The sequence below is a fragment of the Diaporthe batatas genome (genome assembly GCF_019321695.1).
Source record: "Diaporthe batatas strain CRI 302-4 chromosome Unknown Contig00016, whole genome shotgun sequence".
NCBI lineage: Eukaryota > Fungi > Ascomycota > Sordariomycetes > Diaporthales > Diaporthaceae > Diaporthe > Diaporthe batatas.
The window spans coordinates 975,743-1,108,348 of NW_025408563.1; the positions used below are offsets into that span (position 1 = coordinate 975,743).

Sequence of the window (132,606 nt, forward strand, 5' to 3'; positions counted from 1 at the left end):
ATAAGTATTTATTTAAATAGAGTTAGAATTTTAAATAAAAATAATAGTTTTATTTTTATTTATTTTAATTAATTTATATTTATATTTAAATTATATAATAATTTTATATATAATATTTAATAATATTAAAATTAATTTATAATTTATAATAACTTTAACTTTTAATAAGTTAATAATATTAACTTAAATTAATATAATTTAATATATTAATTTAAAAATATTTTTAATAATAAATAGTATTATAAATAATTATAAAGTTATTATAAAAGTTTTATATAATAAATTTAATTAAATTAAGTTTAAAATATATTATATTTTATTCCTTTAAAACTTTTATTATTTATTTTTAATTTAATAATAAAATTTAAAAAATATAAATAGTTTATAATTTATAATATATTAAATATATAATATTTAATAATATTAAAATTAAATAATTTATAATTTATAATAATTTTAATTTTTAATAAATTATTAATATTAATTTAAATTAATTAAATATTATTATATAAATAATTTTTAAAATTTATAAAGGTTATTTTTAAAAATAAAAGATTCTTAAAAATAAAATATTAAAATAAATTAAATTAAAAACCTTTAAATTATAATAATAGTATTTTACTCTTATTTACTTATTATATTTACTTACTTTAATAATATATTATTATTTAAATTAATATTAGTTTTAATTAGTTAGTTAATTAAAAGGTTTAATTAATTATATAAAGAATTAAAGAAAGTAATTTTAATTAATTAAAAGCTTTAAAAGGAAGTTCTAACTTAAATTAAAAATATCTTTATTATATATATATATTAAAAAGTAAAGTTATTAAAATTTAAATTTATATTTTTAATTTTTAATTAATAAAAGTTTAAAAATATATAAATAAAACTATTAAATCTATAAAAATTTAAATTATCTTTAATATTATTTTGTTAATAAATTAAATATTTTATTTTTTAATATAAATTTTTAAGTTTATATTACTTTTTAATTTTTAAAATTTATAAAATTTAAAACTATTTTAAAAGAATAATATAATTTATTATATTAATATAAAAGATACTTTTAATAATAAATTATAAAGTTATTATATAAAACTTTTATAATAAACTTAATTAAATTAATTTTAATAAATATATTATATTTTATTTTTATAATTTTAACTATTTATTTTTAATTTAATAATAAAGTTAAAATAATAATTTAAATATTATTATTATTATATTATTATTCTTATATTAATATATATTATAATTATTACTTTTAATTAAATTAAAGTTAATTATTTTATTTTATTATAATTTATTTTAATTTTTTTAAATAAATAAATAATAATTAATTAAAATCTTTATAAATTTTATTTATTTTAAATTAAGTTTAAAATATTTTATTTTTTTTAAAAAAAAGTATATTAATTATTCTTTTATAAATTCTTTATTTCTTTAAAGATTATCCCCTCTATCTCTCTAACCTAACTTATATAGTGTTGATGGCGAAGTTTAAGACACGGTTGACCGAGGGACCATGGAATAGCCACGGAGCTTGAGGGTGGCCGGCGTATCGACAAATTGCTATCAAGGAAATATCTGCTGCTGCTTCGGGCGCCGGGATAGGTAAGGCAAGCCCCAGGGCAGCAGTCGCGCACAGATCTGCTCGCTTCCCCGGGGTCGTCTCAAGAAGCCCTACATCGGACAGCCAATGCCCAAACCTCCTGTACGAGTGCCATAATTGCATCTTCTTGGCCCCGTATTGCTTGCAGGCTTGCCTGAGCCACACTAGACGGTGCACTGGGGGGACTGGTGTCCTCCTTGTAGATCGCGGCACCGGGCGTGTCCGGTGGTTCGTGAGGGGACCTCGCCGGCCGCATGATCTCGTCGACTAGGTCGCTTATTTTGGCCAAGATCCCCTCAATGGTCCCCACCAAGACAAGTGTCTGCATGGGTGAGGACGCCGGTAACTGGTAGGAGCCGATTGTCACACTGGTAAGCTGGGTGGGAAAGGTCTTGTTGAGAGCAGTGGTATCCGTATTCAATCGGGCCTCTGTCCAAGCCTTGACGTGTTGCAGTGTCTTCTTATATAACTCGATCAGACAGACGTAGGTGGAGAGAATCAGCAGTTGAGAATGCTGTTCGGGTTCCGGCGCCGGTATGGCGCCAGGGGTAGTGGAAGCGTTGTAAGTCTGACTGATTCGGATTTCCGAAACTGCATCGGTCAGATTACTCAAGTAATCGTTGGAGAGTCTCAATGTATCATCTAAACCAAGTGATAGGTCGGGCTGGGCAAGGCTGGGGCGCTCGCCCATCGTGGCATTTGTCCATGTGTTTTGCCAGATGCCCAGGGGCGGGATTAAGCGTGTATGCTGGTGGATTTCGACATTTGCGTCTGACAGTCGACGTATCCATGAGTTCCTGATGTTATCCACAGCTGAGTGCGCGGTCCGCGGGCCTGCATCGCGACAAGCACTAGATTCGCCATTCTTGTGTTGCGGACCAGATGGCCACTGTCCGAACCCGACATCAGTGCCACCGTATCCACTCCCAGAGCTCAGAGTACTACCGCCTGGTCGATGATCGACATCCATTTCATGCGCCTTGCCCACTTGGCATAAGCCTACCGTCCCGGACAAGGAATGCCGATGCCGGGGTGGGGTTGAAGTCTGTTCTGAACGACCGTTAACGGTATGGTTTTGGGCAAGTCAGAGGCAGACTATTATGCTTACTTTCAGTTTCATGCTCGCCCTGCTCGACGCCTGAGTCTTGCCCCGGCATGTCCTGCGCGAATGCCTGGCCAGATAGTTGGACGTGTTCGTGGGCCAGGGTAGGTTGCTCCAAATTCGGATCCATAGAATGAACAAATTCGGACTCTAGAGGGGCAAAATCAAGATTCGTGTTCAAGTCGTACGGGCGTTGGGACAAGCTTGTCGGTGAGATGAGAAGCTCGCCATGGTCCGACAGGGCTCTGGTAAACTGCTCGATGGCGCCGTGTTCTTCTCGCGGGGTCAGCAAATGTTCGGTCGCCCACGAGAGACATCGCTCCAACCCACGACGTACCGATGTTTTGAGTTTGGCTGTGTCCATTCGACACCGGAGCCTGAGGGAGCGCACGCTTACGAGAGGGACGAGTAAACCTTATCTGAGCCCGTGGAATACATCGAACACCGGCTCTCTCGCAACGCATGCAACCGTCGTTGTTTCCGGGCCTGCACCGAAGCTTCTGCCCATGGCAGCGGTCACAGGCGCCCCGGAGGCTGAAGTCTTGCACAAACATACTCATTTTGTCGTCAATACCTCCCGCCCACGCTCTCAAATCTTAACTTCGCGGTCTCCTGGTACTTGTGGAGTTGGTTTGGGCTTTATGATTGGCTTTCGACTGCTTACTGTCAGGGTGTAGGGTCACGAGTAGAGTGAGTTGGTGCACGCGGCGTAGGCGCAGTGCAAGAGATGGGGGGAAGTAGTGTATTAGGTGTAGAGAGCTACCAACTGTTGACTTCCCTTCTTCCTTCAGTTTTCCTATTCTTTCCTCCCGCTTCTTATAAATAGTATTACACCTATGTACTAGTAGTAGGGTAGCCGCGCTGCCGCGAGGCGGTTTCAGGCCCTTACCGGGCACCCTATCTATAATAATAGTAATAACTACTCTTAATACAATAAATATATCTATTAAGCTACCCTTCCTTCTTAGCTCCTACCTTTAAGAATAACGATAGTATAGTGTTAAAATATAAGTGCGATATTATAAATATATAAATATATAAATATATAAATATATAAATATATAAATATATAAATATATAAATATATAAATATATAAATATATAAATATATAAATATATAAATATATAAATATATAAATATATAAATATATAAATATATAAATATATAATATATAAATATATAAATATATAAATATATAAATATATAAATATATAAATATATAAATATATAAATATATAAATATATAAATATATAAATATATAAATATATAAATATATAAATATATAAATATATAAATATATAAATATATAAATATATAAATATATAAATATATAAATATATTTTATTTTAATTATTATATTTATTAAATATATTTTCTATAATAAAAGAATTAAATTTAAAATATTAAGTATTTTATTAATAATCTTAATATTTTAATTATTTAAAATTATAAAATAATTTATTTTTATAAATATAATAATAAAAAGTATTATAATATTCCTTTTTATATTTTAATATAATTATATAATTTATTAAATATTATCTATATATTAATTTTTATTTAATATAAGTTTTATTAAAACTATTCCTACTTATAAAGTATTACTAGCTTATAGTGCCATACTCTAGTTCTAACCCCCGGGTAGCTCTTAAATAAACTTTCTCCTCCATATCACGCACGACCTTATACACAGTGCACACCTTGTTGCGAGCAATCTCGCTTAGTTTATACTTTTACAACCTCATTATTAGGATTAAGAGAAACAGGTGCCAAGGAAATCTTAGTGTAAGTGTGAATAACCTTACCAGCAAAGCTCTCTAAAAGGCCGGAAAGAGGCTCGCACTTGTCTCTACCCAACAGCAATAGTAGCGCTTGTTAAAGCCATGGGCTGATCGCCCGCAGGACCACCCAGTACACTAGGTTCGTATACCCTGCTTATCTTATCACCCCAAGTGGGCTCCATACCGATTGCAGCTTCGCTGCTTCCCCCATACACATCCTCAGGCAACTCTAGTTTTGAATCAAAAATTCTTCACAGACAATTTGAGCCCTTTTTACTATAGGTAGCGAGGACCGTCTCGGCGAGCGCCGGCCACAACCACTATAATTGAAGCAATCAATGCGGTTATCAGAGTGACCATGCGTTAAGGAGTCAACACAGGGGATCTCGCGCTCGTCGGTCTTCTCTACAACAGTCTTGACGTGATCGTTTTAGGCGATCTTGGCGCTCTCAGCATTGGCAATCTTAAGCTCGTCCTTAAGCTTCTTAATATGCGCTTTTAATTGTGCCGGAGTCATGCCCAACATTGTTAGACAAGCTTGAAAACGTATCTTCAAGGCGCACCAATGTTACGAATCTTAGGAGTGACCGGACTAGCCTCGTTGGTAGTCTTCCGCACTTAGTAGCGGGGCGCTCGGGAGACGACTCGGGCTCGGGATCAGCCGAAACGACGGCTTTACCACGCTTGCGGCAAGGAGCCGAATACGCTTACCACCCTTAGCAGGAGCCATGATCGACGAGGCTAGAAAGGTTAATTTTAGGAGCGTTTCGAGATAGAAAATAGTATAAAAAGACCTTAAGAATATAAATTTAAGGTTTATTACTCTAATTAAAGTTTTAATTCTATTTTTAATAAATATTTTTTATTAATTATATAAATTTATTTAAAAATAATATTTTAACTTATTATATTATTAAATTAAGAAATATTTTTAAAATAAAATATTTATATTTATTTATTTAAATTAATAATTTAAAATATTTTATAAATAAAAAATAATATTAATATTTATAATATATAATTTTTTAAATAAATTAAAAAAGTATAAATTTCATTTTATTATAATTAAATTTATAAAAATATAAGAAATATATTAAAAGTAAATAAAAAGTATATAAAAGTAAGTTATTCTTTATATTTTTTTAATAAATAAAATCTATTAAATATATTAGAGTTAGGCTGCTACGCTACTTACTACATTTCTAAGATGTATCGGCATTCTCATACTTTAATGTGTCCGAAAAGAGCCCGTGAATAGAGAATGCGACCGAAGTGACCCGTACTCCTTGTAATAGGCGCTTCGTCTACCCGACCGCATGCATACATATAGGTAGCTCAGATGCGGCTCAAAAGTTGGACTTGGTCTAAGGCGAATCCCGAACCTGAGATCACCTTCGGCATGGCTAGAGGCAGTTACTTAAATCCTACTGTTACCCTCTCGCTCCTACAAGAGTAAACTCACCATCACCACTTGAGTGTCGGCACCAGGTACATCTTTGCGGTGGGAGAGGACTGATTTGAATTCCTTGTATCTTGTTGTTAGAAACCAACACTCCCCAGATCATGACGGATGAGATGGAGCAAGCCAAGGCCCACCTTCGAGAGCACGGTTGGGTCAAGATTCCATCAGTCCTGACCAAAGACAAAGCAAGACATACATTGGAACAACTTTGGAAGGCAAAGGAACGGTCAGAGGCTCGTGGCGAGGATTTATTCCAGCCTATTCTCGATCCTAACCCTGCGAATTTGCGCGTGTTCTACCTCCCAGAGCACGACAAGCTATTTCGCGACCTCGTCGTGCATCCTACGGCGGCCGAAATGGCTAGGTCTGTGCTGGGAGAGAAGATGCTCCTGAGCAATTTCTCCGCCAACATCGCACGACCGGGTTCCGAGAGCATGGCACTTCATTCGGACCAAAGTATCGTTCTGCCCGAGCCCTGGCACCACATCAACACAGTCAACGTGATCTGGTGCCTGACCAGAATGACGAAGGAGAACGGCGCAACGCTCTACATTCCCGGGTCGAACAAATGGACCCAGTACTCGGACGTCCCCAACAACGCCCCTGATCTGCTGGTTCCGTTCGAGGCCGAGGCCGGCGACATCGTAGTCTTGGACGGCCGGCTGTGGCATACGTCGGGCAGCAATGTTACGGAGGATGAGGACCGTGCCATCCTATTCGCATATTACGCCTCGCCCTACATGCGCCAGCTGGTGAACTGGACGGCCAAGTTGCCCAAGGAACTCCAGGAGTCATTGAGTCCCGAACTGAAGGAACTATTTGGGCTCAGCCATATTGGGTATGTTGTCCATGGTGACTTGACGTACATGGCTCAGAAATACCCAAAGGGCGAAGGGGAAGGGAAAGCCACAAAAGTGAGCATGTAGATAGATATCAAAATATGTATTGTGTATTTTCGGAAAGGCTTTCTTCGTTCTTTTCCATTACACTCCTATGATACGTCATCTAAACCCTTTTTGGAGTGAGATCTGTATGAGAAAACCCATCCGAGGAGGTCGAAACTCGGGCGACTCAAGTTTTGACCGTATCGGAGAACAAATCCAGTCAACCAAACAACTTCAAATACACACAAATCCAAGAATAGTGATTCTTAGCTGCACGCCTTGGCCCAGGGATGTTTTCAAGGGACCACAGGGATGAAAAAGGTGACTTGTATCTACATTCTAATGCGCTGAAGCAGCTGTTTAAAAGTCCAAGTGTTTCTTTAAAGATTTCAAGTGCTCTTGCATAACCTCATCGGCCCCGTCCCCACTCATCGAATCCATGTGACCTCTTCCCGGCACGACATGGTGCAACTTCGGCTCACCAATCATGTCAAATAGCTTCCGCTGGTACTCGGGCTTCGATAGGTCGTCTGCCGCACCCGTGACCACCATTTCCGGGGTCGGGCTGACGAGCGGCATCATCCCAAACGGCTGCCACGCCACGAGGTGGGAGTAGTAGCTCTGGACCGTGGTCTGATTCGTGAAGAAAACAGTGCCTAGGAAGCGTTGAACCTCCTCCACCGAGTACTGCTCTCCCCAACCCGCCGGGTTCTCACCCTCGTCATTCACGAAGGGTATGTACACCGGAGGATTGCAAGCGAGGGTAGAGGAGGCGGTCGTGGCCGAGCCGATGGGGATGCTGGCCGTAGGGCTGGGGCCCAGGCATGTGCAGCCGTATTTGGATTTCATGGGCGGAGGACAGGACGTAGCTGTCGCTTACTTCAACAGCCCGGCCAGCATCACACTCTCCGGGAGATCTGCAGCACTTGCACAACTCATGGAAACAGTCAAGGCAGATAAAACTTTTACTCGATTACTGCGAGTCGAGCTGGCGTACCACTCGCAACACATGAGGGAAATCGCAGACCACTACGAATCTCTACTCATCAAACACGCCCGTTTAGACGACGGCGGCGGCATGATTGCTAGGCGCCCGACGCCGTTGGTCTCATCGGTAACTGGAGAGCTGCTAAACGAGCCTTAGGCAGGTAAGCCGGCATATTGGAAGGCCAACATGATGTCTCCCGTCCAGTTCGAGCGTGCTGGTGGACAGATACTCAGCGACAGGACACTTTCGACTGACCTCTTCCTGGAACTTGGACCACGTAATGCTCTCGCGGGCCCGGTCGGACAAATCGTGAAGAAGGCTGGCCTTGGTCAGGTCATATATACTTCGGCAAGCCGGCGTGGGCCGGACGGTGTGCAAGCCCTCTTCCAGGCTGCCGCCCATCTCTCCATGCTCGACGCTCCAATTTCGCTGAGCAGTGTCAACTCAGATGAGACCGTCCAAAGCCCGCAGACCCCAGCCGTCGTGGTTGACCTGCCCGACTATCAGTGGAATCATTCGGCTCGGTACTGGCAGAGACTTGGGCAAGCAAAGATTGGAGGTTCAGGAGATTCCCAGAACATGCCAGTGATCTACTCGGTACAAAGGTGCTCGGAACACTATGGCAGAGCCTGTCGTGGCATAAAGTGCTTCGTCTCTCAGATGTGCCTTGGTTACGCGGCCACCAGGTCGGCTTCGAGACGATGTTCCCTACCTGTTTTATTCCCATGGTACTGAACTGAACAACTGGGCCATATCTTTCAGCCCACCTGCGGTAGACTTGAATGATGCCGGTGCTGTCAGATGAAGCCAGTGTCAGAGCGTTGCCGAGAATAGGCCATCCTTATCCAATGGTTGTCAGTCATGACCTCCCGCAGGAAAAAATATCGCAAAGAGACTGGCTGGTACCTCTCGGTCCTGGGATAGCCTTGGTGCCTTTCCTGCGCCAACGCTTCAATGTATCAGAATTGAGGTAGTAGAGCACAACTCCGAGGAGCGGAAGCCACCAGGACATCAGCAACGAGTGAATCATTGTACGTCAATTCGTCCTCCTGAGATTTCAGACTTCTCTCCGCCTGTCATCGGTCTTCCAAAGCGCACTGGACTCCGCGTTTCCCTACACAGCCTGCGCTAATTGTACTGCAAAACACTAGATATTTGCGTGTTGCCTTGATCCCGTTACGCTCAGGGCATGTGGATTGCTTACTAGACAGTTAATATTTGAATGTCATGCAAATGCAGCCGAATGACCACAAAAACAATCGTTCGGCAGGTACTCCATTTTCGGTCAATGTTCGGCCTTTAATCCCATACTCGGTATCGGCATCTTACATATATACTGTAAAGTACAGCTTCAACCACACTATATTTTTCCTTTATACTATATAACTACTTGTTTCTTCTTTAATTTAAAGCCTATATATAAAGTCTTTAATAACTTTATATATATCCTTATAATCCTCTTATAAAAAAACTTTAAATCTACTTTTTTTTTATTTTTATTATATTTTTTTATATTATTAAAAAGTTAATAATTATTAATAATAAAAATATAAATTTAAAAAAGAATAAATTTATTATATTCTTTTTTATCTTTTATAAATTACTTTTAAAACTTTTTAAAAGTTTTAATACTTAATTATAAAAATTTTAAAATAATATATTATAAATTATTTCTTTATTTTAAATTCTTTTAAAATTAATTATATATTTAAATAAAAATTATAATATTAACTTATTTAATAAAGATTTTATTATAAAGTATATATATATATATTTAAAGGAATAATTTTTAATTAAGTTTCTTTAATATAATTTCTTTATATAATAATTATTTTTAAAGATTTAATTTTATTATATAACTCTTTTATAATATTTTAATTAATATTATTATTAAAATAATACTTTTAACTTTATTTATATATTATAAAATTAAAGTTATAAATATTTATTATATTATAATTATTATTAATAATATTATATTCTTTTAAATATTAAGTTTTAAATATTTATTATTATATAAAAGTATTATATATATTCTTAAATATATATAAAATAAAAGTAAAACTATATATTATAAAGTATATTTTTAAGTTTTAAATATCTCTACTATTTAAATATACTTTATATTAAAACTTTTAAACTTTTAAGTAACTTTTAACTTTATTTAAAATTATATTTATATATAATTTTACTTTTATTTTATATATATTTAAGAATATATATATAATACTTTTATATAATAATAAATATTTAAAACTTAATATTTAAAAGAATATATTATTATTAATAATAATTATAATATAATAAATATTTATAATTTTAAGTTTATAATATATAAATAAAGTTAAAAATATTATTTTAATAATAATATTGATTAATATTATAAATAAAAGTAATTTAAAATTTAATTATTATAAAAGAGTTATATAATAAAATTAAGTTTTAAAATAGTTATTATATAAATATTATAATTATATTAAAAAAGTTTAATTAAAAATTATTCTTTTAAATATATATATATATACTTTATAATAAAACCTGTATTAAATAAATTTATAAAATTAATATTATAATTTTTATTTAAATATGTAATTATTAACTTTAAAAGAATTTAAAATAAAAATAATTTATAATATATTATTTTTAAAACTTTTATAATAAAATATTAAAACTCTTATAAAAGTTTAAAAATAATTTATAAAAAAAAAAGTTTATTCTCTTTTAAGTCTATATTTTTATTATTAATTATTATTAACTTTTAATATTATAAAAAATATATAAAAGGGATTTAAAATTTCTTTATAAAAACTATAAGAGTATATATAAAGCTATTAAAGACTTTATATATAAGCTTTAAAAGAAAGAAATAAATAGTTATATAATATAAAAGAAATATATAATATAGTTAAAGCTTTATATTTATATAACTTTTACTTTATTAATACTTAATATTATACTTTAAATATTAAAATAATTTTTAAATAATTTTATTCTTTTATATAAAAGAATAAAACTTATTTATATTTTTAATTTTATAAGTTTATAGTTTTAATAGTTTATAAATAAATAAATTTCTATTTTATAAAAGTTATTATTATTTAAAAAATTTATATATTTTTAAAAAGTTAAAGAATTATAAGTTTTATTTTAAATTAAATTAAAATTTATAAAAATCTTAAATTTAAGCTTAAAGAATATAAAGTTTTAACTTTTTAAATATAAAGAAAATAAAACAATTTAAGGAGAGGTTTAATTTAAATAAAAATAAAATAAAATTATAATAATATAATATAAATAAATAAATAACTAATTATAAAATTATAATTATAAGTCTTTTAACTTTATATTTAAAAAAATAATTTAATTTTATATTATATAAGTAAAATTGAAAGATATTACTTTTAATAATATTATTTATTGTAAAGTTAAAAAAATAATTATATTATAAAATAAAAATAATTTCTTAAAATAATTATTATTAATAAAAGAACTTTATAAGATACGATTTAATAAATTAATTTATTTTTAATAATAAAGCTAGTATTTATATAGTAATAGGGCTAGTGACTAATTATATGTATACCTTTAGATTGCTAACGCAAACCGCTAGTTGCACTTGTTAAGGTCAACTGTTGAGAACGCTGCCGAGCCCTAGGATTGGAAGCTGAGGATTGGAAGCCTAGGATTGGAAGCCTGCGATTCGGAGGATGATGGGGCGTGATTCCCGTGGCAACCTGTAGGTAGCTGAATGGAGTATTGTCGAGTCCCTGCCTTGCTCAAGTGGGTGGTGCGGGCAAGGGAAGAAGCTCATTGCTCCGTGGAGGACTCAGGTAAGATAGGCTGGATACAAGCCTTGTTGTGGCTCACTACAAAGTGTTTCGTGGACTGTGCCCCTGGAGTCAAATATCCGAGAAAGACATTGATTCAGGCATTCTGAAATGGGCTTAGAGCGCATCATGTCACAGAAGCCATGTGTATCGTGATACCTTACGGGCAAAGCGGCCCTGGGTCTGATGTGCGTGCTACAAAGGTCCGAAAGGGTGTTGTATACCCACTGAATATCTTATACTTGTTTTGGGTCCAAAGAAGACAAACCTATCAGCGCAGCGAGGTCTGACCCAAAAAAAATCAAAGACGCAGTGGTGCCGCTGCGAGTCTGTGACAAGAACAACCCAAACCACCAGTCGGCTCCTCGCCCTCCTCACTCCTATCCCAGACTCCTATCCCCGACTCTTAACCCTGGGGCCAAAATCACACCTGTGTGTGTGACGACAGTATGCTTTCAGCCTCCTTACCTAGGAGATGCGCATCGCCGGTGACTGCCTCCTGTTCCGACTCGATGCGGCGGAGGAGGTCGGCGTGGTGCGGACTCCGCGGCGCGATCTGGAACGCGTATGGCACGGGGCGATTGACCATGCCCGCGACAGCCTCGAGCTTGACCGGGATCTCGTTTCCATTCGCGTCTCTGGCCCTGCGGATCTGGAAGACGGCGAGCATCTGGGCGATGGTGATATAGACGCTGCCGTCTGCGAAGTAGCGGCCGGAACAGGACCGCCGTCCGTACCCAAATGCGACCTCGCTGGGGTCCGGCTCGTTGAGCGGGGCCATATATCTCTCAGGCTTGAACTTCATTGGCTCCGAGTAGTCTTTAGGATCGTGCAAGAACCACCAGAGCGAAGGAAGCAAGTAGGAACCCTTGGGAATCAGGTACTCCTTGTAGAATATGTCCTCCTCCGATTTGTGTGTCAAGCCCATCGGCCCCACCGGATTCCACCGCCAAGCCTCTTTCACGATGCCGTCCACGTAAGGGAGGTTCTGTCTATCATCGAAATTGGGAAGCCGATCGGAGCCGACAACCTGGTCAATCTCCTCTTGCGCCCTTGCCACCACCTCGGGGAATAGCAGCAGGCCGAGAATGACGCTTTCCATGATGGCGACCGTACTATCCGAGCCAGCAGCGTATAAGCTGACAGCGCTCCACTTGATAGCTTCTTCATCGTCGGGTGCCAGATGAACCCCGATGTCACCCTTGACCATATTTTCTTCCAACAGATTGGAAACGTAAGATGGTCGACGATCCCCATGTGCCAATTGTCGCTTGACAAAGTCGAAAGGTAGCTCTGCCGCGGCCTCGTTGATCGCTTTCCACTGCCGAGCTGTTTTCCTATAGCCCAGGGGGAGCCAGCTCGGAAGTCGTTCTATGGCTGGGATTGTATCGATCGCCCAAGAGAGTGGCACAAATGCCAGTGACAGGTTGTCCATTGCGTGCTCGATCAAGGTCACGAGAGGATCAGGCTTGTTCCTGTCTATCGAATAGCCGTATGTGATCTTCAGAATGATGGCCGCTGCTAGACTGCGTGGTGTTAGCCTGATAACACACCCGGCCAACCGGCCAGCCCGCGTCGACAAGAACAAGGGCTCCCAACATACGTTTTCAAATACATCATCATGCTATTTGGGTTGTGGAACGTCTGAAGAACGAAACGCAATGCCTCCTGCTCCTGAATGACCTGGAATTCAGCTGCAAGCCCTTTAGTGCCGATCTCTTGATGCACCATCTTCCGATGCTTCCGGTATTTGTCGTTGTACTGATGAGTGATCAAGAAGTTCTCAAACCCGCCAAGCCGGGCGAAATTGAGCTGCGGCCTTGCCGACGTCTTCTGTGCCTTCTTGCCCATGACCACGTTTGCGGCCTCCTTGTCGTGGAAGATGACGAGGGTACGACCCATCACCGTGACAGAGCTAATAGAGCCATATGTATCTTTGTGCTTGAACCAGTGCTGGTACTCAGGTACTCCTTTCGGTGGGAGGTCGAACACGTTGCCCAAGATGGGCAGGGGCTTGGGCCCCGGGGGCAGGCGATGGTGGGTTGTTGGCCTTGAAAGTATCCGGATGGCTAGTAGACCAAGGGCTGCTACGAGCGCTATCGCGCCGATCTGCAGGTGGGTAACAGTTGCCATGATGCTTAGGCAACGAAGCCGACCTGTAGGTAAGCTGAGGGGTTTGCCTAGATGAAATCGCAATTACCTACTGGTAGATGCTAAATCTTCTGTATCCTATCTCGGCCGAGCATAAGAATCATCAAAGGAGTTCATAAGAATCATGACTCCCTCTTCTCAGCTTTTGTACAATGCCATGATTGTCAACAACACACATCGCTCCCACATTTTAAGTTCAAGTTCGGCGGGGGCCCAGTTAGGAGCCGGCGGTGTGGAGTCCTATGCCGCGTAGACTTTTGCGGACCGGCCCCGATATAGTCAGTTTCGGTCCATATTGCCAGTTCTGGAAACTGGAGACTCTTTTATAGGGTATCCTTACTTTCAGGTTATCAGAATTGCTCAACGCAGAAAATCGTCGTGACATCTGTCCCTGGACTGTGTAAGCATCATTGACTGTGAACTGGAACACTCTCACTCGATATTGACTACGAATATGGAGAGAATCGTGAATTTTGTAGCTCGGGTCCCCGAGTTTTTCAAGATTTTGTACCTATTCGGGAAATCTGATATCCCCGTTGCTGTTTTACCCACGGTGCGTGTGCTGTTCTGAGCCTGGTGACCTAGCTGCTGATAGATGGAAAGATGGCGATTGCTATTGTCCTTGCAGGGCCGTCAAGTCTTAGTCTGATCCTCAGGGGATTCTTGTGGACTCAGTTGCATTTAATCCCCTTCCAGGTACGTCCACAAATGTCTTGTGGAGCCTCGGATGTGGAGCGCTAACGTTGGCGTAGGTCAAAAACCAAGTCAGTCTACCGTTGGATCTCATCGTTCCATGCTCGAGAATTCGTCCACTTACGTTTGGGGTCAGATTAACGGCGTGGAAGAAGACAGGGTCGCAAAGCCACATCGACCTCTACCATCGGGGTTAATATCAATGGAGAATGCGTCGCTACTCTATTACGCCCTCTTCGTGTCCATGTGGGCTGCTGCCTATCTTGAAAAGACAGTTCAGTGCACCCTGATCTACTCCATGGCGATCATCTTCTACAACGAGGGAGGTCTGGCCGCAATACCAGTCGTCAAAAATGTAATTGGAGCTGTGGGGCTCGCTTGCTACTGCTGGGGGACCACGGTCATACTCGGTATAGACCTCGACCACTCACCGGCCGAATTAAAAATCCTGCACCGCGCTGACATGGTCTTAGATCACGGGAGGGAGCTAAGTAGCACAAAGGCTGTTGCTTTGGTGATAATAGTCGGCATATTCAGTACTACGGTAAGTCTATGCCCCGAGCCGATTGTCGTCATTGATACCAAACGTTGCAATGTACTAGGGCCACGCTCAAGATTTTCGTGATCGTTCGGGTGACCTCTTGATGGGCCGCAAGACGATTCCTCTGCTCCTCTCCCAGCCTGTGGCCCGCTGGTCCCTCGCAGCCATGATCGCGGGCTGGACGGTCGGCCTGATCGCGCTGTGGCAGCCACCGGTCCTGGCCAGCGTTGCATTCACTGCGCTGGGCCTGAGGTGTCTGGGCGGCTACCTCCGGAGCTACGAGGAGAAAGACGACTACGTGTCGTACCGCTGGTACGGGGTGAGGCATGCCTATACCCGCTTGCGCCTGTCCCACGCCCGTATGCTCACATATTTCTGTAATAGTTCTGGCTTCTTGGAGGGAACCTACTGCCCATCTTCCCGAGATTGAGGGGTGAGATGCAATAGACGTTGCGTGGGGAACTGTTTCACTGTGGGCGATGGGGAGCTTACCGGGCAGATGGGAGTCAGGAAACATGGTGCATGTCACAGCGTCAAATCAGCATGCTAGTTCCAGGGAATGCGTCCCCAAAGTTTGGTACCGTTAGATTGAGATGGAGGAACTCGACTGGCTTCCACAGAGGTGGATAGGTCTACCCGTCAGAGTCCTCTAGCTGTCAGTGGGGTCTGCACTGGTGATAGAAGCTTCACAGGGTTGGACGCAGGATCTCTGCTGTTTCAACACGGATTGTACCCCTCATCATCGTCTTGAAAACGCTGAGCCTTTGGGCGTCGATTAGTCTCTAGAAGGGATTGCTTCAGGCTCATTCACGGGGTGCACAACCAGCTTAGAAATATAACCACCTGGCAGAGGTGGCCAGCCGTCCCCCACCGCTTCGTCTTCTTTGCAATAAGAAATACCTTCATTCTATCGGTTCTGAAATGCATGAGTCGCTAGTTGCCGACAACTTCGTCCGCCTTGTCGGGGGCGTTGGTATGCGGGACGGCAGCGCGACAACGCCGCCCCTATGGACCATCGAGCCGGAGCTTGTCGCCGAAGGGAACAAGATACTCATCCCAAGGCTGTTTCATGACAAAACGCGCAACGATCACTCCAACTCCCTTCGGCGGAGGGTGGAGACCGAAGCTCATGCTGAGGCGCGGCCTGTCACCCTTACCCGCTCGCTGCAAAGCGGTGGTCAATTCGTATACGGGGCCGAAGAGACACTTTCGGATCGTTCAAGGGTTCATTTCGCTTCTAGAGGTGACGAGCAACTAATTTCTCTCAGAGTCGAGTATTGTTCCATCGACCCCGTCATCCCCAATCACCATGACAGACACCACTTCGCCTGTATTGGTCGTACCGGAGAGGGCACTCAATTCCTAGCCCTGTCCGATACCAACTCCTCGACCGTCCTAGTACGGACCGCGTGGGCGATCAGACTTGACAGAGGAGAATAGCACATTAAAGCCGTGTTCCTCCCAATGTTCTTCCGTGTGCCACCGAGATGAAAGCTCGGGTCATCGAGAAATCCATGACTCCGGGATCCACTACGCTGTTGTACGCTTTCGACACGGGATCGGTGACCTCTATTTCGGCGTATGCGAAGAATTCGGACAAGGATTCCCAGGTGGTCCACGGCGAAACGGATTGTTTCGGTGATGATGACCTTCCTGTCAATCACATTCAGATCGGACCACACACCTCGACGAGGGAATTGAAATCGGTGATACCTTCAACGACGAGGCGTCTCATCCATCAGTGCCACAATATGGATGAACCTGTATTCAATGCTGTCCGACAGGCCCTCCCACAGACCGCAGTTGCCGTCTACGCGACCCTCGCGCAGACGGGCGTCCCCACCGAGGACATCCTCGCGTCTGTAACTTTTCGGCGTCGACGACGGAGACGCCCTTGTTCCAGACCGTGTTCAACTACCGTATGGGCGCATCTCGGACCTCTCCTATGCAGGGGGTGGATGTAAAGTTCCTGGAATACTCGGACGCCAAGAGCCCCTTCGATCTTGTCATATCCGTTGACGAGTTCGACGACGGCACGGGGATGCTGACCTTTTCGCTGCAGGACTACCTAGGTATCTGTACGGCCAGGAGGGCTCGGAACTGCTTGCCAACACGTACATGCACCTGCTCAACGTGCTGTCCGAGCACCCTCGTGTCCCGATTGGCGACGTCTCCGTATATGATGAGGCCTCTCTGACGCAGCAGGCCGTTGCAGCCGGCACCGGACCGGAAACAGAGGCCCGTCTCCTGCGGCTGGCACATTGTCCAAGATAATCGACGGCCGGGTCAAGAAGCATGCCGAGGACCTCGCCGTCAAAGATATCGGGGGCCGTACACTAACCTACCTGCAGCTGTCAAAAAAGGCCAGTGCCACTTCCGCTCGACTGTCCGAGGCCTCGGTAACGTGCGCAGTCCCCGTCTGCGTGTTGCTTGAACCGGGCGTGGTCATGATATCCACCATCCCGGGGATACTTGGCTGCGGCGCCGCCTACGTACGTACGGATGAGACGCTAGCCGAGATCCTGCAAGAGTTGGGCTCGCCCATACTGATACACAATGCTGCGACCGCCGAACGGGCCAGACACCTGCAGAACCGGCGCCCCGTGCTTGCCCAGCGCGTGACACCTATCCCCTTGGACGAGCCGCGTGCAACCGGGCCACTGTCCGCTCCGGAGGGTGTCGCGATGATCCTGTATACCAGCGGCTCGACGAGCAAGCCCAAGGGGATCCCGCTCACCCATGCCAACATCCGCACTCCCATCCTCGGCGTTTCGGAGAGGTGGTCCCGCTGGGCCGCGAGGTTGTGCTGCAGCAGAGCGGGCAGGGCTTTTACGCAGCCGTCTTCCAGATCGTCATCGCCCTCGCCAACGGTGGTGTGGTCGTCATGGGCCATGCCGTTGCCGGGGCCTTCTCTCGTCGGCGGCGAGGCCGACGAGCAGCTGACGGAGTGCGAGGCACGCCTGAAGGATGTGTGCAGAAGCGGCGTAGGACTCGGAGAGGCGGTATCAACCTCCAACCCCATCCGCCGCCATTCTGATTTCTTCTCCATCGGTGGCCATTTGTTGCTTCTGTTGCCCCTCAAGTCTGAAATTCACCGTGTCTTTGGGGTCGACGTAACGCTGCCGGGGCTGTTCCAAACCAGCACGTTGGAGCTGATGGCCGCGCGTTTCTCGGGGCCTTCGGATTCGAAGCTCGTCCGCATCGACTGGGACAAGGAGACAGACAGACTTGGACGACGGTATGTTCCCGTTAGGGCCGGCTCTGGCGAACGGACGCAGAGAATCAAGTCAGCAGCCCGAGGGAATAGCTGTGCTCCTCACCGGAGCAACCGGTTTCCTGGGGACCGCGATCCTCGGCCAGCTGGTTGCCATGCCCCTGGTCGCCCATGTCCACTGCTGCATGCGGCTCGGCGACACACTGCAGACGCCCGATGGGACATTGACCCCGCCGAAACCTTGGGTCGCTACAGCCTCAGCAGCTGCAGTCGGCTACATGCATTTCGTACCCGTTTGCGACTTCAAGAACAAGTCACTTACCTGATAAGGTATGTATGTACGTACGTATGTATCCTGTCGGGGGCCTTGCTGCAGTTTAAGGGCTTGTGCAACCACACAGCGAAGAGTCACCACCACCCCTGTGAGCCTCCCTGCCCCCGAAGAACCGCAGGAAGCCACCCATGGAACGCCTGCGGCGTCTGGGCGATGCAAAGGGGCTGATTGGCTCGGAAATCCCCAAATGGGATCAGTCGATTGGGAATCCTCCTTCCGTATTGCGACATCAAGCCATCGAACGAGCACCCTGATTCGACAGCCCTGGCCAGTCGTCCTTTTTTTTCCCTCCCCTTGCAAATCCCACTTGGACCTGGTTTCCCGAGGGCAGGGCTGAGTGGCGCTTCCCTCTCCGAGCCGCACACGTTGCGTTCACCCTGGCCCCCCTCCCTTCCGCCTGACTGGTCCCTCCTCTTCCCGGGAAGGATTCATGCCTGCCCCAGCGTCAGAGCATTCAAGGTAGGTGCACACACGCGGTGCCTGGCCACGTTTCTTGGGCTGAAGTCGTTGCCACGAGGTTCGGGCAGTCAGACGGAGCCACTGGGTTCCGATAGGGCCACCCACCACCATTGGGCGGAAGCGAGGGCCAAGCCGGCCGGGGGGTAATATTACTATTTGTCTGCATGTACGCGGGGGTTATGGTGGGGGGCGTAGGACTTATTGTGATGACATCTTCGGACTCTGTTACAGTCATGTTGGCGGGCACCCAAGCAGCTGATGAAGTTCACCACATGTGCACCAGAGACTCGGATTGCTCTGCAGGCCCTGTAACACACTGCACATGTAATACCCCTCCCTCTTCAGCGACTATGCAACAAAGGAATCAACTCGCCTCTATGCACTCAAAACTCCTCACAGATTCTTGTCGTGGAGGAAGTACAAAATAGAAAATGTCTGCGTCGTCGAAGAAAAATTGAAATACACTTTTATTACACGGTGACATATACGTTCCAAGGCATGCCCCCTTCAGCTCAATCCAAGCCGTCGGGTGATGGATGGATCCCAAGGGTTCGCTTATGTTGTATTACTACCTATGTACCTAGGTAACAAGCCAGACTCATACGGGCACAGGTGTGAAATCAACCGCACAGACACCCGGCATGAAAAAGCGAGTTTCTATCTGCAATGAGCCTGCTGCAGCACGATGCTGACCCCGTGCAGCGCTCGGTCTAATCTCGTACCTCGCCACATCCTGTCTAGGTATCTCCCCGGCCGCAGTGAGTTGAAGGACCGGTACATGCGCTCCTCCTGTAGAGGCGCGGATTCCGTAATACTAGGTACCTGAATAGTCAATTTGTTAGCGTCAATGTTTACGCCTCAAGCACAAACAGTAACTAACAACCAAGGACGAAAGAGAGGAAAACAAGGAAGAAGTAGCACAACACAGAATACCAGCACATACCACGCATGACTAGCATAAATCAATATAATCACTCATAGAAGGCGCCATGTATGTCCTCGGACGTATACGGAATAGAAGCGAAACCACATAATCACTCATAGGATGCAACCCAGGCAGGCCAGGACAAGACTCCTGCCAGCTTTCTCAAAACAACCCAAAGCCTGAGTAGCATCCATAGTAACAGCCCTGGAGGCGTATCAATCATCAACAAGACCTCCCCTCCCCAGCACAATCAAACCAGAGCATCAAACACATAAGCAAAAGCCAAACCAGTCCTTGTTATCGCTCGCATCACTGTATGAAGGAAGACGCCATATATATCTTCGGACGTATACCGAATAGAAGCGAAACCAGTCATCGTTCGCATCCCCGGGAACCGCCGGGCCCCGTAGCCACACGGGGGACCCAAAACAATCCGTCCCACTCAAGCCACGACGTCCCGTTGACCCCCGCGGTCAGACACGGGGCGGAGCTGGGGCTGGGGCTCGGGTTGGCCCAGTCATGAGACCCCGTGTCCAAGTCGAGGTCCAGGTCGTCCGTCGTAAGCCTCCGCGGCGGAGGGGCGAGGACTTACTTTGTCGCGGATCCGGGCCTGTGGTCGTTGATGCCGTGCGAGAGGGGAGGCCACCGTGAACTACACACATCCCGTGCGATCGGTGCGTAGGTCTCGTTTATCAGGACCCGCATCTGTTGCGGAAGAGAATTAGCAGCCGTCTGGGGATGCGCATGTATTCGATAGCATGTGTGTATGCGGTATGTGCTTGCGTCTCCGTGTTTCTGTGTGTGTGTGTGTGTGTGTGTGTGTGTGTGTGTGTGTGTGGACGACCCACCGTAAATGACTGATCATTAATCATCCATTTCATCCGTACCTAGGTAATTTGGAAACCCAGCACGCAGCTCGTCCTCGACGAACGACATGCACGCCCGTCGTGATGATGAGGCAGGCCCTCTTCCTCCCCGCATCGTCATCGCCGTCGTCCTCCCACCTCCGTAGCGCGACTTTGCCCCCCGGCCCGCTGGGCACTGCGGAGCCTCGCCGCCCGGCTCCGGCTCCGGGTAGGTAGCTCGAGCCCCGGCGGCGGCGAGAACACCAAAGCCAGGCCGGCCCGAACTTTATGGTAGTAACCTAGTCATCCCAGCGTCGGAGTTCGGCGCGAACGGACAAGGGCTCAATGCCCATCATCGGGCCGGCGTCGCCTGCGGAACACGGATGTTTGCTTCCTATTAAACGCGGACTTTTGTTCTGGGCCCGAGCAATCGTCATTTCGCTGCGACATAAGTGGTGGTTCCAATAGGGAAGGTGACGGCCGTAATGGGTATAGACGCCCACTGGGGACCATCTCGCGTGGGTTGTTGCTGTTGCCCGCGGGGGGCCCCGGCCAAGATTTGTCGTTCCAAGGTTGGCATGCCAGGCCGGGCTTGCAAGCCCGATATGGACAAGTGATGCGCCACAACCGAGATTCCCGCGAAACGGGTCGACCGGTGTAGCAATACGACCCTTGATCTTGTTTTTGGTGGAGTTTTGCAGCTGCATGTGTTCTTTGTCGAGTGCGATTGCGGGGCCGTTAGGAAACGAGATCAATCGTGATCGCCTTGGGGCGGAGGAAGGGAGGAAGACCTGCGATTCCAGTACGAAGCGTGATTGAACAACGCCGGGGAAGAGAAGAAAAAAAAAAGGTATCCATTACAACTCATGCCCGTAGTAATGACAGTAATAATACATACTCTCGCATGCCATGCCAGGCTATGCCCGTGCCCATGTCCCGTGGTTCCAACGCTATGCAATGCCATCCATATTAATTCACGCAGTCAGTCCATTAAGGGAGTGAAGGGGGAGGGGAGGGGAACGGGGAGCATTTTAAGCGCCCCACCCCCACAACCAAAATCGCTTCATTCTATTTCCATGACGGTAGTTTGAAAATGGGGCTGGATCTGAGGCTGAGACTGCGGCTGGCCCCATGACCGCCTCAGCCAGTCGGCAAACCTCTCTGGAACGACGCTGACGCCCGGGGCCTCGTCGACGAGCTCGTTGAGGTTGGGCCGCCCCAGGGTGTAGCGCCCGTCCGCTGTTGCTAGGAGCTGCTGGAGGTAGCACCAGCGGCGCCAGTTGCTCGTCTGGATGGCGTATTCGAGATGCGACTGAAGGTCTGCATATTGGTGGGTGGCGAGATTGAAAGGCACTGGGGACGGCACAAAGTCAGTCAGCACTGGTTGTGTATAACATTGTCTCTCGAGCACAAAATGGCTTTTGCCGGTGATCAGTCTGGGCACTGGCACCAGGACCACTCGGCTCGGCTTGATTCGACTCGACTTACCTCCTCGGACGTTTATCGCCGCGCTCAGGATGTCACGGACGCTCAGCTGGTCCCCTCGCATCTGGAATTCCCTCGGCCAGTGTTCCGGCCCGATCTCGACGGCGGCGGCCACAAACCGAGCCACGTCGTAGACGGAGGTCATGGACACAATGACTGGGCTCCCTTGGGCGTTGATTTCGACAATCTCGGCCGTCGCGTTGCCAATATCTGCCAGGTAATCACCCTGCCCGGTGAGGGTCGGCGCCGTCTGCCCGGTGCCGATGTTTAAGGCGGCCAGACCGCCGGGCGCCAGCCGCTCGTACAGCACGCCGCACGAGAAGACAGTAAAGCTCATAGGGCACGAGGCGGGCGGTGATTGGGGTGGCGGCTGCGGCTGGTGGTTCTGGTGGTGATGATGGTCCTGCTGCGGCTGCGACAACCCCATGAGGCGTTCCAACGCCATTGCCGAGCCGCGGTCGAGCGGATCGCCGTTGGACGGCGGCGGCCTGCGCGCCAGAGCACCCTCAAACTCGGATGGCACAAAGGTACGGACGCGGGCGAGGTGTGCGGCATCTATGAGGTTAAGCTGGGGCTGGCCCGGTATTGTCGATATGACGAGGTCAACGCCCCGCAGCGCATATCGGAGCTCCTCGACGTTTGCGAAGTCGACGACTGCCACCTGTGCCCCCAAGTGCTCGAACTCCGGGTGTTGCTGTGCGGGTCCCTCGTCAGCATGTTGTTTTCGGACGGGGCAAGGCTGAGTGAGAACGATCGAGCATTATGACTTGTGATTTATGCTGGGTGTGGTTGGGCTGAGCTAGGACGGGTTGATGTGATGGGATGGGATGAGGTGGTAGTGGTGCTCTGCTTGCTCTGCCTGTTCTGCCTGCTTACCCTCGTGGACAAGACAAGCACGGCATTGGCTGTCTGGGTAATCTCGCCGGCCAGAATATAGGCAAAACCGCCTCCGCCGGCGATTGCTATTCTCATCATGGTTGTGTGTGTGTGTATGTGTATATGAGTTATTGTCGACAGCCGGCTCTCACCCCATTTTGCCCAGGATCGAGAAAGCCTTGTTAATAAGAAGCATGCGCTGCTACGCTTGTTTTGGTGTGGGTGAGGCTCCGCCCTCCCGCGTTTGCCTCCCGCAGTCTGCCTGGAAGGGGGTTGTTTGAGAAAAAAAGACTGGGGCAGAGGCCGAGCCGGTGGCACGGGGCGAGCGAATTGGTGACCACGGGAAGACAGCCTGCTCGGGAGAGACCACCCATGTGCAGAATAAAGTGATCTGCCTGAGTCAGGGGTTGCGCACGCCGTGACTGGCTGGAAGGAGGGATCAAGGCGACTGGCCGGTGTGGTCGCAGGGGGAAATTTGGTACCCTCCCAAGCCTTGTGGGAGCCGCGCCTGTAGGTAGTGTATGTAGTGTGGTGTAGTGTAAGTAGGAGTGGGTGTGAGCGAGAGGAAGAGGTGCCGGCTTTTCTGCTGGGCTTGTGGCTGCTTGTCTTGGTATTTCAGCACTAGAAAAGAGGGAGGAAGGGAACTCCCATGTGCGCCTCATGCAAGGACCCCGGCCTGTCTTGCTATCTGACATGGGACTTTCGTATATATACCGAGTATCTATACGTTATTAGTACCCACAGCGGGAATGGCAAAGGACATGAATGGACCCTAGACGAGCTGGATCGGCTGCAGCTGCAAGTTCCAGCTACAGCCACAGCCATGGCAAGCAGAGAAGACACACACAAAAAGAGAGCCAAGAAGACATGTAGGGCCCGCGACAGACTCGTACAGCCGGACCCCATAGGGCTGAAGGCAGTAGGCCACCGAGGAGGCGGGCGTGCAGCTGTCCCGCATCGCAGCCCGCATGTCTCGGCAGTCTATGCCAGGAGACCGACCACATATACGGCCGTCGTGCTGCCGTCGAACGGTTTTGCCGTGGCCCCGTGGCCCCCCATCGCATCTGGCCCATCTGCCCATCTGCCCATCTGGCTGGCTTTTGCATGCTGGGCTAGCCTTATTCGTGGGGACCCCCGCAGCGACCTTGGTTGTGACCAAGGTCCACCCACGCTCAGGCTGGACATCTGGAGGGCGAGCAGTCGGGCTGGTGGATGAGATGTGCCGGGCTGGCTCCCTCAGACAGACCATGTCCCTGGTGCCTGAGGGTCCTGCAGCGAGCAGCCATAGCAAGCGTCCCAGAGAACGTCACCCGGCCGTAGGGGACCCCGGGAAGTCAGCAATGTAAGCAAGGGCACCCTCACAGGTAGCCTCGGTGTCCATCCATCCCATCAATACCTGATGCACACACCCAGAAACTGGTGTGGCACGAGGCAGTAGAGCGGAGTGAGACGTGGGGTAGGAATAGTGCAGGCATGTCAGGTCAGCCGTTTATGCTGGCTTGTCCCCTTTCCGACCGGGCCAGGTCAATTCAAGCTGAGCGTCACGGAAGCATGGCTGGGCAGCGCAGTTGTACTCCGTAGACGGTGGCATTCGACTTTGCGATGTAGCAGGGGAGGAATCTGTGAGGAATCTGTGAGGAACGCAGCATCTTGGCGGGCTGGTACTTTTCTTATCAGCCTCCGCCCGCATGCATGCACAGCGCAGTGAAGAGCAGTGCAGCGCAGACAGACAGACAGACAGACACACACACAGACAGACAGAGCTGCAGGGAACATCAGGCGCTGGGAATGACGGAACATGGGCGTGGGGAGGGATGACGGAGGAGCATTTTGTGGACGCCGATAGGATGCGGAAACGACCGATTAGAGCTGCAGCAAAGGACAGGGTCACATCGCGTGTGCGGTCCCCCGTTGGGGCCGGTTCGGTCCTGATCACCCCGTTGGTGTGAAAGCGTGGGTATTGGATTGGTGCCGTGTGTGTGGTGTGTGTGTGGGAGTGTGTGAGTGGAACATGGATGATGTGAACATGGATGTGTGTGGGCGGGGACCACAGTAGAAAGGAAGGGAAGAAAGAGATGGGAGACGGGGCCAGGCAGGGCCAAAGAGAACTGCACAGAGATCAGCTGGCCGAGGTTGAGACGCTGGGAAAGAGCTGGCTGGAGCTTGTTGGTCGTCGGTCCCTTCCTTCCCTCCATCCTCGAAAGTTTCGCAGACAGGAAGGGACGAGGCTCTGGCGTCTGGTCATTGGACGGCCGGATGCTGCCCTGCATGCAGAGCTGTGCAGGCTCAGGCTGTCCAGGCAAGCAGGCAAGTCAGGCAAGCAGCAGGCCAGGCTTCCTTCCTCACCACCGGTTCAGCCCTAATCTTCCAAGAGGTGGCAGCATGTAACCCTGAGGGGCCAGGATCAGCAGCTCCCAGCAAGTTTGGGGGCCGTATCGCGGCCAATTGGGCCTTGCAAGAGAACACGACGGTCCGGAACGATGGACAGTCCGAAGCGAGGTTGAAGTCATCTCAGGCCCCCCGCTCGTCGCGTGAAGTTGGGGGAGGAGCAGGGAACAGGGGACCACCAGCGGTAAAAGACCCAACTGTGGCTGGGGACAGTTCGTGTGGCGGTGCTGTGGCGGCCAACTCCAACTGCTCCAAGTACCAACGGTCTAAGACAACTGGCAGTGAGCATCAGTCAGCGACTGCTGTTGGATGGATCGCGACACCACAAACGCCCTCCATCCAAACCTGGCTGCACCACCACAGTACCCCCACCAATCACAGTTATCCCATCGGCCGAGATCATCCGAGAGAGTCTTTGCTTGCGATCGACAATCTCTGCTCGTGGAATCGATTGCATGGGCTGTGTGTGCAGCGTGCAGCGTGCAGCTTCCAAGAACAAAAAAGGATCGAACCCGCATGAGGACATGACTGGTGAGCCCGGCGATCCTCAGCCCTACGACGGGAAGCAAGGATGCTGATCCCCTGGACAACCTTGGAAGCCGGATATGGCCCTGCGTCAACTGCGTCAGGATCCGTCGTCTGTCTTCTCAACCGCCCTCGAGTTACACAAACCACACAACTGCAGCTCCAGTTCCACAGACGTGCTGCACCACCACGCACATGAGCACTCGCCCGACGGGAGAAACGGCTTCAGTGCTGCGCAAAAGGGCCAACATGCACAAGCCCCCGTTCCACAGACAGGAGCTGGCGCGTCCCTGTCGCACCCACCCCAGCCCGAGGATTACCTCATGCTCCTGTCTCACCTGCCTGCAGTCCTGTCTGCCCCCCTTCTGTCAGCACGATTACTGATGCCAACCACCCGCGCGGTAATGCGGTATTACGGGGGGTTCCAAGCACAGTACAGATGTTACTACCACTGAGTCGTGAGCAGCAGCACCAAGTCGCACACGAGCACACACGCCATGCGCTCAATTCGTCATTTGTTCCTCGTTGCTGCTTGTGTCGCCCTCCACGCGTCCCGCTCTTCAGCCTGTGTCATGGCACTTTTCTCGAGGTCTCGATGGGGCCATGTCTAACCAGAGACCCAGCAACCTTGGAAATCTGGACCCAGCAATGTGGGCGGCAGGATCATGCTGTGCGATGCTGATGCCCCAACGCCGTCAACGCCCCCCTCGGTCGACAGGTTCCGCGTAGCACCAGGCTCTTGACCACGTCTGACAATCTCTTCTCCATATTTTTTACCGACAGTCTCACAGCAACAATTTCCCGGCCGTCTCGTCTTCACCCAATCACTCAAGTCACTCGAGGCCCGAGAGGGCGACTGTGCCGTTTTTGTGCTCTTGGCTATTGATTAGATTTTGCCATTTATGTCCAATCAGACGACGACACTGTTGTAGATGCTGCATGCATCTCAGTATCTCTTTCATGTCAGATTCTGTCTGGGAAAGCCCTCGCTGAGGCAAGCTGACGATCTGCCTTTCTGCCCGGCCCGTACTTCCACCACCTGCTAGCCCACCGTGGCCATCGCAACCACATGGGCGACCCTCGAGTGCTGACCGGTTGTGCAACCTCCCGTGTCATCGCGGTGACCGTGCACCACCAAAATCTGCCTGAACGACCATGCGGCCAGTTTGAACCTACATGGCACACTCAAACGGGCCCCCTTTGCGGCTGTGAGAATGAAATAGTCAGCAGTGGGCAAAGGTGGTTGAGTTTGATGGGACCACATACTAACCACTATCCCAGGACTAGGCAGCTATACGGCCTATTCCGATAGACGGCGGCTTTGCCTTGGCGCGATGCTAGTTCCGTCTGCCAGAGAGAGAGAGAGAGAGACAGGGGAAGAGGGAGAGAGGGCCACACAACTGGATGAGCTGGGAGGCGTCCAATGTCTTCCCGTCCGAGGTTGCGTGCATCTTTGATCTCGCCTCACTTGAGGTCTGAAGCTCACCCGCAACCACCCCAAGTGCAGAAACTCGGCGGTTGCGTATCTTATACCCCGGGGATCGCACTGGTATTCCCAGACTCCTGTATCGGGACACACAAGCATCAGCATTCGTTTCTCCTCAGAGGTCGAAGCAATCAGAAGTTGAGCGGCGGCAGCGAGGGTGGATAAGCTGGCGAAGCGGAAGGCTTGTCCGGGTGGACGTCTTCATAGACATCTTGGAAGCTCTTCGCATCTGTGAACAGTGGGTTAGCACCCGCAGGGCACGGCAACAAGAGGTCACCACAGAATTTACCTACCCTTCGCGTTTTCGAAAGTCAGAGACAGCTTGCTAGACCCATCCGTCCTCCAGATATCAAGCACCTTCCTGTCTCTGGTCTGCACCACCACGGCGTGGTCATACAGCCTCACGTCCACCTCGGTCTGGCGGCCCTCGACTCGGTCATGGAACCCCAGCGTTACCAGGGATCTAGTAGGAGCAGCAGCAGCGCCGGCGCCCAAGACACCCTGGCCCAGCTTCCTCCAGACGCGGAGCACCTTGGCCCTGGCGCGGGTCTCGGCGCCGCGGCGGACCTCCCGCGGCAGGAAGGTGGCGACGAGCTCGCGCTCGCGGACCTTGGAGATGAAGCTGGCGCAGTTGGCGGAGCTGCCGAAGACGTAGGTCGGGTCGACGCAGTAGACGCGGAAGCCGTCGCGGTCCTCGACCGTCACCTCGTGCTGCGCGAGGAAGTTGACGCGGCGCGCGCGCACGTCGCCGTCGGCGTTGGGCTTGGTGCCGAAGGGGATGCGGTGCGTCACGACGACCTGTCTGTCGCCGCTCTCGTACTGCAGGATGCGCGACGAGCTGTCCCTCTCCAGGATGTTGACGTGTTGCAGGGTCAGTCTGGGCCCGTCCTCGCCGAGGGCGAGCGTGGCCGGGAGGTCGATGAACTCCAGCGATCCCCTGCGGCTGAGAGCTGGGGTCGTCAGTGCCGGCTCGGGCAGCAGCGCGTAGGGCGGGAGGGAAGGTGTCCGCGACGGCTGGCCCTGCTGGCTGCCGAGGGAGCTGGGCGTCGGCGGGAGGTCGACGCGGTGTAGCAGCAGCCTCGTGTACATGCGCGTGAGGTCCTCGTTGATGATCCGGATCTCGTTCTCGAGGCTGGCCGGCCACGCGAACGTCAGCCCGCGCGAGCCCCTCAGCTTCGGGTCGTGCTCCTCGAGCAGGGCCCTGCACTTCCCCACCAGCCGCACCACCCTCTCGACGTCCGGGTCGTCCTTCGCGATCTGGAGCCTCAGCTGGGAGAGCTCCTGGAGTATGTCCCGGAGCCTGATCAGCTGTCCTCCTTGGTGTCTCGAACGGCGCAGGTTGCCTGCGAGGTCTGCCACGAATGACCCCAGCTGCACGATCCCCGCCACGACCCCGAAAGCCGTGACGGGATCCATCGGTAATATTAGAGTTTAAAAGTGATGTTCGGCTCTGGGATGTCGGCCCAAGCAATTTCATCTGATATGTCAGAGGCATCTTTCCTAGGATGCTTGCGAATCCATGGTTCCAGGATGTTCCGAGCGTAGACTTGCACCAAGCCAAGCAGATGAATAGAACGGAAAGGGCTCGCGTGCACTTGTAGCTGAGGTGGGAGCAGCAGTCTGTCTACTTCAGCGCGGGGGAGGCTGGTGACCCTGATTTTGGGGGGGGGGCCGCGACGCCTCCGCAAAGCCTTGGATGTCTGCCTCGGTGTCTTAAACAGATCTCAAGGAGGGCCGCCAGAGGCCCGCCCCTGCCCCGTTGCAACTTGCAGCAGAATCCTGCTGCAATATTGGGAGCGGTTCCAGCTGCGCCACCGACCACGTGCGGCGACGACGGGTGAATGGCTGCTGTGGCTGGATTGAGAGAGGGCACCTATCGAGCAAGCTAGCCCATGTTGGGGTGCCGCCACAAGACCGTGTTTCCCACCCGCCAGAAAGTGCTGACACGACTGGGGACCATTGGGCGCTTACCCGGACTGGGCGACTTGATCAACTTGATCCAGATGAATTGGTTACACGACCGGGACTGACAAGGCTCCTGTGGGGTCTCATAAAGCGGCGATCCGGCTGAAAAGTGCTGTACCCGGAACAGAGGTTCTCACAGATGAAGCGCCCTCACAGGTGCAGAGCCAACTGTACCTACGTCGAAGACCACACTCATCCCGGGTTCGAGTAACCAACCGCCTCTGCTGACAAGATGCTCGACGGCATCAAGGCCGAGCAGAGCTCGAGGATCTCCCGGCTCAGACTGCCGGACCCCATGAGGCAGGCCGATGTCCACCCGGACGTCGGCCACATCACCGTGAGTCGTCCCGCCCCGTGAGGGCCGCCGTTCCCCGGCGACATGCCGGCTCACAGAATCCTCACCCTAGGACCGAAATGAGCGTGAGACAGCCATTCTGCGCATCCTCGACTCCATCGGCTTCAACTGGCCCGTCTTCTGCGCCGTCGCCATCGGCTTCCTGGCGTCCTCGTACAGCCTCTTCGCCACCAACTTTGTCACCCCGGCCCTGCTCTACGTGTACCCGCCCGGAGAACAGGGGCTCAGCCACGTCGAGGTCGGGGAGATGCTGGACCTGACGACACTGAGCGCCACGCTGTTCGGCATGGTCGTGTTTGGCTATCTGGCCGACAGGGGCGGGCGGAAGAGGCTCTATGGCTGGGAGCTTATCATCCTGATCCTTTCCACCGTCGGCCTGGTCTTGTCTTCGCAGGGTTTCATGCAGGCGGAAGCGGATGCAGAGGGGGTCCCGACGTCTTCGATGAACATATATGCTTCAATCATCTTTTTTCGCTGCCTGCTCGGCTTCGGTATAGGTGCGGAGGTAAGCTCTACTGGCTGGCTTGACACTTTTTTTGACGAGTAATATACTGAACATGAGATGTTCCAGTATCCAGTTTCGGCTGTTATAGCAGCCGAGTTCGCGTCCACGGATACACGAGCGGTTATGATGGCCGCCATATTCCTCATGCAGAGCATCGGTCGTCTGATGGCCGTGGGAATCGGCCTTGGCTCGCTGCAGAGCCTCATGCAGCACTACCATCTTGGCGTGGACGAGCCGGATGAGGCCAAGGCCAAGATTGTTATTGACATTGTCTGGCGAATCGTGATAGGAATGGGTGGCGTCCTGTAAGCAACTTTTCGCACACAAAGTCGCCCAACCCTTTCGAGAGGAACGCTTCGCATATTCAGCCCGTGACTCGAACGACTTGTCAGATATCTCCTGACACAGGCTATCACGATATCATGGTGTCAAATCTCCCATCATCACATGAAATCGCCCTTGTGTGCCTTCACAGCTGATTCTGGATGCTGCAGTGCGCTGATCGCTGTCGGCCTCCGTCTCATCATACCCGAGTCCCCCAGATACTTCTCTGGTATCATGAAGGACCTCAGAAAAGCTGCTCTTGCTGTTCAACAGGTTGGAGGTAAATTAGGAGACGACCAAGGATCAGAAATATCTGTCTCGTCGGGTGCGCGCCATCGGTCCCACAAGGATCAGGACCCAACGCCGTGGTTTCGAGCGGCCCGCAAGTATCTGAGGGAAGGAGGCTGGAAACCTTTGGCAGGGATGTCGACAATATGGCTGTTGCTGGATGTGTGCTTCTATGGGACGAGCCTCGACAGCCCCAGGACGCTCAACACACTGTGGCTGGATAAGCCCGCCTCCACCGAGATGCTGGATATCTGGAACGCCGACCCGGGCTCACCGCACGCCACCATCCAGCGGACCCTGGACAACAACGCCGTCCGAACACTGATACTCTCATCCATATCTTCGCTCGCCGGAAGCATCGTCGCCCTCCCAGTAGTCCACTTTGCAAACCGCAAGCGGCTCCTGGTGGGGACGTCCCTGAGCCTCACGCTGCTCTTCATCGCCACGGGCGCCGGCGCGGTGAGGACGTACGCGACGCCGGACCACGAGGTCGGCATGGTCTTCTTCGCGCTGGCGCAGTTCATGTTCAACGTCGGGCCCAACACCCTGACGTTCATCATGGCCGCCGAGATCTACCCCACCGTCTTCCGGGGGACCTTTTACGGCGTCTCGGCCGCGGCCGGCAAGCTCGGCGCCATAATCATCAGGGCTGTCGTGGCGGGCGCGGGCGCGGGCGACGGTGGCGGCAACAACAGGCGGCTTGTCGCGTACCTGTTTTCCTTTAGTGCTGTCATGCTGGTCCTGGCGGTCGTCGCCGTCCTCCCCGGGGCGCTCCCGGAGGTCCAGAGGGACACCAGGAGATCTACCGCCCGGACCTCCTCGTCGTCGGGTCTCTCCCTGGAGGCTGCTGCAGCTGATGATGATGTGTCGGATGATAACCACCCGGCCTCGGGGCATTGGTGGAACAAGGTTGTGCCGGGGCGGTGGAGGAGCCTGGCGCTCGAGGACATTGCCCGGTACCCCCTGCCGCACGACGAGCTCGCGCTGCGGCGGGAAGAGACCCCGCCGCGGGGGGGAAGGGAAGGGGAGGAGGGATTTCTGCCGGCGGGCGGGCGTGTTGTTGTTGTTGGGACGATTGACACGCGGGGCCCAGATTTCTCGTCGTTTCCTGCGGACTTTACGGATGCGCGGGCGGGCGTGGGGGATGATGACGCGAGGGGGTTTGAGACTGAAGTCGCGCGGCGCTTCTCTTCTCCTGTCCCGCCCGGTGTGAGCCCGTCGGGGAAGTGAGCTGTTAAGTTGGGTTGGTTTTTGTTTGCCTGGCCTGCTTCAGCAAGGATGTAGATTTGGTATCTGGTAATTATCTGTTGTATCCATAGCACTGGCGTGGCTTGTCCGGGATCTCCTTTTTCCTTGGCGCTCGTAGCTGTCAATCGAGAGTACGCACAGCTCTCATACAGTACCTTTTACAAGAAAAAGTGTGTGGTCACTAAGGGCTGCGATGCGAAGTCGTACCCGGGCCATCGTCGACCTAAGGTTGCGCTTTTTCAGGTGAGGATTTGCCATCCATAGTGATCTACAATCTGCTGTTTGGTGGCTTCAAATATAAGATGGTTGAAGGCAGTAGAAGAGGGATAGTCTGAACAAAGGCGTGGAAGACCAGAGGCGCTGCCTAGTAGGTATCTAGGGCAGGGTCTTGTGAGCTTCTGAATGAGAATAACACGGCTACCTATGTATGATAGTATCTGAGGGTTCAAAGAAGAATATTGCATCCTTGAGTGAATTGTGTCTGAATGAAATGGAATGTGTATGCAGGATGCTCTGAAACTCAGGTCCTACAACGGGAGGCATGACTACCAGCCACACACTCTCTCATCCAGCTAAAAGACCATAATAATTAATCTACCTATCAGTTATCTCTAGCAGTATATAAGTACTATACCATTACTACCCCCCTCTAAGGCCTTCTATAGAGCTCTAGGTATATATAGAGAGAGGGTTTAAGTGGTTTTTAAATAATATATTATTAAGTTAACTTATATATTTATAAAAAGTTTAAAATTCTTTAATAATATAAGTTATTTAAGACTTTAATTATATTATATTTTTCCTTTATATTATATAATTACTTATTTCTTCCTTAATAGTTTAAAACTTATATATAAAGTCTTTAATAACTTTATATATATCTTTATAATTCTTTTAAAGAGGAACTTTAAATTAATTTTTTCTTTATTTTATTATACTTTTTATATTATTAAAGAGTTAGTAGTTATTAATAAAAAAGTATAGATTTAAAGAAAGATAAACTTATTATATTCTTCTTTTATCTTTTTATAAATTACTTTTAGAATTCTTTTAAAAGTTTTAATATTTTATTATAAAATCTTAAAAATAATATATTATAAATTATTTCTTTATTTTAAGTTCTTTTAAAGTTAGTTATATACTTAAATAAAGGTTATAGTGTTTATTTAGTAAGGTTTTTATTAGTATATATATATATATATATATATATATTTAAAGGATAATTTTTAATTAGGTTTCTATTAATATAATTTATTTATATAATAACTATTTTTAAATTTAATTTTACTATATAACTCTTTTATAATAATTAGATTATAGGTTACTTCTATTTATAATTAATATTATTATTAAGATAGTACTCCTTAATTTTATAGATATATTATAAAGTTAAAGTTATAAATACTTATTATATTATAACTATTATTATTAATATTATATTCTTTTAAATATTAAATTTTAAATACTTATTATTATATAAAAGTACTATTTATATCCTTAAATATATATAGAATAAAAGTAAAATTATATAAGTTATTTAATTAAATTACTTTTAAAGTAAATATTATTTTATTAATAATATAATTAAAGTTAAATAAAACTTTTAAATATAAAGGTTTAAACTTATACCCTTAGATTAATTAATATAATAGGAGGTATAACTACTAGCTTAATACTCTCTTATTTAACTAAAAGACTATAATAACTAATCTACCTTTTTATTATTCCTAGCAGTATATAAGACCCGTACCGTCACTTCTCCTTTATATTATCACTCTAGGAGGTATCTCTTACTGAAGGCATGGATTGTCAAGCACTGATTGAATAACTACTTAGGTATGTGGACCTTTTGCATTCAACTGTAGCATTTACATATCACGCCCAATGGCCAACCTGAGGCGAATGCCCAGACATACATGCATTTGGCGCACTGTTGGCGGTGTGGTGAAACTTTGGCTTGGTCGAGTGAGTGCTTCCAGATATCTCTCCTGGCTGTGTGAGCCAAGATGCAGAACTCACAGCTCCGCGTCGTCATGATTGGGGCGGGGCCAACTGGATTATATATGGCCAGATCTCTTCTTGCAGAAAACATTCCAGTGAATTTCTGAGACGGTTTTGCCCATTGACTGCTGACGCAATAGACCGCTCGGCCGAAAGACCATAGTAACCAACTGGTTGTTCCAACAGTCTGTAATACCCGTGCCGTTACAACTTCAGCATTCTTCAACGGGTCCCGCCAAAGTTCCCCGAGGGTCCGCAAACGAAGCAACCATCTCGCGTCGTTGATCTGGCCGCATACGGCACGGCACGTCTTCGCATCAACTTAGCCTGTGCGAAAAAAGGCCCCTAGTCACCTCCACACACACACACACACACACACACGCCCATATTCTCAGCTTTATTTATATTGTAGAAGATTAAGGCTGTATATTCTGCTATATTTGATACTTTCAAGTCTATTACTATACAAAAATCAGTATATGTAACTTTTATATACGTTCCTAATCATTGAGAACAGATACACTGCCCTTGACTGCCTTAACTTTGGTTCTAGATCATTGATACAGATAGTCTGGTATTATGGTGGCATGAGGCTCTTTCTTGGCCCGCTCAATCTCTGAAGATCGAAGCAATGGCTTCGTCGAGCTTGTAGAAATGTTCCGCGCATGTGCATTCCCTGAATCCTGCTTGAAAGGAGTTTCTTGATGGTTGCTCCATAGCGGCCAGGTCCGAGTCGCAACTACTTGAGGATTGGGTAAAAGTAGAATGGCACTCTCGCCTGCTACACTTTGCGTACTCTCGTTCTCGATCGGGTCATGCTGGTCATCGCTAACGTCTTCATCGTCGCTCTCAACGAAGATGAGCTCTGCACGGTCGGTGGCCAGCATGTCTGCCGCCGCCTCTGCTGTCGTGCCTTTTTCCATGGTGACTGCTCTTACATGGGCAATTTTGGAGAAAGGCTTCTTCGTCCTGATGCCTGCCGAGGCATTTCTCAGCGCTTTCTTTGACGGCCGGGAGTTGTGGGCCAGCGCCAGAAACTCAGATATGGTGTCCCATGATGCCGAGGACTTGCGGTACAAGATCAGATGCATGGTATGACCGAGCGCGATCAATATGTGCGCGATCAAGATGCCTAAAGCCAGGCAGTCCGTCACCGATGAGGCCCGGTATAGCAAGCCGTTCAGAATAATGGTCGTTCGGAATGTCGTCAAAGGCACGCCGGTTGGCTTTTCGAGCGCAGGTCCACCGGAGAGGATCTTATTAGTGAAATCGGGCTGCTTGTTGAAATTCAACAAGTCCCAATCCATTTGAGGCCCTGATGTGTTGAGAAATCTGTATGTTCCATAACGTGACAGACTGTCAACAACAGACAGGCTCGTTATCCACTCTAAGAGCAAAGTGCGATTGGAAGAACCCATTACAGCTTGATTCCATGTGTCTGTCTGGTCGTGTGCTGTGGTCAGAGCTTGATCAATAATAGCGCTGCTTGCCAGCAAGCTCTGAAGATGACCTTGACCTTTCCCTTGTGGATCGGATACTTTGACCCATGCGTCATCGAGGTGGATTGGCAGCCATGATTTGTTGTTTGGCGGCATAAACATGGGTGCGATGTAACCTGCCACAATCTTCCACTTTTCTGGGGAGGCAATATCACTCGGGTATGCTTGGTTATTCTTCACTTTCCCGGCGGTCCAGCGAGCATCTATGGAGCATCCCACAACGACCCTCGAAGTATGCCTGTTGGTCCAAGGAGCCTCAAAGATGATTCCTGAGCTGACAGACCCAGCCTCATCAGGAAAGTCGTGGACCCAGGTCAGGCGTATACTAGAAGAAGGATTGTTGTTCAAGTTTGGCACCGACATGGACAATTCCCCGTCAGGGCAGGCGTCGGGTGGAAGAATAGGAAAGTTGACCCTTGTGGCTGTCGTGGAAAGGTTTTGAGCCGCTGAGCACATCGTTCGGACTGCTGGTATCTTGCCTGGCGTTGAGACGATCTTGGAGTTCCTCCATCGATATTCTGCCAGCGAAGGCCTGTCCGCGCTAAACTGAGCAGTTGCAGCGATTGCTTCCCAGTCGTTGGATATGTGTAATGAGTGAAGCAGAATAGGCACAAAAGGTGCGACCGCTTCCGTCTGACATACTATCCCACGTATGCTACCACTTATAGACGATGTCGGAAACGGTTGCATCCCTGTGTGGATACTGGGGACAGAGACAATTTGTTGTTGAAAGAGACCATAGCTGCCCCATTGTCCGCTCGTGCTCTTGGGCACCGGGATCAGATTCTCGTCATTCCGTATGGTCTGCAACGAAGATGTATAAAGCGACAAGGGCTTGAATCCTCCGCTTGGGCAGATGGCATATTCGGTTGCATCTGGCCCGGAGCACTCGGTAGGTAAATCGGAAATGGAAAGGTTGCCTGGGAATAGATCTGTTTCCCTTGCAGCAAGATAAAATTCTGTGCCGCCAGCGTTCCAGTCCTGTTCTCTGGGGATCAAAAGCACAGCGACAGATGGGCCTGCGAAAGCTGCTATGAGTCCGGAGGCTAACAGGATTGCCGTCATCCTTGTCTTGGCTGCGCGAGACATGCCGCCGTCCAGCGCGCCCCAGAATTCGGATGACCAGAAGTAGCTCATCTCGGAGAATGAAAAGCTAGCGCACAAAAACCCGAACGGCACACCATCGCCAGCGATCAGATGATGGACAATCACATGATAGACAACGGCAGTCAGACTGGCGACCATGAGAAGTTCCTGTATCTTGGCGAAGACCTGGAAAATGGCGGACATGAGATCGTTGTCGGTGAGGGTTCCGGGTAGCGTTACTCCAAGCCAGAGATGGCCCAGATTCAGACCAATCACGGTAATTGAGACCATGACTGGAAGGATATGGATCGTTGCCAGCGCCAGGGAGGTGGAAAGTGACGTCCGAACCACCGGTTTTGGGGGTTCAGCATCATGCTTGCTGTTCCGAACTGAGAGGAAGGGGAAGGAGACCTGGCCGAAGACCTGCAAGCCTAGAGCTCTCAAGGTTGATGTCACGATAGACTCGGACCTGGGATATTTTGGAGGGTCGTCCATGACAACGCGTGGCGAAGAGCCTCAGGCATGATGAATACAGCCTCTGCTCTGCACAAGGGTGCTATGGCCAGCATTTATCATCTTTTGATGAAGTGCAACCATGGTAAAGATGGATCCACACCGAGACGACCAGGGCGGCACAGCACAGATAGCTATTGGTAAATCATGTACATTGAGTTTTGAATATGCAGTTGGTTGCGACTCCCTGTCAGCCTCTCCACTCAAGGCGAGAAATCGAAATTGACAGCTACCTAGGTATACACTGTTGCGGAGCCCAATGTCTTGACAGTTTGAATGCGCGAAGGTCATCAATTACTACCCTACTCGTCATTTACCTATTTTGGATTGTTCCAGAGTTCTGAATCAGTCGTAATCGCTTCACTTCCAGATGTTATATTTGGAAAGAAGAAGCCGCGAAAATGAGATAGTGACCTCGCTTGAATCTGAAGCAGACAGTGCGGAGATACCCTACCCTAGTACAAGCGCTTCCTTCCACCTGTGCTGGATCCGCATTTCCTGGGCGGTTAGCAAAGACCAGCTGTGATAGGTGAGGATTTCGGGTGTGGATTACATAAGGCTCTTATCGGCACCCCTGTCATGGGGCTGCACGTTGCATTAGGCCCACTTATCGAATTTGTGGCCACCAACCAACTTGAGGTAGCATTCATCAACTACCAAGCATGAAAATGCGCAGAATTCGCGGTCGTGATCACGTTCAAGCAACCGGACAACTTGCCGCAGAACCACAGCAAACCTGAGGCTATCGTCCCTGCCCATGGCTGCACATACTAAGTGGGGTAACGGATCCGCCAGCCACGAAGACATCGAGCTTAGCAACAGCCGTGGTGACGATGGCGGTGCTGAGGAGGGCGCAAACCTGCTCCCACACCACGAGCCTGACCTCGACGAGCCATTCCGTCGCAGCGCGGGCACGTCACAACGCCCCTTGAAAAGGAGCACATGGCTCTCAGGACCCCAAACGCTGCGGAAGCTGACTATTCAGCCGATCCTCCCGAATCTTCAGTCGTCTCCGTCCCGGGTCTTGAGCCGCATCTGTCCTACCGCCCCGTCTCGGAGGCGACTGCTGGCCGCATTCCTTGCATTATGGCTGCTTCTGTTCACTGCTCCCTTGGTTTGGAGCAGTTTTCCCACGACAGACAGCTATGGGCAAAACGTGGTCAATCTGGACTGCATCGACACCTTGTTCAAGTGGAAGAATGAGTGTGGATTGGATGGCATTGATTGTCGTCCCTTCTCCAATAAGACACTCGCATTCAGATGTCCGGTTGGCTGCAAGAGCGTGGAGATCCTAAACTCACGCCTTGTCGGCGCTACCGATGTCATCTTCCGGCCACTGGTCGTGGGCGGACCTGAGTACAGAGGCGACTCTTTCATATGCGCGTCTGCTATCCACGCTGGCATCATCAGCAACGGGGCTGGTGGTTGTGGACGGCTAGACAGGATAGGGAAGCACGAAGGGTTTCCAAGCTCCCAGGGCCACGGCATTGAGTCTGTTGGTTTCGACTCGTATTTCCCCATGGCTTTCACCGTGTCCAAAGATCCGGGCATCCGGTGTGGCCCGGGCGAGTTCCGTGGATTTCTCTTTTTCATATCATTATTGTTTACTTCTTTGCTCTGCATATTTACCACATCTGAGCGCTACTTCTTTATTATATTTACTGCAATATTCTTACACGTCGGCTTGGTCTCCGATCCTCCCGGCGCCTCCATCTACAACACCTCAACGCTCCCGGATCACCTGTCCAACCTCACGGCCAGGCTTCTCCCGGCAATGTTCTGTGCGGCGGTCATGTACAAATTCGTCGTGGCAAGAACTCTTTCAAACATACAGGCACCCTTCGAGAAGACCATTCTCTGGCTTGGTGGCTTCTGGTTTGGAGCACTCTCCAATTTGACCTTCGAGTGGATCCCCATCACGCGCCTTACTTCTCACGACTTGGAACAACGATCTGGCGCGAAATTGGCCCTTGCCTTCATCATCATTGCCATCTCTTGTATTGTCATTCAGCAAGCATACTCGCTGTGGTTGGAGGGCCGACTCATGCGTTATCTCGCTCTCTACGCATTGTTCATCGGTGGAATTACTTCCTGTCTCATGATACCCGGCGTCGAATTTCGGTTACATCATTATGTTCTTGCTTTACTACTCTTACCTGGCACCAGCATCCAGACTCGCCCGTCTCTGTTGTACCAAGGCATCCTGCTTGGGCTCTTTGTCAACGGGATCGCTAGGTGGGGCTTTGCACCCATTCTGGAAACACCAGATTCTCTTCGCTCGGACGGCGCTTTTGACTCGTTGATACCTTCCATCACGGCATCCGTCCTAGACAGTCAGCACATTTCTTTTTCTTGGGTCCCGCCACCGTCCGGGTCCGCGCTCGACGGCATCAGCGTCCTCGTCAACGATGTCGAAAGATACCGAGCATTTTTTGCTGAGATGTCATCATCTGAGTACAATTTCACATGGCCGAGAACTGCCGACATGTCGTTGCCAGAGTATTTTCGTTTTGGGTACGTGAGGAAGGGACTTGCTCTGGACTATTCCGAGCCGGGGATCTGGTACGGCAATGGGTCATGGGTCGATGGAGCTCCTTCGGTATGAAAGTTGTGGCTGGACTGCTGCCGAGAATAGTGGAATTCCAATGCAGGTAATCCTGTAAATACGAACTGGCTTGACCCAAGTCCGATTTGAAAATCAACCTGAGACGGGAATGGGTTGAAACCCCGCAAAATTGATGATAAACTATCCTTGCCCAGAGATCGGCTGGAAACATAGCGGGTGAGGGCGTGGATTAAGCTCTATGGTAGTCTAAGACGTTATATCCGACTTTTATCCATTTCTCTAGATTTGATTGGCAGGCTATCTCGTTGAAAGGCAGACATGACGTTGAAGTCCCTGTACTTGACGTAAAGCGTAAAAGGCTACGCAAAACTATGCACATGCAGCTAGCTTTGAGATTTGAAGCTGGATTCAACCCCTCAGTGCACTAAAAGACTGAATATCCTGTCCCTATGATCCATGATCTACACGGTCTAGCACTCCTACCGGCTTACAAACGGTTCATCCACCGTCTACGAGGCCCCGCATTACTTCAATTTAGGAATTGGTCATTTCGTCAGACTCAGTCATTTGGTCTCATGAACAGTATTAGACTCATATACTCTGGCTGTAATCATCTAGTTATATTCCCCACTCTGGTATCACATGCTTTTCCCAAATGGGTGAGTTTCACAATGGACTGGAGGTGTGCCAGCTGGCGTTTTGCAAGTTGACTATCGACTAGCCTATCCATGTTCCTGTCCAAAAGGACACATCCACCCGCAAGTCAGTCAAGGACTACACAATTGCAGTACTCAAATCGGGATTGAGTTGATATCCCATTTTATCGCTAACACGGGGCCCCACTGTTGTGCAACTCTTTTATCTATAACTGGTTTCGCTTCTATTCCGCATACCCTACGTCCGAAGACATACATGGCGCGTTCGTACAGTGGTAAACGCTCAAGGCCCACGTTTGAAAAAGGAAATGCCAATAACAGTACAGAGGGAATATAGTATTGAATACGTCTGTGGGCACGTACCCTCAGCCTCGTACCGCACAGACAAGGCTAGGAGGCATCGCTCCGTCTTGTTAGTCAGTAACCACGCCGGTACAAGGCGGCGGTTGCCAATGCGAATTGGGGCGTGCTGAGAGGAAGCTTCAATATCGATGATGCCGGCTGTGCTAGCAAATTCAGACGCGCCTACAAAAGCTGGGGCTGCTTCCCCCCATCGCATAGGCCGAGTGGGTTCAATCCGTCTTGTCGATTATTCTCGCTTTCTCCGTTCCTCGCTTCAAAACATCCTCAAATAAACAACTCAGTCTCTACCCCCATTCCGGGAAGCTCATAACCCAGTCTTCTCAGTCTTCATTTCATTTTATTTTATTTGACAAGAGGCTCCCGACGATCAAACAACTTCCCCATTAAAACCTGCACCCCGTGCCCTCATCCGAAGATGCGTATCTCTAACTTCCTTCTCGGCCTTCTATACACTGCTAGCACCACACTGGGCTGCTATGGGACTGGTTTCAATCTCGGAGACTTGAAGGGCGGCCACCTGAGTATCGAGGAGTGCATCAAGGACTACTGCAAGGGCGTCCGCATGGGAATCAAAGGCCACCAGGCCAAGGACGCATGCTATCAATTCACTCCTCCAAAAAGCGCGGGATGGTGGGATCCGGGATGGTTTAATAAGGGGCGGAAACTTGATATAAGCATCAGGAACGATCATGCCACTACACAGGGCATGAGTAATGAGGAGTGCGAGGAAGTGTTCCTGAAGATCTACAGAAATTGTCCGAAAGGCTCTCTAGAACAACACAAAGGCTTCACCTTATACATAGACCCTAACCGTGGGGGGTGTTAGTGATGGTGTTCGATTAATCATGGACCTGGTTGGTCCAGGTGGAGACAGATGCACTGTCTATGAGAGCCAAAACAAATTCAAGATGTCAATTGAATCTTGGTGTGCAGAGATGGTGTCACTATCTTTCGTCAGCAAGGAGACGATCTTATCATTGCCAAATATTATAATCAATAGCTTTTGGTAGCGCGCAGTTCAGTCATGCTTTTGGTGATGAAGTGCGGCGGACTGGGTTTCTGAAATGCAGGCAACTATTTTATGATCAAGTACTTGGTAAAAGTAAATACCAAGCAATTGACTCATCTTTAACACAGGAATGAGATATAATACGCCCCTCAAAGTCTGACGGGGATGTTCATTTTATACAGTACTGAACTGCTTGCCTATCTGACAATGCCAAGAGCTACCTCAGGGTAATGATCAAATAACGACAGAGGACTAGAACAATAAGTGTTAAAAAGGTCTCCCACAATAACCCGGCATTCGACCCTAGTCGGACTCCACATATGTGTACAGAGCCCCTTCCTGGCAATTTAATCATCTGTCCGCAACCCCCGGACCCAGTCGACAAATTTGGGCGATGCTTGGCATTATTTAAGGGTGCGAGCAGAAGCCGTTGACACAGCCGTTGGCGCAGCGATTCGCGAAACAGAAAGTATCTCCTGAGCAAGGAGTGGTCTCGCAGGTGACGTCCTGTCGTTCAGAAAGAGTTGATCCCTAATAATTCCATTACTACTGGTCAGAAGCCCAGACCGCGGAGTTTAACTTACACTCGAAGACGGCGCGGCCATGGTGAACCTGGCCAACACGGTGAAGAAAGCCATGACAGTGGTGAAGGTCTTCATTTTTCTTTTGAACGGTGTGTTATGATATTGTGATTGTGAAATGAAAATATGTTGTTGAGTTCGAGAGTAGAAGTTTGATTCTGTTGGGTGACATCTGGATTCTAGCTGAGTTGTATGTCTCGGACATCGGTCTTTTATACCCTCATTTGCCCATGGAGGATAACACTTGAAGCTGACATTCGAGATCTTCATATACTACATACTCATGTTTCTTATTCGCATATGCTATGTGATTCTTGTTCCCAGATCAAGGTTTCTGATGATTCCCGACTACCCCGGAATGGGCTTGATCGACATCATCGAATCCATGTGATGAAGGCCTCTTGCCATTTCTAGTAATGAAGACGTATTTGAAGCATCACCACTTATCACCATACAAATCCCACAAAGACTAAGCACACCGTGCTGACTGTGTCTGATATGAATCAAGAGGATATATGAACATCAAATGTCAAATTAGGAAGTTGCAGGAAATCATGAATGTGGCTAACAACTATGCTGACTGTGTTTCAGCCGTTAAGGATTTTGGTACCGAGAAAACCTTCTTAATACTATCACGTAACAGTGACATGATCGTCGCACAAGATGATGGATATGCAATAGATTTACGGGTCTTTGTGATCTTCACAAAACATATCCGACCGACTTCCGATTGAACCAATGAATCTCCAGCCGTAGTCAATCGGAGTTTCTAAACCCTCATCAAGTTTTGTATGGTTCTGATTTTTCCATCTCCCGATCCCTTGGTACCCGGCCTCGCTGCTGGTACTCAGCAAGCCGTCATCCAAACCCGGCTATCGTGCTGGCCATACTTGTGCTGCCAGCTGCCTGGGTACGTTGTCATGCGTCTGAATCATCGGATTGCAGCTTCTGCTCAACCACCGGCTATCATCGCCAGAGCAAAGGATACCTTGGTGGCTTGTTGCGTTCTATCACAACCTCCAATTCGATCCGACGGAGAAGCTTGATCATGAGACCGACTCTCGGAAGGCCCTCGAGGTAGGTTTGTGGGTTCACAAAGGGCAACACGACGTTGCGATCCTTAGCTGCCTCCAAAATAGGCAGTGTAAGTCCCGAAGAAGCCTTCTCGATCGCTGTCGACTGGTTACTCTCAAATTCTTGATCGTTCATGGTATCATCATACCAAACGGCCCAATTTGCAGCTACGACTGTCAGGAACAGGGTCATATCTTGCTCCAAAGGCTTCCAATGCTCGGCAGATAGATTTAGATCGAGGGGATCACATTGTGGGTTTCTGACGAAGCGGCATCTTTTCAATACCGTAGGCTGACCACACCAGACGTGCCGAATGGCCCTTCGAACCACGCCGTCACATAGCTGTGCTAGTGCAGAATTCATCAACCACTTGCCTGGTTTGTGGGTTATTGATGTATACCAGAGATCACCTAAGGTCATGCAAGTATAGGCTGTTCCTGTCACTGTGCCGTAGACCAGGTATTCATAGGGGTAAGCATTATCGACAAGCCCGGCTTGATAGAGTAGAGGTATATGCAAAATATCGTTTTGACAGTGCCGCAGAGCGGTATCCAATATACCGATGTATGATCCCAGCCCACGTCTTGCGAAGATTTGTGCAACCTTCAAGTCGGCCGTCCACGAGCTGAAGTGAGATGCGAACCTGCGAGTTTCCCCCTTGAGATGGCAGGTCGCTTCGTCAGAAAGACGAGCACGCGACATTCTGGCCAATGGAACAGGCTTGTGCCAAACTATGCCATACCCGCAAAAAGCACAATCGGCGTCAGCCCCGTGTGTCCCGTGAAATGTGCCTGTTACTGTGCTTTTGTTGATTGAAGAGACCATGGTGTCTTCGGGGCAAAGATATCGGTCGTACGGGCCGAGGAATGCATGTGGAATGATTTGGAACTCCGTATTGAGTCTGGCATCCCCCCAGACCACATATTGAACCCTCGAAACAGGTAGCGCGGTATGGCTCCATCCGATCCTGTCAAGTTCAGTCAGCCTCATGTGCACCGTGGGAGATATACGTGCTTGTTTCGTATGTTACTTTTTATCTGCTGCAAATGAGGTGGCTCCATGTTGAGGCGGTTTGAGAACTTTAGTAGTGTAATTCTCCGAGTCCCGCTTGTTAGATAGAACCTCGTGTGATGCTCAGCTTTAACTTCATCTCATGTTATCTTCCCCATAGCTTTATATCTGGATAAGACGCTTGAGATGTTCCAACATTGAATCCATGGTCACCACCATGATCAGGAGTGGCCTTGGGAGGAAAAAGGCTTGAGGGTTCATTGTTGAAAGTGTGACACACAAACAAGTCAAATCTAGAGGTGTGTGGCCCTTTTTGGTGCTCGACCTATTCATAACTGGCCCAGACTTATGCTGGAACATGCTGGTTGGAACCGGCCACTGTTCAATTTAAAACGTGGTATCGAGCTCATAAAGGAAACAGCACTTCATCTACGGCATTGTAAAAGGCCCGAGCCAGTTGGTGTATATGCGTGGCGCTGATGTGGTGTCAGTGGGATGTGGTTAAGTAACATTTATCCCTATAGCTCGCATAATATTTAAATATAGTATTTAAATCTTTAAGTATATATTAAATAGTTAACTAACCTTTTTATATTTAAATATTATATTACCTTTTTTAATATTTAAATATAATAAGGTTAGAGGGGTTTTAAAGGGGAATTTTTTAAGGTTAATATTAAAGTTAGTAGTTAATATTAAAGTTAGTAATTAAAGTTAGAGTTAAAAGTTAGGGTTTAAGGATATATTTAAATAATTTTAGGGTTTTATTTAAATACTTTATTAAAATATTAAAAAAAGTAGTATAATATTTAAATATTAAAAAAGGTGGTGTGATATTTAAATACTATATTTAACTATCGTGTGAGCTATAGGGATAAATGTCACTTGACCGCACCACTCGTGGTGTCATGCCAGTCTGTGCTTGCTCTGCAACTCAAAGCCGCTGTCACTTGACAGTTTCGTCAGCGATACAACAAGGCCTGCGCAATCAATCGTCCCACTTTGTTTCAACACAGTGACTTGAGTGAGAGGTTTGAAAGCTGACAAAGGCCCATCCGTACGTACGTACCTAGGTATCTTTCACCGTGCTCACCGTGTCCGCCAGGGGGAGGGCGCACGGACCAGCTGTCACCCGGCCACCCCTGTCGCCTTGCCACCCGCGAGCTGCCAAGTCACCAGCCTCTGAATTTCACCTTCTGTCGCGACTGCCAGCCCCACTCGCAGGATTTAGCCAATAAGAGGTAGCATGCCCACTCCACCCGCCTCTGACCTCAATTCTCGCAACGTCCATCAACCAACCTCCACCTCGTCGACAACCATCATCGTCCAAACCACAACGCGCTCGACAAGACCATCGCAGGCACGCGCGCAGACACACACATTCAAATACGCAACAACCCACGGTCAGTTCAAAGGTGTCTTCTTCTCGAGGATCACCGCGCCGTCCGCCTAACCCGACGAGCGATGCACGCGTTATGAGCCACCGAGCCATTAAAATGCCGACTTCTACCCACTGTCTACGGCCAGTGGAAGAACCGGGGCCTCGGGAGGAGACCATCTGTCGGCTGCATGATTCTTGCTCTGCAGGTTCCGGCGATGGTTCTTCTCATGGAAGTACCTGTGCTCGCTCGTCTCGTTGCGCTGTGGCGGCGGGGACTCCAGACCGTACTCGTCGATCTCCCCATCCGTTCGCTGTATCGTCCCGGCGCTTCAGAGTCAAGGCTGCTCTTTCTCAAGCCTGGGTGGGTGGGATCCTGTCCATTCTGAATGGACAGGGGATACGACGACTTTTCTACTCTTTCGTGCATCTCTGAGTGCAGTACTGACACTTTGCAGGTTCAATGACGACGCCGGTCGATGACGATGCAACGACAGCCTCCATCGACTCGACCCACCACGATGATATCGACGTGTCAAAGGCACCGACGGTAATATGTTGGACTGATGATCAAGACCAAGCGCAGTCGTTGAGCCATTCGCCCCTCACCCACGATCATGTCACCCTAGACATCCAGTTCGACGCAAAATCCCACACTGCCTTCTTCAAAATCACAGCGAACCTTGCTCTCAAGGGCAAACGCACCAGGTCCAACATCTTTCTCTTCATTCACCCCGAGCGCATCCAATCTCTGGACTTGGTCGGGCAAGATGACAAGTCTGTGTCTGCGTCCAAAATTCTTGGCGCAAGCACATACTCGCTGCAGTTTGTCCTAGTCGAGCCTCCCGCGCTCGTCGTCCCAAAAGATGACTACGTCCCCAAGGGCGAGACGGCGCGCACGACACTGGAGGCTCTACAGGCACTTGCTCGAGTGACCCGCTTACGCGTGGATCTGCCATCAAACGCACTGGCCGAGCAGCGACTGCTTGCGCTTTGTGAGAAAGCCTCGTCCAGCGGGGCTCTGAAGACTATGTCTGGTGTCGCAAACCTAGCAAAATTGTATGGCGGCAAGGGAGGCCAAGTCCTGGAAAGCAGACAGTCTGAGGCGGCTCCGACGCGGTCTTCGGGAGAGTCTTCTGCAAGCGCTGAGAAAACACCCTTGTCAGTGGCTCCTCATCAACATCCACGGGGAAAGGACGCTGCACCCAGCGAGGCGCCTGCTGAATTCCCACCCTCTTACGATGATCTTGGCCACTCTCCACCATCCTATCCACCAAGTAGCAAGCGGCGTCGTCTCGACTCTGGCTCCCATGCTACCAGTCAGGCTGGGCTTAAGATCGAAGAAATCTGTAGGCAGGGTTTCAGCGAAATAGGACGACGGTTGGATGACATAGAAAAACAACTTGGCACGTTGGGCTCCCGTCTAGATCGTGTCGAGCAACGCATGTCTTCGATGGAGAGTCCTTCGGGTAGACAATCGCAGCAACGCTCAAGTGAGCAGAGCGACCAGGGTGAAGAAGAATTGCATCAACGAGTGGGATGCATAGAAGAGCGCGTTTCAGACCTCGAGAAAAAGCTGGACACGGGCTTGAGTGAGCTGGCGCAAAATCTTGATGAACAGCTCACTGAGGTGAGGTATGATTTTGACACCACCACATTGATCCGAATAGAGGATGAGATGGGTGTCGCACAGACACAACTAGAAGAATTTGTGCGGGATGAGCTCCGCAATGTTGCTGAAGAGATAGATGATACAATCAGGGAGAAGCTACGAGATGCATTATCATAGCAAGAAATACAATATTAATACTGTCACAAGCCGTGCATCGACCTCACCTAACCCTTTCTGGATATGTGTATCAAGTAAAGCCCGCTGAGGAGATTTCCAACAAGAGCCCCTCGTAGGCCATGTCTGATTAAGCACGGTACGCGTGGTGGGCAGGTCGAAATAGAAATTACTAATTAAAGGTTGCCACATGCACCGTACAGATTCGAAATTCCTACACCACGCTACTACGCATTACCAGATCCTACTGCCCAGTCTCACCAAGCCTCATAGCATACTGCTCATTAGGGCTTGGAAGCGCAACCTCAGGGACACGGTTGTCCATGTACCACGGGATGACATCGCTCGTCGAGATGATCCACCTCATCATCTCCCCCTTGAGCTCGGCCCTGACGTCCTGGTACTCGGGCAGCTCCGCCAGGTTGTTCCGCTCGCCCGGGTCGTCGGCCCGCGAGTACAGCTCGTCGGCCTCGTAGATGCGGTAGACGTACGTCCACTCCTTGCTGCGCATCGACGTGGCCATCCCGACGAGCGTGGTCTGGTTGTGCTGCAGCTGCGACTTGATCTCGTAGGGGAAGCCGGACACCTCGACGAGCGGCTCCTCGCGCGTCAGGAAGCCGCCCTCGGTGAAGGAGTAGGTCCTGTTCCACGGCAACGGAGCGGCCGAGGTGGCGCCGTCGCCGAGCGCGTGCATCACGTCGACCAGGGACTGCCCGTAGTGCATGTACGTCTCGTTGGTCGTGGCCAGCTGCAGCAGCGTGGGCACGAGGTCCACCATCTCCACCATGCCGTCGAACTCCTTGCCCCGGGGCAGGCCCGCGCCGCCGATGATGAGCGGGTCGTGCGTCAGCGACTCGGACAGCGCCGACGGCCACTTCTCGATCAGGCCGTAGTCGCCGAGCCACTCGCCGTGGTCGGTGAAGAAGAGCGTCACGGTCGAGTCCCACAGCCCGAGCTCCTTGGTCTTGTTGACCACCTTGCCGAAGTCCGAGTCCATCTTGGAGACCATGCCGTAGTAGGTCGCCTTGACCTCGCGCCACTCGTCGTCTGTGGCCCGGTCCAGGCCGGCTGCGCCGATGATGGCGTCTACGTACTGCGGCGTGTGGCCCGTCTATTGTTCAAGTGTGAAGTCAGCCTTAACTCTGACTACTGGGTATATCAATTGATCCCATGTTTGGAAGAGAGTTGCGCACCAGCTCGTCTCTCTCGATGGGCAGAGGCATTTCAGATCTGTTGTACATCGAGAACCACGGCTCCTCCACCGTAAAAGGGCAGTGAGGGAAAAGCAGCGGCAGGAACAGCACCCAAGGCTTATCCTTTGGCGGGTTCTCGAGCCACTTCAGCGCACCGCGGAGCAGAGCCGCATCGTACGAGTTGTACGCCTCCGTCTCGTTGCGCAGGCCCTGGTAGTAGAGGCGGTTCCAGATGTTGTTCAGGTCGGTGGTGTTGAACGAGCCCCTCCTGATCAGCAGCTGGAACAGGGGGTCGGAGACGTCGAGGTTGTCCTCGGCGTACTCGTCCAGGCTCCGCGCCTCGGGCGCGAACCGCGACGCCAGCTCGTCGACCTCGAGGTAGCCGTACTCGCTGACGCTGAGCTCCGTGGCGTTGTCCGCGAAGAGGTCCCCCCGCGGCGCGAGGTACGCGACGTGGTAGCCGCCCTCCTTCAGGGACCGGAACACGTTGGGCTCGTTGGGCTTGAGCAGGTTGTTCAGCGTGCGGTGCCCGCTCACGTGGGGGTACTGCCCCGTGAACATGGAGCACCGGGACTGGGAGCACACCGAGGCCTGTGAGAAGGCATTGGTGAAGCGGACTCCCTCTTCGGCGAACGCGTCGATGTTGGGCGTCTTGACGATCTGTGAATAGACAATGGGTATTAGTCAAATGTAGACACCGAGCATTGTTTACTGTATATGCGCAAAGGTCGTGTGCTCACATCGCTTCCGAATGCTCCCACAGAGTCGAGCCGCAACTGGTCGGGCATGAAAATGATGATGTTGGGCTTCTCGACTGCCAGCCCATTGCTCTTGGCCGGCTCCTGGTACGGCTTACCCACAGGATAAGGGAGTGGACCAGAAGGGATCTTCTGAGCCGACACGGCGACAAGCCCGCTCAATGTCGTGAGCACGAGGCTCCGGAGGCTCAGGGCGGCAGCCATCTTTGGATTATCTCGCGCCAGTGACCGATGCAGTAATCCATGGATGAAATCACGGGGCACCGGCCTGTATTTATTCTCGAAGCCGTCGATCTTCCTCCTCTATCGGGCCTGTTCACAGTTGCATCCCCACTTGTGACGGGGTGTCGCCATGACGGAATGTACGAATCGGCCTCCGATATTTGCTCCAGTGCTACGATCCAGGTCGGGCGGTCACTGGGAACCCCTGCGAGTAGCATGCGATAGCCGGAAGGGCGACAGCCGAGGTGGAGTTTACCCCAGAAGTCTCCACCGGAGGCCACTGAAAGAAGGGTTCCCAAGGCGGGCTACAGCTGCAAATTCGGTCTCCACTATGGCGCAATTGGGGGAAAGAATACATACATCGACGGTCTTGTATCAGGGTAGGGAGACCGCCGGCGGTATAAGTTGGTGCGAACAGTCAAAAGTTTTTTGCTCGGTCTCACTTTATGGGATTCTTCTTATAGGGGCCATCTTGAGAGATTATTCCAGGATCCCCGTATAACTACTGTACCGGCTTCCCATTCACCTAGATGGTTGTGCCGTCGGGAGTGATGCCTCCTAGCCTTATCTGTGTGGTACGAGGTTGAGGCTACGTGCCCACGTACTGTATTCTCTCTGCACTATTATTAGCACTGTATTTTTGTCAAAAAAAAGGCTAGGTCTTAAGTATTTACCATTGTGCGAAGGCGCTGCATATGTTGTATATGTATGGCGATTAGAAATGAAACCACAAGCTGGTGCGAGTGGTGTGATTGAAGCCATGTGGTCGGAGAGATAGCACTCCGGGTAGACTGCAGGGTCCCCGGTAACGCTCTTACAGCCTCTCAACCTCGAACATCAGTCGTTGAGCCCTGTCAACGCCGGATTTGTCCTTGTTCTCTAGGATTGCAAGCCCGTCATCCAAAGACACCCTACAGTCAAATTTGACCCCCGTTCGCTCAGAGATGTCTGCTACCATCGCCTTGAAAGTCTTGTCGCTCTGCAGAAAGTGGCCAGCGGGCGCCTGCAATCCCTCTACGTGCCCAACCGCAGTACCAAGGATCATGCTGCCCGACTCGGGCTTCAGCAGCGAGATGCAATTCTCGAGGAGTGCGCGCTGATGATCCCGCCCGAACACGTGCAGCACCATGCCGAGATGGACAAAGTCCACCTCGCCCTTGAGCTGGGCGAGGGGGCTGTCCGCGGAGATGTCCAAGGCGTCTGCCTCCATGAAGGTCGCGCCTATCCGATGGTCGCGGAAGAGCTCGTAGCTGATGTCGATGAACGGTGCGTGCAGCTCGGCGCCGTAGAGGTTCTCGGCCGGCGCGCCGTCCATCACGAGCTTGCGGATGTCCTGCCCTAGGCAGCATCCGATATCGAGGTACTTTGCGCCCTGCTTGAGGCGGCGCACCACGGCGGTGTACGATGGCTGCTCGTAGATTCTGAGGGCGAGGAACTTGAATTGTCCAATGCAGGGGTAGGGATAGATCTCCCATGCCTTGTCCCTCTGATTCAGAGCATTATTGGTAAGTAGGTACTGGGAGGAGCGGCTGGACTCATTGCAAAAAAGGCTGCCAACGTTTGCTTCACTTACTATCGCCAGCACATGAGGCTCAACTTCATCGGGAGGAATGTGTGAGTATTTTTCGAGCAGCTCGCGGGCATCCTTGGGGACCCCCGAGAAGGTCTTGTCGTACCATGCAACGCCTTTATCCCTGGAGCCGATCTGAGAAGCCGGAGAGTAGGGCTGTCTCCCATTTCCCAGGCGGGTACGCTCAGTGCCAGTGACATTCATATCTTGAGAAGGTACCTAGGTACGCTAAGCCGGCACGTTGAACTGGATGCGGTGGTTTGGGCAGTGAACTTGCTTCAGTGTGCGAAATGGAGAACCGGCCTGCTAAACTTCGGCTTGGCAGGGGAAATGGGGTATCCAGAGGAGGGGCAGGACCGACCCTACAGGGCGAGTACCCCAATCTGATGGACACTACTACCTACCTAGGTAGGTAGTACTGCACGCTACGTCAGCGTCTGGAATGCTTGTTTGGTGGTACCGTCAGTCAACTCACGTGGGTCTGGAGTCATACAAATTCTGACACCGTATGAAGGCGCCATATATGTCCTCGGACGTATACGGAATAGAAGCGAAACCACATACGTTTTATATTATGGGACCAGACATGAAACCAATTCGATGGAACTCACAATGCTGTTTATAGGGCTGTTCGAAGTGTTCCGTCTGGCGCCCCGGCCGGTGAACAAAAGATAAATCCCACGTGGTATGTTCAAGACGAGAACACCATGGCATGGGCAAAGAGAATGACATGGCCGAGGGTACTTATCAGAAGACCAGGATTCAAGTCGCATAACTTCAACCACAACGCCTGTTTCTGATGATCATCCAATACTTTCCTCCAGTGATCATCCTTCTCAAAGTATTTGGAAATCAGATGCAGTTCACGCCATTTATAATTAGTATAAACCAGTAAGTGATATCATGAGAACGATAACCAGGAGCCATAGAATGGATCGTATAACCTTTGAGGGCTGATTCCGTTTCAGCGATTGCAGCGTAAGTGGGGTGGGGGGGAACCGTAAACATCATGGATGGATGTTGGTGTTGGTAAGTGAGTAGAACAAAGCGTTTTCGTCGACACCATCTTAGTGTTTCAAATGAGAATATCAGTTTAAGTCTCCATTCCAACTTCTTTCTAGTGTTGCTGTATTTCTTTAGAATGTGACTCTTCTGCGAGATATAACCGGAGTTACATGTCCTGCTGCTGACCCAAAGCCTTCTTGCCAATCCGCACCAAATCATCGTTGGACAGAGTGTCCTTCTCAAAACCATTTATAATCTGATCCAGCATGGCAGCCGTAATATCACGCAACTCGACAAGGGGGAGACCGGCGACATTGGGCCTCACTCTACCCGGTGAATTGATAAAGCCGGACTTGGTGACGCAGGACTGGACCCGACCATTAGACTCCTGAGTGAGCCTTAGGATTTCAGTCTCGGCCTCGCCCTGAAAAGATTACTTTAGCGATCGAAAGGAGTGTACCACAGGGACGCATATTCCTAGGCACGTCGAACAACTTACGCGCAGGTAGCCGTACTCCATCATACCCCACTCGCCCAGCACCTTGACCTGTTCAGTGCGCTTGCGTGTGGCAAAGTGTCCGCTCATGTAGATGAAGCGCAGGGGCTGAGTCTGTTTGCGCGGGAGGCTCTCGACGGTCTGAAGGGCGGTAAAGGCATAATATTTGGAGATTTTGACCGCCTCCTCCCATGTGAAATCTTTCAACTTCGAAGGAGTAATGGATATAGTCCTAGTGTTTACTTAGCGAAAAAGAGTAGCAGGGCTGGGATTAGAAATGCTGTACCATATGAATGCATCGACGTCTTCGAGCTCTTTCTTTACGCTCTCGGGGTACTCCTCGAAGTTGTCGCAGACGACGGACTTGAACTTAGCTCCATTAGCTGCCGAGGGTGGTACTGGCGTCTCGCGCCGGCTGAGACCTATGATGGCCGTGATGGCTGGGTTTTCCAGCGCTTGGCGGACAAGTTCTGTGCCAACAAGGCCAGTAGATCCTCCGATAACAAGCTTCATGATGATGTGACAGTATCTTTCTCCAGCAGGGTGATGTGGTTGCAGGTCACACTTCCCTTGAATCCATGGCGTAAGACGGCCCCGGCCTGTTTTATATCGAAACGAGACTAACGATCACTCGGCCATAAGCGGAGATAGCTAACTTTCGACCATGTGCTCCGAACATCCCGGATTCCCACGACGGAAGTAAGTGATCCTTTCGGAGCTAGCAATTTTTATGTCCAGCCTGACTTCTTCCACGATACGAAAGCCTTCACTTATTCGGGCTATTCTTTTCTTTTGAGTTGTGTGGCTTATCACTCTTTCAGGTCCACCTATTATCTGCAAGCCCTTGAGATAGAGCTATTTCTTAATCATGTCTGGTGGCATAGAGTCGCCAGTAGAGATGCGGGCTATGATGCGTACCTAGGTATCTACCAGGTCGCACATGCGCAAGGCTATTTTGCTGATTCGCTGATAGTTCAGGTCTCTTGACCAGCACACCCGTGTGGGAATCATACAATATGGATTCAACTCTTGTAAACCTTACCTACCTACCTAAGTAGGTGGGTAGGCATGTATGTCCTCGGACGTATGCGGAATAAAAGCGAAACCAGGTAGGTAGGGTAGTTCAAAGAAGTAACAGTTCCTCTCCACTTTCGCAACAAACCTTCTTGCCCTAGTAGGGCTGAGCACCGAACCGGTACTGCTAGTAAACTACCTAGGGAGTTAAGTAAGTATTCTAAAGTGTTAAAACTAGTCGGTCTATTCTCTTGCTTGGTAGTACCTACATAAAAATTGGACCATTTTGTGCAGCTGATATATTCAAACGGAGCGGAGCACTTTTCTTGTGCCATGTTCTCAGCACTCTATTTACTTTCTATCCTCGGAATTATCTGCTGGTTTTTAAAGTACAACCCAACAGACCGTGTTAAACTTCTTCCACTCACTCCCCACCGAACCACTAAGCAGTCTCACTCCGAGTTGAAACCCCTAATTCTTCCGAATGATCACGAGTTTCGGGGCATTCAGATCAGTTGGAGAACACTGATTCTCATTCAACATCCAATAAGCCAACAGACAGACACTGGGACTTTTCCGCAACCAGCCAGCTCCTGATAACTTACGATCAAATCAGCCATAAAAGGAACTCCTTACAACAAAATGCTTGAAATTTTCGGCATTGAAATATGTTATGAATGCTTCCAAGAAGCAATGAGCTTTGGCTTTATGGCTCTCATTGGACTCATTGTGTCTATCAGGAGCTATGTCTGCCTAGCCTCTGAAGAATGCTGGACCAGCCGTGCACCAATGACTCCCCAAGCCTTTTTTGCAGTCTTCGTCCTGGCAGTACAGGCCAGTGCATTGGCAGCAGCTCTTGCGCTAAAGTGTGCGAGGCAAGGGCTTGATGCTGCTGCGGCAGGCGACAGCCATCATTATCACGTTACTGAATTGATAAGGTGGCGGAGAGACGCTCTGCTTCATCAGTTGACACACTGGTTGGCCAATAGCTCAAGGCTGGTTCGCATGGTGGCCTGGGATCCTTTACGCAGGGTATTTACAGGGAACTAGCTACCTAGGTACCTAGGTAAGCATGGTGTGCGCCTGAGCGCTGTTCTGTGCGGCGAAACTGGACTTAATATTGAGGATGGGCTCCACTTTCAGTGTAATGTGCTGATTCGGCCTGTTCTTTTAACAGAAGAGCCTTACGAAAATCGATTACCCCACGCGTCTTTCTCTTGAGGTCAACGTCGTCCAGTCCGAAGTAATCGTGTCACAGCATTTGAAACTCGCACCACGGCAACTCAGCCCCACTATACCTCCTTACACGGTCTTGAAATCTACATAGTCTATCTGGAAGTACCCCCAGGATGCCGCCAAGCCAGGGTTTCGTGCTTTCCCCGGGAAAACATTCATTAAGCCCGACATTCAGCCTTGTTGGCCCAACTTGGGTCGGCATTCAGGGCGCAATGATTGAGACACTTATCTCTACCATCCATAGATCTCACATTTGCGCCCCAGGCAAACCAAGGTGGCTTTGGGGTGAGATATCTAGGTACACTAGTCCCCGGACTGTTCGCACGAGTCTGTCGACCGGCACGCAACCCTTTTTCTTTAGACAATATTACTGAGTTTGGAATTTTCACATGGCTCTGAATGGCCATAATTATTGACACATTACCACCATTATTACCTATGTGGAAACAAGTGAGTATTCATAGCAACATATTCTAATCACACCATGGGGCGCCGTTCATTTACTGAGGTATTCGATTTCCTGTGTTGAGACGGGCATGATATATCATACTCAATCATCATGCAGTTATTCCTGGTGGTAGTATTGTGGTATGACACTTGAAAAACCTGACGATACTACTGCAGTGTTAAGGTGAGACCACTTCTCCGACTCTGTCGAACCACTGTGCGAAGTTAGAAAGCAAACACAAGGGCCAATAAGACAGACTACATGAGTAAAGGTACAGGCTTGGATGAATTCGTGGCTTCAATGATCGAGGTCTCTCAGTCTCTCTTCATTTCTTAACTTCAAGTACCGTCAAACTGAAATCAGAGGTAAAAATTGAGAACAAGTTCCGGTCGGGTATCCCTTGCGCGACTTCAGCATCGATCTTCAAGCTTGGTATTTGATAACGCCCTCCTGCGGAACAGCTAACTTGAAAAAATGTTCATATATGACAAGTCTCCTGTGAGTGGTTTCGTTCTTAATCTGTGCACATCCCGAAAGCATATGGTCCCTTCACACCTCTAGTAGCACTTGAGGTACACTCCCTAAAGACATCTCTATGTGGAAGGTCTACAGAGCAACTGTCGACAGACTAACGAACCAGAAATTATGGTGTGAAATAACATTCGCTTTTTCGCCCTTCTTTTTTGGTATTGTGATGAGAATTTGTGTGATAGCTAGAACACAGTCCAATACAACAAGCTCCAGGTTGATACCTATGTACTTAGATTCTCCACATTTATTTAACAGTTCGCCTAACATTGAGCACTCCCAACAGAAGGTTAACTACACCGCCAGCAACCCCGGGCTAGCAGGCCGATCTTGTTCAGTGCGCTGATGGACGGCACAGTCGCCCTTTTGAAAACCAGGGCATTCAGGGTTGCAAATTCTAGGGTTTTTTGGGTCCCCTTTGAATCCGTGAGTGACTCTCGGAGGGCTCACGCTTCTCTTGATCGCGGGCGACGATGGGCCATCCGCGACCTTCTCCTCGTCCTTGAGGCCCTTATTGGTGTCTTTCGCCCTATCAGAATCATTCTCCGCCGTGCGTGACTTCTCACCGGCGTCCTCGCCGGAGACCTCCTGCGCCTCATTCTCCTGCGTGCTCGTTTTCTTTTCCCTTCTTTTCTTCAACTGATGCTTGATTCCCGTCACAGCGCCGACGACAGTGTAAACGGGGCAGCAGACTACTAGTGCGTAGCCGCCACCTCCCATGAAAGGTTCCAAGCCATATTTTCCAGTGTCTGGTTTTGAGGCGGTGTCGTCCCTCTTATTGATATTACTCAAGGACGGCATCGGGGCCGGCGGAGAAAAGAATTGTTGATGGTGATAGGCAGACTCGTTACTGGCTGGATTTGGAATAAGTACTGTGACGTAGAGGGGTCAGCCTGTCAGTGTCACTGTTTGAATCGAATTGAGACGAAAACACCTCTTTACCTTCAATGAAGTAATTTTCTGCCGATTGATCTGAGATGAAGCAAACAAGGTCTTCCCTACTTGCGACGAGACCCTGAACAAATATACCCAAGTGGGAAAAAGTCCATGGTGACGCAGCAGAGCCGCATAGCAACGCTTCACAGGGGTTGCTGCTGCGATGTAACGCCAGCTGACAGTATGATATCATTACTCAGTAGTACGTTCCTTGAACTCATCTGGTCTCATATAGAGCCGCCAATGACTGCAGGCATGGCGTCCAATCGCACATTGCCAAGATCCCGGAATTCACTGTTGTCCGAACACCGCGTTGGCAACGACGAGCTCAGCAATACAAGGGTCATTCACTACTACTTTGTTCAACTACTTATTCGACGCAGAGCTGCGAGCCAAGTGTCTGATTCGTGTTTCTCTGCCTGGATGTATGCGGTCAACCACTGTCATAGCGCCACTATCTCACCAGACCAGTCTTTGTAACTGTATTTGCGCGCCGGGGGGGGGGGGGTTGGAATGGGCAGCTAGTAGATATCTATTGCGTCGTCCTGCAGGGCCAGCACACGCAGGCATCCATGGATCCTATCGTCCAAAGCTTGGCATCTCTACTGCGAACACCCGCAAACTTTGCGCAAAACCACTTTCAGCATCAGCCGCGATAGTCACTCGCAGACGACAGCGATGAATAGTGCTTGATCCTGGATCATGTTGGCGAATCTTGGGGATTAGTTACCGTTCAAGCCGTATCGATCATCGCGAAGACCTCGCACGCCACGAGTCACAGCCTTTCATGTCTTTTCTAGCAGGGGTAGTGAGCATTGTAGAGCCGATTCCGTGGCCGACTTCAGGTCTGTTTACTGGTCTTGAAACAGTTTGCTTCGGAAGCGGCGCAGGGGAGAATCGAGGCCTTGTTTGAGGCATTCCTTCTCACGGACCTGTGCCACAGGCCTCGGACCTGGCCACATGTGGTGACGAGACATATTTGTGATTTGCGGAGTAGATCACATGTGCACGTTGCCGCGGCTTTGATAGCTCTCAAATCTATGACCAAATGAAAGGTTTGCGAGCCAACCTTCCTTGGCTTTACAGGCGCTGAAAGGGCCCAATGGGGGTATTTTCCCACCATTCAGCGAAGTTGAAGTCGAGCTCCTTCTCAGCTATCTTCGATTTGATTTGTGGGCAACGTGCTGGTTCTGATTCAGATCTTGCTGCGTCGCAGAAAGATCTCGCTCGCGCGGACTTGCTTCTTGAAATCTCAAAATACCAAGTTCCGCCATCAACTCAGTTTCAGGTCCCTTGACAGGCTAAAGTTCCTTGCGACCATCGTCGAAATAGGGGTCGAGTGTTCCAAGATTGTTGCCGCAGAGCAATCTGCATAAGTGACATTACGGTGGGGGCCCGGTAGGCTGCCCAGGTGTGTAAGGCTGACTCTTTTCACTTTGGCCCCTCGAGACAAGGATATGATACATGTTGTCACTGTAACACTGCAACACCTTTGAAGACCAATGAAAGGTTGTAGTTTTGTTTTTGCGGCTTAGAACATGGTCTCATATGACATCATCCCTACAAGTCAATTCGGCAGCCATACCGTAGGACACTGTCCCACGAGAGGTTATTCTCTAGAAAGTTGATGAAACAGGAATCCGTTCCTTGGGAGTGGATCCACGAAGTGGTCGAGAACACTCCAACACGATCCGCTACGTGCGTATCCGTGCTGCGCAGCCTAATGACTGTGTACACATATAGTTTCATCAAGCCATGTGACATATCCTGAATCTTCACGCGACTGTTGACAACCAAAAACAATTGGCTTTGGCGGGCAGCCTATGTTTATTGCTAGAGAAAGGAGGTGGCTGGTAAATTTGGGACGAGTAACTATCGTGGGGTGAGAACAGGAGTCAACAGCCCGACTATTGCTTACCGAATGCTAGCCATGGATGGCCTGTTGGTATTAGATGGCCGGCATCGACTAGACACGACGGAACAACACAGATCATTCCTGTACTAAATAATTGCCCTCGGGGTCAACGCTGCCCAGCCTCTCTAATCCCCAGCTCGGCCTGTTGCGGCCACAAGACGACCCATGCTTGCCATGTGATGATCCATCCCGGTAACTTGCCCAGCCACCTCAAGCGAGGGTTTCGATATTCACATGCAGATGTATGGAGTAGTCATCCCCTCTCCAACAGTAAGCCGAATACGACACTATAGCATGGGATTTTGTGCATAATGTCGGCAGCCACTGCGAACCTGGTGCTTAGCACCCTCTCCGCTGTCTAGACATTCTGCTTGTTGTGAGAGCCTGTCGCTACCGGGCCCGCACCACGATCTGCCTGACTAGTCTGCCTTACGGGCGGGGACGACAGCAATGGTGGTATTCAACGGGGACTAAACGACTGATGGACTTCCGCTTTTGTTCATTGACGGGGTGGCATGGGCTTGGCGTAAAGGACATCAGATTATGCACCCAATCAAGTTGCTCCGCATCTAGTCTACTGCCAGGGCGGCTATGAGTTTATCCCACAAATTCACCTGCAACCAATCTTTGCTGATCCTTCCTCTGTTGTCCACGGAGCTTAAATCACAACGAAGTGGCTGATCAAAGCGCCGCCCATCCCTAAATGTCTCCGATATAGCTTATTGGTGCTACTGCATGTGTTTGTAGGGTTCAAGGGGGGATCAGTAGACCCGGGACATGGTATAAACCTCTGGACCAAGCCATAAAGAAGGAAAGACCTGGAGAATACTCGCAAGATCGTCTGATCACCTTGAAAAACTGCGTAGAAAACGTCATCCGTGAGCCGCTGGCCCAGAAGAGTATAAAGATACCCGCAGGTGACGACTCTCTTGCGTCAAGGAGAGCTAAAGCTTGATCTATGAGAGGGGTTCAGCTCATTCTAACAATTTTACAAGATGCATTGCTTCGATATCTTTACACCCTTACTCTTGTTCGCTGTCTCGCTCCTTGCAGCCCCTGCCCCCCTTCCCGATGCCATCCTGCGTGCCAGGCAGGCCGAACTCCCCGGTTCACTGGCTGGGGCGCAATTAGGTCAGCCTCCCAGCTCCGTCGACGATGCCAAAGCCAAGTTGATGGCCATCTATGGGGATGGGAAGAAACCAGGCAACATATTTGACGTTTCTGCCAGCCTGGTCTCAGGCGGCCTGGTCACCGACTCTGTTGCAGCGATCACCAAGCAAGTCCTCGGAGTCCTCACCGGGGAGAACAGCCACGACAACAATAACCCAGCGCCGCCGACCACTATTTTCCCTCAGAAGGGGCCGTCGGATGCCCCATACTCCGTTGATGAGGCTGCGTTGCGAGCTGCCATCTTCATGCCTAAGGATTTTGCCGCTAAGGACAAGGCCGGCCAACAACCCATTGTTCTGCTGCCTGGCACCGGAAATACGGGCTTCATTACTTTCCAGGGTAATTACATCAAGCTACTACAAGCCGACAGCCGCTTCAATCCCATGTGGGTAAACATCCCTGGCTACCTTCGTAACGACGCTCAGACGAACTCCGAATACGCCGCCTATGCTATCAACTACATTGGTGCTATGACCGGAAAGAAGGTTGGCGTTATCGCGTGGTCACAGGGAAACCTTAACGCCCGTATGTATTCGACGTTCTATAGAGGCAGCCTTCCGTGCATTTCCATTTGTGCAATTGAGGATCCATTATACCAGGCGCTGCTTTTGGCTAACAGAAACCAGAATGGGCTTACAAGTATTGGCCGTCGACCATCGACGTGACCGCCGATCACATCGGCATCTCAGCAGACTACCACGGCACCGTTGAGGCAAATTTGATTTCCCCGCTTGGAATCATCAACTCCCCGTCAGTCCTACAACAGAAGTTCAACAGCGATTTCATCACCACGCTGCGCGCTGATGGTGGCGACTCGGCCTACGTGCCCACCACGAGCATCTATTCTGGCTTCCTTGACGAGATTGTCGAGCCGCAGCAGGGCCAGCTCGCCTCGGCTTTCATCCAAGATGCTCGTGGCGTTGGTGTCTCGAACAACGAGGTCCAGGTGCTGTGCAAAGGCATGGAGGCCGATTCAATTTACACCCATGAAGGCACACTGTATAACCCCATCGGCTATGCTCTTGCCATTGACGCCCTGACAAATGAAGGCCCCGGTGACTTCAACAGGGTAGGAACTGCTCCCTGCAACAGCTTCCTCGCCCAGGGTCTCGATGAAGGTGACTTCGTTGTCACGGAGAACAGCATTTTAGTCGCCGCGGTGGCCCTCATCTTCGATCCAAACAAGTCATTCACCGAACCGCCGATCAAGTCATACGCGAAGTGAGAGGTTAACAATGATTTAAAGTGATTCGTATTGGACATAAGGCTGGACCATCTGTACTTACTATGTTTGGGGAAGTAATAGCCATACCGAAGTAGATCTTAATCGTACGGAGAACAGTTCACTTGAGCAAGTCTTGATCCGCCGAGGCCTTGCGAGTACATGACAACAATCACGCGTGAGGTTTCCGGGGTCTCTCAAAAGTTCGTCCGATTAGATGTAACACGACCGAAAAATGTGATATCTCCCCGAAGACTAGATTGATACCCAAGTACATAGGTACTCGGTCTCGGTGGAGTGTCACACAGTCACAACCTGGTTCAGCACACCAAAGTAGCTGATGGCAATCCAGGGGCAGCAGAGAATTAACAGAAAGCCGTATGCAGCTTAACCAGTATTACCATGTACCCAGGCCTGGCCTGATTGTGTCCCAAGGACAAACGTGTAGTTATATAACCCTTCGAAGGATCACGATGCTTACTCCACTTTTAATAGGGAAGAAAGATGCCCAGCATCTTCATCACGACCAGTCTTCCTATACAAACGAGCGAGCGCCAGAATCCACGAAGGGCGGACAGTAGAGACATTAGGAAGCTCATCCAGCACCTTCTCCCTCACGCTAATTGCATCTTGTAACCGACCAAACTTGAGGTGCGCATCTGCAAGGTTCCGACCGAAGGCGCAGTACTGATGATCGCGCGGCGACATCAAATCGAACACCTCAGTCTGGAAGGACAGGCTCCGCTCTGTCGCACCGCTCTTTCGAAGAAGACAGATAATATCCCTCGCCCAGTCGAGATCGATATCCTGCAGGAAGGTTTCTCGCCTATCTTCTTGAAGCTTGGTCCACACCTTGAAAATTCCAGCGAGTCGGTCCGCGTGACTGTTCACGAAGAGATGCGACCATGCGTTGAACGCCATGCCCCTCGGCTGGACGCTCTTCCATAATCTCTGGAGGTGAGGCAGACCTGGTTCCACAGCGCCGCGGGAGTGCTGGGCTCCTTCTATAAGCAACTTTGCACCGTCAAGGCACCGGTAACAGAACATGCCGGGCTGGTGGACTGTGCTGCCGCCTGAAGTCTGCACCCGAAGGTATTCCCAAGCCGAGGAATGCGCTCTGTTGATGGCATACGCAGACATCGAGTCTGCCATACTAATTCCGTCGGCACAGCTGCAGACTGCCGAGGTGATCCTGACCAGCGCGAGGCCGTCCAATCCCGGCTTGTGCCGATGGTCTGGAATCAGATCGAATCGGGACCACATCTTCTTGCAGATGTACCCCGCGTAGCCGTAATCTCCTTGACTCATGGATGCGGCAACGGTTGTCTGCAGCCATGTGAGCCATGCCTCGCCGAGGCAAACGCTGTTAGGAGGAACGAGACGCAGGGTCTCCCCGTCGACGCGCCTGGCCTTGGGCTCATCGTGGAATTGCCGACATGAGGAGGCTAGATGTGCAGCCCACGAGCAGAATACTTCTGTATTCTTGATGCTCGTCACTCGGGATAATGAGCGGGTAGAGCTCTCTTGGTCGGCTAATAAATACGGCCATAGTATATCTCGGAGTATAAGGCCGTCGTATGCATCCTTCTTAGACAGTTGGCTGATCCAGCGGCTAGCGACTGCAAAAGGGTTGCCGCTCTGTGGTCTCCGTCTGGGGTCGTATTCCGCCTCTAGTTCGTAGAATTGGTTGAGAAACACCCGGGAGCGGACAAAACGCCTGGATGCAATGTTCGCGTCAAGGAGGGCTCGGCTAGACAGGGCTGCCGACTGCAAGTCTCGCAGTGTAGGCAGCTCTTCGAGTATGCCCTGGCGCACCTCTAATGGAATAGAGAGAAACGGGTCCATCGTGTGGGAGATCGAAACCATTGTATGGTACCTGACCTAGGGTGCTAGAAATGAAGTGTGGAAACCGAGGTCCCGTGATAGCTGGAGGCTATTAGTTGGGGTTCGCTCGCCTCCCCCTCCCCTCCTCCTTGGCTAGACAAGGATTTAGCCAACACCTATGGCTACTGGAAATGAGAAGGATTTTAGCGTGTTAGTTCTGTATTTACCGCGTGATGGGCATTCCAACGCCTTTGAGGTATTTAGCCCAAATGCGGTTCCGCTGGAATTCTGTCGATATTCTGTGACGGTGTTTGTGGTTCGAGATTGCTGAACCTTACTCCGAGTATCCGGGGGAGGTCGTGCATGTATGCACGTGTGAATTATTCAATTACGCCAAGCCAGGACGTTGAAAAACGCGTAAACTGCTCCGTATGTTTTTTTGCCGGCGACGAAAGCTTGACTCGGTTCGGAAGAGTATGTGGGCGTGATCATCTCCAAGCTGGATCAGTGCGATGTCACCAATATGGGAACATCCTCTAGCACCTGTGCATCAAACAAATCTCGACCCCCCATCTGGATAGGTGGTCTGAATATCAATACTTCAATGTGAGTAGGGCTCCGGGGTATGATCGACCCCCCCAAAAGATAGCTGACCCTAGATCTCACGCCATTGAATCTGCCACTTGTGAACCTTCCCCAAGAGCCTTTGGGTACCCTAGGGTACGCAGCGCTAACTAATCCCAATGGGTCTTCTAATTGTCCGCAACCCAGCAAAAATACAAAATGCAGTTCTCGTCTCCTGTCAGCGTTCATAATCACACCTTCAATGACTTTGATACGGCTTCTCGCAACTTGAATAGCATATGGCCAAGATTTCGGCACTTCTTCATCCCGAAATGCAAATCTTCAGTCCCGGTATCGGCCCCATGATACTCTAGACCAATAGTCTACCCCCGTTTGATTCTATAATGCTGCCGGTCACGTATCCATCCTTCATCAAGTAAAGATATGCCTCGGCAATGTCTTCGGGTCGCCCCAGCCTCTTGATCGTTGTTGCCCGGGCAAGAACTTGGAGAGCTTGCTGTGGTACGCTCATCAAGGCCTCCGTCTTGATGACCCCTGGCGCAACGAGATTGACTCTGATAGGTGCCAAGTCGACGGCAAGGCCTCTGGCAAAACCTTCGATTCCAGTCGCTGCGTGAAGGCTGAACCCAGGCGGTGGCTTGGAGAAGATGAACCCTCCAGTGAGAGAGAAACTGCTATCCGCAGTGCTTGTCATGTATTGTGGGAGATACTTCGCAATTATGATCGGAGCAATATTGCGAACCACCTGGTTCTTCTCAAACTGTTCCACGGTGACTTCTGATAATGATCTTAAGGTACGGCCGTCCCCAGCTGTGAAAACAACATGGTCGATCTTGCTTCTCGTCTCGCGAGTGACAACGGACAAGAGCCTCTGAATGTTCGTCTCGAGCCCTTCTTTGTCTGCGAGATCACAGGCGTGGATTATGATCTGCGACGATTCGATATGCGGGTACGAAGTCCTCAAGCGGAGGACAGTATCGCCAAGCTTGGGCGCGTTGGAACTGGAGATGATGACGGTACAGCCATGCTCGATGCACGCTTCGGCGACGGCATACCCGATGCCAGAGGTGCCACCAAAGATCAGGACTCGTCGGCCTTGTAGCTTGTTGATGTACTTGAACTGGGGTGCCGGCATGGTAGCCCGTCTTTTCGGACACGGAGCGCCACGTGTGGCGTGAGCAGAGATGATGGATGAGGGGATCGCAAAGCAGTCTGAGAGAGTGGGGCTCGTGGCAAATTGGGTGCCAGTGGGTTGCTGACGTTGGGGGCTGGTGCAGTGCACAAGGTGCGTTTTCCATGCCGCACTAATGCAGAGACCCGTGGTTTACCAAGATCTCAGCAGAGCTGACAAGAATGGTCAAAAACTGCTGCCTACCTGTTAGCCACTACAGCTGCATGCGACGGAGCTCGGAAGACAGAAACACAACGCCCCTTCGTTTGTTCAGTACTTCATAGCTTCGGACTTACATGAAGGGTGCAGAGCTAAAACTAGTGCAAAGACATGAAAAGCATTTATATAGGGTGCTCTTTGCCTCCCGTGATGAGACCTATCAAGACCCAGGTTTTATGATTTCCGTGAAGCTGAATGTACTGACTTCCTTCTGATAGAGTCCTAAAATATTCAGGATTTCCTGAGTGAGGACCCTGATATGGATGATTGTTCCTAGCTTTCTGCGTTGATCGCGTCGGCATCAAGCTAGCTGACTAAGTTTAAGTAATATAGTTTCGCTTCTATTCTATATATATTTAAGGATATATATAGCGCCTTTATATAATAATAAGTACTTAAAATTTAATGTTTAAAAAGAATATAATATTAATAATAATAGTTATAATATAATAAGTATTTATAATTTTATTTTTATAATATAGATTATTTATTAAAAGGTATTTTTTTAATAATAATATTAATTAAAATATTATAAAGAAGTTATATAATAAAATTAAATTTAAACATAGTTATTATATAAATAAATTATATTAAAAAAGTTTAATTAAAAATTATTTTTAAATATATATATATATATACTTTATAATAAAGCTTTTATTAAATAAAGTTATAAAGTTAATATTATAACCTTTATTTAAATATATAATTATTAATTTTAAAAGAATTTAAAATAAAGAAATAATTTATAATATATTATTTTAAAACTTTTATAATAAAGTATTAAAACTTTTAAAAAAGTTTTAAAAGTAATTTATAAAAGATAAAAGAAAGGTATAATAAGTTTATTCTCTTTTAAGTTTATATTTTTATTATTAGTAATTATTAATTTCTTAATAATATAGAAAAATATAATAAAAATAAAAAAAATAGATTTAAAGTTTTTTTATAAGAAAATTATAAGGATATATATAAAGTTATTAAAGACTTTATATATAAGCTTTAAACTATTAAAGAAGAAATAAGTAGTTAAATTAAAAGATAGTTATATAGTATAAAAGAAAAATATAGTATAGCTAAAGCTAGTTTGAGTAATACCTTAGATAACTATATATCTCCTCTCTTATAACATTAATTACACTAAGCCTTACTGTTATAGAGGCTTCACTATATTTGCGAGTGCTTACCTAGGAATTAGACTAGAGAACATAATAACACTATCTTGCTGAAGAGCTTAGCAACTTGGGAGGGCAGATACGGAGACCGGAATCAGGCTACAAATAGAGCTATATCTTGCATATAGTATTGCATTATTTATAATAAAGTAAGGAAAATACTAGTGAATAATATATATTAGAAGTAGTTTCGTTTTTAATCCCTATATATATAATATATATATAGTATCTTTATATAATAGTAAATATTTAAGATTTAATATTTAAAGAAATATAATATTAATAATAATAAAAAGAGAATATAATATATAGGTATATAGTTAAGCTTTATATTATATAAATAAAGTTAGAAAGTATTACTTTTAATAATACTATATTAAAAGTTAATAAAGTAGTTATATAATAAAATTAAAATAGTTTTAAAATAACTTTTATAAAAGAAGAATTTTATAATATAAGACTTAATAAGCTAACTCTTTCTTATTAATATATTTATTATATAACTATTTAAATCTATCTTTATTAAATAAGTTAATATAGTTTTATTTTAAATATATAATTATTAATAAAATAATAATATTATAATAATAAATCTATTTAAGAAAGCCTTTTATATACTTTTATAAAAGATCAAAATTTTTAAAAGTTAAATAAAGTTTATTTACTATATATTAAATAAATATTATATAAAAAAGTAAAAATCTAAATATTTAAAAATTAAATCTTCTTTCTTTAAATATACTACTTTATTATTAAGGATTTATTTACTTTTATATAATATATAAGGAATATAATAAAAGAGAGAACTTTATAAAGGAAGTTAGTAACTTTATATATAAATAAGTTTAAAAGTATATATTAAGTAATTATTAACTTTATACTTAAAGTATAAGCTAATAGTTAGTTTAAAAGTTAAGAAGATAATAAATAGATAAATAGTTAAATAAAAAATATAATGTAGCTAAAGCTATATGTGTTGGAAAACTTGCTCCGATTAGTCTTTGGATTTACAGCCATCCAAAGGGCTCCAGGCCAACTTTAGGCCGGGAACTTCGACACCCTTCAATGTCACAAGTTCACTGCTTTCCTACTTAGTTGTTCAATCCCAAACCTATCAAGATCAGGAATACATAAGTACCTAGGTATAATCTGTTTTATTTCATTCCGTGCTTTCAGACATTTCCGTTGCAATCATGCAATAGCGGCCTCACAGTAAAGACAGAGTGGAGAGAAATCATATGAACACAACAGCTATGGTCGAGGTACTAGACGGTCCGCACCAACAAGCCTTTAGGCTGACTGAATCAAATGTCCCCAAAGCCGAGATCGTCGAAACTACCTTTGCATAGACAGTTGATGGGTTGCCTCTCATAGATGTGGTCAGGGATATTTATGGCGATTATCCTATTTGCACCCAACTGAACTCGGCGCGAGTGACCCGGTTGACCTTTGGGACGTGTGGTGGGCTTTCAACCCCATTGCGACACCTTATACTCTTTTCCGGCACTCTTAGTACATCAACGTGGAGATCTACCCTGAAGGCATGGCAGGAATGGCAGGTTATCAGGGTGAGTGCCGAATTATCGGCGGCGTGGTTTCTTTTAACCGCACGGCACAGGCGCTCAAGGAGTCGTGTGCTATCTATCTGCATCATGATCGTCAGCAGCTCACGTATCAAATTCTATCTCTTGATAGGCATGCAAAAGAGGGCTCTTATGGACTTCTTGCAAGCAAAGGAAGGCGAAAATAAAGTTCCGTGTCCGCTGCCTATCCTGCCAGATGAGATAGCCACCCAGCGTGTCGACCCCGAGCAACCAGTACGCGTAACTGGACTGGTGTGTTGCGCAATGCCTGAGACCGGGTGACCCTCCCGTCTGATTGAATGGGACATGTGAGATCACACTGTACATGGAACCTTCATGACTTCCTCACCAAGGCCGATCACCAAAAGAGATCGTGGCGGTAGGGTAAGCGGACTGAGACATGGTAATGGGAGCAGGTATGACTCGGACAGTCAATGAAGCCAGCCACCGAGAGTTGTTTGATGGTTTTGTGATGTTTTCGTCGCATCGATGACAGCATCCTCCTTGACCTACTTCAATGAGAACAACTCCAAACTCTACACATGCAAGTCAGTGTGCCTTTATCGCAGGCTCGGGAAGCGCTTTGGAAATGATCTCGGATAACAAACCGATGCGTTGAGATCACACAACAGGTAGAAATGAGATGCATCAAATCCATCGGGAGCCTCGGAGTGCTGTCAAGTAGCTTCAAAATACAGGCAAAGACATTCTACACTGGCAGGTACGATGCATGAGGAAAGAAGTTCCTCCCGTGAGAGCCACTCAAAATCGTGTGAAATGGGTTGTCGTCCTGTATCGATGTCGGGGTGCCCCTACGCGTAGCTGTCGGTTCGTGCTGCCTTTCCTACTGGAAAGTCAATTCGCTGTTCATCCCAACACTGATAGTACAGAAAAGCTGAGCTATTAACAACGACAAGGCGAGCTGGCTCGATGGTAAAGCATCAAACTTCATTTCTAAAAAATACCAAACAGTTGGCCGCCCAAACAAACGCCAATAAAAACACAGGCAGGTAGTAAGTCCAACCCAAACAAGCGCCTATGACTCCAGACACAGTGCCCACCGTAAAGTCAATAAACACACAGGCAGGTGGGGGCCAGCCACTGTAAATAAATATCCCGAAGCTCCGTAAAGGAAGTACCGAAAGGAGGGACGCGCTGTAGCACCTTGTAGGGGTGGCAGGGCGTGAGGAGAGAGTGTGAGGCGAGCTCTCTCTTTTTGACTTCTGTTGCGGTGTTTTCTTCTGATGGAGTGACTTGAGCAAGCGCTTCCAGCGACTTTTGACTGCACCTTGATTCCTGTCAAGCACAAAATCATTTCTGAGAAATGCCCAGTGCTGGGCTCGAACCTCGAGGTCGAACCGGCACTGGTAAAACCATAACAAGACAAACAGGCGCGACCGCTCAGATGTGGAGTCGGCAATTAGGCACTTATCGTTTTATCTATCTCGAAGATTTGGCCAACGTTTTCCTCAACTGGGCGTGGAAATTCCAGTCAAAACTGACAACGTTCTTGAACCCGGGCCCAAGCGGAGGCAAGACGAAGGACTCGATCAGAACTCGATCAGAACGTATGACCATCAGTTCAAGAAGTATAAAGACACCCATCCTGCTTACACTAGGCTTCAGAAGTGTCAGGATAGAGTGCACACTAGCTTCTGCATGAAGCCAGTCTTATGCACACGATGCCGTGTAAGCGGCAAACAGGCTAGATAGCAACCCCCCAAGACTGATAAGCACGGCAGTAAGTCTAGCATCCCATAGGATGCTATCCAATACGAAATACAACCCTATCTGGGATCTGCAGTATGCACATCTGTCAGGTCTTCCATCATACCGCGGAGCTCTTCGTACAACCTTCCACAAAGGAGCTATAATATCAGCCTCCGAGGAAGTCCCAAATAACTCGAAGCAGCAGAACATGGGTTTCCACCTCCGCCGACGGCTGGAGCTCCGCTCTGAGGGAAACGAATTCAGCAGAGATGGGAGCAGAGTATCGAACAAAGATCTGGATCCAGTGCCACTGGACTCGCCGCAGCGGACATGGGGGTGGCCCAGCCTTCTGGGGTTCTGGATTGCAGAGGCATTTTCCATCTCGATGTATCAGGGTGAGTAACTTGACACAGTCATTCCAGGGTTCAAGTGATCGACAGGCAATGGTGCAATGGACAAAATCAACCATCAACATCGGCTAATAATGACACTTTAAACACACAGTGTCATCCACATCGGTCTCAAAAGGCCTCAACCCAGGCCTGGCCATCCTGGCCGTCTTCATCGGGCACTGCCTCGTCTGCGTGCCAGCCATGCTCGACGGCTATGTCGGCTGTGTGCTGGGAATCAACTTTCCCGTACTGACCCGGGCCTCCTTCGGCATGCGAGGCTCTTACCTCGCCGTCTTCCTTCGCGGCGTGGTCGCGTGCATCTGGTTCGGCACGCAGTCCTTCCAGGGAGGACAGTGCCTTGCAGTTATGATCTCGGCCATCTGGCCGCAGTTCAACAACTTCCCCAACCGCCTGCCCGCGTCCGCTCACGTCACGAGCTCGGAGCTGTTGTGTTTCTTCCTCTTTATAGTGATCCAGCTGCCGTTGCTGTGGTTGCATGTGAGCAGCCTGCGCTACATGTTCATGGCCAAGACGATCATTATGCCTGTTTTTGGCCTGGCACTATTCATCTGGGCGCTCGTTGCAGGTAGGTAAAAGCCCCGTCGACTACGGAAGGCCGACTAGCCACGCTGACAAGAGGTAAACATCTGAACAGCCCAGGGCTTCGGTCCAACCTTCTCCAAGCCCACTCATATCAAAGACGGCACCCCGGTCGTGGTAGTCTTCTTCCAGTGCGTCACCTCCGCCATCGGACCCAAGGCTACCCTCGCCCTCAACATGCCTGACTTTACACGCTACGCGAAATCCTCCCGACACGTGCTCTGGGCCCAAGCCGTAGGCCTCATCGTCCTCGTCACCCTCTGTGGTGTCCTCGGCGCCACTGTCTCATCAGCGTCCGAGGTCATCTACGGCCGGGTAACATGGAACCCGCTCGAGGTCGCAAGGCTGTGGGATAACCGCGCCGCACAATTCTTTGCGGCATTATGCTGGGCCTTTGCTGTGATCGGGACCAATATCAGCGCAAATTCCGTGAGCTTTGGGAATGACCTGAGCTTGTGGTTTCCGCGGTACATCAACAATCGGCGTGGCCACTACGTCTGTGCCCTTCTGGGCGTCTGCGCCGTGCCGTGGTATATTCAGTATAGGTATGGTTGTTGCGGCGATGTGAGTTTCCTACTCAATACATCCGTGGCTGACTGTTGATGCTAGCGCGGCATCCTTCTCCTCCTTCCTTGGTGGTTACTCACTCTTCCTGGGCTCTGTTGCGGGCATCATCGTCTGCGACTACTGGATATGTCGGGCCAGGAGTTTGAGGATCTCCTCACTATACGACCCCAAAGGCACCCATTACTACATCATGGGCTTCAACCCGCGCGCCCTAATCGCGTTCATATTTGGAATCGTGCCAAACATGCCTGGGCTTGCCGCGGCCTGCGGTGTCAGGGGAATTCCTAAAGGCGCAGTATACCTATACAGCCTCAGCTGGCTTGTGAGCATCCTAGTTTCGGGATCCACCTACTGGCTGTGCTGGAGAATATGGCCTTTCCCTATCGATCAGAAGCACGAGGTAATTATTGACGGCCAGACGACACAAGACCACGCCTCTCTTCACGGAGGTGACCAAAAGGACATCGACTTTGGCACGCACGCGGTTCCATGATAAGGCGGCTTCAAAATCCAACTGCATTCTCATGACGTGGAGGAAACCCGTCGAGAAGCGCTGGCATGGCCTCGGAGCCCTGTGGCCAAGCCTGCGGACCTTTGGCCGGTCATGAATCACGTTGAGGTGGGGTCCAGGGGCGGGTTTAGATTCTAAGGTTTTTATAAACTGTGATTAGGAGCATCTCGTGAGACGATGGTCTAATTTCCAAGTACTCCGACTCCTGAAGTCCTTTGTGTAACAATTGATGGTGGTCCTTGATGAGAACAGCCCGCGTTGGGGCTTCAAATCCGAAGGTATGGGAAAAGGACCACCTGGGAACCACTGAAAAGCCCGAAAATGTGCCCAGGCGTTTCCTGGTATCTTTCCTGGTCACACTAATTCACCGAGCACACAAGTTGTATCAAACCGAATGAAGGATATCTTGAACTCCTACAAGGCAATCATGCCAGTATCTTGCTGTGAAGATGATTGGTATTATTATACTTGTGGCTAGCTTCTCCATTGGGCACGATGAGATTACGGCGGTGGCTTGGCTTGAGAAGGTGTGCGACACCACCTGCAGGCAGCAGGATATGGCCAGCATGACCTCCGGGCTTTCAGTCTGACGAACAGCGGCATGAACCCCGCACTGGGCCTTTATCTACCATGCATATTCATAACTTGATAATCTTGCCGTTGCCATCCTCGGTTCTGCATTGTTCCCATCCCCACGGCCTTGTCATCGCACCCGGATTCAGAACAGCCACTTTCACACGTTGCCCAATTCTTCCCATTCTTTTCATCATCATTCTCACCACAAGGGTCTTCAAAATGGAAGCTTCGCCAGTAACAACCGCTTCTTGTAACCTCTGTAGCCTCCTGCAATTTGATGATCTTGCTGCCGGGTGCCGGGAAGTGGTAGACGAGGAGGGTCGCGCCCGACTTTCCTTTGAGGACGCCAAGGTCGAATCGCGAAATGACGAAGATGGAAATAAGTTTTACAACTTGATACGACTAAGGTGGCATCTCGACGATAGCCTCCCTGATCTGCCACGCCTGTCTGATTCCAGCCGAGCGGGTTGCGCCTTTTGTGAGGTTCTCCTCATTAAACTGAAATCTGCCTACGATTTACGTATCTTGTCGTCGTTCCTCTTAATATCCGATGGTGATGTTTCCTTGAACGCGTATATTTCTCTTGTTGAGGGGGGAATCGACGGCATTGTGGTAGAGTTAGTTTCCGATGCAATGAAACACGAAACTGGGAAACTGGGAAGCTACAGGGAATTTTTTCCGGTCGAAGCATCTCTAGGTAAGTCTGTACCCTTTTCTCCTTGTTGAACTCATTAGTAAATCTGGCTCTGTCGTTGCAGGTTGTCAGAAATGGCTCGGAGCTGTGCCTGCTCGCCATGGTGGCTATTTGACTTCTGAAAATACAAGCGAAATTTGTCGAGTGCTAGGAGAATGCACAGCAAATTGCCACCCATGGGAAGCATCATCCCTCCCCACGCGACTCATTGACATCGGCACTGGCGTGTCCGATTTGCCTCGCCTCGCTCTGTCGTCAGATATCCTCATTACCGCGGAAACGAAGTATGCTGCGTTGAGTTATTGCTGGGGTAACAAAGAGGACGCCAAGGCACAACTGAAGACCGAGACAGCCACACTGGGGGACAGACTTCAAGGCATAGCCTTGGACACAATGACCCCCGCGATCAGAGATGCGGTTGAGCTCACAAGGGCTGTAGGTCTTCGCTACATTTGGATTGATGCTCTCTGTATCATTCAAGATGATCCAGCCGATTGGTCATACGAATCGGGCCAGATGGATCGTGTGTTTAAGAATGCGTACGTCACATTCTGTGCTCTTGTCTCGACCAGCTGCCAGAAATCCTTTCTCCAAAGGCGTCCTGCGTTCTCGGTCCCTTTTCAGTCAGCCATCCGACCAAGCATCAATGGCAATCTCTCGGTGAGACTTCAGCCTATCTCCGCGGATTGGACCATCCCAGAGTCAAGTATACTTGATCGTTTTGTGTCTAGATGGAACAATCGGGCGTGGACCTTCCAAGAAGAGAAGCTGTCTACTAGGCTATTGCTTTTTGGGGGCTCAAAAATGCATTTCCAGTGCGGCACGTACCAATGGTCGGAAGGTGATGACAAGTTCAGACGCTTGGAGGACTCAACTAGTTCGCTATTCGATCGCATTGCTGGCATCAAGCGAGGCGAGCACCCAGCAAGCACTTTATATGACCATTGGTACATTCTGGTTCACGATTATGCCCACCGAGAGCTGACCTGCGAGACGGATCGTCTCCCTGCAATGTCAGGACTGGCACGGCTCGTGGGGGAAACTCTTGGAGATCAATATCTCGCTGGGCTTTGGAAAGGAGATATTTTAATAGGGTTGAGCTGGGAAAGCGTACCGCATACTACTTTCGGTCTCCAACATCATCTCCAACGCATCAGAGAAAGGGAATATATTGCCCCGTCATGGTCTTGGGCAGCGTGCGACGAGAATGGGGTTGATCCTGGCTTCTCCGGCTGGCAGACTGTGCCAGAGTGCACCGTTCTCGATACCGACGTTAAGACTGACTCGAAAAACCGGTTTGGCAAGGTTTACGGTGGCTTCCTTCGAATTCGTGGCAAGGTGGCGCCTATTCCACATTCACTTCGAGAAGGTGGCAGGAGGGGCGACAATGCGTCAAAGTGGCGGCTCAAACTCGGTGGAGAATTTGAAAATATCACGGCGGACCTGGACTGGCGTGCAGGGCACGATGATGAAGGTCTAGAGAATCTTATAATGCTGCTGCTCCACACTCGGAATCCTCCTGAACAACTTCACGATTCAAGTGGGAAGCGGATCTGTGAAGCTTTGATACTCTACCCTACGGAGACCCCAGGTGAATACTACAGAGTTGGGGTGGTACACTCAGGCTATGGAGCTGCATGTGATTTGATGAGGACTTGGTTCGAGGGTGAAGGCAACGAAAAGATCTGTACTATTATATGAGAATCGCCCTCGGGTACACAGCTGTTGATACCAGCTAGAAATGCATGAGATTAACGAGCCGACCAGCTGTGCCGACCATCTTCTGCACGCCCGCGGGCGGTACTTGGTGCACGTGAATTGTCACCCAGCAGTCGAGTCCCGTCTGTCACTCCGTGGGTATGGTTCTCGTCACCGCCAAACTGACCTGCGGCATTAACAGCAGCCCTCATCACAAGGCAGGAAGAGACGAGAGCAAAAGCAACCAACACAGGACGGGCGCAAGCCGTCCCTCCCCGGGCCGTCCACCCCACCATTCTCTCTCTCTCTTTGCATGCCGCACACTCTCAAACCTAACTCAAGTGCCGTCAAAAGCAGCATAATTATCATGTCAAAGATGAACAAACCGCCCCATCATTTAACAACCCACCCAAGTCACCGCTCCGTGCTGAGACAGATCGACCGCTTCCGAGACACCAATGTCTCTTATACAAGACAAGAGCAAGCATGCTCAAGACGAATAAGGGAGAAAGTGTGTGTGTCTGTTCACGGTTGTAGACTGAAGCCTATGAGAGGGACAGAGGGAATAGCGGACATCTGTCTCTGCGCCGGACCAAAACTGGCCTCCCAGCATTGTTTGATATGTACCCACCTGCCTAGAAAAAATATGTGTTGTATGTGTGGACAGACAAGTCCGATGCCGCCAACAAAAGAGGCCATAAAAACGTCCAGCAGCAGAATTTGATGAGAAAAAGAGCTCGTTGTTCTAAAGCCGTGAAAAGGAACGTATAGCACGAGGAACCAAATCAGAATTGTCAGATGTTCCACATAAAAAATAGCCGAAACATAAGAGCTTGCTACCACTGTTTGGTGATCGATCCAATGCGGAGGATTTTCCGTCAGACATCGAGATTGAAGAATGGTATCTTTGCTTTCTTTTCCAATTAGATCTTAACACTAGCAGGTTTCGGGTGCTGTCTGTAATAGTAAAAAGACCAAAAGGAATAGATCAAACAACATTGCAAGGCCCTCCTCCCCATATCCAGAACAAACATGTTCAAAAATATCCCTCATCCCCCCCTGCAACGCGATGCCCATCTAAACTCCAAAAAGGCGATGCAGAAGAAGAGAAAAGTCAACAAAAGATCCCTGGTATCAAGCCAATCCCCTTTGGCGGACCCGCTCTAACTAGGTCGTCTCCTCGCGTCGTCTAACCAGCCCGCTTCCTTCAGATGAGTAAAATCTACAGGAAGAAAGCAGCCAGGCCCAGAACACCAGCCAGGCCGGCGCCGGACATGGCGACGGCCTTGCCGGCACCGGCGGTGACGGGGGCGGTGGTCTCGGGGCTGGAGCCGGTGGTGGTGGGCAGGGAGCCGGTGCCGACGGCGGTGGTGGGCACGGCCGGGGCGGTTCCGTTGGGGTAGACCGGGGGGCTGGGGGCAGCGCTGTAGGTTACGATATCAGTATGGCGGTTCTCTCTTTTTGAGGTCCTGGTTTTTTTTTATAAAAAAAAATCAGGTTATAGAAATACTTACCAGGTGCTGCAGGCGACCGAGGAGATGGTGGTCACCGGCTTGGTGATGGTGCACCCACCAGGGCAGTCGGTGATGGTCAGGGTGGTGGCCTGGGGGATCTGTTAGTCATGTGATATATTCCGGGTTGTTGGTTTTTTTCCACGGCCATGAGCTGCTCGGGTTGCGTAGTAGAGTTTCGAAGTGAGAGCGAAGCAGGTTGTTCGCAAATATCTCCCGATATTTGTCATTGATTCTCCTGATCCCATCACTCGCTCCTCAAACTCCGACAGACCCTGAGTCAGGCCATGCCCGATTTCCGTTGCAAACGTACCGAGGAGACGGTGTAGGTGGAACCGGCGTGGGCGAAGGTGGTGGCCTCGGGGCAGAAGGTGGTGATGGCAGTCACAATCTCGGTGGTGTAGGTGACATTCTCCCAGGCGGAGGCACCAGCGGCGACGGCGAGAACGGCGGCAGCGGAGAACTTCATGTTGACGGTCGGGGTCGGGTATTAAAATTAAGAGACTCGGAAGAGTGACTTTTTTTTGAGTTGTCCGGGTTGGGAGATGTGGATTGTTGGTCCTTTGCGGTGTTGTTGAGAGCTGGTTAACGAATGAAATTGACTCGAAAGTCAGGGTTGTAGCGATTGATAGTGAGTGTGAGGGTGGAGGAGAAAGGAGGAGGGAGGGAGGGACCAGGAGGCGACAGTGCACGAGGCCATAGTGCTTTATACAAAAGGCGACGATGGGGTGGTTCTCGGGAGATTAGGTGGGCTTGAGCCATGGCTGCCATGGACGGTGCAGGCGAGATGGCGGACGACAGAAAGCAGGGGTAGCCAGTAGGGGGGTGGGGGCGCTACTGGGCGAGCGTCTGTGCAGGATCCAGTTTTGGCTGCTTCTGGCCGGCACGTTATTTAACGGGCGCCGAATCAGAGGATGGGATTCTGGCCAGGACTGCCAGGATGGGATGGCCCCACCGTGAGCCGTTAACGGGAGGGGGTGCACAAGTACCCAGGTACCCAGGTAGTGCCCATCAATAGCAGCAGAACGGAGGAAAGGGACCTCGGATCCTTCATAGCCAGTCAGCGTCAGCCGTCAGCCCAATACTTCGTGTTTGTGCCTCGCCTCTCAAATACTAGTATCAACGAGGGATTGTGCCTGGATAGGACGGCACGGAACTTTGTCGATTGGATCTGACAAAGAGGAGAAGGTGAGTGGAAATGAAATGAAGTGACCCGTAGCGAAAGCTTGGCAGACGGCAAGCCTGGGCCATGATCTTGAAGTGCCAGAGAGTGGGCTCAGGGCCGTGCCTGGTGGATGGGTCCAGCTGGAGCCATGATCAGGGCAGGGTGGAGTTGGCCTGGGGCCCTCTAGAGCTTCTCCAGATCTTGGATCGCCATTGACAGACAGCCCCTGGACAGCTGGACCAAACATAAATGCTGTGGGCATGTGACAGATACAATACAGAGATCATACATAGGTAACAATATCCCTCGTGCCTGTCGACAGTCAGCCGTAGAACAGCTAGACGAGCTGGCAAACGGAGAGGAGGAGAGGGCGACACAAGAACATGCCATGATCTTGGACAAGGCAGGGCTGCCAGGGTCAGATCAGAACCTTCGCCAGTCAGCAGTCAAAGCGCCCAGACAGAGAGACGCCAAGGCGGTCTGGTCTGTCTGACTGCTGGGCAAGGCGCGAGTGGACAGCACGAGTGGGTACGTGTGCGTCACTTGTGTATTCTCGCAACTTGAACGAGGCGAGGTAAGGCATTAGATACGGAGTATTAGAGACAAGACAACTCCGAACTCATCACCATGCCGACTTCCAGACTGCAGACTGCAGACTGCAGACTGCAGGCGCCACTGGTGATGACAGAAACATGGCAGGGTAGGGGTCGGCGGACTGACAGTGCGACCGTTTACCCGAAAGCTGGGGTCCCGATGGAACCTTGGGGAGGAGAAGACTGGACGAACTGCTGGCCCTTTCCCTGTCATGCAAGAGCAACCAAGATGAGATGAGATGGAAATGAGGGGGGATCATGCCGCTTGGATGCACCCGTTTGCCGCTGCCGCTAGCTGCTCTTCCCCTGGGGTCTGGCTGGCTGCCAGCTGGGCAGCTGGGCAGCTGCAGGCTGACAGGAGGAAGGCGCGAGTCGGTCGAATCGGACGTCATGGAGGGGCGGAAGGGTGGAAGGCGCAGAGGCCCAAATGCAGGAACGAGAATCATCCAGGAACCAGGCACCAGATGGCAGGCGTGGGCAGGCGTTGGCAGCGCTAGAACACCCTACCAGCCTACTAGTGACTAGCACCAAGACTAAGGCCTTCCGAATCGATGCACGACTGCGTGGCCCAGAGGCTTGGGAAATTGCACCCTCCAGACGTCAGGTCAACACTTTCCCAAGCGAGCTGCGGGGACGAGCAGGACGTCAAGCCACCTGTGTCACGATCTGCTGATCCGATGACAATGTGTGCGTGCATGTGTCTCTGGCAAGTCTGGCCCGGAGGTTATTTCGCCCCCCCCCCCAAGTCGGATCAGTGGTTCTAGAACCCCACGACCCAGAACCGACCCGACCTGCAAGCTGCAAGGCGAGGCGAGGCGAGGCCAAGCGAGGCAGGGCGGACGATCACTGCAGCTGGCGGTAAAGCTGAGTTGCTATTAGCGGAAATGAACAGAAAGGGACGGCCCCCGAAGAGGGATGCGACCAGCTTGGTCAACATCAGTTCTCGTGAGGAGTCAGGTCAGTCTTGGGTTCCAACAGAGGTCCGCCCCTTGGTCCTGGAATGCAAGACTGCGCATGGCAAGCGTGTTTAGAGTTCCCGCCATCCGACACCACTGCCGGGCGAGACAGGTCTCACTCACATCTCCGAAGAGGCCGTGCCCCAACAGCACAGACAATAATCCATCCATCGCCCCTCACCACCCTCGCCCACGGCCCGGCGGATCGGCCAAGATATGCCCAGCCTTTGCAGCCGCTCAAATCCAGCGATCGTTGCAAAAGGGAATAAAAATCTGTCAGTCAAGAATTGGCGTATCACTTTCTTAGCAATATTGGACTTGAGTACAGTCAGACACGCAGAACAGCTTACCGAGATACATGGTCAAATTCCGTTTTGCCCTCCCACATCGATGTGAATGAACAACGTTGAAGTCCCCTTGGACCAACCAGTCGACATTCAACATCAGAACTCTGGTGCCGTGGAGGATCCAACTATTGCTCGGTGGGGCAGTAAGCACATGCCATCCATCAAGATTCCTCATCGTATTCATCAAAGCACCGAGGCGGGTGCGCAATTTCCCCCAACCCGCCCGGCGGGGCCAAGACACCATTGTGCGTTTTCCAAGACGGGCATCATTTTCGTTCACCAGCACACAATGAATGAATGGTCCAGTACACTAGAATATCAATCTCTCCGAGACCAGATAACGCCCTAACATATATGAGAGTTCTTTATGATCAAGCCCGTGGTTTTCTCGTGCTGCTTAGGTTTAGACAAGTCAGGGCCGTCGCCAGTTCCACTTTTGCTAGGGAGGTTGCGGGTTATCACCCACATGTCGCTTATTACCTAGGTACCCCAGTGACAGTGCCATTGTCTGATATCACGCGAAACCACTGGCACACCACCGATCGCTTTCATAGATTATCAAGCCAGGAGCTGGAAATCGTAACCGCGGAAGTGACCTGGCCCAATTGTATACCGGATGTCCACCAGCGTGTCATTCCTGAACTTAACGTTACAGGTTTAGAGCTCATTCAGCAGCCAGTACCGGACAGGCAACACGACCACCCTACTGGCCATTGCGTTCTACTTGTGGGTTTTGAGTGCCTGCTTACCTAGGTATCCTCCTCCTTGGACCTCCCGGTCTCGGGCCGAATAGATAGGTACCCAGCTATCATCTCTGCCCGGATGTCCGCGCCGCGGCCACGACATCTACCTTCTGACGTCCTATAGCATGAACGCCTATCACGCGCTCTCATATAGCATACCGTCCTGTAAGATGGCCCTGAAGGACCACCTCCTGGAGAAAGTAGATCCAGGAATCACTTTTGATGATATTGTTTCCGAGGGGTAGGCAAGCCACAAGGACTACCATACGACATAGTATGAGCTTTTCCAAGGTCTTACTGTGTGATGGTAATAGCGGATCAAGAACTGGGACTTGCAATGTATTTTCGATCTAGCTAAGTAACAAATAAATCTCACAGGACACAATACAATCATACAAAGTTACATAACAGCAACATTATCAAAAGGAGGAAAAGACAAAGACGTGGGGAGTAAAGACAGGCAGTAACATGTTTCCGCTCACCGCTCTACTTCTTTTTGGACCTGCTTGATGAACCTGCCGACTTCTCCTCGCACTCCTGTGCAGCCATAATGAGATACCGCAAAAGTACAATGGCATGGTTGTCCGAGTGAGCAACCAGCCCGTCCTCGGTGGACTTTGTGTACTCGGGGCAGATCGTGACGTCCATCAGCATCAGATTGTTACCCCGGTCAAGCCCTCTGGGCGGCCGCATGGCCAAGAGATAATCGTAGTCGTAAAACAGCACCGTCGAGACCCGGCGGTTGCTGGCGTACTTCAGCCCCTGCTTGAGGAGGCCCTCTGTCCACTGGTTGACGCCCGACACGAGGCTGGGGTCAGACTGCTGTCTCTTCGAGGCCTTCTTGCCCCGGATGGCCTCCAGCGCCTCCCCCACGGACGTGGCGCAGCAGGAGAGCAGCTCATTCTCGTTTATGCAGTTTGGGCCCTTGTAGTCCAGCGCGAGGATGTCGCGGCCGTTGTATCTGAAGACGAGGTCCGGGGCTGACCCCGAGAAGGCGTTCTCCCGCACGCAGTCGAATCTGCCGTTCAGGCCGTAGCGGGCAAGATAGTAAGGGGCGAGGCTGGCCGCGACGTCAACGAAGAATTTCCCCGCCTCCTGTCTATATGTACCTGTCAGTGGCGGAGGCTTGCTCTAGTATTCGGGGAATGGTAGTCTGCAGTGTACATTGCTTCGGCGGCCCGGGGGCGGGAACTGGATCCTTACATGACATCTGCTTCCCTAAGCAAAGTCGATTGGTGATTTGACTCATTCACGTGAGCCACGTAGCTGTCCAACACCCCATTATCCATGCCGCGGATATCTGGAAGTTGAAATCGCGGAGGCTCTCGAAGCCTCAGCGCCACAGGCAGCACCTGCAGCATCGTGGGGCTTCCCGGAATAACAGCTACCTGCGTCCTCCTAGAAGTCTTCGGGAAGCGGGGCCCGGCGATGTTCAGTGCTTGTGCAAAGGTATACTGCCATTTCCGAACACTGCTTGTCGAAAAGCCTCGGGAGGAGCCTCCTGGCGGTGGAGCCATGGCGAATAAAAGTACCTAGGTATGACTGAGGGCAGAAAGAGAGAAGGCAGTTAACCAAAAGCAACAACTTGATTGTTAGAGTGTTGAGAGCCGCAGATGATCGAAAAGACATCAATGATTTCCACGGCTTCACAGGGTCCATGACGGTATTTGTATCCCCGTCCACGACTCCTACTCGTGCAGCTGATCATTAGCCAGGGCTATTATTACGTCCACGGGTCCCCTCGCTGAGCCTGCGGCCTGGCCAACACGGGGCCAAAACATCGTGCTATTTACGGCTCTCGAGATGCATTCAGCCCTGCCCAAGACTGCAGTGCTGCAGTCAACATAGCGCGGGCGGGTAGAATGCGGCCGTCGAATCAGGGTGTCTATCATACGCGGCCTTGTCTGCCGAGACCGCACGTTTCAACCGTGCCGCGACCAACAGTGAACTCTAAAGCAGGGCGGCCCACTGGTCGCGAAGGATGAGTTGGGGGCGACCAACATGTGCCGTCAACCGGCACCGATTTGTGCAAGCATTGCGCGATCAGCACATGCGGAGCGATTGTTTTCCGTTGTCTGGTCGGTCGAGACGAGGCCGAAGTATGTTCAAAGGAGGAGAGAAAATATCATAAACACTACATGTGTTTGGCACAAGATATTCTAACGCAGGTATACGGCCCGAATCCATTCATCCCATGGCCAATCGACCAGATCGCGGAAACATTCCACAGGGCAACGGAGCTCGTCTGTCCACCGATCCACGATGACGGACGGCGGCTCGGGCTCAAGCTCATCCTCATCCGGGTTGAAGTCGGATTCGAAGAATGCGTAGTCAAAATCAATCACCTTGACAGAGACCGGGCGCCCCGGCCTTCCTTGGAGGATCACGTTGCGCGGCAGGAGGTCCCTCTGGTATATGCCGGCCTGCCACATCTTGCTGTCCGCGTCGATGATCGCCTTCATAATAGCCATGCGCTCAGCCTGGCTCCACTCGTTGACGTCGATGTAAGACAATTCAGTACCGGGCACGTATTCGTAGAGAATGGCATAGACCCAGCGCGAACGCCCTGGCCGCCCTGGCACAGGCACCTTGGCTCTAAACGACCCGTGAAAGCGCGGAATGACGGTGCCCCACAGCGGCTTCAGTTGCCGATATACGCATGTCTCGCGGTAGCAAGCGTTGTAAGTATTGCCGAAGATGTCGGGCATCTCGTCCTCGATGTCTTGGTACAGTGGATCGTAGAACTTCGCAGTCATGGTTTGGCCGCGCAGCAGCTTGAGCGGAGACTGGGAGTTCTCATGGACAGATCGGTTGTCAAGTACCTTCACCTTCGCGATCTGCGAGTGTCGCCCGTCCATGACCCTGATCGCATCAACAACCTGGAGTTCGACACGTTCGCCTTCGGTCGGTGCGTCCGTTGCCTCGGTGTACCTGAGGCAGGTTGCTAAAGGGTGCTCATTCTGCAGCTCCTCTTGAAGCTGGCCTTTAGCTAGACCACCGTTGTGGAAAATAGGATCATTGGGTGGGGGATCCCATCTCAGAGCCGGGATAGTTGCGCCGCTGTGATAGGGCAAAGGGGGCTTCGCTTCATCTGGGTGTTTGGCCAAGTAGCTCCACTGCATCTCTCTTCGCGCTGCTGAGGCGTGTAGGCGCCTTGAACATTCCCGAGGGCGTTGGAAGATGGGCCGCGACGTGACAGAATTAGTCTTTGGAATCGTGGTGGCTCTGAGGGGATGACGAAAAAATATTCGCGGAACATTCGTTGAGCAAAGCATGATAGTTCGAGATCAGCAGCGTACGGAGACAGGGACGGCACAATGGGCAACTGCAGTGAGCCACAAAGCCCCAAGGACGCCGTGCCAACACTTACGCGCTCGATCTTCTCACGCAGGCCCGATGAAGCAGCCTAGCGTGAAACCGAGGCGCAAAGCTTTCCCGCTGCGCCGCATACAGCTGTTGTGTCGCTTTGGTCGGGGTGCGAGAGGCCCTGAATCCAGAGCCATTGGACAGGTTGGTACTGTTGGGACGTAGCGGCGAACTCAGCGTTCCCGAGGTCATGTTGGGGCTACCCTAGGGTAACCATGGGAAGTCACGTGGCTGGCCATAGGATATAGCCCCTACTTCAAATGTTGCATTCTTATCAACAGCAATATACTACCTACGTACCTAGGAACCCAAGGAAATGATTCATTAAATAATGTAGCATTGTATATGTTGGCAATGCTTTGTTCAGTGGCTTTATGTAGTTGTCAGCCGAAGGGGCCTACATTTAGGTCCTTCGCCGAGGCACCCCTGCTAGCCCAAACAACTAACAACACAGCTTTTTACTCTCTCTCCCTCTCTCTCCCTCTCTCTCTCTTTCTCTCTCTCTCTCTCGCTCATGTGCGTGAAGAAATCCAACCGTCAATATACATGTAAAACAGTTCCTCGATGATCTGGCTGTCACAATCGCATTGATCATGGGCCTACGAAATTTGCAGTATGCCTTGCCAGAGCAGTGGATGCCAATATTGATGCACTGGCAGGCAGGAAACAGCGCGTCACGGAACATCGACCTGAACGAACCGATTGGTTGTCTTTGTAGGCCCGTGCCTCTGTACAGTTCATCTCGCAGGTTGATTTGCAGGCGAGATTCCCCTTTGGACCAGTGAACTGGAAGCTGACCTGTCGGGCACCTGGGCAAAGCCTTGACGCCAAGCCGTCATCCTTCAGGACAGATAAATGCCTTGCATGCCGCCCCGCTACAGAGCTGAAAGCCTGCTTATTAGGTTCTCACTGGTGTTTTCCCACTTGAGCAAATAGCCAAATCTCAGGGAATGCCCAGAGACGTACGTGTTTTGCTGGCACATTCCATTCTCCACACAGCACTTTTGCACAAGATTATCACCCAAGCTTCAAGTTGAGCACAAATATTCAACTCTTGTAATAGAGATATCTAAAGATTCGATAATCCATCACCGCGGAGCTCTGACACAGCGTTTCGACTTTCCACAATGGCGGCGCCCAAACGCAAGAGGGATTTCTCGGAGTTCCTCAACGAGTCGGGAGATCTAGCAGACACCTTATCTATACCTCAGGGTAAGCATGCCTTCTTCAAACATGAGATTCACGATCGATGGGCTCTCTAGATCTATTCTAATCACTCTCTTTCTCCGTGCTCCCTCTGACAATTGCTCAAAGCCCTTGACCTACTCTTCGACAAGATCCTTCATCAGCTGGCTACCAGCAGCCTCTTCAGCAATTCTGATCACGCACCAAACATATTTATCGTCTACGCACACGATAACGAGGAGCAAGGCGACGCCCATGATGCTTGTGTTCGAACGATGATATCGTGGTTGAAAAAGATCAATGCTCAGATCCTCTCAGATCAGTCGCCGATGCCTCTACATCGCCCTAGAATCGAAGGCACTGGCGCCGTCCACAACATTCTTCAGAACCAAATTTGTCTACTACCAGCTAAGGATAACGACACTGTAACACCGACAGCAACTAGCGTTGATAAGGTCATCGTGTGTGGCTCCGAGGTCCTCGAGCGGTACTACGGAATGCCGTCAGCCCTGGCTTTTATCAAAGATGTCGTCCAAATCTGCGTCGATGGCGCCGACCAGTCGAAAATCAGAGATCGCGTTGAGGCCGAATGTGGCAAACCCGGGTTTCATCACATTTTAACAGAGCTTGCATTCCTGGAATTCAGAGAATTCCATTCATCCAAAAAGCATAGCATGGTTCCTGTTATGCTAAGCCAAGTGGCAGACGTGGCCCCCATGCAATACTTGCCAATCTTTGATAGCACTGATGTCAAGCTGAAGCTCAAGTCCCCGGCGGCTAGTGATCTACACAAGCTGTTCTTCAAGCTACTGGTGCAGCTTTTTCCAACCGACGGAGATTTCATCGAGCCTTTTCAACAATGCTATGAGTCCACCAGCAAAAGGCTCAATCAAGAAGGCGAGCTAACTCGGGAATGTTTTAACAACATCGTGAACCGGAGCATTTCAGACGCATATCAGACATACTGGGCCCGCTTTTGCGTTGCCGTGAGAAACGGCAAGCTTCAAGCGTACACTGGCAAGCTCGGCCATGATGTGGCAGCCCTCAGACGGATACAGGACGTGCAGACAACACACAAGATACTGAAGTGGGTGTCCCCTGTTCCGGCCCTTGAGAGGCACGGAAAGTTCCACAATAAGGGGACGAATCGGTTGGAGGGCACCTGCAACTGGATCATCCAAGACAGAAAGTTCCTCCAATGGTACGAGTCTGAAGGCTCTGAGCTCCTTGTACTCTGTGGTAGTAGTAAGTGATACTTCGCTCACCTTAGTTGTAATTTTTCGCTCACACAACGCCGAAGTCGGGACAGGCAAAACTTATTGTACATCGCGCGTGATCGATTGGGTTCAAGAGGGCCTGTCAACAAACCAACACTCTGAAGGATTCGCTTACTTCTATTGCAACAAACAAGACAATGCATCAGATGATCCGTGCTGGATCTTGCGGAATATCATACGGCAATTAGCCGCGGGGCCATGGGCGAGAACGTCACCCGGTGAAATCAACACCGTCCACAAAGCCGTGTACCAACTGTGGGAGGCCGCTAATGGACCGGAGGGGATAATCTCAACTTTTTCCCAGTGGGAAGAATGTCTTGCGGCGCTGATCAACACATACCCAAGAACAACAATTGTACTGGATGCACTCGACGAGTGCGGAGAGGTCGAACAGAAGGCCTTGATCCAACTGTTAGTCAATCTTGCGTCTCCAAAATCAATGTGCAAGCCAGTCAAGATCTTTGTGTCAACAAGACCTGAGGTACTCCACAAGCAACATCTCGACAAGTATCCGGCGATCCAGATGGAGAAAAATCAACATGCGGACGACATAGCGCTTTTCGTGCGAACAAAAATCACAGATCATCATAGGTGGTCTAAAATGACCACGGAGCTCCAGAACAATATTGCGGACACTCTTCTCGAGAAAAGCGGAGATATGTTTCTTTTCGCCTCGCTCCAAATCCAGCAGTTGTTGCGTTGTGACACCGAGCCTGATCTACGGGAATGCCTTGCCGAGCTTCCAAAATCTCTGGAGGAGACTTACGAAGAGCTATATCGACAAGCGACGGCGCGAGGGACTGATCGGAAGAAACTTCTTGACCGAGCCCTTCGTTGGGTACTGTGCGCTGCGAGGCCCCTGACTACGGATGAGTTGTTATTTGCGATCTCTCAAGACTTCGAATCCCATAGTCTGGTTCCCACACGCTGGGACTTGGATGAAGAATGGTTGTCGAATCTGTGTCACGATTTCTTGAGCCTGGATTGCAGTCGCGACAAGGGCGGTATGTTTTCCGATGAAGAGCTTTCCGATGAAGAGCTTTCCGATGAAGAGCTTTCCGATGAAGAGCTTTCCGATGAAGAGCTTACCGATGAAGAGATTTCCAATGATCTGAAGGACGGTGCTTCCATGTGGCGGCTGGCGCATCAAGCAGTCGCAGAATTCCTGGAAAAAAGCGACTGGTGCAACCACGGCCGCGCGAACTATCAGGCTGGGGCAATTTGCCTAACGATAATGCTTGATACCTTCGGTGAAAGTCGATCTGACGAAAAATGTGGCACACGCGACAATTTTCGGAGTCTTGAGGGCCTTCAGTGTCCTTGTGGAGCACCGTTGGATGCGGAAGAATCAATTCACGATCAACTCACGGAGCCTCTAGCAGAGTATGCGAGTCATGCCTGGCCGATACATTTACGCGCACTGAAGTCTCACGAGGCCAACGGCTCCGATTGTCTTTCTCGAGCACTACAGAAGTTCTTGGGAGAATCAAGAGCAACGAGCCTAGCCTATGAAAAATGGGTAGAGCATACAGGTGACATCAATTGGCGTCAATACGTACCGTGGTCTATTTTCTCGACACGAAAGCTGCCCTCCCCCTCGCGTGGCAACATGAACATGAGCCGCATCAGCTTGGCATCTTACTTCGGGTTTTCCTTTCTTCTTGAACAGTGCTTGAGCTCTTCCAGTGTCGATCTGGAGACTCTGTATCGCGCAATTTGGTGGCAACCATGGCACTGGCCTTTCAGGTTTTCTTATTATGCCCAGCCGCTGTCGTGGTCGCTTACTGCACTAGCGTGTGCCCACAACGAGACAAAGATCCTTGAGCGTCTTTTGAAGAACGGAGCTGAACGAAACACTCATCTTCTTAGCACTACGAAAGATGACGAGGTGCCACCCATTATCGCCGCAGCGATAGACGACTCAAAGGAAGCAGCGGAAGTCGTGCTTAAGAGTGGCGCTGAAATTTGCTCAGCGTTCACGAGACACCACGGGCATGTTTTGCTTTTCGCAATCAAATCCAAGTCTTTGAAGGTCCTTCGACTGCTGCTGGATCATATTCGAAGTGCTACTTCTGACCAAGCCTGGACCGAGACAAACAGAGGTCTGTCTGAAGTCAGCATCTACGATTTCCAATCAGAAGACACGATCAGAGTGATGCTTGAAGCAGACGTGAAGGTAGATACGCCTCTAAAAGATGGGACTATATTGACGGCGGCTTTACATTACGGATGGAAAGACTTAGTTGTCCAGTTATTGGAACAGGGTGCAGATGTGAACATGCGATTTAAGGATTTGAGAACCGGCAGATCTGCCGTCTATGATGATGCCGTTGAAGCCTCCCTAAGCCACTTATCTGCTGCAAGGAGGGACCAACTCGATTCGTTTGTTTGTCTACTTATTGACAAGCCCCAGACGCGCGTCAGAGCCAGGCACGTAGGAGAAGTATGCACGTTCGACAGACACGAGTTGGTATTAAAGAAACTGCTTGAGCATGATCCGGCACCCGACCTCAACGAGACGTACACTCTGTACGGCGACACCACCTCTGCCTTGATCGAAGCTGTCATTTCGGGTAGTGAGAAAGACACTCAGCTGCTAATTGAGCATAACGCCGATGTGAACCTGCAGGTGGGAGGGTGCTACGGTGACGCTATTGGTGCTGCTTTCTGGACAATTCTGAACTGGAATTACAATACTCCATATCCGGCTGATTCAATTATCAAAGCGCTCGAACAAGCAGGTGCTAATCTCGACAACTTGACGGGCAAGCGCCTCAACATCGCGCTTGCTGCTGCTGCGCACGCCGGCCTGAATGACGCAGCTCAAGAATATCTCGAGCGCGGCGCAAATCCGAATGCAATTTTTGACCACGAATACACCACTGCACTCGGTGCAGCTGCAGCCTCGGTCCACCCCCGCGCACCGGACATTATTGGCATGCTTCTACAGCGCGGCGCTAATGCCAATATCTACTTCCCGACACCCAGCAACGGCTGGTCAATTTACAACAGACTTGCACTTGATTTTCCTCTACAGACAGTATTAAAAGGCGCACACGGGGATGAGGCCGAGATTGACTACATGAAACGCCTGGATACTTGCCTCCGTTCAGCCGAAATCCTCGTGTCAGAGGGCGCCATCTGGGACATTGACTTCGCACAATGGAGGGAATGTCTCGAAAAGAAAGCACCTGTGTTCTCCCGGCAGAACGTCAAGTCTCTGAATCAACTACAGCAGAAACTGATTGAAAATCGACAAACCTTCTTCCAGAGAGACCAGGAAGCAGTAAACAATGAAGATTGGGAGATCAAAGACGCCAAGCCTGACGAATATGATTGGAGAAGATCTATTCTGCGTGTGATGCACGAAATCTTGCGTGACAGCTGAATGGGAGAACGATATGAACTGGATATGTAGAAATTCAGGTGTCTATGATGCGGATTGTACTGGAAACCAAAAATTGATGTCAACTCTCAACTTTAGAACCGTGCTTTCTCCTCGACCTCCCGACGGGAGGTGGTTTTGTTCTTAATCGCCATATCTGAGGGCGTGTGCGGTCCAATCACGCAATGAGAAATGCTGATATGTACCCGAAATAGCAAGATCGATCAGAAGGTACTAGAAGGAAGAAGAAAAATGTGGGATGGCGAGCGACAGGTGTTTTCGCTCAATGTCCGTCGCCGGTGGTGTTGATCCGACGCGACCGGGGTGCCGAGGCTTTTCTGGTCGTGCCCCGTTCTCCGTTTGTCGACCGACCCCACCCTCTGGGTCAACCCGGGCCGTTCCGGAGGCATTTCTACCCCGACTGATGGCAGTTCTACACAGTAGCAAAACCCGCAGCAAGGCAATTAGTAAGCTCAGAGCGGAAGTCGTGATAACGTCATCTCAATGTCCTGTCCTTCAGGCCCCCAGGATCAATATAGACTACAAATTCAACGGTAACTTTTCCAATTCAGATCCCCTCACCAGCACCCATCTCGACGTCATTCCTCATCCTCGTTGAACGACACTCGACGAAGGCACCAAAGGTATCAACAGCCAACCTAAAACAGAAGCCAAGAGAACACCCAATTGATACCTCATTCAACTTATCGAAGGACAGCCAAGATGCCCGAGTACATGAAAGCAGTCGGTAAGTCAGGCCCTCACCCGCCCACATCCCATCCTCCAGAACCCCCCTCGCGAAGACCCCCAGCTCACACCCACCCCAGACATCAAGGGCGGCAAGGGCCCCATCGAAGCCCTCTACATCAACGACCAGGTCCCCAAGCCCACGCCGGCAGCGCACCAGGCCCTGGTGCGGATCAAGGCCTTCGGGCTGAACCGCATGGACCTGATCCAGCGGCAAGGGAACTACCCCCTCCCGCCACAGGCGGGCCCCATCATGGGCGTCGAGTTCTCAGGCACCATCGAGGCCCTGGGCTCCGAGGAGGCGCACCACTGCCGCGGCCTGAAGGTAGGCGACGAGGTTTTCGGCCTCGCGTACGGCGGCGCCTACGCCGAGTACATCGCGGCCAGCACCAAGATGCTGCTGCGCAAGCCCGCGGCCCTGTCGTGGGAGGCTGCGGCGGGGATCCCCGAGACGTTCATCACGGCGACGCAGGCGCTGCACTTTGTGGGCGGGTTCGAGGACCTGAGGGGCAAGTCGGTGCTGTGGCACGCGGGCGCGAGCGGCGTCAGCATCGCGGGGATCCAGCTGAGCATCCGGGCGGGCGCGAAGAACGTCTTCGCCACGGCCGGCAGCGCGGAGAAGTGCGAGTTCGTCGAGAAGGAGCTGGGGGCCACCAGGGCGTTCAACTACAAGGAGGACGACTGGTCCAAGGGCGTGCTGGAGGCCACGGGCGGGGCGGGCGTGGACCTGATCGTGGACTACATCGCGGGCGACTACGTGCAGAAGAACCTGGACTGCGCGGCGCGGGAGGCGCGGGTCGTGCAGCTGGCCTTCATGGGCGGCGCGCAGCTCAGGGACCTCAACGTGGCGCAGATACTGTACAAGCGCATCCGCTGGGAGGGCAGCACGCTGCGGGCGCGCGACGAGGAGTACCAGGGCCGGCTGCGGGACAGGCTCGAGCAGGACGTGCCGGCCATCGCCGGCGGCGAGCTCAAGGTCTTTGTCGACAAGGTCTACGGGATGGACGAGATCCAGGAGGCGCACCGGCTGATGGAGAGGAATGTCACGAGGGGCAAGATCATCTGCACTGTGCCTTGAGCGGGCAAGTTGGATATCGAGAGGTGTGGGTATATAGTACGTGGAATTGGAAATATCAAAAGTGTATTTCGTGATAATTGAGTCCCCTGCTGCCCCTCCCGGCAGCCCTATTCCTTTTCAGACTCGCAGGCACTTTTCTCCGACCCTGAACGCCATGTCTCAACCTATATCCCATGTGTATAACAACCAGCCCCCGCTTACAAAGCCATCTTCTCATGCAGGAAGCGCTTCTTGCCCTCGCCCTCGCCGTACACAGCCGACACGTGGCCGGTACCCCGGACCTTGTACTTGTAGATGGTCAGGCCCTCGAGCCCGACGGGGCCGCGGGCGTGGATCTTGTTGGTGCTGATGCCGACCTCGGTGCCGAAGCCATAGCGCATGCCGTCGGCCATGCGCGTCGACGCGTTCCAGTACACGCCCGCCGAGTCGACGGCCGTCATGAAGCGCTCGGCCTGCGCCGCGTCCGAGGTCAGGATGGCGTCCGTGTGGTGCGACCCGTGCGTGTTGATGTGCGCGACGGCCTCCTCCACCCCGGACACGGCCTTGACGGCCAGCACGAGTGCCAGGTGCTCCGTGTCGAAGTCGACGTCCCGCGCGTCCTCGACCTTGCCCCCCGCCGTGGCTGGTAGTAGTTTCTCCGCGGCGGCCTTGGTCCGGGCGTCGCAGCGCAGGGTGACGCCCTTGGCGAGGAGGGCCTCTGCGACGGCGGGGAAGACGGCGCCGTCCAGGGCGCCCTCGTCGACCAGGAGGGTCTCGAGGCTGTTGCACGCGGCCGGGTAGCTCGTCTTGGAGTCGACGGCGACGGCGGCGGCCATGGCGGGGTCGGCGGACCGGTCCAGGTAGGCGGCGCAGAGCCCGTCGGCGTGGCCCAGGACGGGGATCTTGGTGTTGTCCTTGACGTAGCGCACGAGGTCGTTGCCGCCGCGGGGGATGACCAGGTCGACGTAGGCATCAAGCGCGAGCAGCTGGGGGATGACGTCGCGGGTGGTGACGAGCTGGACGGCGGCGTCGGGCACGGCGACGTGCGCGGGGGCCAGGGCGGCGGAGATGGCGGTGGAGATGGCGACGAAGCTGTGGGTGCTCTCCTTGCCGCCCTTGAGGATGGCGGCGTTGCCGGACTTGATGGCCAGGCTGGCGATGTTGGCGATGACCTCGGGGCGGGCCTCGAAGATGATGAGCAGCACGCCGATGGGGCAGGTCAGGCGCTCGAGCACGAGGCCGTCGTCGAGGCGGGTGCGCAGGTCGACGACGCCGAGCGGGTCGCCGAGCCCGCGCACGTCCAGGATGCCCTTGAGCATGTCCTCCCACTTTCCCGCCTTGGCCAGGTCCAGCCGCGACACCAGGCTCGGCGACAGCTGCCCGTCGGCGGCGGCCTGGCGGGCGGCGTCCATGTCCCTGGCGTTGGCGGCCAGGATGGCGTCCTTGGAGGCCACCAGCGAGTCGTGGATGGCGGTCAGGGCATCGTTGCGGGCGCCGACGGGCAGCGTGGCGAGGAGGTGCGAGGCTGACTTTGCAGCCTGGGCGGCCTCGAGGGCACTCGAGTTTGTGAGAGACATAGTCCCTGCTGGTGATATGTGTGGCAAGCACACAGGCAGGGTATCAAGATATGGCAAGGCTGAAAATAACGATGGTCTGCCTCGTGGTTGTGGGGTGGTGGCTGTGGCTGCGATTGCGAGAGTCAAGTTTAGTCAAGTCATTCGGGTGAAGTCATTTTCATGTGTGACTCCACGATCGGAGTCGCTTCCCGATCGAGTTCTGGACGGCCATCATGCACTGCCAAATGCAGTCCAAAGCTGCAATGTTGGTTATTTGATTTGTTTATGGTATTGATCTGGTCAATCGAATGAAACATTATGTTTTCTTTATCCTGCAAGCTCTCACATAATTCATCATCACTTCTCGAGGGTGCACCTTCAGGAAACTGCCAGTTCCAGTTCCGGCAGGAGTGGCCGCTGCCCGGGCCGGCCGTTGCCGTCTGGTCCGTGCGTTGTTCGGCATCCAAGTTTATGGCGAGCGCCGAAACTGAATCTGTCAGCCGCCCAAGCAACCCTGGATGATCCCTACACGCCGACCATTGAGGGACACACGTTATCCAACGCTGCCACAAATACGACAAAATAGTTCAGCTAGGGCTGTGGCTAATAAATAGTATACAACAAAAGCCGCAACTACAACTGCAGACGTGACGGCACTGCGAAGCTGGAGATCAACAAATTGGCCCAGCAAATGCCACAGCAACAGCGCAGCACTCAATCTTCATGTCTTCGGGCGTTGCTCGCAGGGGTCAGCGAGCAAAATGGGTAGTCCACAACTGCCCTTGTCGGCCAGCAGACAGCCCTGGTGACCTCGGCACACTACTAGGAAAGGAAAGAGTCCGCCCTGCGGATCAAGACAGCGGCGGTCAAGTTGGTCAAAATACACTACATACTCCGTACTCCGTACACGACAACCCTTGGGCACACCCATTCTACACTAGGATGCCGTCATTGCCGATCGACTTCCAGCCTATGTCGCCATGCAAGTCCCGCACACAGCTAGTGATCTCTACCTGGTCTTGCCTCCTCCAGCGGCGTCCTAGTAGTTTCACTCAAGTCATATCTGGCATTTATTGGAGGTCGGCCTGGGCTACCCAGCACCCAACCGTCTCGAGTTGATGATGAAGGCCTGGACCGCCCAGCCGGAGTGGCACAAACCCCCCTTGGCCAGTCAGGCGCGATTCCGTCACCTCGAGGCGGGCCTGCTTACCCAAATATGCAGCATCCGACTCGGTCACCCCCGGCAGACAATACATCTTCACTGGACAGTCTTGCGTGGACGACATCGACGGGGGAAAAAAGTGGATAGGTATAAAACAGAGCCGGATCGCCCCTTTTTCTCTAGTAGCCTACCTACTTGGGAAACGCCCGAGTTTCTGGCCCTAGAGGGTGCCTCGCCTCTTATTTCCGGCTATCTACCGAATCCACATATCATCGATGCTAGGGCCTTTCAGATCCTGCAGCTACTACCTACTGCTGCTATTGTCCCGTCGTGGACTCCTCATCGCCACTTGTGACCACAAATCTTGCTGCTTGCACTCTCTTGTCCAGGCTAGACTACTCAACATACAACATCAGGACCCGATTTTGAGTGCTATTTTACCAATAGTATATATTACATTATCCCAATAACTTAGTTTTAGTGTGCACTTATTGAAATATTGTATCCCGCGCTCAGTTTCGAGGATTCATCCTGGGCTATTCGGATTCAGGTCCACCCCCCGGCGCCGGTCGCGGCCTCCAACTCATTACTAGTTATTAGCTTGAGCTTCCGGGCTTGGCCATGGCTACAGGCCCAGAAAAGAATGAGGGCGGTGCCGTAATTGCCAGCACTACTGACACGGAGAAGAAAACAAATACAACCGACAATGCACCATCACTAGGACATGACGACGACAGCGACACAGACTCGCAACACGACGCAGACAGCCACGTCGAGGTGGAGACCAAATCCCGCGAGGTATCCATCTACGAGGAGCGTGATAATGACGACGACGAGGAAGACGACCAGCACCGGGACCCAGCGCCCGAGGGGCCCGAGGGCCTCAACACGGGCATCCCGCCCGAGGACGGCCTGGGCGGGCTGAGCCGGCCCCACTCCTGGGCGTCGTCGGCGAGGTCGCGGCCCCTCGTGGTCGTCCCCCGGAAGGAGAGGAGGGGCCTCTTTGCCCAGCTCGCCCTGATCCCCGAGGTGGAGCGCCCGTATGACTACACGCGCAAGACCAAGTGGATGGTCACCTTTATCGTGGCCGCGGCCGCCTGCACGGCCCCGCTCGGGTCCAGCATCCTCTACCGTACGTCTTCAATGTTGTCACACCGGCCTCCGTCAGACGGGGGCCGGAGAACCCGCCGGCTCTGCTCCACTTCCATGGTTGCTGACTGCGTATTAACAGCCGCCCTGGCGGAGATGGCCGAGTACTTCCACACGACGGAAACCATCATCAACCTGAGCGTGGCGTTTTACATGCTCGCCATGTCAATCTTCCCACTGTGGTGGTGGGTCCCCGCAATTCATCCACGGACCCTCGTGTGACCGGCCGTCTCACCAGTCTTCTAGGTCATCGTTCTCCGAGACACTGGGCCGGAGGACAATCTACGTCGTCTCCTTCAGCCTGACGGTCGTCTTCAGCGTCCTCACCGCCATCAGCAGCACAACCGCCATGCTGATCGTCTCCCGGGTCCTCGCCGGCGGCGCCGCGGCCTCGGTCCAGGCCGTCGGCGCGGGCACCATCGCCGACCTGTGGGAGCCCTTTGAGCGGGGCCGGGCCATGGGTGAGTGAGCAACAAGATCAGCACTGCGTGTGACAACGCTGGAACACTTTCTGATATCTTTTTCCAAAACCTCAGGCATATTCTACCTCGGCCCCCTCGCCGGCCCCCTCCTCGCGCCCATCATCGGGGGCGCCCTCGCCCAGGCCTTCGGCTGGCAGAGCACAATGTGGTTCCTGACCTGCTTCGGCGGCCTGAACCTCCTCAGCATCGTCTTCCTCCTGCCCGAGACGCTGGCGCGCAGGAGGCCAGCAGCAGCAGCAGCAGCAACCAACCCGGACAGCAGCAGCAACCTCGACCGCACGCCGACCCGCCGTTCCGCCGCCCAAAAGACGCGGCGCGCCGCCGCCCTCCTCCGCAGGGCCCTCGTCGACCCGCTCACGTGCATCGTCTACCTGCGCTTCCCGCCCGTGGCGCTGACGGTGGGCCTGGCGGCGATAACCTTCGGCGCGCTCTTCGTGCTCAACATCACGATCCAGGGGACCTTCTCGCGCGCGCCCTACGGCTTCTCCACCATCGTCGTGGGGCTCATGTACACCCCTTCCTCGCTGGGCTACTTCATCTCGTCGCTCTTCGGCGGGCGCTGGGTCGACAGCATCATGGTGCGCGAGGCGAAGAAGGCGGGGCGGTACGACGCCCGCGGGAGGCTGGTCTTCCTGCCCGAGGACCGCCTGCGCGAGAACGCGTGGCTCGCCGCCAGCATGTACCCGGCCGCGATGCTGTGGTTCGGGTGGTGTGCGGATAAGGGAGTGTTCTGGGTCGCGCCCATGGCCGCCAACTTCTTCTTCGGGTTCGCGACCATGCTTGTCTTTGGGGCGTCGGCCACCATGCTCACCGAGTTCATGCCTGGGCGGAGCTCGAGCGGCATCGCGCTCAACAACTTTATCCGGAATATCTTTAGCTGTGTGGGTGTGATTGTCACGGAGCCGCTCATCGGCGCTATCGGTGTGGGTTGGTTATGTACCATGGTGGCATTGCTGTCGTGGGTTACGTGTAATCTGTTTATATGGCTTTTGTTGAGAAATGGCCCCAAGTGGAGGAAGTATATGGATGAGAAGATTGGCGATTTGAGATGAGGGATATCTCTCTAGATATAGAGCTGTGGCTGTTGAGTAGTCAGACAATCCTGTCTAATGGCAGAATGACACATTTCTAGTAACATTGAAACTTTCTGCAGATAAGCTTTGCTTAATTGTCTATCTATGTGGCTACAGGTGAATTATAAATCACCTGAGCCATGACATTGTCTAGCGTCTTGTGGGATCACTGATAGAATTGAAAGGTAAGAGGTAATTAAGATGTATTAGAGGATGTCGTAGCCTCCACTATGGTTTTTTAAAAAGGATCAGGGTTATATGTGCCTGTGTTACCAAGACATGCCAATCCAGTACTAGTATTACTCGTGGTCACAACATAGATCTGGCAAGACTTCAACGGTAGGTAGTACTTGGCTGATGCAGTGCACAGCCTGTGGTTCCTCGGGTGGAGCTGGACCCTGAAACTTAAAAAGAGCCGATGAAGTCACCGTTCCCGGTCGCTCGTCTGGGGTAATGCAGCCCGGGGATGAGGATGACCATGCGGGGAAGTGGCATCCAGCCCTCCATTCGCCCTTGCAGAACGGCAACCTCGGTGCATGCGGACATATATCGGCAGTATATCTTGCAGATTGCCCCCCGAAGCATAATTGAGCCTCAGACCTGCTCTATCTCACCGTCCGGGAGATAGATTTATATAGATCAACTCAGGTCTTTGTGTAAATCACAGGTGTGTCTGGTGCCTCACTTAGACGCGATCGTAGGCCTCACAAACCCGGACAGCTAAACCTATTTAATACCCACCAACACACTCTTCTCATCCTCAATCTCACCCTCATTCTCACCCAATCCACCAGCCCATAACCCTCTCATACCCCCCAACCCACAATGTCTCACCCACAAGACCAACTCCACGCCTCATCCCTCTCGGACCCAGAGTCCTTCTGGGCCGAGCAGGCCTCGCACCTGCACTGGCACAAGAAGCCCTCCACGGTCCTGCGCAGGTACACCAAGGCCCTGCCCAAGTCGCACAAGGCCCACGACCACTGGGAGTGGTTCCCCGACGGCGAGATCTCGACCTGCTACAACTGCGTCGACCGCCACGTCGCCGCCGGCCACGGCGACGAGCCCGCCATCCTGTACGACAGCCCCGTGGCGGGCCGGGGGGGCACCAAGCAGCGCATCAGCTACGCGGAGCTGCTGGCCGACGTGGCCGCGCTGGCCGCCGTCCTGCGGGCCGAGGGCGTGCGGAGGGGCGACACCGTCCTCGTCTACATGCCCATGATCCCCGCCGCGCTGGCCGGGCTGCTGGCCGTCTCGCGGCTCGGCGCCATCCACGCCGTCGTGTTTGGCGGCTTCGCACCCGCCGCGCTGGCGCAGCGCATCGACGCGTCGCGGCCGAGGGCCATCCTGACCGCGTCCTGCGGCATCGACGGGAACAAGCCGCCGATCCCGTACCGGGACTACATCGTCGAGGCGGAGAGGCTGGCGGCGTGGAAGACGCCCAGGACGATCGTCTGGCAGCGCGAGCAGCTGGCTTGGCACCCGCTTGTCCGGGAGAAGGGGGAAAGGAACTGGAACCGGCTTGTGAGGAGCGCGAAGATGAGGGGGCAGAGGGTTGACGAGTGCGTCCCTGTGAAGGGGAGCGATGGGGTGTATGTGATTTACACCAGCGGCACGACTGGGCTGCCGAAGGGTGTGGTGAGAGATGCCGCGGGCCATGCGGTCGGCTTGAGCCTGTCCATGAGGCAGATGTTCGGTATTCAGGGGCCAGGTGATGTTGTAAGTATCTTGACTGAATGCCGCAATACTTGTGGGCTGACTGATAATGCCTGAACAGATGGCGTGCTTCAGCGATATTGGCTGGGTCGTATCTCACAGCTATACACTTTACGGTCCTCTACTCGTCGGGGCCGCCACGGTCCTATACGAGGGCAAGCCAGTTGGCACCCCTGACCCTAGTTCATTCTGGCGAATGCTCGAGGAGTACAAAGTCAATGCCATGTTTACGGCGCCCACCGCGCTTCGCGCCATACGCAAGGATGACCCGGAGAACAAACATATCACCAAAATCGGTGAGAGAGGAGGGTTGAGATCCCTCAGGGCGATGTTCCTCGCAGGAGAGCGATCCGAACCAGCCATCATCACCATGTATCAGAAGCTGCTGGGCAAGTATGGCGACGATAAGTTGGGTGGTGCGAAGGTCATCGATAACTGGTGGTCTTCTGAGTCTGGCTCGCCCATGACAGGGATTTCAATGACTCCTCATGTTGTCAACAAGCTTGAGGCAAAAGAGCCACTGGCTATCAAGCCTGGTAGTGCTGGAAAGCCGATGCCCGGGTTTGACGTGCGAGTGGTGGACGATGAAGGTAATGAGCTGGGGAAGGGCAAGATGGGCAATATTGTTCTCAAGACTCCCCTGGCCCCGACTGCGTTCAGGACACTGTGGGAGGATGAGGAGCGGTTTTATGGCGGATATTTAAAGAGGTTCAACGGGAAGTGGCTGGACACTGGTGATGCTGGTATTGTGGACCAAGATGGTTACATCCATATTATGGCCAGGTCTGGTGAGTTAATTGTCCAGACTCCCTTATGCTGTGGTGACTTCCATCTAAGCAAACCTTTCTCCAGACGACATCATCAACGTGGCTGCCCATCGCTTAAGCACTGGTAAGTTCCTATCTGAGCCTGCCTCTTCATCTATTGGCCCTGTTTCCCTCTCATCATTCCTCTCACTACCTTCCCTTCTACCACTGCCATCCAGTGTCTTGCCCTACAGTCTCTTGTGTCCCAGACTCCTATCTCCCTACCTCTTACCTTCTCATCTCTTGGCTTTCGGTCTCTTGTCTCCCATCTCTTACCCCCAGTCTTCCCTTTCTCAGCCTCCTCTCCCACTTATTGCCTCCTCGCCTTCCCCCAAGAGCTTCTCTCTCCGACATCTTCTCTGCCGGCCGTTCCTCTCTCAATCTCTTCTCTCCCTCACCAACAACTCCCTGCTTCATCTTGGCTCACAACTACCTTCAGGCACGCTGGAGCAAGCGATCACTTCCCATCCCCAAGTGACCGAGGCATGCGTAGTTGGTATCCCCGACTCCATGAAAGGCCAGCTACCGTTTGCCTTCGTCCTCAGCTCATCATCCAGCACTCTCGACGACAACCAGCTGCTTTCTGAGATACAAAAGCTCGTCCGCACCCAAGTAGGCCCCATCGCCTCACTTGGTGGCATGATCAGGACCACTTCGGCTGCAAAACCCATCATCCCCAAGACGAGGTCAGGCAAGACCCTACGGAGGGTTCTGCGTGAGCTGCTCGAGAACGCCGTCCACGGCGAGTTTGACAAGAACGTCAACGTGCCCAGTACCGTTGAGGACGCTGGTGTTGTTGACGCGGCCAAGGGCGCTATCCGGCAGTACTTTGAGGAGAAAGGCGAGGCGCATCGCGCTATTGAGGGGCGGCCGAAGCTCTGAAGTTTTGAATTGGTTTTCACATCTCTTGCCTTCTCAACGCCAAGGTTCCCTCGGCTTTGCGGTATCTTGCGTTTGCAACTGCCAAACTTTGCCAACCTCTACCAGTATCACAGTTCATGACACTCTCGCATCTCAGGCGCCACTCAGCTTGACCTGTGCCTACTCATCACCGAAGTCTCCATTCTCGACACCTTCTGAAGCAATCAAGCAGCTGCCATTGGAATCTATGTCACCACCCGAAGCCTTTTGAGTACTTACTCAACACTGAGCTATTGCGAAAGCCTCCGATTTCGTTTGCTCAAGTGCTCTGTACCACACTCATACTTTTTTCCCCCGTGCCAACTTTTACAGTTAGCATCTGCGTTTGCCTTCAGAACCGCGACAAAGGTTCCCCTTCTTTGCCTCATCTGGGGAGCCTCTAAGCACAGCAGCCCGAAGTTGTCCTCCTGCTTGCAAAGGGTACTCGCTACTTTATGACACACCAGATCACAGATGGACGCATCACCTCAGTCACCACCTGCACGAGCGAAGGCTCAAACACCGCAGCTGGAACGAATTCTCAATACCGAACGTGACAAGCTTCTCACTGTTGTTCGAGAGCATGAAACGAAAATCGACTCTTTGAAAAGATCCTTCAAAGAAAGCCAACAGGCTCTCATCGACAACGTCGAAGATGCCTTGAATAAGTCATACCAGAACAGAGATGAGATCGAACGTAGACTACAAGAAGAGCAACAGCGTGTGGCCGATTTGACTAAAAAGCTTGACGAGACCAAGAACAACGAAGTGACGACCATGCTCGCTTTTGAGAAGCGCAATCATGGATTGACCAAGATTGATCTTTGCCAGTCAAAGAGCCAGCTAGCAGAGTCGTTGCGTCGTGTTGTGGACCTTGTTGGGAACTTGAATGCCACGGAACGGGATAACAGTGGCCTTCGGCGAAAATGCAACAGGCTTTCTACTACAATTGAGGCTATCAACGAGAGCAAGGCCCTTGTTGAAGGTGAGCTCGAGCTGAGCAGGAGCGAATCCGCAGACATCCAACAACGCTTGAAGACTGCTGAGCAACGAAATATGCGTCTTGAGGCTGATCTTAAAGTCGCTACAGAGCGATACTCGGGTGCTGAGGTGGAGTTGAGAACTTTCAAGTCTCTGTTCAACCGTATCAACGACGACATGAGTTCTTTGGCCCCTTCCTCTGCACAGCAGCCAACCGTGACCCAATCGAAGTCCTCCACCCCTGTCCCTGGTGAACAGGGCAGTGCGGAGCACAGAGCGTCTAGATTACGAACGGATGACTCCGTCGCCCGTCCTCAGCACTCTGACCATCAAGCCAGTAGCAGCGCTACGAGAAACAAGCTGATCGTTAGGCTGCGCTGTAACAGCATTTTGGACGAGGTCATGGACACGACGCAGAACTGGGGCTCCAACCAATATTTTCTGAATGCTATGGACCCGCTTACCCTCGCAAGTCGTGATGCCAAGGTCGGGCCAATGAACCTCGGCACCATGAAAGAGAAGCTTGCCGAGGGGGCTTATAATTCGTTCACTTCTTTCAAGGCAGATTTCGACTCCATGATTGCCGATGCCAAGAGGCTGAACACCCCTCAAAATGCCGTCCGCATTGCAGCTGAGCAATTGTCGGAGATATTTGACCGGGCGTTCTCTTCCCAGCCCGTATCTCACGGACCCCCGGAACATGCGGGACCGGCTGAAGGAGCAAGCGGCAATAAGCGAAAGGCCGGAACTGATACTCTGGCCTCCGAGGATGTGCATGCCCAGAAGCGACGTTCACTCCCTCCTCCCAAGCATGCCGTCAACCGTGCCACCCTGCGAGACCCGGCCCAGTACGCATCGTCCTACCTACCTTACTTAGCGCTGCCCAGTCCAAGGACATCTCCAATGGCACCAAACAGACTGACGCGCAGCCTGTGAAACGCAAATTGTGGACCGGTGCGCGTATACATATGGACGCAACCCTATCGACCGTGGCTCAGCTTGTCAGTGTAACCAAGACGCCGGACACCGTGACGGGACATTGGAAATCATTGGTGCCCGATGAGTATTGGGTTACAAGTCATGCTGTGAAAGACCCCATAAGCGACAAAATGACATTCCTCATACACTGCGATGGCATCAACTCTTTAGATGTAATTATACTCAGGCTGATGCCCACGGCTGAAACGGACAAGCCCGAATTCGATCGAGTCTTCAACCACTTCCTCCAGAGGGAACGCTTCGCTAACGTCAGTCATGCTCAGACTCCAAATGTCGTTTCAATTTACCTCATACCAGCATCAAAGGCAGATGGGTACCCCTACTTCTTCCCAACGCTGGATGCAGATCTTCTTCCACCCAACCGGACCGAGGATGTGCTTTTCATGGTGATCATCTTTCGCGTAGCATCCGACCGGCAGATCGAAATCCGAGATGCATGGGATGAGCGAATGAAGGCTGTCAGTTACCATCACCGTGGTGGTCTTGCCTCCATGCGCAGCATTCTCGTGCGAAACCACCTCACCGCCTTTAGGAGGGTGCTCTCGAGTGCCGAGAGCCGCCTAGTCGGACTCAGTAACCTGCCCCTATCCAATGAAATACCGCCACCCGAGCTACAAGTTCATGGTCAAGATATCCTCCGACTTTCTTACCTAGCATGCGACCAAGATTCACTGCCCATGGTCAATGGTGTCGGAGTACCGGAATGGGTCTTTGTTCTCGGCCGATTGTGTTGTGTGGCGGAGTGCCATGGGCTCGTTGTAGTCGATTTGCAAGACCGGGCCCGGTCTCTTTGGCTGCTTCGCTCCTTTCTTGGCTCCCCTTCGAAGCGGACTATCACACTGTTGTCAAACTGGTTCCCCCGTTCCTTTGACGAGTGGGACAGGCTTCTTTGTGGCGGGCTTCCCCCAGAATCATTCAGAATATGCCTCAAAAACACAGGACTGAAGGTGGAGCGCTGCAAATTTCGCTGAGCGATGCTTGCAGTTGTGATTCTCATCGACCGCAGGATAGAGGACCAATCGGGAGAAGGGAGTCACTGCGAGCATGAAGCGACCGCATCGCGGCTGATTCTTGCTCAAGGGAGAGGGCTCAGCCCTTATACAAGCGGTTGAGAATGCAGTAGAAGCTTCGATGATTTCTGAATTTACAACAATTTTGGTACTCACCGTTACTCCCATGTGACCCTCTGAGGATGATAGCGATCTGTCGTAACTACCGGACGCCCTACTTTTATACGGACCCCAGACGTTGAAAGCAGCAGACGGAAGCTACTCAAGTATTATTGTAAGTGACATCGTATCATGCTTACCATAAGCAGAACAAAGTGAGAAGCAAGTAAGAGATAACAATCACCGCCATCATAAGCTTCACTCGACCCTCCACTACTCAGCCACAGCATCTATATAGTTGACCATATAGGTAATACTTTCTACCCTACCTCCAATAGAATAACCTCCGATGAGATATCCGACTCAGGGAATCACCCTATAGGGTCATCTACCACAAGATAACCAACCTCATATAGGATTACCAAGTGCCCCTACGCGAGTTGGCCCCGCTGCAGAGCCAATCACATGCCACGGGTCCATAAACAAACCGCTCCAACGCTGGGAAACAACAATCATCACGCGCAAAGAGAGGGGCACACCAGAGGACAAGGGCAGAACGTCGAGCTGCTTCACACCAATGCAACCCGAGTCTCTTTCACCAACTGTGGCACCTCCTAGTAGCAAGCACTTGATACCGCCTATCCGTTGCAAGCACGTAGAAGCAAGCCCAGAAGGGAGGTGGTTCGCTCAAAGATCGACGCCGACGCCAACTGAGCCACCCTAATCAGCCAGATAGCCAGCAAGCAACTGAACCCGCAAGCCCGAAAATAAGCCAAACTCTACCGGACGCCACCACGGATCAAGGCGGTTGTGACAAGATGCATTCCTACAAAAGACCAGCACCAATGACAAGTACGAAGGGTTGGTTGTATCGAGTAGAAGTAGGTAGGTAGTTAAGGTATGTAGGTATCCTGAAGAAGTCTCGGAAAAAAAGATAGAGGGGAAGAAAAGAGACAGTAACAACTCCATCCAACAAGAGACCCAACCGGCAGCCGGGTGAGGTTCTGGGCCCCGCTCAAGTAAGTGTCTCTCTATGTACAGTCCAGCCGCTTCGACTTGAGTGAGTATCACAGTCTGTCTGTCTGTCTGTCTGTCGGTTTCACTCGAGGCCGCCAGGTCTCGCTTTCCATCGCCTCGCCTCGATCGCTCACTCAACCCATGCAACTCATGCAATCCTCCCCCCACCTCCTCACGGGGCACATAATAACAAGTCAGCCTGCGTGCCGTGCGACCATAGCACACGCGCACCACAACAACCACCCAAACAAAATTCATATCCGAATCTTTGCTTTTCTCTCTCACCCGTTCTTTTCATAACGACATCAAATCATAGTCCATCGGGCCCACCCAAACATAGAGAAGGACGCAGTCCCCCCGGGGAGAACCCATCAGCACGCCAGCACGCACGCACGCACGCAATCAAAATAGCCAGCCACCACCACCACCACACACACTCTCTCCCTCTACAGGCAGCGAACCCCTTCCTGTTCGTTCATCTCCAACCCCCCCCCTTCCCCATCACACACACACCACATCCATTCCATTAGAAAGAATCACCGGTTACAAGACGCAGGCCGCCGCCGCGAGGACCCCTACTCCCCACGCCCGCCGGCCCCCCGGTAGCTCCCCATCTGCTGGATGGAGCTCATCAGCCCGCCGGGCCGCGCGAGGCCGCTCCCGGGGCGCGCGATGCCGGTATGGTTGCTCTGCGTCCGCCCGTGGTGCGCGGGCGCGACGCCGATAACGCCGCCGCCGCCGATCTTGGTCCCGCCGCCGGGGGGTTTCAGCCCGGACAGTGGTGGTGGGCCACCCCCACCAGGCCGTCCGATCATGCTGTTGCGGTAGCCCGACTTGGTCGTGCCGGGGATCCCGCTGGGGCTGGCGCCGCCGGCCTTCTTGGGCGTCATGGTCGAGGGCCGCGAGAAGCCGCCCGCCGTGGTGGTGTGTTGGCTATTGGTCCGAGCCGGCGGGGGCGCCGAGGCCCGCTGCGGGACGCGCTTGGGCGTCACGGCGGGGTGGTGCTGCTGCTGGGGGGACGGCTCGCGGCGCTGCTGGTGCTGCTTCTCCTGGAGCTGCTGCTCGATCTGCTGCTGCTGCTGGGCGGCGACGCTCTGCTGCTGGGCCTGCATCTGCATCAGCTCCTCGGCCAGGGTGACCAGCTCGCCCTTCTCGACGCGCTCGCTCTCGAGCTGCTGCCGCAGGTCGGCGTTGTCGTCCTGCACGGTGCGGACGACGGCCTCGAGCTTCTCCACCTCTGCCTGCAGCTCCTTGATCTGGGCCGAGTCCTTGATGGCCTGCGCCTTGCGCTCCTCCTCGACGGCGGCCCTCTCGAGCTCGACCTTGGTCATGGTGGCGTCGCGCCCGAGCTTCAGCTCCTCGTTCTCCTTGGCCAGGTCCCCGATGCGGCCCTCGAGCTCCCTGATCTTCTTGTCCCAGCGGCCCTCGTACGTCTTCTTCAGCGCGGCGACCTTGTCCTCGTGCTTCTTCTTGTACGCGGCGTGGAGTTCCCTAGCCACCTTCTCCACCGCGATCTCTATCTCGCGTTGTGACGCGCGGTTGCCAGCGTTCTTAAGACCCCCAGGTGATGCCGCCGCCTCGGCGCGGGCCTCGGCGCTGGCCTCGCGTGCTCGCATGGAGGCCATCCTAGCCTCTGCTTCCTGGGCCATCATCTCGGCGGCCTCGCGGCGGCCCTCGGACTCCTCGAGCTTGGACTCGAACTCCTCGCGCTCCCGGCTCGTCTTCATGATCTCCTCCTTGACCTGGCGCAGCACCGTCTCCATCTCGCGGCCGCGCTTCTCCCACATGTCCTTCTCCTCGGAATACTGCTCCCGCATGCTGCGCTCCTCGCGGAGCGCCTCCATCGTCTCGCCGGCGCGCTTCTCGGCCGAACCAAGGGCTGTCTTCAACGAGATGACCTCGGCATCTTTACCGCTGAGGGTGGCCCTCAGGCCGCTGATCTCTGACATGAAATTGGACTTTAGGCTCTCAAGCTCACGGGCGGTGATGCTCGGGAGGCTGCGTGGGGTGGGCATTGGAGGGATGTCGAAGTCGAGGAGGTTCGCGATGTTTTGGCGCTGGGGTGTCTTTTTGGCGTCGGCCATGGACAGATTTTTTGTGGGGGAGGTACGGCCTCCGCCAGGGAAACGCAGGTTGTCGGTAAAGTCAAGCAGGTTAGTGGAGTTGGACTCGCGGCGTGGGTCTTCGCGTGCCATCTGCGTTGGCGTGCGTCCGCCCAGGCGGGCAAAGGTGGTCATGTTGGGAATGGCAGAGAAGTTGCTGAAGGTGCTCATCATGGTCTCGTCGCCTGCAGTCTCGTCGTGGGTGTCGCTGGGCGGTGTCGGGGCATCCATAGGGCCCTTGACGGTGGGGCCCTCGCCGTCGGGGCCGCTGTCGTCGTCGTCATCGTCATCTATGCTACTGATAGAGTCCTCGAATATCTCGATTGCATGTTTTACGCCCGGGTTCTGTGCGATCGCCTCCTCGAGGGTCATCTCCCTCTCTTGTGTGGTGCCATTTGTTGTTGATGTGGTGGTCGATGATGTTGTCGCTGCAGGCGGGGAGGAGGAGGATGGGTCTTCGGAGTAGCTCATGTGGCGCTCCCGGGGAGCAGCATGCATGGACTGCGGCCGGGACCTCGTTGTTGTGGAGTCGATGGAGTTGTTGATCTTGACGGGGAAGCGGCGCATGGGAGAGACGGACTTTCGCGGGCTCTTTGGGGCGGGCGGGGCCAGCTTCTCGTCGGCCTCTGGTATTGGGCCGTCGGTGCTGGAGCGCTGCAGCATCTTGAGGGGCGAGATCTCGGAGCCGGACATGATCCTGGAGCGGCGCTTGTCCTTTGAGGGCGAGACGTTCTCCTGGTTGGAGGACTGGCTGGAGGACTGGCTGGCGTGGTCGTCGGCGCCGGCGACAAAGGGTGAGCTGGCGCCATCCAGGCTGTCGCTGCCGGTGGAGCGGCGCTGCTGGAGGGGGGAGGAGGAGTGGGTATGGGACTCGAGGGCGTCTTCGAATTGGTCTTCCATGTCGTCGGCGTACGTGGCAGTACCATTTGGTGCCGCGTGGTGCATTGGCGAGAGAGGAGATCCCATCGGAGGGTTGCACAGCTGGGGCTGGCTGCACAAGAGGGGGAGGGGGGCAGGGAGGAATGTGGGTTTTGTGCGATGTTGTCTTGTCTTGTTGTGTTGTTTTGGCTTGTGTTGTGTTGGGGTTGTGCCTGATTTGGATGGTTCGACAGGTCGACAGGTCGACAGATGTCGGAACGGCAAGTCAAAATGTGGGATCGAATCTCGGCCGTCTGGACCGTGTCTCGCCGGCTCGTCTCGTCTCGTGTTTCGCGGATCCTTTTCTTTTTGGCCGGGTGAGCAGCGCTGGGCAATAATAGGGGAGTGTCGCAGTCGGTGATGCAACTCGGGCGCAGCAGGAGTGGAGGGACTACGGCGCAATGATTAGGTGTGGGTATGGGCGTGGGTGTGGGTGTGGGTGTGCCCGCTAGATTAGATTAGAGGAGCGAGGGAGGGACACAGGCGGACGAGGAGGGCATGTGCACGTAATATTGGACCATCTCAGGAAGTGGGAGAGGCGACGGCCAACGGCTGCGCTTTGACGGTGACGCGACGAGACAGACATGCCCAGCCTACTGCACTCTCTACCTAAGCTCCGTACAGCTCCCGTCTACCTCTGTACCTGCTGCAGTTTACTGCAGTCTAGGAGTTACAGTAGTGCAAGCCCGAACAGACCAGACCTGCAAGGCACAGGCACAGGCACAGGCACAGGCACACACAGACTGGGCACATAACACACACACACACACAACATTCAAGGTGGTTGCGCCCTTAAATTCAGGTGGGGCCCCTGCTCCCTCCCCCGCCCCATTGAACCCCCTCTCCTCTCCCACTCAGCCCAGCCCAGCCAGCCAGCCCACTACGGCAGTGGCTGAGAGTGGGAGGAGGAAGAGGAGGAGTCATACCAGAGAAAAACAAAGGAGCACCAGCGGCATCGGCACGGCAACGCTAACAACAAGGCTTGCAGCAATGCATTGCAGCCAGGACGCCACAGACTGCAACTGCAACGGCAACGGCCACGCAGCGGGGGTCGGAATGAGAGGTGGCACGTGCATTCATGCCGCCCGTCTGGTTTGTGTTCTGTTTCCTTCATCTCATCTTTGGCTATCGATCATCATCAACTGGAGGCCAAAACAAACACGGTAGACTTGGGCATGATTTCTACCGTGCATAATAATCTACGTATTACCCAGGTCCATACTTGTTATTGTCTCCTGCCTGCATCGCACATCATCCAACTCACTCAATGGCAGCAACCAACACGCACGATGCAATGTACATAATCCCACTGCTCAGACGGCTGCCCACATGCATACACAAACACATGCATGCATGCACGAATGCCATGCACGAACATGAGACGAAATAGAGACACACCACACACCAACCAGGCTGACTGACTGCCCGACATCCGCCGCACACCCAAGACAAGGCCATTGGCCACGTCTGAGCAGACTGACCGACTAGTAGACAGACCATCGGATCCAGTCCACATCCACATACGATAACCTCTCTTCTCCATTTCTCATTCATATGTATTTACTTGCCAGATAGCCAGCCTCGTACGGCGCAGGTTTAACCCCTCTGTTCTGGCCGGCGCGAATCTCTGATGTCTCTCTCTCTCTCTCAAAAAAAAAAAAAAATCCAATACACACTCAATACTCAGCCCGATCACGAAACACTATCCAGAAAGTATATGCGCCCCCCTTCCCCCAGGAACCCAATCCGATCGCGCCCGTGCGAGGAGGGGACCAACCACCCACCACTCCCCCAAGGCTCAAAGCCCAAGATCCTCAGACAAAGGGGGCGCATCTCCCTACTCGGATGCACTCACTAACTCACCACCCGGGGGAAGGGCGACAAAGGAAACCGGAATGAAATGGAACGGCCACAGATCATCATCCTTGATCCCATCTCTGCTTGCCTGCCTAAATAATAGCCCACGTACAGGCTGAACTAACCCACTACGTAACTAAACTAATTCACATCCCGCAGCAAGCAAAAAAGATATGGCGCCGCCAGCTTGGAATGCAGGACGGACGAAACACACACACACACACACACACAAAGAGCGTGTTCTAGAACTGAATCAACAAGCGGGGGGGACAAAGGGCACAAAGAAAGGCTCCGTCCTGATTCATTCGGACTGGATTGGGTTGGATTGGGTTGGGTTGAGACGCCAACGCCAGGACCCAGAACCACATGGCAGCTGGAGTCCATCCAGAGCGGCCCGCCCACCACGTTCCGCCCCGTTCCCCAAGGCTGTCTTTGGCCTTGGCTTGGCTGGCTGGCTGGCTGGCTGGCTGGCTGGCTGACTTTGGGTGAGTGAGGTGAGGTGAGCCCTGCTTCCTCCCCTCCTGGAGAATTGCCGTCGTACGTCGGGTCGGGTCGGGGCTGGCTGGAATGCGACGTCTGGGCAACGTGTCAAGCCATCATCCATCCTCGTTGGTGGTCTCTGACACGAGTGGTTGGTTGGTTGGCTTGGACATATGCAGCAGCCATGACCTCAACCTTTCAGCGCTCTGATCCATCCATCCATCCACCATGAACGTACCCGGTCGGCAGTCGGTCGGACTGGGGCCACAGCTTCACTTGCTTTACATCATCAATCGCACCCGCATTTCACAGTTCACGCAAAGACATCAGGCGCAAGTAGGGACTTTAGAGGTAAGTTTTCAAATCGTCTAGGTCTTGTTTGTATTTGTCATTTGGGGTCCCCCCAGGAAAGGAGAACAAGAGAGACTGAAAAAAAGAAGGCCCGCAGGCGCTTTTTCCTTCCCTGCCCCCAACCCTCTCTCTCTCTTCCCGCGGTTGTTCAACACACAAAAACATAGAGAAGAGGTTGAAGAATAAAGACGAGATGTGGGTGAAAAAATAAGAATAAAAAAGCAGATCAGGTACTCCCCGTCATAAGCTCGTTACATGAGATTTGGTGGTGGTTGGTCCCAGAAAACCCAACCCGGAAGAACAAGTGCAGGTTCGACGTGTCCCCCTCCGCGCCGACCCAATATCCAGACAGCATCAAACTGTGGAAATATCTTCCCGAGGGTGTTTGGAGACTGTTTCCTGCTCCATTCCCAAGCTGGCGCCCATGCGCATCCCCGCCCCCCACACTGGGTCTCTGGACTCCACAGAAATAAGAACTCACTGCTTTTCGGTTGTCGTCGAAGAGAATCAATGTCGTAAAGTCATCACCGGAGGCCGATTCGAGACAAAAATGATAGAAGAAAGAGAAGAAGCCGCCAACTGAAGACAAGCCAGTGCTGGTGGATGAGTGCCTCCCCAGGACGTCTTTTCAGATGCCCTGAAGCGCGACCAGAACGTTGAGCTCGCGAGTCTCGTCCATGCCGACCTAATGATGTAGTACCAGTGGGTGCGACTGCGGCGGGTTAAGAGATCGCAAGCGCTTGTCGGAAGCCGCCCCGAGATGTACCGCTGATGTGGTTGGCTGGGTATACATGCCACTTCAGCTCGGGGTCGCAGCTCTGCTTTCCCTTCACAAGGCGAAGGTAAAGCAGGAGAAAGGGAGTGGTGGTCGCGGTTGGCTCCGAACGAGGGCGGTTTGGGTTGCAAACCTGTGCGGGATGACCTCGAGCCCGAATAAGGGGCGGCGCAGTATTCCCCGCCCTCGCCATGGTGCGAGCCGTAAAATGCAGATGACAAGGCTCTTTGGTCTCTGTCGCGGTGAAAATGGCCTCTCATGCAGATTCCATAAAATCGTCAACCGTACATCCATCATGGTAGGCGTGTAACACAAAGATGTTCGGAAATGATGCTTTTCTTTCCGCGTTGTCGTAAGCGTCATCATCGCGTCTGGTGCAGAGCGGAAAATGTCGATGAATCGTATGTGTGCTTGCTTGCTGTGGTGTCGTTTCTGGCGCCAACGAAAATCAAAAGGTGAAAAATACAGTAGGTGGCCCGAGGCCAGGGAACAAAAAGGGAGCGTACTGGAGGCGATTCCCCAGGTCGAATAGCGGTCGTCGGTATAGACCAGAGTTGGTTGGTTGTGTTGTGTGTTGTGTGTTTAGCATTAGCCATTCCGTCATTTCATGAGTTGGAACGCCCGAAAAGAACTGCCACAACGCCTCTATCGTTTTAAACCCGGGCCGCAGTCAAGAATGTCACAAACGCACACGCCAGTCCGGACCGCCGAGGTCCTTATCGCCGTCTTGTGGGAGCGGCAACAGCGGGCGCGGGCTGGTAAACCGGCTGTGCGGGCGCCGTGTCCAGTGCCAAGGTTTTCCGCCGCTTCATGTCCATGCCAGGCCCGCCGCTCAGGGGCCGCTGTTCCTCCTCGTCGTCCCGGCCACGCTTCATCCCACCCGTCGCACCATTCATGGGCGCCGGTGCGTAACCGTTCTGCATCGAGTTGTTCATGTCGGCATGTGATGCATAGTCACCGTTTGTCGGGCCCCGGTCATTACTCACGACATTGTACATGCCGGATTGCGTCGAGCTCCGGGGTGAAGTGTTGTAGCCTTGCTGCGGGTAGTACTGAGGGGCGGCTGCGCTGCGCGGCGTTGACCGGCCCGAGGCTCCTTGGTGGCCTGCAGACCCGGCCATCTCGGGGGAGAGATGGGGGTGGTCGGACTGGATAGGAGCAAGAGGAGGGGCACTGTAGTTGTACTGGCTGTTCCCATTGTCGTACGTGCTCCGATCATGCGTATACTCTGCCTCGTGCTCGTGGTCGGCCTCGTCATCAGGGCCTTGTTGCGTCACATGCTCACCGCCTTGGCTCGAGTAGCCGTTGGTAGGCTTGTTGTCCTGGTCGGTAGGGAGGCCTGATATTGACGGACGACTTGAAGGCGGGCCCATCTCACTCTTTACGTAGTTGCCCTGCGCGTACATGGAGCGGTCCTGTGGGCTGGTGTTTGTAGACTGGTAGGGTGACTGTAGTGGCGGCGCATTGTACTGCCGCGAGTTGTCGTACGGCTGGGTCGCGGGAGGATAGGAAGACATGCTCTGTATGCTGCTTCCAGGAGGAGTGGTTGCTGGAGTTGCAGGCATTGAGCGAGTGTTGCTAAGGCTAGTATCGATGGACATGGGATGAGTACCTTGAGAACCATTCATCCCCTGTTGTTGTGGCCACTGGTAGTTTTCTCCTCCCATGCTTCCCATCACACTCGAGGCACTCGTGGGAGGGGTGGGGAAGGTGTGGGCACGATCGAGTGAGGGCCGGCCGTGAGACGATAGCGGGGGCTGCGGGAGACCGATTGAGTGGTGGTGGGTTTGTTGCTGGAGCGAGGGAAGCGGTGCTGGTGGCTGGGCGTTGCGCATTTGTGTCTGCTGCTCCTGTTTGCGACGCTCCGCAGCCTGCATGACTTGCGTCGTCCGGTTCTGGTTGGTCGGGTGGTATAGAAGCGCACCAATGTTGTGCACAAATAAGGGGTACAGCAACTCAGTGATCTTCTCCTTGTTTGCGAAATCCAGTGCCCTCTCAAAAGGGATCCTGTCGCAATGTTAGACACATATCCCCCTGGCTTACGAAATTCTAGCTGCGGGGTTTATGCATACCAGACACCCTTCAGGTGCATAGGGCCAATCTTGACGACGTGGCGGACCTTCTCACTCTTCAAAATCCCATCGCGTCTGCCACGGGTCATACCGGCAACGTTGAGCAACTTGGTGCCGTTAATCATGTGGTTGTCTGACAAGCGATTAGCACAATTGCTACTTGAGCCGAAGATTACACACACTCACCTTCTCGACGCGCCACACAGATGCCTCTGGCCTCAACCTGAAAGCACAAGCTGCCCTCATCCTCCCACAGCGTAGCCGTCACTCTGGGTTTCATGCCTGGAGGTGCCACCTGTCCAGTGGTATCGAACCCACTGTATTGGTTGGGCATACCGGGCTGCCCTGGCAGTGGCAGTACGTTCTGTGGCATGCCGTTGGACACTGGAGCCGCAGGCGGAGAAGTGAGCCCATTTGCGTACCCATATTGAGAATATGGATGAGGCGGTGCTGAGTACTGAGCCGGGCCAGGCTGTAACAGGGGAGGTTGCGCACTAGGATAATGCGCCATCGATGAGGTGACTGGGGGTGGTGCAGAGCCTCCAGGCATATGTGGTTGGGGCGGATAGTACATGTTGTTCGGGTCGTGCTGTGCCTGGTTCATCGCGGGGTATGCCTCGTAGCTGCCTCCTGCAGTGACAGATCCTGGGATGGCAGGATACTCTGAAGACACCGGAGTCGGGGGAGTCTTGGCTCCGAGTGACGGGGCAGCTGACGTGTAAGAGGAGTGAGACCCTGCGTGAGAGCTGGTAGAGGAACCCAGGGAACTGCCGGCGGGGGATCCCGTGCTGGTTGAGTATGCCTGCTGGGTGTGGACTGGAGGCAAGGAAGGTAACCTCTCGGGCATATACGCTGGGCGCGGTGCGTTGTAGTATGGGTAGTCGGCCTGACCCCGGGTCGGTACCTGGGAAATCGACGGTAGATCCAGCTTTTCGGTGTTTCTGTCGTTAAGCATGAAAACTGTTGCGTGACCAAGAACGGTCAGGCGAGCCAGCTAGGCCACAAAATAGGCGGAGGCAACGAACGAGAAGATGACCAGGTCCGGCGAGTGAAGGCGCAAAATGTCACAAAGCCGCCAGAAAATGCAATTGACCTGGGAGGACGTCCAGATCGTGAATTGGCGTTGATGCAGGGCAGACAGGCGTGAGTCGCCAGATATGGCAGTGCTGTACCGTAACGGGTCGTGACGCGAACGAAGGTGCTCAAGAACAACTCATAGAAAATCGCAGCTTCTCAGACGTCACCGCAGCACCTGCGGTCGAAGAAATTGGCGCCGAAGAGAGGAACTTTCAGACTTGTTGGCTCCTCAGGATTCCGACACGGAATAGAGATGCAGTCTCTCGGATCGTTGAGCCCGTCGCAAGCTTGGACGTCGACTATCCGATTAGCAAACACCACCGTTGAGTGAGCCGTCGTCGAGGTCTCGGACTTCGCAGAGGCCAGGCAGTAGAAAGCCTAGAACAAAATTCTGGTCTCTAGAAGAATTTTCCAAACGATAGTTAGCTCCCAGCTCCTTGGGGCCGATGCGATGAGGGGGGCCTAGTCGCAAGCGCAGCTCGAGCAGGTGACGGTGGGCAAGCTGTTTGTCTGTGCATATGTGGGGGCGAGAGGTAGTCGGATCTCACCTTGGGCCGGGCTGCTCGATAGTGTCTTCGCGCAAGCAATTGCGGAGGACAGCCAGCTCGAGGGCGAAGGAGAGGGTAAGGGGGTGTTAAAAAGGCAGAGGAGGATGAGAGAGGATGTCGAGAAAGAGTCCGGCGGTGGTGAGAAGAGATCTTGAGGTTGATGGAGGATAGGATGTGATGGGAAGGTCAAGGTAGATCAGAGAGAAAACAGAACTAGTGTAAACCTGGCCCGGACCACTACTCACTCTCGCTCGACCAGGGTAACCTCTGGTCAACGCTACCACGGGTGGTCTTAGATTAGAATTGGCAAGTCTAGCCCCAGCAAAGAGAGAGAATCACCGGGGTGGTTGAATCCTCCACGTCGAGCCTTGTTGCGTGCTGGGGTAGGATAGGATGTGATGGGCTGGGCTGGGGACAAACCGGCACAGCGAACGCGGGAGGAGAGGGGCCCAAGGCAGGCCCAAGTACTGTGTATTGCAAGTACGTACTGCACACCCATGTACCGTGCCACAGTACTATGGTAGCGAGAGCAGCCCCAGGTGGCGGGCAGGTAGGCCGGGTCGGCCAGACGAGGAGGTGTCTGGGCGGGCGTTGGAGTGGTCGCTGCGATAGTGAGTGGGTGGACGGGGTGGGTGGATGGATGGGGACCAGGGTATCAGGAGGGAGCGAAGGGGGGGTATCGACGGTGTTGATGGCACAAAGTGGCACCTGCTCCGAAGCTGCCCACTCACTTCCTCATGTCAAGGACAGGGTTCACAGTTTGCATTCACCGGCGGGCAGAGGCCCTGGTGGAGTCTGGTGTCATCAGGCCTGTCAGTAGCAGCCTCTTTTGCCTCGCTGCCTCGCTCAGTCGCTCAACCTTCGGGCTCTCTCCATTGGGCCAGCAGGGATTAGAGGTGGGCGGGGAGTGGGTACGACGACGATGTTGGGTCCCCTGGTCCAGGTTGAGCTGCGGCCCGGACTGGGAGGGGGCAGGGAGGGGTGGGGGCGTGCGGAAAAGAAGAGAGAGACAGCTGCAGGTATCGAGTACTTTGCCGGGGACGCGGTACATGGTACCGTATACTGCGGGCAGGCTGCAGTATACTACTCCGTACATACATGGAGATGCAGGGTTGCTGTGGGGCGAGTATGTGGGCGAGGGTGTGGGTCCTGCGTTGGGTCCATCATCCGTTCGCGATTCCAGCACTCCGCGCTGCAATCCGTACCTTATTATTGCTTGCATTGATCCAGTGTCTCCGACCTCAGCTGAGAAGGGGTCAGCACGAGGCCGGTGATGGATCAACCTTATCCTGGCCCGAGCCTGTTCGAGCACACTAGAGGCCAGAAAGCAAGCTCAATTAGCCCGTTCAATATAGCCAGTGCTCGCGGTATGCCTGCGGGCAATCGTGTGGCAACTCGGCAGACCTCAAGCCTCTTCAGTCCCTCCAGGGGACCAGGAGGAAGGGGGAGGCGTGACACTATAGGGTTGCACCGAAGATGAGGGGTGAGCGACTTTTGGCCTGACTTTTTTCTGCTGGCTGGGCTTGCTGGATGAAGTGGGCGGGCAAGGATGCCTGTGGGTATAAGCGTGTGGGGGGGCCTGTGCCCGGGATTTTGGTCTCGGCCACCACACAACGTCCACGGACCCGGTAAAGTGCGAATGTGTTGCCACCGCTCACTGTGTCCAGCCTTCCAGCCTGCCAGCCCTCCAGCCCTCCCTCCGTCCCCCCCCCCATCGCCCACCGTTGCGGGCTCGCTCTTGCTGCTGACGTTCTTACCGTTGAACAGCCCGCATGTTCTTTGCGTTTGCCGGCATATGAGTTTGGCGGCTTACCCTTGATGCCGCGCATCTGCGGGAGACGGGCGAGGCTTGGTGATGAGAGCCCCGTGGATCAGGCTCTGGGTAAAGACGACTCGACCTGTGATACATCATGGCGGTTGGTCGAAAGAACGGCAGCCTTTCCTTGTCTAGTGTCGGTCGTCCGCTCCTAGTAATCTCTGCCATTCCCGATTCCGTGGTAAGAGACGCGCTCCAGAAAAAGCCAATTGTACCGGCTCTTTCTGTTAGAGTTATCTAGCCGCCTCGCTGAAGTAGCGCGTATACCGGCCGTCGCCCGCACGACTCCGTGTTACCGCACGCCTGCCTACTAGGCTCTTTCCAGCTTTGCGAACTTGGAATCTCCGTGTCCTCGAGCATTGACAAATTGTTGTCCGCGGACGGAAAGAAACCACACCCCCGGCATGACAAGTGGCCGGCCAAGCCCTTGCCGCCATTTGGTTGTGGATTGTTCGCCTACCCTTATCTCTTCTTGCTGACACCGTTGGTGCTGAGTCGCACTGTCCAGGTGCGGCCAAACCAGAATCCGTCAATTGGCCTGTTTCCCGCGCAGACGTACTACTGTCAGTAGCAAAACCGCCGTCAATCGCGATCGGATCTTCGAGCGGGAGTTCCTCAACAGGAGAGCTCAACGCCCCCACTGCTCGACGGAGAGCAAGAGAGGCCAGAGGGGGCTGTCGTCATTGTGTCGACGCTCTCCACCTCTCCTGCCCGTAATCGGCATCGTCATAGTCAAGCCACTTCTTCCTGGAAGGCTGGCTGGAGCCACCTCAGCCGCGACTTTCGAGATGCACAAACACAGTCTTCACCGTGCAGTCACACTGTGCTGCTCTTGGACCCGGAAGAGATCGGCGTGCCATCCTGGCCAGGTTGTGTTTTTATCAGCGAATCATAAAATTCGAGCGGTCCGAGTCGAGGACAGTGATGAGGAGCCAAAAATACACGGTTCCTTTTGGACAGTGGCTGCACCTATTTGGTATTGGTTTGCGGATCACTGCAGAATCCCGTCCATCTGGACGCCCAGGGGCGCATTGAGAGATTCAATGGGCGGGGAGACTGCGTTGAATGCGGACAATACACTTGTCCTCGTGGCTCAGTTCAACGCAGTCGACCCCGGGTGGCCGGGTGCGAGCAACCGTGGCGGTCGGATTGACAAGGTGAACATGAATCAATTGCGGCCACCATTAAGGTTCCTTCTTGAATCGTACTGGCAGCGGACAAGGCCTTCTAGAGCTCACTGATGAGGACAGTATACACACACAGCACACGGTACAGCAGGAATCCATCGTCGTCCCTCGGCGATTAGTCCAGGCCGAGTGGGCATGACGGGGGCGTGCCTCTCCTCCCGTACATGCAGCGTCGCAATGCCATGCCGCACTCGCCTATCTTCCCTGCTCGTCGAGCACTGGCCAAAGCAGGGGCCGGGGCCGCGAATGTTCTGATGAAGCCAGCATGCTGCCCGCCAGCCTCCCCGGTCCCTTGGCCGCCTCAATGACCCTAGGGAGCAGTGGCTGGGAGCGTTGGATCAGCCTTGCCAATCGTCGGCGACGGTTCAACAGCAACGCACTGTCGCATTCAAGCTTTATGTTAACGCAGAAGGACAAGTGGCAGATGTTGTTGGGGGGCGAGGTGGTCCTGGTGGTGTAATAATTTGTCCATAGCGTCCAATGGCAGACAGCGTCCGGGGAGAGCTGGCTCCCCTTGTGCGGCACAGCACCAGCGGATCGACCAGATTCATGTTCGCAGAGCCCTTGTCGGTGCGAGTGTGCAAGGAGTGATGGGATAGGACCACTGGCATTAAGCTCGCAGCCTGACCCCACGACATCAGACCAGTGCTAAGCAAACTGTCGAAGCGAGTAAAGCTCCTGATAGTTAGAATCACCACCGCCGGATTGCGCATGCAGTCTCGTTGGGGGAAGGGGGGTGTGGCTTCTTGGTCCGGTCATATTTTTCACGGGCATGCAGAACGTAAGCGACTCAATGCCAGGGTTGCGAGACCACATCAACAGATCCTGAATCGCTTATTGCACCATGTCCTTCTCGCACTCTCAGAGGCGAGGCGCGAGGAAACCCTGGGAAACCCGCCCGACTGATTTGTCTAGTGCGCTGGATGTTGAGTTCCGGCAGAATCTTCAAGACAACATGGGCTGTGCGGTCCATGGTGCAGTAGGAGTGACTGTGCCGCTCGCGGGCAGGCGGGCAGCTCAACGTGGGCCTCTCCGGCTCGGTGTCCCGGCGTCTTTCTTGGCTTTTGATGACGATGGTCAAGCGGCTCCACCACGGGGTGACGAGAGTCGACAGGTCGACTGCCAGACAGCCAGACTGCACGGTACCTTGTACAACAGCAGACTGAGGGTGAGCAATGCTGTATCATGGGTGCTGTGGGGCGGGCGTGGGAGGGATATCCACAGACAGCTGCACAGCTGCAGAGCTGCAAGAAGCCCTGCGGCGCTTCTGCTGCGGGACGCACAGGCATTCCGGCCATATGCCAGATCCAATAGCGGACAGGCCCGCATGTGCTGCCGGCAGGTGGCTCTTGCTGCGGAGGCTGCTGGCCTCCACGCCCGCAGAAGGGACCGTGCCTCTGTTGATGGTGGCAAGTCCAAGATGGATTTGCTCTGCAAGACATCGGACGCAGCGCGCGGGCTTTGAAAGACGGGGACAGGCCAGGCCAGACCGGACGAGACGAGACGCCATGGGGCAACGGGAGCCAATAGGACACAAGAGCTGCCATACAGGCCAGTCCAGCAGAGTCCAGTCCGATTCTGGCAGTTCCACAGTATGGCAACCCCAGGATCCCAAGGATCTAGCAGGGGAGGAGGGGTCCGAAGCGAAAAGGCAGAAAAGACCAGGACAGGGTCATGGATGCGGGCCTTGCGGGTGGAGGATGCAGCGTCCAAGGATGCGGGATGATGCTGTCTGGTGTCTGGTGTCTGCTGTTTGCGGTCTGCGGCCTGCTGTCCGCTGTCCGCTGCTTCTGGAGGTTCTGGAGGTTCTCGTCGAAGGTCGACCCTGGTGTTGTTGCATGCAGTGCACCACATTGCAGCAGCTGCAGGTTGGCCCGCCCTGCACTAGGCTCTTCTGTGCTGTACTGGGAAAGATGTGTATCATCGGACAGCATGTGAGATTTGTGCACGGTCAGAGATGCGCGCCACATAGAATTCGAAGTCGACTTGGGACTTGGACTTGGGACTTGTTGTTGTCGAAAAGAAGCAGCAGCAGCAGCAGCAGCAGCAGCCACAAGAAGTGCACATTTTGTCCCGAGTCTGGAGCAGGCACGCAGGACGGAGTACCAAGGTACTGCAGTACTCCCGTACCTAGCAAAGAGAAGGGCAGCCACGGTCAGAGAGACGGTGGGCAGCACGGCAGGACGCCTCGCTGTTGGAACGGGCAGGAAGGAGCACACCTGCAGTCGACTGACAGACTGGCCGTACAAGACTGTTGCGCCAGATACGTCATCCGACATGACCTGCAACTTCCTGACAGACCTGGCAGTCGGCAAGCACAGCACAGCACATCATAGCAAGATCCCAAACCTCAAACGAAGCATCGCGACAGCCACGACGGCCACGGCAGGTTTCCAAGAACCATCCACCCCACCCGAAGGCGCCGCCGAAACTCTGCTGAAGTCTTGTCGGCTTGCAGGCTCTCAGGGGCACAACAGACTTTTTCGGTGATGCTGTCGATCAACGTTCAACTTGACTTCTCCGTCCTTGGCCTAGGCAAGCTAGGCTGTCGCCCTCGCCGTTGCCGTCGCACTTTCTCTACCAAAACAACCCTACAACCTTATAACCTTGCAACCTTGCAACCCTATCTGATGCAATGCACAGTCGATGCAGATGCAAACCCTGCCTGCCTGCGCAACCCAAGACAGCACATGTCATGTGAACTCTTCTCCTTCGTCGTCCCTGGGTCGTCTGGATAGCTACAGGACATTGCTGCTGCTGCTGCTGCTCCTATGCCAGTTCCGGCCTTTTGGGGACGCAGAATACAAGACTGGTCGCCGGTGGTCAAGAATTCTCCGGCCCGGATCGGCATCCCCCAGGGGCCCAAGGTTGCTTCGTGACCTCAACCTCGTCACCTCCATCCACTACGCGTTACGCCACACACAAGGAGGCCCCGAGATTTCACATGTGGTGGTTTCGATTTTACCTTTCGCTTACCAGGGCGATGATCCGAACAACCGAGTCCTTCGCAGACCCGCCCTTCTTTCGGCACACTGCAACACAACACACCTCATAGTTTGTCCCATCGCACTGGCTGCTCCTGCTCCTGCTTCTGCTCCTGCCTTGACTGCTTCAAAACATTGCCTGGCCGCTGGCCATCATGGCACAATATCTGTCGGGACGTCCGAGTCCATCGCCGCATCACCGCTTTTGCAGACCCAACATGAGGCCCCCGGAAGACGCCGACGTCATGCAAGCAAGAGCTTGCCTCGTACGGGATTCTAGCCAGGCGTTGCGCCTCGGGGATTTTTGTCGCGTCGGCCCTCGTGCGCGATCCCGCCTTGTACCAGCACAAACTAGCCCTGCGAAGCTTAGACAGCGGTTCATCGTCCGTTGGCCCCATCCAGACTGTCAGAGTCAGGTCAACAGACTCTAGCTTGAAGTCAAAGTTCTGGTCGAATCGGTCGGCCACCAGGACAGATCCGTGGCATGCTTCATCCCGGTAGTCGCCATGGCCGTCTTACCGCCCCTCCCGTCCGGGGCCATCCTGACTGCCTGATCGTCTTACGCACCAGTCCAGATCATCGCGCTTACGGCTACCGCTGCGCCAAGTTAGCGGGGCATTTTGATTCTCGCCCCCCTTGGAGACGGCGCGATTCAACGCTCCCACCAGCTCCAATGGCATTGTTGCAACGGGCCAGGCGCTGTGGCCGCCCGTGTCAGGGGCAACGGGCTGGGCAAGATCCCTCGGTGCTATTCCAAACTTCTTGTCACGGGCAGTCAACAGTGTGCCCTTGTGTTGCGCGGGCGCACAGGCGCAGCGACCTTCTCTCCGTTGCTACTCAGCTTGCAGGGTCGGGTGGGGCTGCTCGAGGTCCTGCACTTGTGGGCTCCCATGCAAGATTCCGGGCGCTTGCGCCTACTGTACAATCGAATTCCACGATGCAAGCCCGGTACTGCTAATTGTGCATCCTCCCCATCTGTGGCGTAGTGGCCCTGCAGGCGGACAGGCTGGGGGTATCCCGTCTGCAGGTGCATGTGCATGTGCAGGTGCCAGGTGCGGAGTGCACCTCGCCCAGCCAGACAAGACAAGCACTTCTCACAGTCGGGAACGACTTCATGCATATTTGCAGAGTTGATTTGCTACGAGTACAACCGCACCGATTCCGTACCGATCACGCAGAGGACACGCCCTTCAGCTCGTTGGCGGGTAGGCCTCGGCTCAGATTGTTTGGAGAAAACATCCGCCCGCCGCACTTGCATCACCGTCGCCCCCTTCTTGTCGCCTACACTCAGCATTCATCAACAAAGGGCCCCTCCCTGCACCCAGGAAGTATTCTCCCGCGAGCCAAGACCAGTACAAGCTCAGCGGCGACTCGGCTCTGTCTCTCGGACAGCCGACCAGGAACTGGCACACCGTCGATCCCCTGTCCGTGCCCCCCTCGGCGCGGCTTCGTGGTTACGGCCCAGTACTCTGTATACGCAAATGGCAGCGCGCGGCTGTTGATCCCCGTTGCGAGACGTTCGGGATGGTGGGCGCTTATAGCGAGCCCGAAGACTTCGATCTGTCAGTGTACATTGCAGAGCACAAGCCAAGAGCGTTCAACGAAGATGTACGGCCTTGCCACGGAACAGGAAAGAAGCTGGCGAGCTATAGCACCCGGATAGCGTTCTCTTTCCCATAATCCAGCCGGGGTTCTCGCCAGAGCAGGCAGACTGGTGGGTTGTCTCGACAAGCAATTTGTGACCGGTTGGGTGTCTGCTCCGCCGCAACCACACTACAAGCATCTCTTGCGCCAGGCTAGTAGGGCCATCTCAGCACCAAAATCTCCAGCGTCTTCTCGGATCTTGTAGTACCGGTGTCGATTTAATTATTCTCTGGTCGCATGGCTGCCTCCCTGTCAGGCTGCCCTGACCCTCTTTCCAACGCATCTTCAGCCGCGACGCAGAGTGGCCCGAGCCCCCATGACAAGGCCCGCTCTGGTGGGTGGGGTGGGCCGGTGGATGGGTGGGTCAGGTCGGTGGGCTCGAGGGCTTGTGCGTCCTTTTCTCACTCTCTCGACACCCCTCCCCAGCCCAGTACGGGTTACTTGCAACACCTCGTACCGGCGCCGGGGCTACTGACTGGCTCCTGGGTCTCAGGTTTCGACGATCATCAAGTGGGGACGGATCTGTACTCTTCCCGCAGTACAGGGTAGACCCCTAATCTTTGTCAAAGAGTGACTTCCAAGAGGCTAGAAATGGATACCCCGGCTACCTTAAAACTATAAAAAGGAACATAGTAGTACTAGGTTCTAAGGTAGGATTACTAGGAAAGTAAAGTACTTAGGTGTAATATAACGGTAGTGAGCGTAACGGTATAGAAGTCACCGTTTAAGAGTAGAAAGAGAAGATCTGATTGGTCTGTTAAGGTCGTATTTTTTCATGGGTGAAGTCCCCGAGTGACAAAGTTTAGGGGTGAATCCTGTACATTAGCGGGCACTGACATGGCACACTTTGCTCAAATGCAATTGGTCAGCAATGTCAGACGGGCGACATTGTTGTTGGTCGGCCTCACGACGACTAGAATGTCTTGACCCCACACCACGCCATGGATGGCTGCTACCATCGGCACAGCGGCAGCTCGACTGCGGGAATCAAGGCTGGCTCGGAGGCCATCCATATCGAAGCATGCCTCCCGGATGATGGGCCTTCGCTTCGACCTCGCAATCCTGACGAGACCAATCCATTTTCACTGGATGAAGCGTACATGGGAATTGTCAAGACGCCCACGCTGCCAACCCAGAACTGGTGTTGCATTGGGCGAATATGCTCTCAGAGTAATAAAGAAGTCACTCACTGCCTTGTGTAGAGTGTCGAACATCGAGCGAATTTGTTTAAATGCAGTTACCTCCGACGAACGCTCACTTGTGCAGAACAATGGACGTTGGCGTGCCACGATGAGGAAGCGCACCCCGCAACACCTGTGCGTGAGCTTGCTCGTCACGGACTTTAAGCCTCACGCCTCGCATGCAGGACATTCGGGCAACTACATCAAACATGGCACCGAAGATCATCCACATAAAGGGTCCAGACTCGGTCTCTCCAATACTTACGCTGCCCTGCCTAATTCAACGAATCGGTGCACACTGTACGAGATACACAAGCGATTCCACCATTCAGACGTGATGGGGGCGGCAAGAGTCATGTCTCCGTCGACGTCGTCGCTTTGCTCGCAGGACCTCGGCAGATCTGCCGCTGGCTGCCGTTAGACAAGGTTGCGGTAAGCTTTGTTCGAAAGCCATCATCAGATGATAGGGAGGGGGGTCACGGGTGGCTCACACGGGTGGATGTGAGAGATCCCGTAGGGTTGAAGCCTGTGATGAGAATTGGAATGACTCGCGATGCCTTTTTGCTAGGTTATCACTCGTACCCGAGATGTGCCAGCTATTGCACGCATGGCCTACGTCGGCCTGCCCTCTCTCAATGGTTTCATGAGCAAAGCACTACGGTACGAGGCAGCTTCTCGGAGCTCAGATATGGGCACTTTGAAGCCGTGAAGGAGTGGACCCGAAACACCATTGTCGACGAGAGCAGTGCCGGGGAGATTCAAACGACAAGTACGCGGCCCCAACTCGCACAAGGTTGTCGTTCGAAATGTCCGAATCCGGCCACGACGATCTAATCGCATCGCCACACCGAGCCTCAGGCGTCGCTGCGATCCAGGACCCTGCTCGCAGCGAGGCATCCATCCCCTCCCACAGGGAGCAGGGTACCTCGGATCAAGAGAGGAGCGAAGCAGCAGACCTGTCACCCCGTGGCCGGAGCAGGGGCCCCTTCTTGCTCTGATCAGCTTAGACAAGCACAGCCTTCTCAAAGATCGACTTCATTTCTTCTAAAAGCTTTGGAGATGCAAAGACGACGATACTTGAACGATGTGCATCATCGCTGCTTGTGCCTGCGTCCAGTTGCGGGCCTGCGCAGGTACGGGATGCGACGGCACCTTTCTTTGAGTGGCCCCTCCCGGCGGACGCTCGGTGAACCCTGCAGCCCTCAGAGTTCTCATCGTGAGATGCTGTGGGCAGGGGTAGACCGTGGGTGGTCTTCAACACTTGCATGCAAATGCACAGCGGCTATGTACGTCTGGAACTTATCCAATCAATAAACCTTGATGGGGTGTGGGCTCCATTTTGCCAAGCTCAAACGTTTCAGCTGCTCCCCCTCCTAGACTTTCCTGTTAGCCCTTTCAAGTTAGACCCAGCGGTCGTCGCAGCGGTTACACTCACGGCCTGGGTCTCTCTCGATCCTCCCGCTACACTGCTCGCACTCTCTAGGAACATGCCACTGTCCATGGGCAGGCTTCTTCAGTCAGCGGTCAAGCAGCCTGTGCAATTGACATCACTATCGCTACGGCACACTGAACCATGCATACCCGGGTCGACTGGGGCGGAAACATCAGGGCTAGGGCGCTTCATCTTATCAGCAAGGCGTGTGCTGCACAGTACATGGCGGTAGAGCTCCGTATTGCACAAGCAAATATGACATTACGTGTGGATCATTGCTGACCTTGCCAGACCCTGGAAGCTGCGAGGATGGCCGACTACTTGCCGTGTCTTGCAGGAATGAGGACGCTTCTCTACGAGAAGTCAGGCGGGTGGCTTCTCTGAGTCGGTTGTGTCGATCCCGCGGCACGTCCTTCACCTGAGTTATCAGCCCGAGCTCTGGTGAGAGCGGGACAATTCACGGAATTCGATTCACAGGCACGGTGCAAATCGTCCAAATAACTCGCCCAGCATTGCAAAGAGATGGGATGATGTCCTACTGCATCGATTCTCGGGTAGCCGATCAATGTCGCCACTCAGAGACCTGGTGTTGACAGCTTGACAGGCTGACGAAGACCCTCCATCTCAGGAACCCGGCCGGGTCTCGATTCATTGGGGGCCTTGGAGCTCGCGCCAGCCTCCTGATGATGTTGATTGTGGTCACGAGTAACGGCCAGAAGTAATCCAATCAACGAGAACCACGTCTACAAGCCCACACCATAAGTTTTTCCTCATTGGTACGTTGGCGCCTCCCGTACGGCATCAAGTTGGGGAAGTATCGATGAGGGGAATCCAAGAGGTTGGGAAGTACGAAGTACTTCTGGTTACGTCGTCCCAAAGCGGGTGACAGGAAGATGACGGCAACGGCTGCATCGAACGACATTTGTGTCGAGCCGGCCAGGTCACTTCTATCTTTACTTTTTTTTTCCATGTCAGCAAGACTGTCAATGCGTGTGTCACTCGGCCCCGAGTATGTGCCACGGCTGGAGAGTCAGACCATCCCATGCAAAACATACGGTTGGAGAGACAAGTGGACGATACCCAATTTGCTACTGAGAAGGCTGCAAGACGGTCCGCCTTCCGCCTCGACGCTATTTGGAGTCAGAATCGCTGTCTGATCTACCTGCCGGTGGGCTGGAGGGTGGCACTCTGAAGCTAGAGAATGTGGCTTCGGTCCTAGCTCTCACGGAGCAGCTTCTTTTCCTGTCCCTCCTGGCGGTGACGTGATCCAGACTCTAGGCCGTCAAGGCCTTGAGATTCGCGGAACAGCACGAGAAGCTGGCGACTGGATGGCTTGGCGGAGACCTGAGGATGAGCGATCGTTAACACCCTGATCTGCTGCGGGCGTGCCGCTGGACGTGACGTTCAAACTCCCGGGCGGCTTGCATTTGCCGTGATATACGGGCTGTTTAGTCTTCCGGGTCTGCCAACCTTCTGCAGCTACTCAGACTACCCGTCTCATGTAAAAGAAGCTTCGGATCTCTCCTTGCATCGCGAACTGCCTCTGCACGAACGCTACTGTGCAGCAGCCACTGCATAGACGGTTGGGTGCAGTCCGAACGGACGACAGGGCACAATGGCACGCCGAGGAGATGCCAGTGGGTGGCTCACATGGAAGGCCAATCTTGCATGGCAGAAGCGTGTCCATATCATGAGAGAGGATCCTCAGCATGAGATCTCGAGCCTCGCGCCCGCCTCACATGTCAAGCCGCCTATTCAATCTGACAAGTGAGGTCGTACTGGTTCATGTACAATGTACCCTCTCACCCGCCCGCCCCACCGTACCGACAGGGTTGGCTTCTCCATGGTGGCCGCACCGTGGTCTCTGCTGCGGCGCCTCTTGGTGAGGTGATATCAAAGTACCAAAAGAGCTTAGCGCACATCTCACCGCTCTTCGTAGGCACGGCCGGGGGGCGTTCCTATCACCCGCTCCCGAGGCGTTGAGAAAAGCCGATGGGAACAACCAATTTGGAACCGGCCCATGAGCCAATGGAATTTCAGGAAAATGCACCATTTTCGCTCTTCCTTTTCCTCACCTCCCTGGCTGCCGCCAGTGTGCCGTTCGGCGTCTGATCCTTGCCCCCTGCGCCTTGCGGGTGTCTATCAGTCAAACAACGGGAAGCTTTGGCCGCTCGGCCGTCGATGATGAGGACCTCACGTGGAAATGGATGGCTGGACCGCTTCAGAATCGCTGATCTTGGTGGCCCAGACTTCTCGTTTCTCTGGGTGCTTCTGGATACCAGCGTTGGAACCCCAACCCTGTGCCCAAGGCTCCTAATTGGAACAACCGGTGTGCGTCGGCAGGTCGGTTGTGACGTCGAGGCGATCCTTGCCAGCCGCCGTGCATGGCTCGCGTCCTGCGCCGCTTGGAGCACTGGAATGAGCCGAACAAGCGACCTCGAATCTGACGATGCGGCCCAGCACTGTACAGCACGGAGTACGTGGGTGAGAGATGACCTCCTTGTCTCTGCGTACCCCCTCGCTGGGGCTTCTTGGAAAACATTGAATCCTTTGCTGTCCGGATTCACTCGACACGTCCACCTGACAAGGGTCGCGGCTAGGTTGGGAAGGTCCCGCTCGTGAAGGATTTCGGGTTTGAGACAATTGACGAAAAGCTGAGGGGGGTGCACACCCTTTGTGTAACCGCTCAAGGCCCCTCCTTATATTGGGACTTGCTTTTTCTCGCAACGGTCTACGCACGAAATACCCAGCCTCAAGACCCAGCCTCTATTTCTCTCTCTCCGCAAAGGGCCTTCCGGACGTCCATCTCAACCTCGCCTCCCCTTTTCGGCAAGCTTGTCGTCGCCGGTGCCAATGGGACACCTGGCCGGGTCTGTACGGCAACAGTACCCCGTCCAATGTCCGTTCAGCCCTGGACAGCTTGTACCGCATACCTCTTGCATGCTTGGGGCGTCTGTGGACTCTACCCATCTGCAGGGCCCAGGGCCCAGGGCCCAGGCCTCTGCCCCCCTCCCCCCCGCCAGCCCGCCTGCCTGCCTTGCCTGTTGGCCATCACGTTGCGGCGACGGGGCTGATCGTCAGACCGCACCAAACCAAATCTAATGCCTCCGCCCGCAAGCGTGGGCAGTCGGGATAGCTGCAGTGCAGCGTCGTGGCAGCAGTAGCCCCCGTCCGGCGCGGCAGGGTTGTGTTGTGCGGGCGATCTGGCTTTGCGCCTTTCCTGCCTTATTTCCCGCATGCACGAACAATACGGGGTGACATGTTGGCACATTAGCCTACGATACACACAGAGCTACGACATGAACATGACCGGTGTTCAGTCTCGCTCTAGCGGCCTAGACTGCCTGGGCACATACACAGTACACATGCCCACAACCTCTGGCAGCAGGAGATGGCTGCCTGCCCTGCCTGCCCTGCCCTGCCTGCCTGCCTGCCTGCCTGATTCTGACCAGCCCCTGCTTGTACAAGAGCCCGACACACACATCTCTGCTAGCACACCACGCAGTCGCAAGTCATGCACACAATACCCATGACTGGCCGGCACTGACTGCATGTTTCTGCCCCGGCCATGTATGTCCGATTCAAGACAGCGATCTCGCGGTGCATCGCGCCGTGTTAGATGACCAGCATGAGGAACAAAAAGGTTGCGGAACAGCTGCGAGCGCGTGTCTGCTGCAGCTGCAACGAGGGCCTGCATGTTTGGGCGGGAGGGACGACACCAGCGTGTCTTCCCTCGGGGGCCTGCAGGCATCCTGATCCCTGTCGTCCTGCCAGTAAGGCGGGAAGGAATGCCCTTTTATGTCTCTTTCCTGTCGTCTTATTCTCCCGATGAAGCAAGGTCCCGTCTTTTTCTACGCACAGCACCACCCTCCCACCTCTGACGGAGCCGCGCCGCACTCGTGCAGGGCAGGGCAGCAGTGCAGGGCATGCCAGAGCGTGAAGGAAAACGGGAAAGGGAGGGTCGGTGGCCACCTGGCTGCACAAGCGAGGCCACCGGAACTGCACAGGACATTTGGCCGCCTGCACCTGGTGCAGCGTACAGGAACGCTACTGAGCTGGGCGGCTGGCCCAGGAATAAGATGGGATGGGGGAGGGGGGGTTCCATATAATTCCTACGCACCCCCCTCCCATTTGATCATTTTTGGCGATGGGGTCCTGACTACTTACAACTCAGCTGCCGGGCCGGAAGACATGAGAGGGAGAATTGGGAGAAAATGACACTAGACAACTCAGCAAGGAGGCGTGGTTCCAATCTTTTCTGTTCCGCACCGCCCAGCCCTCCAGGGGCTCGCTATGTGTGTGGGCAAGGGCCGCAATGATCCTCAACGACGTGGTATTTGCGGCACGACGTGCGTTGTCCCTCCACACCATTTGGATTGTGCGTGTGTGAGATGGTGTGTGGTGGTGTTCTCTCTTTTTTTGGGGCTGGGCTGGCTGGCAGTGCTATTCTAGGTCTCCTGAGAAGCGGCCTTCTCCCCCCTTCCACTCCCCCTTTATTGTGATGATGGTCACGCGAGGAGGAGAAGGGTGGGCTGGCAGGCCATCGATGGCTGGCTGGCAGCCTGGTCTGGACCACCCAACAGCCCATGACCTGTTGGGAGCGCGCGGAGAGACGGCAAGCGACCAGGACAATAACAATAACAACGAAGCGCGATCGACTGATGAAGATAATTATTACAGAGTATTCTCCGAGGATGGCGACCTTTAATTGAACAACACCCCCCCCCCTTTCCCTCCGCGGGGTCGCAGCTCCCTCCTCCTTCTGAAGAGGTGCCGCCCTCGTCCACCACCCCGGTCTCACAAGGTGCTGACGAAACGGGCGTGCCCGGCGCCGTGGCCTGGACAAAGCTCTCTGCGTCCCTCGTGCTTATGCCGCTTCCGCTGCCGCTGCCGCTGCCGCTGCACAGTCCGTGTTGTGCTTGCCATCCTGCGGATGCAGGTATGATGCGCATAACGGGAAGGCAGGGCATGGGCAACGACAGACAGACACAGGGGGGGAAACGGAGCTGCTGTGCGCGCCGCGGCAGCAGTGGGCCGGCCGTCTTGTACGGGATCTGTTTACTGTTTTACCCTACTTCAAGTCTTTTGCACAAAGGGTACATGGCCGGGGGCCCCAACGACCCTTTGTGCTGCTCATCAGTGCTGGGCGGGCGCCGATCACTTTCCCCCGACGTCTCCCCTCTCGCCTCTTCGTGTTGGGCGGGTTGGGGGGTGGGGGACCTACGAGAGGTTACTTACTGTACTGTATACACTGGCTTGTAGGAGGAAGCCAGTCCTCCCAATTATTACCCCCGGTCATCCGGGGTGGAGATTTGGGGGGATGAGGAGGGTGTGTCACCAAGAGGACCCCTTCTGGAGCTGTGCCTCCTTGACACAGTAGCTCTGCCTGTTGTGTGTGCTGCTGCGCTCTTGTGATGCGATGCAATGCGATGCGATGCGACCGGCAGCTTGTTTTCGAGATGAAGTCCTGTCTGTCTGTAGCACGCATGTATGTCTGGGTTAGACCCTTCCCGGGAAACAAGCACCCGGGCTCGTTCCTGCTTGGGGCAAGGCCTGGGCTGTATGACCTCAGCTGGTCTTTGCTGGGGAGCGCGCGCGCGGCTGGCCCATCCATCATCCTCTCACAAGGACCCTACGAGCTACCTTTCCCAAGGGCCGTTTACTCACCCACTCACTCACTCACTCACACACACCCTCTCTCTATTTCTCTCTTCCATTACTACTATTACTACTCTACTACTGGTGTGGTGTGAGGTAGGTATCTCTCGGTCCCGGAGCCTGGTGAGACGAACGAGCCCGCGACCCGGAGCGATGCAACGGTAATTGAGTTCATGCGGGATGCGGCGCGTTCTCACGCTGGGGCTGGCCTTGGCCTTGGCCGGGCGGGTTTGCCCAGCACCCAGCACCCAGGCATCTGGTGCCCGCCACGGCGGGTGAGCAGGCAGGCAGGGTGGGTTTTTGAGTTTGAGGGAAGGGAAAAGGAAGCCGCCGCTGCTACCTACTACCGCAGTTACCAGGTTACGAGTGCTGCTGATGCTGATGCTGATGCAACTGCTACGGTGTCGTTGTTGGTTCTCTTTTTCTTTTTTGAACCATTCCATAGATAGAGTAGTTCATCCTCTAGAAGCGATACAGGCGATCTCCCTAACCCCCCCCCCCCAACACCAACACCAACACACCCGCCACCAAACCTAACGAGCCGACACTAACGGCCAACACCTACAGAACAGCCAACAGCCAAAACACCCAAATTAGCCCACGGGCTTTTGGGGGGTGTGGTGCGCGGGTGGTGGGCTGGCAGGCTGGTGGGATGATACTATGTATGCTGTGCGATGGGGGCCGGCTTCCCCCAGCGCAGGGCCAGGCCACACACGCAGTACGCGCCGCGCTGATGCGTCTGCCTGCCTTGCCTGCGCTGTTGTGCCAGCGTCGGCTCAGATCAGGCACCTCACGCGTCTGTCTCCCTGTAGGGTCCGTGTGGTCTGGGCTTTTCCCGAAAAACCAGGTTAGCGATCAGGGGCGGTTTTTGATGTGGTAGTATGTGTACCTAGGTAGTCAAAAAAAAAAAAAGGTTGGATGATGGTGATGATGCTTGCTGCTGCTACTGCTGATGGGACGTGTGTCGTTGCAGGGCGCCCGGGCGGGCGGGAAAACCGGGGGTGAGGGAAAGCCTATCTCGCTGATCTTGCATGTGGTCCGGCTCCGGGCTGCGGTCAGCGAGCGGGCGGGTGGGCTAGGAGTTTGGGTTGCTGGTTCGAGGTTCGCATTTAAGATTTTATTTTATTTTTATTTTTTTTAAGATACGTGGATGACAGATACATAGACAGATAGATGGACGCATTTTGACCATTTTTCTCAAACTGCGACGATCCTACCCTGGGTTCTTCAATGGATGCTGGTCGCGAGGCGTCTGGTGATTCGGAGCGAGCGCCGAGATGTGAGAGGATAGCGGTAGGTACTGTGTACGTGGGATTCATGGCCTGAGGGGCGTGTAGAAACTTCGTCCGACCATGCACTCAGCGTTTTGTGAGTTGTCACGGGTTATCATGCCTGCCTGTTGCCCATCATCAACCAACCCCATGTATGCCTTTTTCAAAAATCCTTTGGGTATTTCCATCTCGTCCTATGTTGAGAGTGGGCAAATGTGTGACGAGTTTCCTTACTCATGTGACCTTACAAAGATATTATGAAAGCAGGGAGGGTGTTTAAGAGAGGCGCTATGATCTCCTCCCGGGTCCGGGGGAGGGGGGGGGCTTGCGACTGAACGACATGGGACATGTTTGTATACCTGCGTGCATCGTGTGTTGGATATGTCCCAGCGTGCGGCGTCTGGGCGTGCGTGTGTGCTCTATCAATCTGAGTCCTGTACCGTGGGTCCAAGTGTGCACGGTAACAAGGGGGCTCTCTTTTGCTCGGGCGCCGTTCGCAGCAGAGGTTGAGCCCTGCTTCATGCGAACAGCTGGGACGGCCCGTGGATTCGTTGAAGCTTCCTCGCCGCCCAGGTGCTTGCCAAGTGCCGTCCGTGATGGGAGAGGAAGCCACCCATTCAGCAACTTGCCGCAGGATACCTTCATATGGGATATCACACCTCCTATAGGATCCCCTCCTAAGGCATACTCTCTTATGGGATACCATAGGTGGTGATGGTCGTGATGGCAGTTGGCCCCTGCTTGCATCACATCGACATCACCCAGCGGGAGGAAATGCAACACATATCAGAGGTGTATACGGAGTGGCTGTATTCTACAGCGGTAGCCCCGGCTCACGGGGACCTGGGCCCGGGGTGGAGGATCTTGGCCTGGGTTACCCGTCCATGATTCACTGGTACCCTGGGGGGGGACACCATCCTCCATCAGGCGGAGGCCGCGAGGACTCTTTTCTGCTACTGTTTTGTGTGTAGTTTATTTCGACGGACGTTGGCAACAAAAGGGCAGTCCCCGGCCCAGAAGGCGTTTGATGTGCACGAGGGGGTGGGGTGTAAACCCTCGAGCCGAGGAATCATCCGCGCCTGCGCGCCGCGCCACGCCGCGCTAGCCTCGCACCGAAGGGGGGTGGGTGGGGGGGGGGGCCAGCAGCCATCTATCTCTCGGAACG

General features: G+C 52.1%; 31 protein-coding genes across 31 annotated transcripts; 15 read left to right on the forward strand and 16 right to left on the reverse strand.

Moving 5' to 3' along the window:
- Positions 1-1,676: 1,676 nt before the first annotated feature.
- Positions 1,677-2,306, reverse strand: KVR01_011803 (uncharacterized protein; the record flags this gene model as incomplete). The annotated part of the gene is made up of 1 exon (XM_044786051.1): positions 1,677-2,306. One exon carries the CDS (start codon positions 2,304-2,306, stop codon positions 1,677-1,679), a length of 630 nt encoding a protein of 209 aa, XP_044639512.1.
- Positions 2,307-6,063: 3,757 nt separating this feature from the next.
- KVR01_011696 (uncharacterized protein) lies at positions 6,064-6,888 on the forward strand (the record flags this gene model as incomplete). Its single annotated transcript, XM_044786965.1, has 2 exons — positions 6,064-6,549; positions 6,589-6,888. The coding sequence occupies 2 exons, from the start codon at positions 6,064-6,066 to the stop codon at positions 6,886-6,888; spliced, it is 786 nt and encodes a 261-aa protein (XP_044639405.1).
- Positions 6,889-12,085: 5,197 nt separating this feature from the next.
- On the reverse strand, positions 12,086-13,794 carry KVR01_011698 (uncharacterized protein; the record flags this gene model as incomplete). Its single annotated transcript, XM_044789038.1, has 2 exons — positions 12,086-13,187; positions 13,265-13,794. 2 exons carry the CDS (start codon positions 13,792-13,794, stop codon positions 12,086-12,088), a joined length of 1,632 nt encoding a protein of 543 aa, XP_044639407.1.
- An 811-nt stretch (positions 13,795-14,605) lies between these two features.
- KVR01_011774 (uncharacterized protein) lies at positions 14,606-15,493 on the forward strand (the record flags this gene model as incomplete). Its single annotated transcript, XM_044783185.1, has 3 exons — positions 14,606-15,049; positions 15,108-15,365; positions 15,431-15,493. The coding sequence occupies 3 exons, from the start codon at positions 14,606-14,608 to the stop codon at positions 15,491-15,493; spliced, it is 765 nt and encodes a 254-aa protein (XP_044639483.1).
- Positions 15,494-16,797: 1,304 nt separating this feature from the next.
- On the forward strand, positions 16,798-18,586 carry KVR01_011515 (uncharacterized protein; the record flags this gene model as incomplete). Its single annotated transcript, XM_044792355.1, has 4 exons — positions 16,798-16,908; positions 16,950-17,118; positions 17,252-18,284; positions 18,325-18,586. The coding sequence occupies 4 exons, from the start codon at positions 16,798-16,800 to the stop codon at positions 18,584-18,586; spliced, it is 1,575 nt and encodes a 524-aa protein (XP_044639224.1).
- A 1,279-nt stretch (positions 18,587-19,865) lies between these two features.
- Positions 19,866-25,666, reverse strand: KVR01_011704 (uncharacterized protein). The gene is made up of 4 exons (XM_044790271.1): positions 23,185-25,666; positions 22,312-23,002; positions 20,827-22,176; positions 19,866-20,683 (listed from the first exon to the last, which is right to left on the reverse strand). The coding sequence occupies exons 1-3, from the start codon at positions 23,281-23,283 to the stop codon at positions 21,887-21,889; spliced, it is 1,080 nt and encodes a 359-aa protein (XP_044639413.1). The 5' UTR covers positions 23,284-25,666; the 3' UTR covers positions 19,866-20,683; positions 20,827-21,886.
- A 246-nt stretch (positions 25,667-25,912) lies between these two features.
- Positions 25,913-29,477, reverse strand: KVR01_011525 (uncharacterized protein). The gene is made up of 3 exons (XM_044785030.1): positions 27,877-29,477; positions 27,364-27,812; positions 25,913-27,303 (listed from the first exon to the last, which is right to left on the reverse strand). The coding sequence occupies exons 1-2, from the start codon at positions 28,997-28,999 to the stop codon at positions 27,715-27,717; spliced, it is 1,221 nt and encodes a 406-aa protein (XP_044639234.1). The 5' UTR covers positions 29,000-29,477; the 3' UTR covers positions 25,913-27,303; positions 27,364-27,714.
- Positions 29,478-29,490: 13 nt separating this feature from the next.
- KVR01_011662 (uncharacterized protein) lies at positions 29,491-32,435 on the forward strand. Its single transcript, XM_044787551.1, has 4 exons — positions 29,491-29,885; positions 29,956-30,408; positions 30,475-30,713; positions 30,903-32,435. Exons 1-4 carry the CDS (start codon positions 29,781-29,783, stop codon positions 32,248-32,250), a joined length of 2,145 nt encoding a protein of 714 aa, XP_044639371.1. The 5' UTR covers positions 29,491-29,780; the 3' UTR covers positions 32,251-32,435.
- A 2,388-nt stretch (positions 32,436-34,823) lies between these two features.
- On the reverse strand, positions 34,824-38,311 carry KVR01_011647 (uncharacterized protein; the record flags this gene model as incomplete). The annotated part of the gene is made up of 3 exons (XM_044787357.1): positions 34,824-36,749; positions 36,780-36,921; positions 38,283-38,311. The coding sequence occupies 3 exons, from the start codon at positions 38,309-38,311 to the stop codon at positions 34,824-34,826; spliced, it is 2,097 nt and encodes a 698-aa protein (XP_044639356.1).
- Positions 38,312-41,367: 3,056 nt separating this feature from the next.
- KVR01_011672 (uncharacterized protein) lies at positions 41,368-41,778 on the forward strand (the record flags this gene model as incomplete). Its single annotated transcript, XM_044783397.1, has 1 exon — positions 41,368-41,778. The coding sequence occupies one exon, from the start codon at positions 41,368-41,370 to the stop codon at positions 41,776-41,778; it is 411 nt and encodes a 136-aa protein (XP_044639381.1).
- A 4,095-nt stretch (positions 41,779-45,873) lies between these two features.
- KVR01_011659 (uncharacterized protein) lies at positions 45,874-47,827 on the forward strand (the record flags this gene model as incomplete). The annotated part of the gene is made up of 2 exons (XM_044785035.1): positions 45,874-46,030; positions 46,464-47,827. 2 exons carry the CDS (start codon positions 45,874-45,876, stop codon positions 47,792-47,794), a joined length of 1,488 nt encoding a protein of 495 aa, XP_044639368.1. The 3' UTR covers positions 47,795-47,827.
- Positions 47,828-48,035: 208 nt separating this feature from the next.
- On the reverse strand, positions 48,036-49,946 carry KVR01_011572 (uncharacterized protein; the record flags this gene model as incomplete). Its single annotated transcript, XM_044793557.1, has 3 exons — positions 48,036-48,902; positions 48,985-49,644; positions 49,725-49,946. 3 exons carry the CDS (start codon positions 49,944-49,946, stop codon positions 48,036-48,038), a joined length of 1,749 nt encoding a protein of 582 aa, XP_044639281.1.
- Positions 49,947-50,778: 832 nt separating this feature from the next.
- KVR01_011567 (uncharacterized protein) lies at positions 50,779-51,809 on the reverse strand (the record flags this gene model as incomplete). The annotated part of the gene is made up of 2 exons (XM_044783024.1): positions 51,538-51,809; positions 50,779-51,450 (listed from the first exon to the last, which is right to left on the reverse strand). Exons 1-2 carry the CDS (start codon positions 51,736-51,738, stop codon positions 50,779-50,781), a joined length of 873 nt encoding a protein of 290 aa, XP_044639276.1. The 5' UTR covers positions 51,739-51,809.
- An 896-nt stretch (positions 51,810-52,705) lies between these two features.
- Positions 52,706-53,548, reverse strand: KVR01_011756 (uncharacterized protein; the record flags this gene model as incomplete). The annotated part of the gene is made up of 3 exons (XM_044788611.1): positions 52,706-52,963; positions 53,039-53,267; positions 53,322-53,548. 3 exons carry the CDS (start codon positions 53,546-53,548, stop codon positions 52,706-52,708), a joined length of 714 nt encoding a protein of 237 aa, XP_044639465.1.
- A 6,559-nt stretch (positions 53,549-60,107) lies between these two features.
- KVR01_011607 (uncharacterized protein) lies at positions 60,108-61,507 on the forward strand (the record flags this gene model as incomplete). The annotated part of the gene is made up of 2 exons (XM_044787692.1): positions 60,108-60,807; positions 60,909-61,507. The coding sequence occupies 2 exons, from the start codon at positions 60,108-60,110 to the stop codon at positions 61,505-61,507; spliced, it is 1,299 nt and encodes a 432-aa protein (XP_044639316.1).
- Positions 61,508-61,981: 474 nt separating this feature from the next.
- Positions 61,982-63,370, reverse strand: KVR01_011780 (uncharacterized protein; the record flags this gene model as incomplete). The annotated part of the gene is made up of 1 exon (XM_044788837.1): positions 61,982-63,370. The coding sequence occupies one exon, from the start codon at positions 63,368-63,370 to the stop codon at positions 61,982-61,984; it is 1,389 nt and encodes a 462-aa protein (XP_044639489.1).
- Positions 63,371-63,887: 517 nt separating this feature from the next.
- On the reverse strand, positions 63,888-65,171 carry KVR01_011689 (uncharacterized protein). The gene has a single exon (XM_044789546.1). It carries the CDS (start codon positions 65,046-65,048, stop codon positions 64,263-64,265), a length of 786 nt encoding a protein of 261 aa, XP_044639398.1. The 5' UTR covers positions 65,049-65,171; the 3' UTR covers positions 63,888-64,262.
- A 4,805-nt stretch (positions 65,172-69,976) lies between these two features.
- Positions 69,977-71,820, forward strand: KVR01_011768 (uncharacterized protein; the record flags this gene model as incomplete). Its single annotated transcript, XM_044791314.1, has 4 exons — positions 69,977-70,163; positions 70,297-70,746; positions 70,816-71,305; positions 71,370-71,820. 4 exons carry the CDS (start codon positions 69,977-69,979, stop codon positions 71,818-71,820), a joined length of 1,578 nt encoding a protein of 525 aa, XP_044639477.1.
- Positions 71,821-72,533: 713 nt separating this feature from the next.
- On the forward strand, positions 72,534-74,865 carry KVR01_011660 (uncharacterized protein). Its single transcript, XM_044787574.1, has 2 exons — positions 72,534-73,111; positions 73,173-74,865. Exons 1-2 carry the CDS (start codon positions 72,634-72,636, stop codon positions 74,807-74,809), a joined length of 2,115 nt encoding a protein of 704 aa, XP_044639369.1. The 5' UTR covers positions 72,534-72,633; the 3' UTR covers positions 74,810-74,865.
- A 493-nt stretch (positions 74,866-75,358) lies between these two features.
- KVR01_011523 (uncharacterized protein) lies at positions 75,359-77,502 on the reverse strand. Its single transcript, XM_044783437.1, has 3 exons — positions 76,631-77,502; positions 76,321-76,409; positions 75,359-76,230 (listed from the first exon to the last, which is right to left on the reverse strand). The coding sequence occupies exons 1-3, from the start codon at positions 76,784-76,786 to the stop codon at positions 76,029-76,031; spliced, it is 447 nt and encodes a 148-aa protein (XP_044639232.1). The 5' UTR covers positions 76,787-77,502; the 3' UTR covers positions 75,359-76,028.
- A 3,105-nt stretch (positions 77,503-80,607) lies between these two features.
- On the reverse strand, positions 80,608-81,638 carry KVR01_011530 (uncharacterized protein; the record flags this gene model as incomplete). The annotated part of the gene is made up of 2 exons (XM_044785814.1): positions 80,608-81,220; positions 81,325-81,638. The coding sequence occupies 2 exons, from the start codon at positions 81,636-81,638 to the stop codon at positions 80,608-80,610; spliced, it is 927 nt and encodes a 308-aa protein (XP_044639239.1).
- A 642-nt stretch (positions 81,639-82,280) lies between these two features.
- Positions 82,281-83,243, reverse strand: KVR01_011558 (uncharacterized protein; the record flags this gene model as incomplete). Its single annotated transcript, XM_044783939.1, has 1 exon — positions 82,281-83,243. One exon carries the CDS (start codon positions 83,241-83,243, stop codon positions 82,281-82,283), a length of 963 nt encoding a protein of 320 aa, XP_044639267.1.
- A 1,168-nt stretch (positions 83,244-84,411) lies between these two features.
- KVR01_011737 (uncharacterized protein) lies at positions 84,412-89,337 on the forward strand (the record flags this gene model as incomplete). Its single annotated transcript, XM_044792690.1, has 4 exons — positions 84,412-84,699; positions 84,802-85,917; positions 85,973-87,468; positions 87,715-89,337. The coding sequence occupies exons 1-4, from the start codon at positions 84,615-84,617 to the stop codon at positions 89,335-89,337; spliced, it is 4,320 nt and encodes a 1,439-aa protein (XP_044639446.1). The 5' UTR covers positions 84,412-84,614.
- A 407-nt stretch (positions 89,338-89,744) lies between these two features.
- KVR01_011624 (uncharacterized protein) lies at positions 89,745-93,009 on the forward strand. Its single transcript, XM_044788301.1, has 2 exons — positions 89,745-90,082; positions 90,162-93,009. The coding sequence occupies exons 1-2, from the start codon at positions 90,058-90,060 to the stop codon at positions 91,157-91,159; spliced, it is 1,023 nt and encodes a 340-aa protein (XP_044639333.1). The 5' UTR covers positions 89,745-90,057; the 3' UTR covers positions 91,160-93,009.
- Positions 91,357-92,715, reverse strand: KVR01_011766 (glutamate-5-semialdehyde dehydrogenase; the record flags this gene model as incomplete). The annotated part of the gene is made up of 1 exon (XM_044782053.1): positions 91,357-92,715. One exon carries the CDS (start codon positions 92,713-92,715, stop codon positions 91,357-91,359), a length of 1,359 nt encoding a protein of 452 aa, XP_044639475.1.
- A 216-nt stretch (positions 93,010-93,225) lies between the features above and the next one.
- KVR01_011788 (uncharacterized protein) lies at positions 93,226-96,542 on the forward strand. The gene is made up of 4 exons (XM_044782500.1): positions 93,226-94,988; positions 95,088-95,190; positions 95,252-95,466; positions 95,542-96,542. Exons 1-4 carry the CDS (start codon positions 94,478-94,480, stop codon positions 96,537-96,539), a joined length of 1,827 nt encoding a protein of 608 aa, XP_044639497.1. The 5' UTR covers positions 93,226-94,477; the 3' UTR covers positions 96,540-96,542.
- Positions 96,543-97,385: 843 nt separating this feature from the next.
- Positions 97,386-100,151, forward strand: KVR01_011690 (uncharacterized protein; the record flags this gene model as incomplete). The annotated part of the gene is made up of 4 exons (XM_044788431.1): positions 97,386-98,152; positions 98,379-99,064; positions 99,129-99,167; positions 99,522-100,151. 4 exons carry the CDS (start codon positions 97,386-97,388, stop codon positions 99,962-99,964), a joined length of 1,935 nt encoding a protein of 644 aa, XP_044639399.1. The 3' UTR covers positions 99,965-100,151.
- A 305-nt stretch (positions 100,152-100,456) lies between these two features.
- On the forward strand, positions 100,457-102,933 carry KVR01_011779 (uncharacterized protein; the record flags this gene model as incomplete). Its single annotated transcript, XM_044788504.1, has 2 exons — positions 100,457-101,811; positions 101,841-102,933. The coding sequence occupies 2 exons, from the start codon at positions 100,457-100,459 to the stop codon at positions 102,931-102,933; spliced, it is 2,448 nt and encodes an 815-aa protein (XP_044639488.1).
- Positions 102,934-103,933: 1,000 nt separating this feature from the next.
- On the reverse strand, positions 103,934-107,686 carry KVR01_011713 (uncharacterized protein). Its single transcript, XM_044786691.1, has one exon. The coding sequence runs from the start codon at positions 107,154-107,156 to the stop codon at positions 104,664-104,666; it is 2,493 nt and encodes an 830-aa protein (XP_044639422.1). The 5' UTR covers positions 107,157-107,686; the 3' UTR covers positions 103,934-104,663.
- Positions 107,687-109,797: 2,111 nt separating this feature from the next.
- KVR01_011648 (uncharacterized protein) lies at positions 109,798-114,987 on the reverse strand. The gene is made up of 4 exons (XM_044794306.1): positions 114,269-114,987; positions 112,830-114,118; positions 112,644-112,776; positions 109,798-112,578 (listed from the first exon to the last, which is right to left on the reverse strand). The coding sequence occupies exons 2-4, from the start codon at positions 113,596-113,598 to the stop codon at positions 111,288-111,290; spliced, it is 2,193 nt and encodes a 730-aa protein (XP_044639357.1). The 5' UTR covers positions 113,599-114,118; positions 114,269-114,987; the 3' UTR covers positions 109,798-111,287.
- A 14,026-nt stretch (positions 114,988-129,013) lies between these two features.
- Positions 129,014-129,774, forward strand: KVR01_011664 (uncharacterized protein; the record flags this gene model as incomplete). Its single annotated transcript, XM_044781817.1, has 2 exons — positions 129,014-129,127; positions 129,193-129,774. The coding sequence occupies 2 exons, from the start codon at positions 129,014-129,016 to the stop codon at positions 129,772-129,774; spliced, it is 696 nt and encodes a 231-aa protein (XP_044639373.1).
- Positions 129,775-132,606: the final 2,832 nt, after the last annotated feature.

Bases quoted from the DNA above. Each gene is read 5' to 3' on its own strand.
- KVR01_011523 (XM_044783437.1), bottom strand. From the start codon at position 76,786: ATGAAGTTCTCCGCTGCCGCCGTTCTCGCCGTCGCCGCTGGTGCCTCC. The intron at 76,410-76,630 runs GTACGTTTGCAA...CAGATCCCCCAG, and splicing joins CCACCTACACCGTCTCCTCG to GCCACCACCCTGACCATCAC. The intron at 76,231-76,320 runs GTAAGTATTTCT...CGTAACCTACAG, and splicing joins TCGGTCGCCTGCAGCACCTG to CGCTGCCCCCAGCCCCCCGG.
- KVR01_011704 (XM_044790271.1), bottom strand. From the start codon at position 23,283: ATGATGAGAATAGCAATCGCCGGCGGAGGCGGTTTTGCCTATATTCTG. The intron at 23,003-23,184 runs GTAAGCAGGCAG...GGACCCGCACAG, and splicing joins TGCTTGTCTTGTCCACGAGG to CAACACCCGGAGTTCGAGCA. The intron at 22,177-22,311 runs GTAAGTCGAGTC...TGCCGTCCCCAG, and splicing joins GGCGATAAACGTCCGAGGAG to TGCCTTTCAATCTCGCCACC.
- KVR01_011689 (XM_044789546.1), bottom strand. From the start codon at position 65,048: ATGCCGGCACCCCAGTTCAAGTACATCAACAAGCTACAAGGCCGACGA.
- KVR01_011662 (XM_044787551.1), top strand. From the start codon at position 29,781: ATGCTCGACGGCATCAAGGCCGAGCAGAGCTCGAGGATCTCCCGGCTC. The intron at 29,886-29,955 runs GTGAGTCGTCCC...TCCTCACCCTAG, and splicing joins CGGACGTCGGCCACATCACC to GACCGAAATGAGCGTGAGAC. The intron at 30,714-30,902 runs GTAAGCAACTTT...TGGATGCTGCAG, and splicing joins ATAGGAATGGGTGGCGTCCT to TGCGCTGATCGCTGTCGGCC.
- KVR01_011788 (XM_044782500.1), top strand. From the start codon at position 94,478: ATGGCTACAGGCCCAGAAAAGAATGAGGGCGGTGCCGTAATTGCCAGC. The intron at 94,989-95,087 runs GTACGTCTTCAA...GCGTATTAACAG, and splicing joins CGGGTCCAGCATCCTCTACC to CCGCCCTGGCGGAGATGGCC. The intron at 95,467-95,541 runs GTGAGTGAGCAA...CCAAAACCTCAG, and splicing joins TGAGCGGGGCCGGGCCATGG to GCATATTCTACCTCGGCCCC.
- KVR01_011624 (XM_044788301.1), top strand. From the start codon at position 90,058: ATGCCCGAGTACATGAAAGCAGTCG. The intron at 90,083-90,161 runs GTAAGTCAGGCC...CACCCACCCCAG, and splicing joins CGAGTACATGAAAGCAGTCG to ACATCAAGGGCGGCAAGGGC.
- KVR01_011713 (XM_044786691.1), bottom strand. From the start codon at position 107,156: ATGGGATCTCCTCTCTCGCCAATGCACCACGCGGCACCAAATGGTACT.
- KVR01_011660 (XM_044787574.1), top strand. From the start codon at position 72,634: ATGGAAGCTTCGCCAGTAACAACCGCTTCTTGTAACCTCTGTAGCCTC. The intron at 73,112-73,172 runs GTAAGTCTGTAC...CTGTCGTTGCAG, and splicing joins TCCGGTCGAAGCATCTCTAG to GTTGTCAGAAATGGCTCGGA.
- KVR01_011648 (XM_044794306.1), bottom strand. From the start codon at position 113,598: ATGCTTAACGACAGAAACACCGAAAAGCTGGATCTACCGTCGATTTCC. The intron at 112,777-112,829 runs GTGAGTGTGTGT...ATCGCTTGTCAG, and splicing joins CTGTGTGGCGCGTCGAGAAG to ACAACCACATGATTAACGGC. The intron at 112,579-112,643 runs GTATGCATAAAC...ACATTGCGACAG, and splicing joins ATGCACCTGAAGGGTGTCTG to GATCCCTTTTGAGAGGGCAC.
- KVR01_011525 (XM_044785030.1), bottom strand. From the start codon at position 28,999: ATGGATCCCGTCACGGCTTTCGGGGTCGTGGCGGGGATCGTGCAGCTG. The intron at 27,813-27,876 runs GTAGGTAAATTC...CACTGTTCACAG, and splicing joins GACTTTCGAAAACGCGAAGG to ATGCGAAGAGCTTCCAAGAT.